The 144,179-nt window shown below is 39.5% G+C and overlaps 3 protein-coding genes across 12 annotated transcripts; 1 reads left to right on the plus strand and 2 right to left on the minus strand.

Annotated features, from left to right (window-relative positions):
* Nucleotides 1–5,729: 5,729 nt before the first annotated feature.
* LOC126094556 (E3 ubiquitin-protein ligase UBR2) lies at nucleotides 5,730–32,365 on the minus strand. Its single transcript, XM_049908990.1, has 2 exons — nucleotides 32,183–32,365; nucleotides 5,730–13,940 (listed from the first exon to the last, which is right to left on the minus strand). The coding sequence occupies exon 2, from the start codon at nucleotides 13,936–13,938 to the stop codon at nucleotides 8,572–8,574; it is 5,367 nt and encodes a 1,788-aa protein (XP_049764947.1). The 5' UTR covers nucleotides 13,939–13,940; nucleotides 32,183–32,365; the 3' UTR covers nucleotides 5,730–8,571.
* A 321-nt stretch (nucleotides 32,366–32,686) lies between these two features.
* LOC126094559 (uncharacterized) lies at nucleotides 32,687–41,462 on the plus strand. Of its 7 annotated transcripts, none has more exons than XM_049909011.1 (5): nucleotides 32,687–32,825; nucleotides 38,777–39,016; nucleotides 39,549–39,619; nucleotides 39,704–39,903; nucleotides 40,010–41,462. In XM_049909011.1, the coding sequence occupies exons 2-5, from the start codon at nucleotides 38,777–38,779 to the stop codon at nucleotides 40,177–40,179; spliced, it is 681 nt and encodes a 226-aa protein (XP_049764968.1). In that variant the 5' UTR covers nucleotides 32,687–32,825; the 3' UTR covers nucleotides 40,180–41,462. The 7 variants fall into 7 exon arrangements, with proteins under 7 accessions (XP_049764968.1, XP_049764963.1, XP_049764964.1 ...); XM_049909006.1 differs by having other exon boundaries at nucleotides 32,689–32,825; nucleotides 39,303–39,619; XM_049909008.1 differs by lacking the exon at nucleotides 38,777–39,016 and adding an exon at nucleotides 34,110–34,363 and having other exon boundaries at nucleotides 32,763–32,825.
* A 17,564-nt stretch (nucleotides 41,463–59,026) lies between these two features.
* LOC126094560 (methyl-CpG-binding domain protein 3) lies at nucleotides 59,027–109,294 on the minus strand. Of its 4 annotated transcripts, none has more exons than XM_049909014.1 (5): nucleotides 108,995–109,294; nucleotides 107,724–107,876; nucleotides 101,112–101,253; nucleotides 62,172–62,417; nucleotides 59,027–59,516 (listed from the first exon to the last, which is right to left on the minus strand). In XM_049909014.1, exons 1-5 carry the CDS (start codon nucleotides 109,138–109,140, stop codon nucleotides 59,418–59,420), a joined length of 786 nt encoding a protein of 261 aa, XP_049764971.1. In that variant the 5' UTR covers nucleotides 109,141–109,294; the 3' UTR covers nucleotides 59,027–59,417. The 4 variants fall into 4 exon arrangements, with proteins under 4 accessions (XP_049764971.1, XP_049764969.1, XP_049764973.1 ...); XM_049909012.1 differs by having other exon boundaries at nucleotides 101,112–101,256; nucleotides 108,995–109,293; XM_049909016.1 differs by lacking the exon at nucleotides 107,724–107,876 and having other exon boundaries at nucleotides 108,995–109,293.
* Nucleotides 109,295–144,179: the final 34,885 nt, after the last annotated feature.

Genomic DNA, 144,179 nt, shown 5'->3' on the forward strand with positions numbered 1-144,179 from the left:
TATATACTCTCCTTCATTAATTGACAATAAACATACTGAGAAACAGTTATCTTGTTTATTGTAGTCACTGAATGGCACACATTCCCATTGTTTGTTTCAAGTAATCTGTATTGATAAAGACATTATAAACTTAGCTGCAGTAATCTCTTATAATGTTACCCAAAGCTGCATATTTGTTTGACAACCATATGTTATACAGCTGCAGGCATTAAGATGAAAATTGGACAAACTTAACTACATGCATAGTTTCATAAAATATTTCAGTAGTGTCTACAAAGTGAGTAGACTGTGTAACTCATAGTAGAAAAACAACAAATGAAATATACTTTTTGTTGTTATAGAAAGTACCCAGTTTTCAGTATGAAACCTTTAAATCATTTTATTTCAAAACAATGTTTTTGTAATTATGTCTCTTTTATCCTAAATGGGTGAAAGGTAATGTGTACAATTCCTGTAATCCTGTTTCTGTTATTCCGTCCTTTCCTCCCTCCCTCACTACATGTGTAAATTACCAAGCTGGGATTCAACTACTTCACGTAAAGAGAGTATATTTTCAGGAGTCCACCCAAAGTGGCAATTCCAGTCTTTCACACCATTTTTGAGTGACCTCATTGTCTTGACTAGGTCCTCCAGGTAGTGAATTTACACAAAAAATTTTAGTTAGGGCCCACTAGGCTGACATTTGCAGTGCCTGATGAAGATACCTAGAACAGTTACCAAAATATTTTTTGTGAAAATGGAATTGTGAATGGACAAGGAACCCCTTGAGTGCAATGTTGCGAAAGGCCAATTATATTTGCGACATTTGCCCCCCCATGTATTGTCTACCATGCAACCATAATTTTCGCTGCTAATGGCAACAGGGGGCAGGAGAGCTAGTTACACCCCGACCTCTGAGCAACCAATAGTCATGTCAGGTCTCTGCTATGGACGCTGCCTGCTGCTGCTACTACTTCGCTGCCTGCCAAGGTGCCGTGCCGCCCTTGTCCTGAACCATGTGCAACACTGCACTTCCACCAGCCACTCCAAGGGCACCACTTTGCAGTATGCCCACATGCTCATCACTTTGAGGGACAGTGTCACTATCTGTAGACTGCCTACGAGCTCTCAGCCTCGTAGGACCATGTCGTCACAGCACCTGCTCATCAGGGGACTGCCTACGAGTTACCAGCCTTGTGGAACTGTGTTGTCCTAAATTTTCCCTGCTCCTCAATACATTGCTGTTCTCAAGTTTCGTAGACATTATTCTCAGAGGTTGTATTTAGCTTAATTCTTGTAATAAACAATTGTTTCGGCAAAGTGTATGTCTCACTTCAGTGAGTCTCACTCCTCTAAGAAGAGGATAGAACACAAGGAGCGATTACTAAACACAATTATGTACATGGAAGATAATCCGGAGCATATTAAAGAAAATAAATTATGGACAGATTTTGAGCAAGTCCACAGCAGTATGATCCATGTATTGCATAAGAAAAACTACAGATTTTCAAGGGAGGACAGTGCGGTGGTGTTAGAAAATCTGGTGTTTGTGCGTTTCAAAGATGTTCCATACAATTTACAGGATGTGCACGATAGTGATCTACTGTGTTACGCACACCAAATTGCAAGTGAAATAGCTCACAGTGATTTCAAGGGAAGCAGTGGACGATTTCATAACTTCAAACAGTGCCGCAGAAGTGGTAGGCATAAGACGACAAAATTTCAAACAAAATGTCAACTTTACAATGCAGAGCATACTGCACACTCAGTGCAAAAATTTGTAAATGAGAAACAAGCTTATCCCATTATTCAGTAAGGAATTTGTGTTTAACTCTGACTGATCAAAATTTCAAGAGGAAATACATATGAAAGGTACCAAGAGAATTTTATCAAAATCAACTAACACCAATGGCCTGGCCTGTGTAAAAGAACCTAAGACATTTAGAGCAAACCATCTCTCCTGAAAAGTGTGAGACATTGTCAATCCATACCACATGGAGCCACTGCACCAATTCAACCTGGACTTTTTTCTGCACCACAAAACATAATACTATCTGCAGCTACACAAAAGGTTAGCCAGTTTCACGATGAGCTTCCAGGACAGACTTTCGCATTCAGTTACATGGTGTCAAATTCCATCAGTTCTCGTAACCCTGTTAAACCAATATGGTACTATACGCATTCTTTATGAGCGGATATGTAGGTGAATATCCTGTGCAATTTGTAATTCCCAAGGAGTTCACCTTCAATCTTGATGGTGCGAACCTGTGTGATCACTGTGGCATGGCATTTTTTATTTGGTGCTCATGGTGCAAGTTAATGGTTTATTTTCAACATTGTCCATTTTGTGAAGCGTAATACATACGTACCATAGATGGTTGATCTCTGCACCTCCCGCACACAAATTTTTTGTCACTCTCCTGATGCACAGTGATTCATTAGCAGCTGGTATTTTTTTCTGTCATAATTGTTAACACAACACTTTCAAATGAGCCTCACTAAAGTTTGAATTCGCAACCTTGCACGCAAATGTTCCTTGTGAAGAGACCCACAACATACTGTCTGTCAATCAGATCAAGAAAAGCATCAGAAATTGTGTAACTTGTTTATGTGTTTTTGTATCTTTCAAGTCACACATATTCATGTAACAGACATACAGATTCAGGAGAAAAATTAACTAATTTTCTTAACATTTACATCGCCGTCACATGAATTGAGAGAAAATCTAGGCATTAACGTTCTTTACAGAAAGATAAGTTTCCAGATCCCTACAAACATTCACAAAGGTATTACGGAATATAATGATGGGCTACAATTCAGTTGTCCTCAATGAAAAAAATATTGCAATAAAATTGCTGACATTTTCCCTTGTAAAAAGGACACTAATTATATTTAGCTGCTTCCTCATTGCAACATAACAATTTCATTGACTGTAACAGTGTGTCCCTGAATTGTCTTATTATTTAATATTAAAAAAGATCCAGATTATTTACATGACAATTGAGAAATATAAGTGTATGTGAAAGAAGCTTCTGGTACTAAGTATATAAAAAGAATGAGACATTATTAAATGGTTAATAAGTAGAAAGCACTGGCTATGAGCAATAACCATAGTTAATTAAAGTACAGCAATTTTTAACAAGATCAAATATTTTTGCAGGTCATGTTGCACAGAAATAATAGCTCAGAATAATTACAACAGTTTTTATTTATCACGCAGTAAATAAAATTTCAACAATGAAGAATACAAATATTTTATATTAACAAATAACAGGCAACTATATACAGGCAACTAAATAAATTACAGAAAAGTTAAATTAATGGAACACAAAGAGAACACAAGTAACTAGAGTGGAACCAGACACAGCTAGAATGAGAAAAAAATGAGATGAAAATTCGGATGGCAAGTCTCCTAGGGATAGCTTCTTTCTTTTTAAACAACATAATGAATTGCAAATAATACCAGTACTGACACAGTTAACTATTTTTATACACAAACTACTGTTGAATGGAATAAATCAGGAACAAAATTTTCTTTAACTTAAAACCCATAAACATGTTACTAATAAGATCACATTGATTTCATACTTAATCAGTTTAAAACTACTTGACAGTCACGAGGGCATTGGGCAAAAAAGGACATAAATAGGGGCTGTTAGACGGCAGAATGGTAGGGAAAAATGACAGACTGAAAAATAGATTGCTCAAAACTCAAATGTCATGAACACAAAATGTAAAGGAAAAAAATCCCTCAAGTTAAATTACATCAAAAACAAGATACAAATAGCATTTGCTTATTAGGCAGCAGCAGACAGTTTCTGTCATCAAGCAAAAGATAAGGTAAGATTGCAGAACATCAAATTATTCAATGATAAGTAGTATTGTCATCAAATACTACAAAGGGAGAGAGAAGAGGGATATAGAGTTTCCTCTCACCCTGTCTTCGTCTGTCTCTTGATTTGGAGCTGTGGACAACATTTATTCTTAAGTACTCCCACTATACCAAACTTTTCTGTCTTCTAGTGGATGGTTCTGGAAGCTAGTATTTTGCATCATATTATACTTGTATCCATCAACTGACCTTTTAAACAGATTGTTTTATATTTTTAATGTGCTTGAGTATCAAGATGAACAGTAGTATTATCGATAAAGTGTGATACATTTCATGTCAGAGGAGATAATTATTCAATGCAGAAGACCAGTAATCGTGAATAACGCACACTATAGCATTACATGTATTGAAAAGGAAGAGAGAAGAGGAAAGGATAAAGAACAAATGCCAATATATAGATAAGAATACAAAAGTTGATAAATGAAATCATTTTAAAAAAAGAGAGAGAGATATGAGCACTACATAAGCACCAGGTATTTAAATGTGAGCTTCCTAGCATTTAGCAAATACTTAGAAAGCAATGTGAAAATGAAAACTAAGCTTATAAAAATGCATTACAATTTCTCCTGTTCTACAAAAAAACTGCATTTCATTAACAAAGTAGTTTGTGTTGGAAGTATACACTACCACACTCATTCTTACAGTGTCTTTTGGTGGTCACACAACAGTAGTGTGTTCCTTATAGCTTTGCTCAAACAATGTTGAACAATACACCCAGCTTTATGAATATTTTTTCTCTTGAAACATTGCTGATTCTGAGTGGCAACTGCTTGAGACAACTAATCACATTATGTAAAGGGCACTGTCACAAAAGTATGAAGAATGTGTTAGGCAAACTTCATGGAACAACAAAAACAGGCAAACTTCATGGAACAAGAAAAACAGACTGAATGGATAATAGAGTGTCTGCACAAAATTTCTATTTTGGCTAGGATGTATGATGATGGTAACTGTTTGTTTATGTCAGTCATAGCTGAAAAAAAGGTAAAATTGATCATAACTAATTACGGGCCATCTTCAAATCTGTTTCAGCCAGCAAAGTCTTTTTGATGTGCCTTTCAGGGACTTCGTACCTCTACTATCTGTCGAGTTGTTAGGTTTCCTTAGAAATTCCACCAGGACTTCCCATATCCATGTAAAGGGAGATATATACAAAATGAGCTAATACATCTTTCACTTTTATGATTTATAAATCTGAAGATGGCTTCTGATGGTTGAAATCTAATCTAGTAATCATTTATACCTTCTCAGAGCTATAACTGATATAAATAACTGCTTATCATAATCTTGGGCAGTCACAACATGGGTTTTATTGAACTGTTGTTTTACATGAGTTTTAAGTCAGAATGAGTCATATTTTGATTATGTGAATATTGTGATTGCATAGCTGTGGTGCAGTTGTCTGATGTTTGTGATTTCTACATGCTTTTACACAGAACTGAAGATTTTCACTGCTGAACGAAATTTACTTATCTGGACCTTTATCAACTAATTCAAGACTGAAAAGTAGTTTGGAATAATTACTAAGAACTCATTAACAGTATATGTATCTTTAAAATAAATTTAAAAAGAAAGATGATGAGACTTACCAAACAAAAGCGCTGGCAGGTCGATAGACACACAAACATGCACACAAAATTCTAGCTTTCGCAACCAACGGTTGCCTCGTCAGGAAAGAGGGAAGGAGAAGGAAAGACAAAAGGATATGGGTTTTAAGGGAGAGGGTAAGGAGTCATTCCAATCCCGGGAGCGGAAAGACTTACCTTAGGGGGAAAAAAGGACAGGTATACACTCGCGCACACACACACATATCCATCCGCATATACACAGACACAAGCAGACATTTGTAAAGGCAAAGAGTTTAGCCCAAACTCTTTGCCTTTACAAATGTCTGCTTGTGTCTGTGTATATGCGGATGGATATGTGTGTGTGTGCGCGAGTGTATACCTGTCCTTTTTTCCCCCTAAGGTAAGTCTTTCCGCTCCCGGGATTGGAATGACTCCTTACCCTCTCCCTTAAAACCCATATCCTTTTGTCTTTCCTTCTCCTTCCCTCTTTCCTGACGAGGCAACCGTTGGTTGCGAAAGCTAGAATTTTGTGTGCATGTTTGTGTGTCTATCGACCTGCCAGCGCTTTTGTTTGGTAAGTCTCATCATCTTTCTTCTTAAATATATTTTTCCCACGTGGAATGTTTCCCTCTATTATATTCATATCTTTAAAATAAAATACATATGCCCTCTGTCAGAGAAAGCTGTAAACTAATTCTGAGTCAGTGATTAAAAAAAAAAAAAAAAAAAAAAAAAAAAAAAAAAAAAAAAAAAAGGCATTAATCTGTAATGTCAGACAATGCAGCAGTCAAAACAAATTCAAAGATAATAAAAAAATAGCCAGTGGCACTGCAGCAGAAATATTTCTGCTGGGAGAATGAAACTGAAAATAATAATCTATGTGGGTGTAAGCAGCTCTTGTTGCACACCCTTCTTCGTATACACTCCCAACCCCTTCCAAACTGAAAAGTCAGTGGCAGATCCTAATCTAAAACTATTTTGGGAATAAACACCAATAGAATGCAAATAGCCCCCTGAAATTGGATGTTTTATCTCAGCAGCCTTTCAAAATGTCAGGGCATTATTTTTCACAATTTTTGGATGGAATAAGCAAGCTAGTCTCTTCAATATGACAGACTCCTTCATAAAGTTCTTCAAAATGGAAGTTTAATGTCACTAAGATTCTCTCAATAGTTTCTAGTGCATGTCACAACCTAACAACCCTTCTTTGCAATTATTGTACCTCCAGAACCATTTACTTCACATACATATGCAAATTCATTATGCAAAAAATGCCTCATGTCTTTTGCTTTCAGTCATGCAGCCACATCCACTGTAATGCTGCGTGTTAAGAAACAATATGCACTGTGCAGCAGTTCCTTTGGAAGTTCTCATAGGCACTTTACAATGGTGTCAACACAATGGAACTCACTGCACACTCAACAAAACATTACTTCCATGACCAATTCTGTTGTTCCCACCCCTTTCTGCCTTTTTCTTTTGTTGTCATACTTTCAAACTCATTTTTGATTTATCTACTTCCTTCCACACCCACACAAAATCCCTATCTATTTTTATTTGCTGTAGCTATTCAATCAAATACAGTAGCTGCCATCTCTCTAGCAATATTTTATTCATTTCTTCGGTTGGTTGTGTCCACTGACCCTGTGTTCTGCATTGTATTCTATCTTTGTAACTTCTGAAGTTCATAAAACATAGAATAAAATATTTGCTTTCAGAAACTTCTGCCATATCTCCGTGAACTATGTCCAAGAAATGTTTGTTTTTACAAGAATTCATTAACTAGGCAAAAACCTCATTGTAAGCTCCATAACAAAAAAGAATACATGTTTATAGTACAATCTGTCAACAAATAACATAATTTCAACAAACACATAGTAAAGTTAAATATTATGCAATTATTCAGTACAATTCCAAAATAATGAATCCTGAGTTTCAGCCCTCTATGAATGGTTTTAACCACAGTTTGAGATCTGTTTTAGTTCAACACTTCCAGCGAAATATACCGAATCATACTTGCACAATAAGTACAAGCAAAAACCTATGTTTCACTTACTATTAGTTTCAATGCAGCCATCAGATCAATAATCACGGTACATGTTTATAACAAGCAAACAGGGTATTGTACTGGCAAATGCTGACCATGAAATTGGGTTTCAAACTAAACATTCCACAAATGAGCAATACAATCTAGACAGTTGAAACCACCTGTAAGCTATGTAACCAATTTTCCAATGCACATTACATTAACTTCACTAAAAAATAATGTGAAAGACTTTTCAGGTTACTAATCCACACCATGTGCTGGGGACGATACAACTGAAATTTCAGTTTACCATCACCACCAAACAAAATAGTTTTCTCAATAATATTTGACCATGTATCATGTTTCATATTTATTTACATTTTGTCAATTATTGTACTGTACACGTTATCAATATGTACATGTAACTAGAAAATACTATAGAGGTACTTGGTATATCTTCAAAAGATATGCTGAGCATCTGGTGAATGATATTTCAGAATTATTTGCAGCTGCTCACATCTCCGCAATAAATAGAATATGTAAAAAGGGTTTAAAATCTCCTAGAAAACTATACCATTTAACACTGCCATGACAAGTCTCTCATTATTCACGCATCTTCATGTGGCAGCGTTCATTGTTAAGAGGTGCATTAATAAATACTGTAAAACAGTTATAACTCATTTCTAATGACGGAGAGAGTATCACAGCAGACACTACAAACAATTTAAGACAAGAAACAATCCAGAAAAACAAACAAAAAAATGAACTCATTAACTAGACACTTCTAAGTAAAAAATTAATTACTATTTACTATTCTGTACAATTCCTTCTTACAGCCTCCAAAGATTTTTTGTTCTTTAAGAACAAAATTATATACACCTGGAAATCAAATTAGAAATACATTACAGTTCCAAACAGTCATATAATGAACAACATCAAAAGAACTTCATGAAACAGAAGAACAGTATTTTTTAAAATGACATTCTGCTAATTTTGGTTGCATGGCAATATAGTTTATGAAGTGTGGAAAAATTCATAGTGAATGAGATATTAATACTTGACAGAAGTTTAACAATGACCTTCATAAACAACAATAATCTAAGTGACTAAAGATGTTGCCACTGTGTTGTAACAATATTAGTTGTAGACTCCAAGTGTCGAGTAATTTCTTCGTAGATACCATGACTCAACCACAACAATTGTAATTTTTTGTACCTCTCAGGGCACAATGTCAATGGGTTACCTCTTCGCAATCCCTGATCTGTCTCACCATACTGGTCTAAATAGGGTGGGGACATGAAACATCCTCGATTGGGACTGGCCAGTAACAAAATTTCACATTCACGTACACGAAGAAAAATACCGACTCCTGCACCACATTCGTGTGCATGATAAGTGCATGCACCAACTAATGTCTTATTCAGTTCAGTTTGACAGCAATAACTCTGCGAGCACAACATGTCACCACACACTAGGCACATAGTTGGATTACGAGAATCTTCACGGTCACTGTTCGGGCAAATGAAGAGTGAAACAGTGTTGATTAATTCACTGTAATCAACAGGCAAAGAAATAAGTTGGTTTACCGGCTGAGGAACTTTAACAAATGGATACTTTGATGCTCCAGACAGGTACTGCTGCACCTTCGGATGTTGACACCATCGCACAGCCAAGTCTCTGTTCACATCTCCACATACCAGTTCTGAAAGTGTAATGTTCAATCCAAGATAAGTGCACATATTATCAAAAGTGTCTCCACCAACCTCCAGCAATACCTGTGGAGCTGGAACGCCTGTCAAGAAGTGGTAAAACAGGACACAACAACGCAGAAATGGTATACATGCTTCCTGCACAAGTCTGCATACTGCCTTTACTTGAATATTAGTTTCTGATGCAATTCCAGCAGCTCTTCTGACATCCGTAATAAAACCAATGAGCTTTTCAGTTTCGTCTGGTTCACTCTCTACTTCCATGCTCATTTCAGTGCTTTCAAAATCATTGGTTAACAGTACTTTTACAATGTTACACAACAACATAAGTCGAAAAATATATAGCTCCTGCAAACCCCCAGTAGGAATAGGAACAGCACCATCAGTTAAAAACAAACTGGATAGTGACAACGTCAAAGGTAAAAGCACACCAAATGTATCCCAGTCAAGGATACACGGTTCATCATGTGGGCTTTCTAAAATTATTGTAAGTAATCTCAAAGCATGGCTGCTTATCATATCTGGAAACTTCCACGTCGTCCCAAGTACTGCTACAAGACGAATCAGACCTTCCAGGCAGTCTTGCTGTCTTGATGATAGATCACCAAGCAATGGCTTGCCAGTATCTCTGAGAAGACATTCCATAGCATGAACTGTGTATGCACAAGATTTCCATGCCATCAGAACAATCCTCGAATCACCATACTTAGGGTGTGAACCCAGACTTTTAGTGAAAGTGGCTTGTGCAAACAGTAATATGAATGTAGACAGATTTTCCGAAAACTCAGTCCTCAGGTTATTACGTGAAAACAGTGATGCAAATGCTTCCCCATCTTCCCCAAGTTCAACAACAACCTGGTGGATTGGGCACGTGTAGTAAAGTGATTCCATGACCTGTACATCCTCCTCTTCTTCCTCTCCACCTTCACCAGTTCCACCTCCACTGTCACTTGCTGAATCAGTTTGTTTTTTCTCCATACTTCTTAATGTCTTGCTAATCTTTTTCTTGTATTTTAAAGCAAGGTGCAAACCTGAGATCCATTTTTCAAATGATAAATTTGTCAAAGCAGCTTGTGAATTTGATATTAGAGATCCAACAGGAGGAACAAGTGGGCACGGTGTATTACTGAGACACTCACAAAGCGGGCACAGAAATTCCTGTTTCTCAATGTCAAAGCTTGCCGGCTGCCGGAGCCGATACGGTCGTCGCGACTCTTTGGCCAGGACATTCTCAAAGTATTTTTCCCAGCAATTACTGTGCATTACGTGACCACAAGTGCCAGTAAATGGAGCTGGCCCAATAGAAGCTGAGAGAAATAAAGGCTCAGACATTTTTTCCAGATATTCTTCAGACAGTCCCCTGTGAGTACAGAGTACTGTTGATTTTTGAACAAAAGCAGAAACAACAAGTGCTTGTCCACCAGCAGAAACTGTCTGATCTTCCTGACATAAAATGCAAGTATGTGTGCGGTCTGTTGTTGCCCGTGTTGTCTGTTTTGGTCCTAGGGCAATGGGCTGACATTCTGACTGTTCTGAAACATCCATGAACATTTCCACATTTTCTTTTTGTGAAGAGCTCTCTGCAAGAGCTGATTCAAATAACTTGGCATTTTCCTTCATAAAGTTCTTTTGCATTGCTGTCATCTGGGCCATTATTTTTGCCCTCTTCTGAGCTGCCATTTTTGCTCTCCATTCCTTTTCCTCATTTGCAGAATCTTCTGCCTGACCTACTCCTTCTTGATGCTGAGGTTGAGGTGCAGGTTGTACGTGACCAAGTTTGCGAGCTGCAGCAACTTGCCTATACTTTCCTAGTGTCCACTGTAGCAAATCTTTGTGCGCCTCAACTCTTGCACTACCACACAACTCTTCAATTAGGTTTTCAAGTCCCCACTTCTCTGCACGTTCAACAAATACCATATATTGGTAATGCTTCTGTTCTTCTTCGTGCAAAGCGTAACCTATGAGGTGAAGCACCTTGTGGAGCTGAGCTTCTGAAAAACTTCTTGCTCTAAGATTAATGCTACGTTCCAACACAGTTTTCATAATGTGCAGCATTACATCACATTGCAACAGATTTGCCATCATCATAAAAGCTTCACTGAGTGGTGGAAGAACAGGAGGAGGACAGCATTCCAACTCGCCAAGAGCTTTCCTCCTCTTCCTCTGGGCTTCTTCTGACTTTGACAATTCTTCTCTTGTATAGTGGTAAAAGAAAACATCATATTGATCATAATATTCAGGTTTCAGTTCATACACGCCTTTCCCTGTTCCCTGTGCAGGCTTTTTAAACACTGCAACTTGATCAATTACCCGTTCCATCCCAGTTTCATGGTTGACATCCTCAGGGAGAGTTTTGTTTAGCTCAGAGTGTGGCAGTGGTTTTATACACAGCTGTTGGATTATTTCTTTTTTTATTTTGTCATCTTCTGTAACTTTACCAACACCAGGTGTGTACCTTTCACTAACAATTGTTATAAGAAGACCAAGGAACTCTTCAACTAAATTTATTGTCTGCCTCATACTATCCTCCTCTGGGTTTCTGAGGATATTTGTTTCAAACTGAGGATTTGCCCAGTTTAAGAGATTGAATTTATTGAGCAAATGTATGAGGAATTCATTGCTTTCAATCAATGATGCTCCCACCTGTAACAATATGATATCCCTGTCTAACATCTCCGATCGGCACTTGACATTGTGGTAAAAATAAAGCTGATTCAAAAGAGAGTAACCATTGCGACGCCACATTCCAGCGTGCACTTGAGAAATCATTACCTGTGTTCTTAGTACTGGTTCAATAATTAGTTCTGGAGTTGGTTTAGGTATATTCTTGAATTCATTACTTCTAAATTCTAAACCAAATTTCTCCAAATGAAGGTGTAAGCCAGCTAAAAAACGAGATAATGGTAGATGTATAGAGACTGGCTGCTGAGATACATCATATATTAAACACGGTGCACTGTGATCGGCCAACTCCCGCACCTCTCCAACTTGAGAGGGATCGTGCAATTTTTTTAGAGTAGCTCTGTAGGCTTTTATCAGAACTGTTCTGTCTGTACCACACCATTCCAGAGCCAATGTTATTACATGCGCAAGTTTAATGTGGAGATTGAAAGCTGATTCCCATTCAGGTTCGTACTCCATATGCTGTCCAACTTGCCTGGTTATCTGGTCCATTCCTTGCATCATTGATAACAGATTAAGCAAGTACGTAACACCGTGAAGGAATCCCTTACGTAGCTCATCTGTCCATACAGTCGGCTTTGCACTCAGGAGATAACGCAAGTCATAAAGTATGAACTGGGCACGTTTGAAAGTACCATTTGATGAATTTCTTTCAAATTCTAGTTTCCCTGCTTTATTGCATTTACGGTTGCATTCCGATATAAAAGCATTCAACAGGATATACAGAACATCTTCCTCTGCTATGAGATAATGAGCCAATGTAGGGACTGTAAAAACCTGCACTGACATAGAGGCAATAGAAAATGCGTGATCGTGATCATCTCGCATGAAGTCTTTGAGGACAACGTTGTATGTCTTCGTGAAGAGTTTAGCAAATGCCTTTTTGCTCTCATACTCCATCAGGAGTCCAGAAATAATAAGACGGTGCCAGTGAGTGCGTGCAGATTTCCACAAATGGGAATCTCTGACCAAAATACCCTCTATTATTGAAGATTCCTGATGGTCAAGCTCTAGTGCTACCTCACTGAAAACCACACGGAAGCCTTCCCCATAGCCAAGAATTTTTTGTAACCACTCTAAAAGCTCCATTGCAAATACTTGATGAGCAATTACATGAGCATGCACAACAAGTACTTTCAAAGGTCTGTTTCCATGGCGTGCAGTAAAACGCTCAATTTCTGCTTTCAGTTCTTTGCAATGTGGAAAAGTGGAACACTTCACAACAGCACGACCTTCTCTGTCTATATTCGTCACATAATCTATAGCATCTTTCTGTGAACATTTGATAACTCTCGACAAAGTAGTAATCACTTGTTCGAAGGTGTGAGTCTCATCATTATAGAGAACAGTGCAGTGAGTGTCAGTATCAAAGAGACCTAATGTTCCTTCTTCTGATTCCTTAATGCTCAGATCTGAAGGCACTCTCAGATGTTCCACAGTCAACAATTGATATGCATATTTGAGAACAGCACTGAAAGTTGCACGTACTCTTTCTGCCATATCCTCTGGTAAGCACTTGACAGGTTCTTGCCCTGCTTGAGAACCGGCAGCATGTATATCACAGAAAGGTTCACTTTTCCAGGCTTCCGTATCTCCACAGTCACAGCATCCACCACCACCAGAGGTTCCCATCTTATACTTGTGGTTACGATGAGCTGACTGCTTAAAGCAGTCAACACAGAGAACACATGTTGAGTCCATACCACACTCTCTGCAGCTGTATGTTGGCTCACCTATTTTGAAGACTCTACCACATACAGTTGATCGATTTGCTGTCTGTGTTAGTGCACTAAAAACTTCTTGAGGGTCCCCATTGCAGATGAATCTTTCTAGAGGCTGAAATAAAATTTCTTGGGCCTTTGCTTCATCATAGTTGAAGTCCAAACAATTTCCCTTAGGATCTGGACTATATATCCTCGGCACGTATATACGCCAGTGTTCTTTAAAGTGAGCACAGGACAATATGCCCTTTTCAAGCTTTTCTGTCCATACTTCTACACATTTACTGGCAGAATCAGGAAACTCATCTAGTACTGGTTGCTCCATGTCAATATCTGGGAGAGAGAATTCCTCACAGTCCATTTCTGTAAAATGAAAATAAAACAACTCTTTAATATCTCTCTCTCTAGCCAACAATAAAAATATTAATAAAGCTCATTGTCAACAAATGATGACAGCTATTTTAAGTCGAATGGATACAAGAGAAAATCTTGAGATAAAAATAAAAACAAAAACAATGTATCACAAAAACTAACATTCCTACACAGTACAGATTTGTGTTGTGACTGACAATGACACTCATAAAAAAAAAAAGGTTCTAAATACCATGTTATCTAACCTTAACTTCCTTCTCAAAGAGCCAAAAAGAACAAGTATTTTCCTCCACATTGCATATGCAAATGTCCGATCTCTGGCTGCTCATCATAATGAGTTCCATTGTATATTTCAAGACAGACATCAATGTAGTACTTGTGTTGAGACCTGGCTCAAATCAAGTATTACTCCAAGTACAGTAAATATACACAGCTACCTCTTTCTGAGACATGGCAGATGTAACAGATGAGAAAGCGGAGCAGGGACATATGTACACTCTGATTTATCACCCACTGTGCTACACACATCCAACAATAATGAAGGTAAACAAGTGGAACACATGTTCATAAAGGTCAATTCCTTTAACAGAAAGTGCCTGATGTGTGTCCTCTACAAACCTTCTAAAGTAGGTGGGTTTGCTTTCTATGAAACTGCTCTTTCAAGTCTTGACATATGATCATATAATTAATTATAGCTGATGTCACTAACACAAATTTTCTATAAAAAGTCCTTCCACTGCAAAATTTATGCAAGTGCTTCTTTCCAATGTGTCATTACTTCATCTTGCTCCTACCCATCATACGATCAGTAGTCACACACTCAAATATATTAGCAACAAAACCTCCAGATTAATTTGTACCTCTCAAATATCTCCACATGACATAATTTTCATGACGGTACTCACTTGAATGTCCCAGAAGGAAACCACAACTGACTACATACTGAGACTTCAAATATATTAATTTATCTGAACTTAAAACAGAGGAGCAAGAAATAGTTTGGGAGTTGTCTTGTATTCACTTTCTGACATAAATCCTAATCTTCATGGATTTACTAACAAACTTACTCAACTATGACAAATACGTTCCCTTCATGACTGGAAAAGTAAGAAGGAAACACCCTGGCTAACTGAAGAACTAAAACAACGTGTGAATCTCAGATGCTGTATAACAAACAGTGCCCCATGCCTGAAAATCATACTGCTTGAAACAGAAGTGGGGTAGAGTCAGTCAAGCTGTGAGAAATGCAAAACTCAAGAATGCCCATTATTAACCGTCAACAGAAAAGACTAGCTGCCCTACAGAAAAATCTGTATGGTCTTGGTATAGGCAAAGTAAAAGCTGCAGCTGACTTAATTGTCCCAGATGGAGAACTGAACCAGTATTTCTCATTATCTATAACCACAAACAAAACAGAGACTCATGGATTATGTCTAAATGATGAATCATATTACTGACCCACTATAATGAATATCTTAACTACAAGTGTTTCTCCCGAGTCCTGGAAACTGGGACTAGTTAAGCCACTACCTAAAAAGAACATTACCACAGCACCCTCTAATTACTGACCTATTTGCATTCTTCCTGCACTGTACACAGCCTTAGAATATAAAATCCACAACCAGCTGATTAACTAACCACAAACAACCTACGGAGACGAATACCAATCAGGTTTCTGTACACATCACAGCACATCTTCTGCCTTAATAAATGTAATACATGACCTAAAGCTTCCATGGATGCAGAAGAGGCAACTATCATGTGCTTCTTAGACTTCAGCCAAGCCTTTGGCATTATTGATGACTTCAACAGTTCACTTGCCAAACTTAGCAGCCTCCATTTCTTGCCAAATGTAGTGCAATGATTTCACTCATACCCAATGTCTCGCCAGCAAAACATCATGTCAGGCACCACAAAGTCACAATTGAGAAAGGTAGTATCACACATCCCAAGGGTTTTTTGTTATGTCCTTCAGGAGACCAGTGAAGGATAGGTCCTAATCAGATCAGGTTAAATAAATACACTTTTAGCAGTATGCATGCACCTGATTTTCATTAATATGTAACTTAAGCCACTACCTTTGTTTCACACTTTAATGCATAATGATACAGTTAGTTTTTAGAATTAGAAGGATACAATTAGATATAAAACTAAAAGGAAGAAAGAAAATATGCTATAGAGTCAAAATGCAGACCATAGCAATTGTAAAAATAAACAGCCATAGTGACAGTCTAAAGAAAATCTTTAAAACCAGGAAGATCATATTGATTCAACAGCAGAACCACCTGGTGCAACATTAAATACATATATCGGAACCTTCACCCTTTTATATAGTAACACATAAGAATGTGAAACATATTAAAGACTGAAAACTCAACAACCAGTAATTCCAATGATAAAAGAAGGAATAGTAGAAAGAACACCAACAAGGGCTTCATTATGTGTACAACTCATTCCCCACTATTTATAACAATATTTCTTTAAAACACAGCCCACCAAAGAGTACAGAGTGTCATTTTTTGCCAACTAGGACACAAAAAATTGAAATTGCTTGGAAAAAAAAGGGAGTGACATTTGTCATGCTAGTGGCTTTCCTCATTCATGGCTCTTATCATCACTACAATGTTTCCCCATTTGCTCTGCTTATACATTTGCCAAACTGCTTTACAAGCCCAAAAAGCCGCTATGCAGCATTCAATCTCACAATGTACTTAGTAGAACAGATAATGGTGGGAGTGACTTTCCATGCTATAAAGTCTCTGTAAAGAAACCTCAAATTAAGCAGTGACTACAGTACAACAGGTCTAAAACACAGCACATGGCTATAGACAGATAAATGCTAAAAGAAACACGTTCGACTGACAAAAGTTTTGTGCACAAAGCCTTCAATTACAACTGTAACAGGACCTTATCAAAACATTTCTCAAAAAACCCTAACAAATATTCATTATATGTAAAGACAGTCTGTGGCACCAAAGTTCATGTCCAGAGACTCATAGATGACAGGAACAGAAATTGAGGGTAGCAAAGCAAAAGCAGAGGTATTCAACTCTATTTTCAAATGTTCTGCAGTTGGATGGTCAAGACTGCAGTTTTTCAAGTTTTGTGGGGGCCATTCTGTGAGTACACAGTTGGTTACTTGTCACACCCACATAGAATGCTGCACAGAAATTGCAGCAGAGCTGATACAAAACACAGGTGCTTTAACATTTGGCTCTGCTTCTTACAGTGCAGGGCTGTGAGTGGACTGCAGTAGGGTAGTGGGTGCGCGTATGGGACAGGTCTTGCACGTGGGTCAATCATAAGGGAGTGACCCACAGGCTGCAGGGTTGGGATAGGGATGGAAAAGGATATTCTGTAGGTTGGGTGGGCAAGGGCAACAGAAGACTGGGTGATGTGGGTGCGATATCCCTCATCTCAGGACAGGGCAAGAGGGTACTCAAAGCCCTGCACTAGGAAGTGGCTGAGCCAAAAGGCCAGGGTGATAGTGGTCAGCAGCTGGTTAACAGGTTTACTGGTGTCACAGGAGGAGATGGCATGGGAGATCTGTTTCTGAATAAGCTGGGTCAGATACTGCCTGTCATTAAAAGCTCTGGTAAGGTTTTCAGTGTTTTCGACAGCTTCCACATTCCAGTGCAGGTGTGGCATCCCCTGGTGGAAGGTTCTTGCAGTAGGGTAGATGACACCCCAAGAGGCCAGTTTTAATGCTACGCCAATTAGGTGGGCTAACATGTGTCACACATTATTTCAGAAAGAAGATGTGTATTTGCAGTTCTGCTAGGGCAAAGGACGGGTTCTGGAACTGGAAGAAGCAGAATGAGCGGAGATTCATGGTTGGACAGTTGGGAAGCAAAAGGAGTGACAGACAAAAGGTAAAAAAATGGTTAAAAAAGTTGATAAGTAAGAAGGTAAAAATTTATGGTTGATGTGTTATAACAGAAATAAATGGTAGGTACTGTAGTGTGACCCATGAATGATGGTGGTCCACACAGGTCAAGCCACCGACGGGGATTGCAGTGTTGCCAATTCCAAGAGACAGTTGGGTAAGCAGGAAGAAAGCATGCAGCCTGCAGATTACATCGCTTGCTAACCATCACTATCAGCGATGACAATTCCCAACAAATGGAATAAAAAATCATTACAAAAACTTGCTATGGTCAAATTTAATGTCCACACTGGCTATGACATTCACAGCAGCATGCTCAAAACACTACTAAACACTCATCATCCATCGGAGAATGCACGATGGAGTGCAGAACGAGGTTAAATTTGACTACCATCATTCATGACTAACTATATGTAGAAAACAATATGGGAAGGTTACAGCACAAATCAGGAAATATTTCAAAGAAACAGGAGTTAGTGGGTCATAAATAAATAAGTTTGATCACAAATTGACAAGCGTGATGATTAATAGACACAGACGATGATACAATGTGATAGTAAAAATGTGCAACTGGCTAACCGTCAAGTTGGGCAGCCACATGGAATTACCTAGGACCAAGAAAGAGCCAACCACTCTGATCCAAACCCCCCTCCCTCCACCCATTCAATCTACCCTCCAACCCCCACAAATTCTTTCCTAGCTTGGAATTTAGATAAGACTGACTTTTCTTCTGCAGATTGCAGTGGAGAGGATGGCAGTTTCTCAACGAGAACTTCTACCACCTTATTGATGTTTGTGGCTATTTCGAGAACTTAAGACTCCTTTAACTCTAAAACTGTAATCAAATAAGCAATTGGGTTCATAAGATGTATCATTTTCTCAACTCTCTTCCATCATCCAGAACTCTCCTCTATTTCAGGCTGCAGGTAGGATGGCACCTTTTTGTTTACAACTAAGGTTTGTAAGCCAAGTTTATTTGGTTGCAAACTTTCCAAACAAAAAGTATGGCTCCCCCACCCTCTCTTTCCTGGAAACTTCAGTGAAATCATATCTTTGAATTCTTTGCACCTGAGATTTCATTGAACACTGTGGCTGTGTTTTTCTGTTTTGACAACCTCTACTGCATTTGCCATGGAAGTTTTGATTGTCTGATAGCCTAAAATATCTGAGCACAATAGGTTTAATAGTTGACCTATGCACCCAAGTGGAACAATATTAGGGGATTTTGTCCTTAACTGGATTCAATGCAGCATCTTGAGCATTGATTCTTTGTTATCAAATCTTTTTTATGTTAGTGTTCTCATTTTATCTTCACAGCAGGGTAGTAATACAAGAATATTCACTGAAAACAGTTTAACATTAAAGAATACATTTATCATCAAGAAACAAATGCCAGCTGTGTAATACATTCAGTAATTTTTTTCAATAATAATCAGAGATTTGACACAGATTATAAAGTGTGTAACATTACAAAACCATGACCAAAGGACAATTTTTTCTTCCGATACGCTGTGTGTGTGTGTGTGTGTGTGTGTGTGTGTTTGTTTTTGTCCGGCCCACATCACTACCCTTAGCTAAACACATCCTGACCCAAAGTTATTTCACATTCAAAGACCAACTCTGTAAACAAATTCGTGGTACTGTCATGGATACTTATTTATCGGTCATCTGAAGGAATCCTTCATATACAGTCGGTACTGTCATGGATACTTATTTATCGGCCATCTGAAGGACTCCTTCATATACAGTCAACACCAAAAACCCCTAGTCAGGTTCTGGCCATTGATGACATTTCCATGATCTGGACTCGAGGCAGGGACAATCTTTGCCCTTTCTTCCACAACCTAGTCCCAGATCTGGTCTTTCTCATCTCATCGAGCCATGTTCCTGGTCTCTCTCATCTCATCGAGCCATGTTCCTAGATGTCAATCTCCACCTCTCAGACAGTTCCATAAATACATCTGCTCATATCAAGCACACCAATTACCAACAGTACCTCCACTTTCACAGCTCACACTCATTGCATGCCAAAAAGTCTCTTACTTACAGCCTTGCCATGCGTGAACGCTGCATCTTCAGTGGAAAGTAGGCACTGTCACAATATACCGATAACCTTAACAGTGCTTTTAATGACAGACAGTATGCTATCCACCTCATCCACAAACAGATCTGTGCCATCTCCTCCACAGATACCAGCAAACCTGTTTAACAGACACTGTCCCGTATCACCCTGACCTTGAAAAGCTCAACAATTTCCTTCACCGGAGCTTCAATTACCTCTCATCCTGCCCTGAGATGAGGGATTTTTCCCTATCCCAATCCTTCTCCCACTCCTGCACATTACGGACAATTTCTCTGAGGTGGACCCAGGTGCAAGTTCTGCCCCACCCACCACCTCCGACGGCAGTTCTATCATAATCATTTCCTACCTGATAAAAGGCAATGCTATAGGTGAAAGCAGTCATGTTATATATTAGCTCTTCTGCAATTACTGTGCAACATTCTAGGTGGATATGACAAGTAAACAACTGCACTTGCATGAATGAACAGTTTCAAACTGTGGCAAACTGCAAACTTGACCATCCAGTTGCCAAATGTGCAGCACACCACACTACAAATGACTTCAATAGTCACTTCACTATATGAGCCATTTGGACACACCCTTGAAGCACTACTTTCTCTGAACTATACAGACAGGAACAGTCTCTCCACTATATCCTGCACTCTCTCACTCCTCCTGGCCTAAAGCTCTGCTAACCTGCTTCCCACATTCCTATAGTAACTTTTTCCTTCCCTCTTCTGCCCCCGCCATTCTTTCCACATCCCAATCATGTACTGCATGTTCCTACCACTCTTCACTCCCCATTTCCCCCCCGGCAGACATACTGTAGCAAAATGGGGCAGAGGGGTGACATTGTGATCAGCAAGTCAAGTGAAGATTGAGGGTGCGTGGTTCAGTGCACACCCCGAGGCGTCAGTCATGCAGTGTTATCCATAATAAAATTTAATGCTCAAGCACAGCTTATAATGGTATAAATGTCTTCAGAACTATAGGCACACATGCCACAATGGACTGCTGATGCCTGTCAATGAGTTGTGACATCTTAAGTGCTGGTCAGTGCCACGGACACATGCTGTTGTGATGAGGCCTAGGCCCTGGTCACCCACCAGAGATCAACTAAGACTGCAGCAGATGCTCAGAATTGACCAGAAAGCTATGCAGACACACCTAACCTAGTCAGTGCAAAATTAGATGCTTGCAGATCATCCTTGAAGACCTATCAGCGAAGGAGGGCTGGCTGCTCACCATCTTCACATCCACGATATCCCAGTAGGCAGTAGTGGCTGACAACAGCTGTGGTATGCATCAGTTGGCTGCTCCTCTGTGTTGAAGTCAACAAGCAAGTACCAGGATGACCATGATCAATCAGCATGTCATTTCACTGAAACTCAACAGCCTGTTATTCTACATGGTTCTAGCAAGAAGGACGGAATGGTAGACAGAATGTGTTCTTGAGGTCCAAAAGCCTCTCTAATGGGTCGGGCCTGTGTCCATGACATAATGGCTCTGGTTGCATGAGCACATTTGTCCTCATTTATTGGACTCATCAGCACTCTGCCTCGCCATGGTAATTTCAATAATACTTCTGGATCACTGACCTAAGGTCTTCCTGTCTATGTTTGGCTTCATGATGGCACTTTATCGGTGAAGTTACATGGTACTGTCCGCCATCGTGGTCTCGCGGTAGCGTTCTCACTTCCCGAGCACGGGGTCCCGGGTTCGATTCCCGGCGGGGTCAGGGATTTTTCCTGCCTCGAGATGACTGGGTGTTGTTGTGTCGTCTTCATGATCATCTTTCATCCCCATTACGGTCGGAGGAAGGCAACGGCAAACCACCTCCATTAGGACCTTGCCTAGTAAGACAGTGCAGGTCTCCCGCATCGTTCCCCTATGCTCTGTAAAGAAGCATGGGACTTCATTTCCATTTTTTTACATGGTACTGCCTCACAGTGCCTTGTTAAGTAGCACAACGGTGCTTTTGTTTCTGTATGCCCTGTTCTGAGGTCTGTTGCACGTCAGTGGTAAGTCATGTTGACAAAACAATTGATGCACCTGCCCAGTGCTAACTTAGCTCTGTTCCGAGCTTGCCCATTAGAACTTTAACAAAATTTTAAGCTTGCCAAATAAAATTATTCTGCTGTGCAACATTCCTCCAGTATTTCAAAAAATTCATACAAAATTTTGCATCTGCTTATCCTCTACACTACTTCACAGATCTCCTTACATAAATGTACAACGTGAAAAGCTTTGTTGCTCGTGGGAGCTGACTCACAGGAATTGTTTCCTAATTCTGTATTATCATTCTAAAAGTTTTGTTTGCTAAGCCCATTTGTATAATCATGTTCCTTTATCCTTATTTCCTTTTCTTACAAGTTATACTAATTTACAATTCCCTTACTCTATGATTCTCGATTTGTGCTAGGTAACCATTCAACAAGTATCGTCCTTGTTGGGTCGCAAGTCTGGAGGATGAATACTTTTGAGACAAAAGTACACAAATTTCTAACAGTAACATGGCAAAACTATTGGCCGTAATGCTTACAGGTACCACATTTTGGTGTTGGTTCTCGTGGTACTGTTGACTACGTAGCAACATTTGCCCCATGGAAATTTTGTTTTGCTAAGATGCTATCAGTGCATCAGTGCTATCAGTGCAAAAGTATCCAGACACCTGGCTGAAAATGACTTACAAGTTTGTGGCGCCCTTCATCGGTAATGCTGGAATTCAATATGGTGTTGGCCCACCCTTAGCCTTGATGACTGCTTCCATTCTTGCAGGCTTATGTTCAATCACGTGCTGGGAGGTTTCTTTGGGAATGGCAGCCAATTATTCACGGACTGCTGCACTGAGGAGAGGTACCAATGTCAGCTGGTGAGGCCTGGCATGAAGTCGGCATTCCAAAACATCCCAAAGGTGTTCTATGGGATTTAGGTCAGGACTCTGTGCAGGCCGGTCCATTACAGGGATGTTATTGTCGTGTAACCACTCCGCCACATGACATCAAAGGGGCACAGCATTTTTTTTATGAACAGGTGCTCGATCGTGTTGAAAGATGCAATCACCATCCCCGTATTGCTCTTCAACAGTGGGAAGCAAGAAGGTGCTTAAAACATCAATTTAGGCCTGTGCTGTGACAATGCCACACAAAACAACAAGGGGTTCACACCCTGTCCATGAAAAACACGACCTCAACATAACACCACCACCTCCAAATTTTACTGTTTGCACTACACACACTGTCAGATGACGTTCACTGGACTTTCGCCATACTCACACATGGAGAGAAGCTGAAAGAAATACAAGACTTTGTCTACTTGGGAAGCAGAATAACATCAGATGGTCGTAGTAGGAAAGATGTAATAAGTAGAATAAATCAGGCAAAGATTGCATTCTATAAAAGGAGAGGAATCCTCACATCAAATATGATAAGTCTGTCGTTAAGGAAGCGGTTAATAAAGACCTTTGTTGGGAGTGTGCTTCTCTACGGCAGCGAAACCTGGACACTTGGAGAGGACGAAAGAAGAAGGATTGAAGAATTCGAAATGTGGTGTCTGCAAAGGACGTTAAAAATTCCATGGACGGCCAGGATGACAAATGAAGAAGTCCTGCAGAGAGCGGAAGAAGTTCCAGTTCTTTGGAAGACTGTCAAGAAGAGGAGAGATATATGGATGGGACACATTCTGAGACATGAAAGTCTTCTCCACACTATAACGGAAGGCCTTGTGGAGGGCAAAAGGGCAAGAGGCAGACCTAGAAGAAAGTACATAAGCCAGATAATGCAGGACCTAGGATGCGGAAGTTTCACGGAATTGAAGAGGCTGGCCGACAATCGCACTGAATGGAGAGCTGCTGCAAATCAATCTTAGGATTGGCAACTTAAGAAGACACCCTGCCATCGGATCGCCACATTGTGTACCGTGATTCATCACTCCACACAATGTTTTTCCACTGTTCAATCATCCAATGTTTACACTCCTTACACCAAGCAAAGCATCGTTTGGCATTTACCAGCGTGATGTGTGGCTTATGAGCAGCCACTCGACCATGAAATCCAAGTTTTCTCTCCTTCTGCCAGTCATAGTACTTGCAGTGGATCCTGATGCAGTTTGGAATTCCTGTTTGATGGTCCAGATAGATGTCTGCCTATTACACATTACGACCCTCTTCAACCATTGGCAGTCTCTGTCAGTCAACAGAGGTGGTCATCAGCCTGTACGCTTTTGTGCTGTACATGTCCCTTCACATTTCCACTTCACTATCACATCGGAAACAGTGGACCTAGGGATGTTTAGGACAAACAATCACCTGACCACATTCAAAGTCCGTGAGTTCTTAACCAATTCACAGTCTGGTCGTAACTTAGGAATCATGACATCAAAGGGGCACAGCATTTTTTTCTACTGTACAAAGTTGAAAACTGTACCGGTATGCACTTAGTACACACAAACTATGTAATTCAAATATTTATCCCAGTCTGTATGACTACTGATAACATAAAAACTCAACATTTTAGAGATTGTCTTGTGCACTTGTTCTGTTCTGCCATGAGTTTTGTATGGAATGAATACGACATAACCGTTTCATCAAGTCTGACGTAAAATTTATATCCTGATCTGTAACTAAGGTATCAGGTACTGCAAATTTAAGTACCCAGTTTTTACAAAAGCCTGGGCTACTGTACTAGCCTGTTGATCAGAAATTGCCACTTTTTTAAGAATCTAAAAGAAATTATCTTCTCTGTACATATTTATTTCTGGTGGGTACCCTATTAATAGGTCCTACAATATCAAGTCCAACCAATTAACTTTTGCCCTTTTGCCAAGGGCATTTAGAACTGAAACTTTACTGCTTAGCTTTTCCGCATTTCTGTGCTTCTTGCCTGGTGTGTGGACCACCTTTTAATTAAACTCAGTGCCTATCTTGTTAATCAACTCGACAGGTCTTTTAGCCAACAACCATTTTAATGAAGTGTGATTTGTGCCAAGCCTAAACTTCCATCCGTATAAATAGCAATGAAAGTACACTATCCCATACATCTCTGGTAACATCATCTTTTCCATGGTGGAGTAGATAGGCTCAACTTTGTTTAGTTGCCTTTACAATTAGCCCTCCTGGTTGTTCCTGCCCACCAATTTTATGGCTCAAAATACAACCAACCGCCTATTGCTGGCATCACAGGAGAGGATAAATCCCTTTCCAAAATCAGGAAAGACTAGTATCAGATCACAAACTAATGCTGCCTTCAATGCCTCAAACACTGTTTGACATTTGGCCAACCAGTGGAATTTCACGCCCTTCCTCAACAACAATTCAAGGGTTCCAAGACCTGTGAAAATTCTTCATGAATTTGCATTAATAACTGCATAAACCCAGGAATGACTGTTGCAGTTTTGTTGTTTGTGGCGCTGCAAAGTTCCTGATTAGCTCTGTTAGGTGGGATTGGTTTGAACACCTTTTCACTAGTCACATGTCCAAGCTAGTTTACTTGTGTGTATGCTAAATGGCACTTGTCTACGCTAAGTATCAGATGTGCAGATCGCAGCCTCCTGAATACATTTTCCAAGCACTTCACATGCTCTGGCATACCCTTTGAAAAAGATGATAATATCCAAATATAACATGAAAAATTTTGGCTTTAACCCATGTAGATCTTCATCCAATAATCTTTGAAATATAGTTGGCACATTTTTCAGCCCAAAAGGCTTTTGTGTACACTGGTAATGTCCCCATTGGATCGTGAAAGCAGTCTTTGGTCTATCCTGTGGGACTACCTCCAGCATGTGTTTCCTGTTTCTCAGATCCACTGTTGTAAAATACTGGCACTGGCCTAGGTTGTGTAATGTTTCTGCAAAATTGTGAATCAGATATGTATCTACCATGGTCGTTGCATTTGGGTAGTGATAATTGCAACAGAATTTATATTTCCTGGCATCATCTGTTGACTTTTGGCACGATGAAACCATCTACATCCCATCCCATGGACTATCACTGTACTCTATAGCACGTTTCGCTAAATGTTAATTATGGGTTGGAAGATGTCTCACTATGCAGTACGGCTTCCTATAAACTGGCGCATTGTTGCCTGTAGGTATATGGTATTGAATAACTGGTGTTGTTAGTGAAAGATCCTTTGCGTTAAATAAATCCACAAACCATAGTAACAAAACTTCCATTACCTGCTCATCATTGCCATGAAAGTGACTTAATTTTGCTCATAATGCTGCTGCATTGATGGCTTGCTTGCAGCTCTGGTCCATCACTTTACCTAATAACATCCTTCTCATCTAATACCTCCATTTCAGCCATCATTAGGCCCTTCAACAGATTAACCAAGTCCCCACATCGAAGTTATCCAGGCTTACAGGAACCATAAACTCATACCAAGCAATATATTTTATCTTACTTTTGATTTTCCTTTAGTGGCTCTACCACAAGTAATGCTTCTTGTGGCAAATCAGTATCAACAGAAACCCACGTTAACTTCACCATGCCTGCTGGTACTTTAACCATGACTGCTGCAAAAGATCAGTTTTGGCATGATGTCTGCTGAGACAATCTAGCCCAAGAATTGCTAAATTACCCTTCACCTATGTATGGTAACCATATATTCCTGGAAGTCCCTAGTTCCAATACTAACCCTGAGCTGCATCATACCCTATGACTCTACAGTGTTATGAGCCACTCCATGCAATTTGTAGTGTGGAGGATCTTGTCTCCTCTTGCTTACAAGATCCTGACCAACAACTAACATGTGCATATCTGTGTCCACCAAAAATTTATGTCCCTTGCCTTTTACACAGCCTGACAAGCAGCATTCCATCTGTGCACCTATTTGTGCAGTGTCCTAGCCTATTGGGAATCCTTTCCGATGGTAGAAGTATTTAACAGCTGCTTCTGTTGCCGCTGCTTTTCCTTCCTTTTCTTCCCATAATCCTGTGCACTTAAAGTATTCAGGTGGCCGAGACTGCTTCAACATGTGACCTTTATGTCCACTTATAATATTTCCCTTCTACAGAAAAAACGTCGTGGTCAATATGTGTTCTAGTTGCAATGTGAACTCCCTCTAGTTGCATTGCAGCACTAAGAGCCACAATTAGATACCTAGAATTTTCCATTACCACTCTACATGACATCTCTGCTGGCATACCATTTAGAGAAATGTCCAATGCTCTATTTTCGGCTTACAGCAAGACTCTGCCTCCAAAACTTTGTGTCAGGTGTTATGTTTGCACACTAATGCTCAGGATCCTATCCCAAACTGTTTCTACACCACCTTATGTTTCTGTGCTAATGTACTTAATTTTTCCTGGATAAACAGTGTGTTTTTCTGCTTTTGATAACATCCCTGTAACCACCAGCTAATGCTGGAATGTCTCTGCCTTACTGAGAACTTTGTGGTATAATATGTATGTCTTTTCTTTGGCTGCCAAACATAAATTACTACATGGAGAGTAATCTCATTTGACCAACCACTCACTGAAAGGTGTTGTTAATGAAGCTGCTGAAGGATCAAAAGAAGGGGTCTATTGTTTTTGCTTCCTCAGGCCCTGACTAACTGCTGAATTGCAGCTCGTAAAGCTTCTACCTGCCAACATGATTATGCCTTTCCCTGCTGTTGCTGGATATTCAACCCTGAAAATACCTTACCTGCTCCATCAAAGCTGCAATAGTCTCATCGTTGGTAACAGAATTGTGTCTGGCACTTTGTATAATTTCCTTCTGATGATTACAACAAAAACAACAAAACAGAAAAACTGTACCACCAACACACACAATAACAACTCGCAAATCTTTCCAACATATCACCACCCAATGAGATTCAAAACAACCTTTTAAGCCTATGTCCAAATACCTTACAAGCATCACACGTAAATAACACAGCCATTGTACATGGTAGCATCTGCCCACAAAGGTTACAGAACTTAAATAAGTTTCCCAACACTTCCTTTAAACACTGGCAGATCAACAGGCTTTTCTGATATAACAGTGTGCTACTGATGTTTCTGCGAACTGATATGGACAAAAGCAAAAACACAGAAACAAACTCCAAAGGCCTTCAAAGGAAGAAAAATACCACTCATCATAACACACTGCACTGGTACTGCTAAATGGTGCTGTAGATGTAGCTCCACTACCACCGAAGTGCTGAGGTGACAGCCAATTCTGACACCAGTTCCAGAATATCAGTACATGAGAGAACCATTTTAGATACTAGTTGTTGCGACACACGGCAGTGGTGTGTCGTGATCATGAAGCCAGATGACGAGTGAGGGTGAATGGTCCAATGCATGTCTGGAGGAATCAGTGATACATTGTTACCTCAAATAGCAATTTTTCATGGAGCAGAGTTTATAAAGATATAAATGTCTTCAGAGTGGCAGGTGCACATGCCATGATGGAATGCTAATGCCTTGTCAACAAGTTGTGGTGTTGCCACCACAGTTCAGTGCCATGATCACATGCTGTGCTGGTGATGGTAGCAGAACATGGAAGGTGTGTCCCACCCAGATGTACTGCAATGACCCAGGGCAGCTACCACCTTAACGCCCTCGAAGACAGCCTGTCGTGTGCTCAGGTGGAGATTGCCAATTGTGATCCAGGATGCCCATTGTTATGAGGACTAGACCCCATTTATCCACCACAGAGATTTGATCAAGACTGCAGCAGATGCTCCCAAGTTGGCCAGGACGCTGTGTTGACACATCTCACATGGATGGTGCAAAGATGTCTGCTCTTGCAGATCATCCGCTAAGATCCAATGGTGGAGGAGCAGTGGCTGCTCACCAGGCTTCCCATCCATGATGTCCTATTAGACAGCAGCGGCACACAACAGCTGGTACGCATCAGTTGGCTGCCCCTCGGTGTTTGAAGTCAGCATGCAAGTATCAGGATTGCCATCGATCAGCATTTAGTGGTTTTACTAAAACTCAAAAAGACTGTCATGCTCTCTGGTTTTAGCAACACAGACAGAATGACAGCATGACATAATGTGTTCATGAGCTCCAAAAGCCTCTCTATGTAACAAGTTAAGCATGTGTCTATGACTTAGTGGCTCTGGTTGTATGAACACATTTGTTCCCATTTATCGGACCTGTCAGTATTCCACGCATCACTGGCAATTTCAATAATGCTTCTGGGTCACTGAGCTCAGTTCTTTCAGTTTTTATAGTGGTGTTAGTTAGCGAAGTTACACGGTGTTACCTCACAGTGCCTTGTTAAGTTACACAGCAGTGTTTGCGTTTCTGTCTGCCCTGTTCCAAGGTCTGTTGCATCAGTGGTATGCTGTGTTGACGTAACGACTAACTTACTCTGTTCTGAGCTCACCCATTAGAACTTCAATAAAAGTTTAAGCCTGCCTGGTAAGATCCCCACCACCACCTTTTCACCCTTCTATTTTTCCATTCTCCCTCTTCACCTCCCAGCAAGTCTCCTTCCTCCCCCCACTCCTTCTACCTCTTACATGGTTTACTTTCTGAATTCCTTTCTTCTTGTTGTCAGTCACTGTTTCATCAGTCAAAATACCTGTCTCTCACCATCCCACTACCCCCTCCTCACCTTGTGCTTCCTTCCCCACCCCTTTCCTTTCACCTCCATCTACTCAGGTAACTGCCTTCAATAATTGACAATCAAGGCAGTCTTGCTGTGGTCGCAGGGATGTGTGAATGTGTGTACTTTTGCTGAAGGAAGGGCAAGAGCTCGAAAGCTAATGTAAATGTTGAGTGTTTCTATGCACCACACTTTATGTATAATTACGTCCAGTAAAATGACTAAAACATCTATGAGTTACAACTGGCAAGAAGGGTGTTTCTGAAGAAGAGAAATTTGTTAACATTGAGTACAGATTTAAGTGTCAGGAAGTCTTTCCTAAAAGTATTTGTATTGAGTATAGTCATGTATGGAAGTGAAACACAAATGATAAACAGTTAAGAGAAGAAGAGAATAGAAGCTTTGGAATGTGGTGCTACAAAAGAATGGTGAAGATTAAATGGGTAGATCATGTAACAAATGAGGAGGTAGTGAACAAAATTGGGGAAAAAAGAAATTTACTAGAAGAAGGGATCGGTTGGTATGACACATTCTGAGACATCAAGGGATGAGCAATTTAGTACTGTAGGGAAGGGTGTGGGGGAGGGGGACTTAGAGGGAGACCAAGAGATAAATTCAGTAAGCAGATTCAGAAGGTTGTAGATTACAGTAGTTAGTCAGAGATGAAGAGGCTTGCATAGGATATAGCAGCATGAAGAGCTGCATCAAGCCATTCTTCAGACTGAAGACCACAACGACAGCAACTGGAATTCGACCAAGTCATATAAATATCTGGGAGTAATAATTTGTACGGACATGAAATGCAATGATCATTTAAGCTCAATCATATTTAAAGTAGGTGCAAGACTTCACTTCATGGGTTGGATAGTAAGAAAATGCAAGCATTCTACCAAGAAGGTTGCTAACAAAACAAATGTGCGAGCCATCCTACATTATTGCTCTTGGGTCTGTAATGAATGCCAAATGCGACTAACCGTGGATAATAAACATAAAGGAGAAAAAAGGCAGCACAAATGATCACAGGTTTCATCGACATATGAGGGAGCCTGATGCAAATGCTGAAAAACCTGAATTGATAGATACTCAACAACACACGCAAGCTATTACATGAAAGTCTACTTAAAATGTGTACGGAAAAAGCTTAAAATGAGCAATCTAGGAATATACGACAACCCACTACATATTGCGCTCTTAGAGATTGCAAATACTAGAGTAGACTAATTACAGCACGCACAGAGGTGTTGCGATAGTAATTCTCCCTACATTCTATATGTGAATGGAACAGGAAGAAGCCCTAATGAACGGTGCAATGGAGGTACCCTCCGCTGTGCATACAGTAGTATATAGAGCTAAATTACACCTAATGATGTCAGATGTCGGCTTTGACCCATGTCTTAATGATGGTGTGGTGTGTCACGTAATATACATTCAGAGAGAGAAACAAAAAATGACAATGCTATTTTGTCTTTTATACTAATTTTTTTCGGGCTGTAGGTTGTGGTGACACACTGATCTGTAGCACAGACCAGTGTCTGGGTTAGGTAGTATGGTGAAAAATGTGATATCATGAGAATAACTATAATTCTTATTATAGTACTTATTTTATGGATACTGAATTTTTGTGAGTAGTTTATGTGCACCATTTTGGCATTATGGATCAAAGCAGATGTGTGGTATTGCCTGGTTCAACACTTTCTAGAAAAGGGAGAGCACACAAACAAAACAGCCTTTTTGATCCATGCTTACAGCATGGAATACGAGGAAGTGGAAACAGTGCATCAAATAATATAAGATTAAAACCACTGTGTGTGTGTGTTTTCTGCCTATATGTGCCTTAGTCACTATAATATAAAAATACAAATAAATACAAGCTAATTGTTACATTAGAGTAAGCCAACTTTCCATATATTACAAAACAAGTACACCATACTTGAGGTGGTCAAATGGAACCACACAATAACTACAGCAATCAAATCTTAGATACAAATGATACACATCTCTTTAAGTGTTTTACCTTTGAGCATGACACTGGTTTTCAGCGGATTTAAATACTGTCAAAGCAGCATATCAGACGTAACAAAAACCTTAAATATATATGTCTGAATGAATCAACTTGAGTATTTCCGATTTTCAGCAAGTACAAATTTTATGTAATTGGTCATGCCAAACTATTTTGCAAAGAGTGAGAAACGTACTGCAAATTCCGATATTTTTCCTCATAAGGCTGTTTACCTGATAAAAGCAGTCTGCATGAAAAATCAAGCAGGGCACACGATTTAATTGTGTTTACTAACAGCGACGTTTATAACTACTTAACGTACACGAGATGACAGTAAAAAGATGTAAATTTTTTATCACAAAATATGCCCCATTCCTCCCATACGTATTAAGTTTTTGACATGTCACTCTGCCAACGGGAGTGAGTAACCTCTCATCTGCATTGCTCTTTATTTTGTAAACAGAGGAATCTTAATAGCTATCAGAACACAGATTACACATTAAATAATTGTCAACGCGACTTTTACTTTCTTTGCAATCAACGGCAGTCAGTTCAACATATGCCATAATTAACTAGCGCGTTATCCGAAATTCACAAATACAACATCCACTGTGACATTGTTGACATTAAATCAATACGCAATTTCAATAGCAATTAATGTCGTTATTAGTATCAAATTATAAATAAACACTCAACTGACGAATAAGTTTCAGCTACGCTGTATTCGTTTTTTACTTACCCAGTCTGTCTAGTTAAATCATCAACATCAAACTGTAATAAATATTCTTGATACTGACTGCCACTTATTTATTTACTCCGTCAAAAATTATGATAGTACATGTTTTCTTATGAACGACGCACAATAGAGTATGAGTTGACATTTGCTAACTCTTCAGCTGACATGGAAGCAATCTGCGGTTAAAAAACAAGCGATGTCAGTGTGACTAAATATAAATTTCTCATGGTCGTCCCTTGAACCTTGACATATTCGTGTTTAATGACAGCGAATTTACACATGTTACATTTAACAATCAGTAGTTACACTGTAATCTCTATTTAAATATTTATTTTCGCTAAGAACAAAGAATTATTGCTTACCAAAACATAGGACTCCTTGTTAACAACCGTAAAAAAGAAATTATATCGCAGGATTAAAATTTAAAAAGTATAACGACGATGTTGTTTTCGCTTTTTGCATTTTTTGTCGTAGTTCTGATAAGTCGTATTTAACTGCTTCAACGTTTCACATTACGGTGCATTCGCGTAATAGTGCTGATGTTGGTGTGCCTGAACATACTAACGAGTAACGACAGTAAAACAGCGAAGAAGACGCTTTCTCTGTTGTGAATTTAGATGAGGTGACAGATATGTAGGGTATAAAGGTATCACATTTTACCTTCATATGTTTTGACAGCGGAGAGAGAAACAATAAGCGAACACAATGCTCTGCAATTCCAAGCAAATAAAATTGATTCTCGAGTAGCTAAGTAAATAACAATGGTAATTTACTGGATGACGCTCCATGTTTTAAGTTCCTGGGCATATGGATAATAAACTGAGATGGCACAAGCATGTGGATACCTGAAGCAAGCAACTGAGTTCTCCCTACTTTACACTCAAGAATCCCTCACTCTGTTTGATCAGCAGGCAGGATTGCTAACATACTTCACTTAGTTTTGACCTTTGACATAATCTCCAGGGGAAGAGCAACGAAGACGGAAAAAAATATTTATTCTACAGAAGAGTGCAATAAAAATATTTTATAAAGGTTATAGCCAAACATATTGAAGTAGCCCCATCAGGGACCAAGGGATTCTTACACTTCCCTGCCAATACATATGTTCCATAATAGTATTTGTGGTTAATAACAAGAGAAAATTTATGATGAGTCCAGCAATTCACAACCACAATATTACCTATAGAAACAATTTCCATACCAACAGTGTGTCCCTTTTTAGGGTTCAGAATGAGCTGATGCTAAAGTGTAGAAATGGTTGCCAGTGAATATCAGGCAAAAAATTGAAAATGCCCAAGCAGGCTATATGTAGTAAAAAGATAATCTTTACTTTGCTAGAGGCAGCTGATAATGGCCTGTGTAAAGTTATGTAAATGTTTCATATGAAGTATTAGATAAAAACAGAAGTCAAGTAGTATAGGAGAACGAGTAGTGGCTTCTTTAAAAATAGCTTTCTTTCTCCTAATATACATATATATAATGCAATCTAGAATTAATTACCATAATTTTCAGTTTGAGTAAATTAGCACTGACTGTAATTTGTTGTTGGTATGCTTTAGAGAAGTAGCTTGCAGTGGTTGCTTTTGCCTGATTAATTCACATCCCTGAAGCCTTTCCATGTTGGGATTTGTGGCAACACAATTAATCAGAAAACAAAAGACAACCAATCTCTGGCCAACACTTGGCTTACATGTGCTAATAGCTCCAAAATTCCTACTTTTGCGGAGTGGATTGTTATTTTGGATCTATGTTTCAAGAGATATTTGCAGGGGACTTTCTTGCTAGCTGACATGGAACCTATCCTTGGCAACGATTTTTTGCATCCTTATGTATCCTTGCACCAGGCGCACATCTGTATTGTTCTGAAACTATTAAAGAATGTCTGAGCAAAATTAATTACTCATGCCTTCCATTATACTTTGTCATTCAGCACAGTATAACCTAGTGATGCTCACTGCATTGCTGCACTGGATACCACAATGGCTGACACCGATTCCAGTGGCTCAAGGCCTCACACCCCCCATCTAAAGGCCAAAGAATCATAGTGTGGCATAAAAGTAATCTGCACCTATCACTATCATAATGGACGTCAGCCAGCTGGCTACAGGAGCAGCACTTTACCAACAGATACGTGGTTCGTGCCAGCCACTCTGATTTTTCTCTTGGCAGCTGACATCCTCACAGGTAAACTGGAGTGTGTATGACTGGAAACTGTTACCCATTCATGAGGCTATTAAACTCTGTAGACACTTCATCGTGTTTACAGGCCACAAACCTATTTCATTTGTACTTACCACACCACACAAATCCTTTTCACCTTAGAAGTTCTGGCTACTGGAATTTATCATCCAGTTCACAATAGAGCTTTGCCACACCACAGGTGCAGACAGTCTAGTGGCAGGTTATTTTTCTAGAGTCAGTACAATACCTAGTGACCTCAACTATAAACTACTGGTGGGGAGATAAGCCACAGATGCCCACTTACGAGAACTTATAAGCAGGCTAGGTACTGGACCGGAACTAAAACAGCTTCCTTTAGAGGGCTTCAAGAACTTATAGGAGTGTGATGTCTCCACAAATCAGCCTCACCTGTTTATGCCTCATGCTTTTTGGAGACAGCTTTTTAATTCAATACACAGCCTTGCACACTCAGGAACGGGCTACACTGTTCATATGGTCACTGACAGATGTGTGGGGCCTTACATTTAACACAGCTGTGACAAGTGGGTCCAAACTTGTTTAGCGTGGCAGGATACCAGACCAGTATTCATCTAGTTGGATGCAGAAAACCATCAAAAACCACATTCAGGCTGGCCAGCACCACGGCCCTCGTCGTTAATCTGCCAGGTGGATTCAGTTCGAGGCCAGTGGCCTGCCTGAATCCCAGAAGTGATCTGCTAACACATGTAGCTATCCAGGTGGATAGATTTAGGTTTTGATGGTTACCTTAAATAATTTAGGCAGTAAAATGGTGAGTCCTTTGAAAAGGATGTAGGAGATTTCCTTCCTCATCCAATTCTAATGTGAGCTTGTACTTTATCTCTCACGTTCTCATCACTGATGGGACACAAGACCCTACACTTCCCTTCCTGCCATTTTCACATAACTTTAAAACAAACCACATTTCTTTGCTGCTATCTAATATGTATGATAAAACAAATATAAGGATTACTATAGTGTTTTATTTCAAATAAAAATATGTGGCGTGTTATGAAAACAAGCAGCCAAACTACATGGACAGTGGAAATAAAATTCAACTTATACTATCTGACTATGTAGATGAATTCAGTCAAGTATTGTGGTTTTCTTTACTTGTCACGCAGTCATTCTTCCAGTGACATATTTCTGCCTATTTGACAGTGATGTAGCATCATTTGCAAAGAGGAATTTTGTGCAACAATGTCTTCTGTGAGCCCCCTTTAATGCTTCTTCACTTTAAAAATTTCCACCTACTCTAGAGTGCCTTGGTACCTAATAGAATGGCATTTTCTTTGGATGTAATGATTATTGTTCCACACCAATCTGGCTTCCAGGATCATTTGTTCCAGGACTTGGAATATACTACACGAAACAAGGGGGCATAATGGTTAAGACACTGGATTCACATTCAGGAGGAGCAGGATTAAAATTCCTGCCTAGCCATCCAAATATAGGCTTACCTTGGTTATCTTAACATGACTTAAATAATGAAAACTGCTCCTGTTTCTTATTGTTTTCATGGTTAGCACAACACGTTTTAAGAATTTATTATCATTTTCAAGTGCATTTGTGCACATAAATAATTTTGGTAATGCTTAAATGTGTGATTTTCTGCCTCTCTTGAATCTTTTTGAGATTATCCTGCAATCAGATAATTGGACAAAATGCATCTCCAAGTGTTTTTAAATGATCATTTTAGAAATGATTGTAATATAACCTAAAAAAGATGCAATATAGGCAGAAAATCACATATACAAAATCACCAAAAATATTCATGTAAACAAATATACATGAAAATGAGAATAGATTCTCAAAATGTGTTGTGTTAAGCATGCAAAAATAAATAATTGGTGCAGTTTTCATTATTTTAATCGTGAATGACACAGTTGCAGGCTTTCCTGAAACATTGAATATGGTGAATGAAATTATCTTAAATTGCTTAAGGTAAATACTGGTGTGGTTCCCTTGCAAAAAGAATGATCAGTTTCCTTCCCATACTTGTCCATTCCACACTTTCACTCTGTCTTTAATGGCTTAGTCATCACTGAGATGTTAAACCCAGATATTCCTTGGCCCTACCTTACCTAGAGAGCACCAAGAAAGGTGCATTGTTGTCTTGTGATTGCACCTCTTAGGCCTATATTTACTTCTAAATGGAATAAAATGTGGCTTCAAAGATTATGCTTAAAGAAAGTAGTAGTGCAGCCAAAGATGACCATTACTTACAAATCACTTGTGTGACCAGTCCTAGAGTATTGCTCAAGTGTGTGGGACCCATACCAAATAGGACTAGCAGGGTATATTGATTGTATACAGAGAAGGGTGGCATGAATGGTAACAGGTTTGTTTGACCCATGGGAGAGTGTCACAGAGATGCTGAAGAAACTCAAATGGAGACTGTTAAAGGTAGACATGATTATCCTGAAAAGAGGAGATACTGAGTCGCCGACAGGCACAACAAAAGACTGTCAGAATATGAGCTTTTGGCCAACATGCCTTTGTTGAAAAATAGACAAAACGCACACACAAACGGAACTGGAACTCAAGCACACATGACCATAGTCTCTGGTAGCTGAAGCCAGACTCTGGTTTCAGCTGCCAGAAACTGTGGTCATTGAAAAGCTAAAAATAAAAATTTAGGTCAAAGGTAGTGGCTATATTAGCAATACCCAGACACTATCATACAACATGGTCTACTCACAATAGCTGGGACCTTGTTGTGTGCTTCACTGAAGTTGTAATTTGTATTTTTCCTGCTGGCACCCTCTTGGCCTCGACTTATTCAGATCCCCCCCCCCGCCGTTCACCATCCTCTTCCTCTTTTCACCAACCTTCCTTTCTCTCTAACATTATGTTCCCATTGCTTCACATTCATTTCTGTTTTTTCCATTTTTTACAGTGTAGTGTTCTTCCAGTGTCTGTATTCAAGATTTTCATCTAACTTCCCTGTATCATTTGAAACTTCTCATTTTTCACTAGCCTTTTCCCCACAGCTTCCCCTGCATACGTGTATGTCACATGTAATGTGCATATCTGTTGGTCCATTTCATCCTCTCTCCTCTCTGCCCATCACGTCCTCTCATCCCAATCTGTCCATCTTCTCCTCCCACCTATCAGCCCATCTCCTCTTCCCTCCCCTCTTTCTGTCCATCTTCTCCACCACCTCTCTCTCTCTCTCTCTCTCTCTCCCCATTTTGACCTCCCCCTCCCTCTCTATCTTTACATCACCTCTTGCCCCTTACCTCAGCAATCCCTTCCTGCCCCCCTCTCTCCCTCTCCATCCTCTCCTGCATCCCTTCTCTCTCTACATCTCCTCAACCTTCCTCCAGGCATGGCCACCGTCATGTGTAGCCCCTGCAAAAGACGTCAATAAAGCAGACTGGTACTACTTCCACAACGTGCTCTGGAGCAGTACAGAAAATATGTCAAGGGTTTGGAAACCCTTTTTGTGCCATGATGTCTAGGCTGCCATGCAAAGCAGCTTGACACTACTCTGACATAACACACCTGCTGTGCCTGGTAGCGTGGGTCTTGAAAACTGTTTCTTGTCCCTGATGTATAGGCTACCGTGCAGAACAAGTCAATAATGTAAGCCAATACAATTCCCACACCACACACCTGTCATGCAGTGCAGCATATATAGCAGGGGCTTAAAAAGCATAGCATGTCTGTATATCTGTAAGTATTAGACTAGAATATTATGAACCCCCATATGTCAGTCCTCTTGGAGCAAGGGCTTTGTGTGCCAAATTTCGTCCAATTTGGGTGCCTGAGAGGAGTTCCCGGTTATTAGTTTAATTGGATAGATAATAAATCTACTTACCAAGCAGTGGCAGAACACACACATAAAGGAATGTTATAATTAGGCAAGCTTTCGGAGCCAGTGGCTCCTCCTTCAGGCAGAAGGGGGAGGAAGAGGGGTGAAGGAAAAGGACTGGAGAGGTCTAGGAAAAGGGGTAGATTTTGGGAAAATCACCCAGGAACACCAGTCAGGGGAGATGTACTGGACGGGATGAGAGGAGTCTTTCCTTCTCATCCCATCTGGTAAGTCTCCCCCGACACCGCAGTTCTGGGTGGTTTTCCCGAAATCTATCCCCTTTTCCTAGATGTCTCCAGTCCTTTTCCTTCACCCCTCTTCCTTCCCCTTCAGCCCTTCTGCCTGAAGAAGGAGCCACTGGCTCCAACAGCTTGCCTAATTATAACCTTCTTTTAAGTGTGTGTTCTGCCGCTGCTGGTGAGTAGACTTTTTATCTATCCAATTAAAGTATTTTATATGAAGGGCTCGGAGAGATATAGTCATAAGCCACAACTTTCACGAAATTGAGTTTTTCATGTTGCGGCATTCTTAACAATGTCTTCTTCACAATGTGTTTAAAAAGTTCCATGTTACTGCAACAGATGGCAGGCTATGATGGAGTGCAGTTCTATGCTGTGCCATCTGGTGGTAGTTTCAGAAGATACATAGTCACAAGCCACAGCAAAATGGCAGGTGGGTCAGGAACGTCTGAAGCGTCTTCGGGTCTTCAGCGCATATTTGACACAGACAGTAGTGGAAGTGAAGAGCTTGACCCTTTGGATCCTGACAGTGATGAATCTTGGCATCCATCGAACAGCAGTTTCAGCTCAGATAATGTTTCGGTAAGTATATAAAACAGTTTATTTCTGGTGATTAATATCCTGTGGCTTGTGACTTTGTTTCTCTCAACATTGCCAACGCATTTGACAGCCATCCTGTGTGTTAATGATGAAACTTGATGGGCACATTTATATTACTGCTTAATGGTGCAATAATGTAGTTTCAAAGGTAAAAGATGCGTAAAAAATATTTTCTCATTAATGTGATTTTAGCAAAATTTAATGTTTTGTGTGGCTTATGACTATATCTCACGCAAATTCTTAGACTATTTTGCTCTTCATATTGTAGCTTGAAATAAGTAGAATAAATGAAGAATCACCCAAAAAACCAAAGCCTTCACGGAAAAGAAAGCGAAATATTGATCAGTGGAAGAAAAATAAAACAAAACGTCGACGAAATGCTGGTCAGCAGTATAAGTCTTTAAAAACCCACAAGACTGTTCAGGCTGCTACTATAGGAAGTCTCTGTACTTGTTTAAATAAATGCTTGACAAAACTGCTTGGAGAGGAAGAAAACATTTTTCATTCATTTTAGGACATAGGAGACTTTAATGCCCAGAATACTTACCTGATGAGCTGTATGAAAATGGAACCGAAAAAGTGGAGGTTTGTTCACTATTTAAATAAAAGTCGTTTAATATTTTGTATATTTATTTCATTTTGTTATATTTGTCATAATTTCTTTCAAAGCTATCCAAAAAAGACTTCCAAGAAAATATCATCCAGGGATGTTACATTTTCTTATAATGTGAGGGTATGTGGAATAGAAGTCATGATCTGCAAGGAAGCTTTCGTAAGGTTTCATGGCTTACAGATACATGCACGAAGAGTGAGGAATTTGCAACATCAAATGAAGCAGGGATTTGCAGTGCCAAAAGAAGATGGAAGAGGTTTGTATGTTACTCTGTGCTATAAGTTAGGGATGTACTCAAACTGAGTACTATACAAATATTTCTATTAGGAAGAGGATATAAGCTCATCTTTTTTTTCTTTCAGGAAAACATGGAAACTACCCACATAAATTTCAAGACAAAGCTGTACAAAGTGTTAGAGAATTCCTCAACGCCATACCAAAATATAACAGTCATTACAGTAGGCAACAGAACCCCAATAGAGTGTATTTGGATTGTGATATCAGCAAGCACTGCTTCCTTATTTCGAGATAAATACTCAGAATACTGCAAGGAAAAGCAGGTTCCTGCAGTATCTGAAAGTAAATTCAGAGAAATTTTCGTATCTGAATTTAACATAGGCTTCAAACTACCAAAAAGCGACGCCTGTTCAAAATGTGATGGATTTCTAATTGCAATAAATAACTCAGAATTATGTGCAGAAGTCACAGAAAAGAAACAACAATATGAACTGCATCTCAAAAAGGCTGACAGAGGACAAAATATGATTGTGTCTTTAACTGCTCTGGCTAAAGAAAATTCGAAAGAGCATCATATGATAGCAGTGGATATGCAGCAAACGTTCCCCACACCTAAGCTAACAGTTGCTCCAGCATTTTACAAGAGGAAAATACGGACATACAACTATGGTATCCATGACTGTGGATCAAATAAGGCTTATATGTTTCTGTGGAGCGAGAAAGATGGAGGACGAGGTTCAGATGAGGTTGGGAGCTGCTTATTGAAGTACTTGGAGATAACTAATCCTCAGACAAAACATCTCCACATAATCACAGACAACTGCGAGGGTCAGGGAAAGAATTGGACTATTATTGCTTTGGGAAGGTCCCTTGTTGCTACTAAAAGATTTGATTCTGTCCAGCATTACTTCCCTGTGGTAGGTCACACCATGCTACCTTGCGATCATGATTTTGGTAGCATTGAACGGTATGCAAGAAACAGACGTCCAATAGTGCACACTCCAGATCAATGGGCAGAAGTAATAAAATCTGCGAGTCCAAAACATTTCATTGTAACTAAAATGGAAAGAGAAGACTTCAGAAGTTTGGAAAGCCTGAAGGCATTGATCTCAAAACGTACAGAATCCACGACTGGAGATCCCCACCATTTCAGTGAAGCTACTCAATTTAAGTTTGAGTCTGAAGATCCCTTCAAGCTAAGTGTAAAGCACTCTTATTCAGACATAGGAGCTTTCATGTCAGTGGATATTCGTGTCAAAAAGAAAGGAAGGATAGTTGAGCCAAATCCATATCAGCTGCCAATAAAGTACAGAAAGCCACTACCAATTAACCAGAAAAATATTGATGATGTACTGTCTCTTATGCCATACATACCTGCAGCAAATCAAGATTTCTTTCGGTCATGTACTGGAAATAACGTGTACAATGATGAGGTAGAGGAAGTTCCTTGATGTAACTGTATCAATGAAAAAGCAATTTATACATCTCAGATACCTGCTATGTATACATTAATGTGTAAAAATTATATATTCTGCTTGCTGTGTAAGAGTAGTAAAAATAAATCCTTACAAATTCATACTTTATGTTTTAAACAATTTTTTGGGAGATATAGTCATAAGCCACCATTGACTACATCTTAATTAGAATCATTCTAAAATTAATATTTTATAGCATTCAGAGAGTTGACTATTTAACAACATGCTTTGCAATTATTAAGCAAGTATTTGCAGTAGAAATAAAGTTTCTATTTTGTATTAAACATTTTCAGACCTCTGAGGAACTTTAAACTCGCTGTATCTCAAAACTACTTCAGTGTGGCTTATGACTATATCTCTCCGACCCCTTCATATGTATTAAGATTTATCTGTAGTTGAATTTTTTTGTCTCACAGCTGTTAACATCATTCGTCACATCTGATTTGAAATATCTAGTATTGCTAGTATTCCTCTTATCTTGTAATACCATATCTCTCTTGACCTGGTACCCTGAGTGTTTTAAATACATAATCCCCAGATAAATCCAATTTGTCCAGCATTTCATTCATTCATTCGGCATGTTCCCTAGGCCTTATCACAAAGGGAATCTTCAGGGATGTGAACCAAGTCAAGGTAGGCATTAATGAGAAACAAGCAAATCATAGAAGCTTAATCTGTATACTATATTAACAATAAGCCACCACTATATTGCTTAATGTTATTCATGCTTGCATCACTTAAATTTAATCAAGTAAATTAGAAAAAAGCTGCCACTTTCTAAAATTCTACTGTCTCTTAAGTTACAGTAAATAGCTGCATTTTGGGAATTGAGATCCATTCTTTCTGAGATTTTGCCCAACACATCTAGAATAGCTTTTCATCTCTCTCCAAATCACCATAATGTCCTTGTCAGACCCTATCCTCATTCCACACTCATCTCCCTACCCTATGACTGTCTCTACTGCAAGATTTGCCCTATGCATTCTCGTACCACCACCTATACCAGCTCTGTAACTGGAAAAACATATACTATCAAAGGGAGAGCCACTTGCAAAATGACACATCATGTACCAACTGTTATGTAAATACTGTACGGTGTTTTACATTGGCATGACTACCACCAAGTTATCAGTTAGGATGAATGCTTTACAACATGACAGTCATGACTCCATAGTTTAATAATAAAGTTCAGAAAATGCTGAGGAAACAGAGGTTGTTGTACTCTTGGTTCAAAAAGAACATGGAAATGTTGATGAGCAAATGTTAGTAAAAATTCACAAATGCATAAAAATATCGATGCCCAAAGCATACAGTTTCCACTGTCATAAAAGTCAGTGAAAGATCTTGATGAGAAAATTCGGGTCCTGCTAAGTGGGTCAAAGACTTCTATTGAGTCACTCTTTGACCAGTATTGTGTGCCCTTAGAAGGCAGCTACAGGTAAGATGAAGTTTAAATTTCAAGTTTCAAAAATCATCTACACTTTAGGATTGTACTGACATAGTATCACTTTACCGTCACACAGACTCCCCTATGGAGGACATAGAAAAAGGCATCCCTGACACTGAGTAGCAACTGAAAGAGTCGAAAACAAGTAATTTTTCAGGTATGGATGTGACCCACAAGTAATATTGTGGTGATTTAGTTTTACAAAGAATACTCCACGGCATTGGCCTTGTACTTAGCTCACATTTATCACAAATCTCTTGCCCGGCGTGAAGTCCCAAGTGACTGTAAAAGAATGCAGTTGATTCCTGCATATAAGTAAAGCAAATGAAAAGGCCCACAAAATCACTATCAATATCCTTAACATCAGACTGTTGCAGAATTCCTGAGAACATTCTTAGTTTGAATATAATAAATTTTCTTGAGACAGTGAAACTTCTGCCCACAAATCAGCTCGGATTTAGAAAGCTTCATCTGTGCAAAACTAAGCTCACCCTTTTCTCACACAATATCCTGTGAACTGGAGATGAAGGACAACAGACTCCACATTCCTAGATTTGTGGAAAGTGTTTGGTACGGGGCCCCACAGCAAACTATTACTGAAGGTCGGAGCATATGTAATAGTTTCTCAGTTATATGAATGGCTTGAAGACTTCTTAAGCAATGGAACCCTGTATCTTGTACTGGAAGGCAAGTGTTCATCAGAGACAAGAATATCATTAGGTGCCACAGGGAAAGTGTGATAGGACCACTTTTGTTCTCTATATAAACGAACAATCTGACAAATAGAGCAAGCAGCATTCTGTGACTGTTTGCTGATGTGTACCAGAAAGTGTCGTTGTTAAGAGAATGTAGGACAACACATGAAAACTTAGAATTTCTATTTGGTGTGATGCATGGCAGCTGCTCTAAGTGTGGGAAAATGGAAATCAATGCAGAGAAGCAGGAAAATGTTTAAATACAATAATATCAGTGTACTGCTTGACGGAGCCATGTCGATTAAATATCTATAGAGCGAATCACATACAGAACATTGATACGACTCATTCTTGAGTACTACCCACGAAGTCATATTAAAGGAAAACGTCAAAGCAGTTCCAGTGGGTGCTGCTAGATTCTTTACAGAAGGTTCAATCAACAAATAAGTATGTTGCAAATGCTTGATGAACTTCAATGGGAATCCCAGCAGGGAAGATGTATTTTTTGTAAAACACTATTGAGAAAATTTAGTGAAATTGCATTTGCAGCTGACCACAGGATGATTATATTACCGACAATGTACATTTTGCACAAGAACCATGAAAATTGGGTAAGACAAATTAAGGTTCAAATGTAAGTATATACAATAGATAGTCATTTTTTCCCCTTACTCAGTTTGAGAGTGGACAGGAGAAGGAATAATTACTAGTGGCACAAGGTACTCTCTGCAGTGTAGTGTGGTGGCTTGTGGAGTATGTATGTAGATGGCATGTGAACAAATTTACTGGTAATAAAATTCTATTCTTGTAACAAGTGCCAAAGTACTTGCATTACTAGTGCTTCAGAAATTCCTATGAATGTTTTTGACTCATGTAAATTCTGTTGCCACAAGTGATTTTATCATAATTTTCCAGTGTTTTTCAAAAGTTTAATTTTATCCAGCAAATCTTTGGTAGATACAAGAAAAATTTTGTGCTTGTGGATAAAATCATTTTTAAGTGTGTTCTGATAAATGATTCCTGTTACTCAGTTTAATGCCAGTTCAGAACTTATGGTGTTACTCAGTTTAATGCCAGTTCAGCACTTATATTATTCAACTGTGCACTAGCAGCTGGAACCCAGTAGTTACCATGTTAACAGTAGAAGGACCGCACCTGTCATTTTGACAGGTATTCTACTTCTGTAGACTTATTTCTCCTAAGTGGATACTTATACTGGTCCTATTTTCTAAGACATTTCATAAATATTTGTTAGGTAGACATCTGCAAAGAATTTACCCAGTAGGACCATTCTGAATATTGTCCCAAACAACTCCTGCTACAAGGACCGAAATCTTTCATTTTGATGGGTACCGAAATGTGAACAATAGCTTTCGGACATGTCCAAAGCTATTGTTGTTTACAATCCTGATTTGCTTATTGTCTTCTGCAGACCCACTATCGACGAGCAACAAAGCTTTGTTGCTCAAGTGGCGCAGTGTGTGTTCTTAATTCAAAGACGCGGTTTGTCTGATGAATAAATTTTAAAATATTTTATGTCAGTGTCAGATGGTGAATCCAAAGGAGAAGGTCCTCTTGATATTTGTGAAGCTGATGAATTACAAGATGATGATGCTGCTGCAAGCGCTATTGATAATGAGGAATTTTATCCCTCGCATCAATGAAATCAGTGACTCTTCAGACAGCAATGTTGCAACTACTGGACAAGAGCAAGCCGAGAAGTTGCAAACCAATGTTGCTTTACCCGTAGCAGGCACGTTTGTATAGCCATTGTATTATTATTTTATATTTTATCGCAACTGATATTTCAGCAAGCTTTATAAATGTTTTCTATTTTGCTGTATTATAATTTGAAATTCATTGTTTTTGTTGTAACTGAATTATTCTATTATATACTGTATGTTCAGGTTCGTAGACTGAAGACAGATCATTTTGCACCTGCTACCCCTGTGTGCAATCCTTTCACAGTGTGTGCTTACCTCCGGCTAACAATCCTTGGAGGCGTTCATGGCAGAGTGAAAGGAAAAATTCAGATGGAAGGAAATCCTTCCATTGGGATTAGTTAGACAGCTAATGATGGAACAACTTAAGCTGTTCCTGGAAGACGTCCACAGCAGAACGTCTTGAAGGTAGCACCGGAACCTACAGGCTATGCGAAGAAGTTTCTCAGGAAAGGTATATATTCTAGTGCATGGAGATTGCTAATTGATGACAGCATGCTTCAAAATATAAAGAAGTGTACAGAAAATAGAGCACTCCGAGAGCTACATGATGATGATCAGACCATTAGCATCAATGCAATAGAAGCCACAATATTACTTTTGTATTTATGAGGCATATATGGAGCAAAAAACTTTCCATTGAAGCTGTTATGGTCGATTACATGGGGACCAGCATTTTTTCAGAAATAATGAGCAGAAATAAGCTCACCAAAATTTTGCAGTTAATGTGATTTGATGAAAAGGGCACATTTTCACATAGACTGCACCTGCTACCCCTGTGTGGAATCCTTTCATTGCCAATTCCTTGCTGTGTTATATTACAGGAGAAAATATCACTATGGATGAGCAACTATTTCCATGCAAGGCTAGATGCTCTTTCATTCAATACATGAGCAATAAACCAGACAAATTTCGAATAAAGTTTTGGTTTGCAGTTGATATGAATTCTAAGTATCTGGTGAATAGGTCTCCTTACCTAGGCAAAGATGAGCAGTGTCCCACAAGTGTTCCCCTTGCAAAGCATTTTGTAACGTGTCTTATTCAGCCCTTTGTTTTCACAGGAAGAAACATAACCTGCGACAATTTTTTCACACCGAAATGCCTTGCAGAAAATTTGAAATGTAAGAGTACAAGCACTGTAGGCACAGGGAAGAAATCTAGAAGGGAAATACCTCGATCAGCAAAATCTGCTGTAGCACCTTTGCACACAACTATTCTTTATAAATCAGGTGACATGACTCTAACATGCTATCAGGCAAAAAAGAACAAAAATGGCTTATTTTGAGTTCAGTGCATGACACAGTAACTATCGGTGAATGACATCCTAAAAACTATCAGAGCGAGTGGCCTACTACAATAACACCAAGTATGGCATTCACATAATCGATCAAATAGCTTGGCTTTAGACTGTGAAGTATGAATGCCACAGATGGCCCATGTACATTTTTTTTCAATGTCCTGGACTTCTCAGCTATAAATGCTTGGGTACTCTGTAAGGAAGTAACAGGAGAAAAATTAAGCAGACATCACTTTATATACAAATAGGCAGAAGAGTTGGCTTCAGCAGACAAGGCCGCAAGGGTAAGAATACTCCTCCTAATACAATATCACGATATTGCAACATTCGCAAGACTTATCAAATTGGAGGGTGCAGAGGCAAGAATAGAAGCAAGCATTTATGTATAAAGTGTGACACGTATGTTTGTGGACCATGTTGAGGCAATGCTGAATACACCTGTGTGACATGTCACAATGCAGCAGATTGTTTTCAATGAGTAAAGGCAGGGTTATAAATGTTTTCTCTAGAATATATTGTGCTATTCAGATATTTGTGTTAAAACACGTGGTTTTCTTTTCTACAGAAAGTTATTCGTTCCACATTTTGTTACATAATATTTTGATTAATTTTTAGGTATGAAATGTTCATTCTACCATGAATTCCACAGAAAAAAGTAAAACTGTATCCTGGTAAACAGTATAACTTGTCTGAAATAAATTGACATATGTTAGAATGTGTTTACTTTTTAAAAAATGGCAAATGGAACTGTACCTGTCAAAATGATGGGTTGGTCCTTCTAAGTAGATCGAAATCCCCGATCCTTCTAGTGTTAAATATGTATGTATCAAATACATGCACTGCTTTTTGACCCTGTATGTGTAATGACACATAGAACTGGCAAATCAGCAATGTATAAACTGACACTATGTTCAGTATCATTCCAAGCACCAGTATTTGCTTTGATCATAAACAGATTTGTTATTGGATCTGATACACAAGTGTGTATATGAGTCTCTCATTACCTCAAAATTTTATACCTTTCTTACTTGTGTGTGTGTGTGTGTGTGTGTGTGTGTGTGTGTGTGTGTGTGTGTGTAAATACTCATAAGGTTTAAGTAATGATATAGGTGGGAGCTATCAGAGAGAGAGAATGGTAGGTGATAAGAACAGGGAGCTACATCACTGATAGTCAAGGTCAGGCCCCCATTCTGTAGCACCAAGGGGAAGATGCTCACACTAGCATACACAAGACCAATTGATTTGCTGCCAGCTGCAAGCATATACAAAGAATTTGTAGCTTGAACTTCAAGGGCCTGTTTTGATAATGAAATTCAACATACAGTATACTACTTCCTGTAGCAACTGATAGCTTTGCACCTTGAAAAATAGAAACATTTACTACTAACCATTATTTATTTAAATATTACTTCAAGAAAGGTCAACTACTGTATTAATCTTGTGGATACATTAAATTTGACAAGAGACCCTGATTTTGAAAGAAAAGTAATTTTTTTATGAGGAGAATGGACTTGCTCACAAAGCCTCTTCATCAATGAGAAATCTGAGGTATGATACGCTGAAACATCCACCATATTCACCTATTTTGGTATTCTCTCACTTCCACCTATTCCAAAATCTAAAGAAACTCGCGACTGGAAAATGTTTTGAACTCAGGGAAGAGATTTTGGTGAAGCCACAGATAAGTATGTAACAGCTCTTCAAGAATCAGTACTTCTTGGACAGAACCTGCTCATGACAAACTTGTGGAAAACTACATTGGTCTAAAATGTGACTATGTCAAAAAATTAGAGGTTTTCGACATACATACAAGGTATTTGATTCTCAAGTCAAGAAATTTTCTCCTCACCTGTGTAAGGTGTAAGGACCATATACATCCACCTAAGGAGAAAGCCAAATGCCTGGCTTGAAATGTGTTAGAAGATTAACTACACTACTGGCCATTAAAATTGCTACACCACGATGATGACGTGCTACAGACACGAAATTTAACCGACAGGAAGAAGATGCTGTGATATGCAAATAATTAGCTTTTCAGAGCATTCACACAAGGTTGGTGCTGGTGGCGGCATTACAACGTGCTGATGTGAGGAAAGTTTCCAACCGTTTTCTCATACACAAACAGCAGCTGACTGGCGTTGCCTGGTGAAACATTGTTGTGATGCCTTGTGTGAGGAGGAGAAATGTGTACCATCATGTTTCCGACTTTGATAAAGGTCGGACTGTAGCCTATCGTGATTGCAGTTTATCATATCGCCACATTGCTGCTCGTGTTGGTCGAGATCCCATGACTGTTAGCAAAATATGGAATCGGTGGGTTCAGGAGGGTAATACGGAACGCCGTGCTGGATCCCAACGGCCTCGTATCACTAGCAGTCGAGATGACAGGTGTCTTATCCGCATAGCTGTAATGGATCATGCAGCCACATCTCAATCCCTGAGTCAACAGATGGGGACATTTGCAAGACGACAACCATCTGCACGAACAGTTCGACGACGTTTGCAACAGCACAGACTATCAGCTCGGAGACCATGGCTGCGGTTACCCTTGACGCTGCATCACAGGCGGGAGCGCATGCGATGGTGTACTCAACGACGAACCTGGGTGCACGAATGGCAAAACGTCATTTTTTCGGATGAATCCAGGTTCTGTTTACAGCATCATGATGGTCGAATCCGTGTTTGGTGACATCGCAGTGAACGCACATTGGAAGCGTGTATTCGTCATCGCCATACTGGCATATAACCTGGCGTGATGGTATGGGGTGCCATTGGTTACACGTCTCGGTCACCTCTTGTTCGCATTGACGGCATTTTGAACAGTGGACGTTACATTTGAGATGTGTTACGACCCGTGGCTCTACCCTTCATTTGATCCTTGCGAAACCCTACATTTCAGCAGGATAATGCACGACCGCATGTTGCAGGTCCTGTATGGGCCTTTCTGGATACAGAAAATGTTTGACTGCTGCCCTGGCCAGCACATTCTCCAGATCTCTCACCAACTGAAAACGTCTGGTCAATGGTGGCCAAGCAACTGGCTCATCACAATACGCCAGTCACTACTCTTGATTAACTGTGGTATTGTGTTGAAGCTGCATGGGCAGCTGTACCTGTACACGCCATCCAAGCTCTGTTCGACTCAATGCTCAAGCGTATCAAGGCCATTATTACGGCCAGAAGTGGTTATTTTGGGTACTGATTTCTCAGGATCTATGCACCCAAATTGCATGAAAATGTAATCACATGTCAGTTGTAGTATAATATATATGTCCAATGAACACCTGTTTATCATCTGCATTTCTTCTTGGTGTAGCAATTTTAATGGCCAGTAGTGTATTAACCACTACTTCCGTAATTTGATTCATGGATGTATTTTTCAGTTAACACAAACATTCCTGTTAAAGAGGTTTTTAATTTTTCTAGTATATTATCAATTTTACAGGTCTCTGAAATCAGTTAAGTTATAGAAAAGCTTAGTACAAAATCTAAACTGCAGGTGAGTAGTGTGCAAGAGGAGGAGCAGTGACTTTTTTAAAATTACGTTCTCTCTCTCTCTCTCTCTCTCTCTCTCTCTCTCTCACACACACACACACACAAAACCAAACACACATTTTTCCAGTGGTGCACCTCGGCGTTTCAAACTAGAAGTAATTCCTCTAATTAACAGCTGTAGCAGATTAGCTCTAGTTGTAATAATTCATTGTTGTATGCCTTACGGATGTAGCCTGTAGTGTCTGTTTTCTGAATGTTAATGCATAACTTGACACATGCCACATCCATGAAGGCTCTCCTTTACAATGGGATTTACAGAAAATGACGTGAAGAACGAATGCAAAGTAAATGTAATACCCTCACAGGTGAGATCACATACAAAATTTTTATTCAACCTCATCTCAGGTAATGTTGAGAATATAATGGACATTAAGTTCACCAACAAACATTTCCCAGTTTAATTACTATACAGTGCAGCTTTGTTACTGCCAGTGGTATTCTACTCGCAAGTAACTTTTTGTGTCATCCTTGTATAAAGTTTCCTCTTCTGTGTCCCCTCAACATAGATTAAAATGTTATTCATTCCCCTCAGTGCACTTCAGGACTTCACCTTATTTACAGACTCAATGTATATTCCGAAACATTACAAACTGTCATAAGCTGTTTTAACATATTTAATAGCACAAAAATTGGCAGCGGAATCATGGCAAAAGATCAAGTCCTATACTGCACTTAATACATTAATGCCACTTTTATATTTGGAAATTACAGATTGCCTTACATTATGTACAACACTTAAAAACCACTATTATTATTTTTTTGAAAAATCAGCAAGACTGAAAGAAACAGAAAGCCATAAAACATTAAATGTTTATTGAATACTGATTTGGTATTAGTGGTGTTGTTGTCTGAAGAGGTGTATGAATGACAATTGTGAAATGCAGGGAAATTGTTATAAAAACTCAAAAGACTAATGTTGACTTCTGCAATGACACTCTAGCAAATAAATTAGCACACACAAGTTGGCTACTGTTCTATGAGAAAATGAATGTTGCTGGGGAAACTGAACTTAGCTATTAAAACAACAGTTATGGAGTCATCCTATAAAGCAAATAATACCACAATGGACCGTATTAAATTCTGTATTCATCAACAGAAAATTGAGTTTCTGCCAGTCACACCATTTTGGATATCAACAAGAAAACTACTCAGTTTTTGTTACAGTTCATTTCTTCATGCAGTTAAAATTTTAACAATGTAAGAAAAGATAGATTGCTATTTACTGTAAAGATGACACATTAGATTGCAGACAGGAACAATTAAAAGGCACTTACACATAAGCTTTCGACCACAGCCTTGATCAGAAAAAGAGAAACACACACCATTCATTCACACAAACTAGTATAACCCATGCACGCATGACCGGCAACTCCGGCAGCTTGGGCAAGGGAGTTGGCAGTCATGTGCGCTTGAGGTATGCTTGCTTGTGTGAATGAATAGTGTGCGTTTCCCTTTTTCTGCAGAAGGCTGATGTGTAAGTGTCTTTTAATTGTGCCTGTCTGCAACATAAAGTGTCACCTTTACAATAAGTAGCAATCTTTTCTTACATTGTTAATATTCCTACCTGGAGTTTCCATTATACGATAAGTAGCAGTCAATCTTTTCTTACATTGTTAATATTCCTACCTGGAGTTTCCATTATTTTACTTAAAATTTCTGTAATCTTAACACAATGACTATCACACATATAATGATAGGTGTTTCACCACCTGGCTGGTGGACACACAGCATCAGGCGTGAGCCTCTGCTGTGGCTGCCAACGGCCACCTGACAATCAATGTGTTAAACAACTCAGTACCATTCTTGCACTGAACTGCACTGCAATAGACAATATGCGCAAATAACTCTGCCCAGGCTGGGTGTTAATCAAATAACTGCATTACATTTCTTCCTTCGCAGCAGTGATTTATTTCAACTCTGCGTGGTCGCAAACACTTGGAACTTTCAGTAACAGTTATCTGTCCGCAGACTGTGAAGTGCTGTTCAAATGTGGAAGCCGTCACATGTCTACAGCTCCAAATGTATTACACAAATGTGACACATTACAGGAAAGTGAAGTACAGGGATTTTACATTCAATTTTGTGTGTAGTCACATGTTGTCAATAATTAATAAAAGTCCTAGTTACTTATTGGGAATATATTTTGGTCAAACATTACATTTCAAAATTATTGCAACCTGAGAAAACATCTGGAGCAAAGGCATCCAACAATAAATTTACCAGTTCACAATTATAATCATACTTGCTTAAGCACGAAGTCTGTAAAAAAAAGGTTCTGTTTTCGAAACATGGTTTGTTAAAGAAAGCATGAATATACTGTTTAGTATCTTAAACAAACTGATTATATTAACCATACAAAACACTTAATTTACATTAATGTAGCAGTTTTCTGTATTTCTCTGGTTTTCTTGCACTTCGTGACCTATGTGGCACTTATTATTACAACATTCCAGTTGTAGCCTGTTACTTGTAATTAATAGTTTAGTCCATCTCCAATTGGAAGATTTCTTGGACACAACTAACACAATATAAAATTAGATAATGGTCAAACTTCTTTAGTCAAATAGTGTTCGTGATGTGTACAGCCACAGTTAGAGAGAATTTTATCACCAGTCACAGGTGAAAAGGAAACCAGATTTTTTAAATTGTTGCTTGGATAAGACAGCTGACAATGCCTTAGTTATTAATTAATTGAAGAAATTAAATAACTTTCATTTTGAGGGTGAAGCATATGAAGAACCAAATGTTTTTTGTTTATAGGTTCAATAAAATCAAATAAGTAACTGCTGTATGAGCTGTCATTTCAACATTACACATTACACTTCTAGTGAAGAGGAGAATTTGTTGAGTGGAACACACAACCCGGTTCTTTGTGCTAAGTTATTGGCCCAGCTGACTGTAAATTAGGAGAGAAAATTATACACATCAGCAATGGCTGGTTTTGGCATGTAGTTTACAGTTCAAGGTGAATAAATTGCATTGTATCACCAACACAAGGTTTTCTGTTTTCATGAAAACATGACTACTGGCATATCATATGACTCAATATTGTAGAAAAGGCTTCTGTAGCAAATCAATGCAGATTTTAAAAGTTTTTGATAATGTTAAGCCATAATCATGCAACATTTTTTTGAGAGAATAAACTGCCATTTGACTGTGTATTACTGTATTTAACTTCTGTACTATCTAGATTTTGTCTTTTATCCCATTATCAAGTACAATGTTACAAGTTCTTAGACTAGTAACATGATCACGGTCTAAGAACATTGTACCTGATAATGGGATAAAAGCTGAAATCTGGATGTACAGAAGATAAATGTAATAATACACAGGCAAATGGTGATTTCTACTCTCAAAAAATGCAGAATTTCAGTCAGGACATAGACCCACCTGATTGAAAACTAAATATTTAACAATTTCTCAGTGAGTCTGTTAAATAGCTTGTGTCAGGAGGGTGAACTCTCATTCCTGCTCTGGTCACCAGCCTGACTTCTTTTATTCTTTGTTGTTGGGATTAGTGAAAGAAGCTCCTCTAACAACAATGCTGGATAAATTAAGAGACCACATCACAGTTACAGTAAACTCACTTAGTGGTACAATAAGTTTATCAACAGATGGAATGGTTCAGTTACTGATTGGATGTTATCTGTGCAGCCAAAGGGGGCATATTGATGCCCATAAACTGTCATATCAGTATAATCAAATATAAGTTAAATCATGTCTTGTATTATGTATAGCTCATTAAATAAAAAAGTACGAACTGAGACTATAATTTTGAATAACCCTGTGTATTATTTTCTGTCATTTAATCTCCAAATTTATATTTATCAATATAAAATGTGATTTCTAATGAGGAACGGGTCCACAGCCTTAGTGTAATTACTGAATGAAGTCATACTGTACATGGTTGTTGAAAATATTTACTGTGACTGCAGTTTCAACATAATGTTAAAGCCCTTGCTACAACATTAAACTGAAACTTTGTTCCACCAGGTCACAACTTAATGGTGAAGAGTGGGCTTTAACACCCCACAATACTCAACTGATAAAATGTTGAAATTTTAATCACAATAAATATTTTTAAGAGTCATATTTTTGTTGTGACAGTGCCACGAGATTTAAAAGTGCCGCTACGTCAGTACGCAAACACGGCGATAGAGGCGCTCCGCAGCTCGGCTGAGCGCGGGAGTGCCACCTAGCTATGAACGGCGCCGGCCGCATGTCACGGCACGGCAGTTGAGTGACAGATACGGAGTTGATAGCATGAAACCCACTGTTGTTTCTACGTTTGTATATCCACGCAATTTATTAGTGAATTAAAGGTTATAACACTTTCTGGCGACGAGGTCGGATATTTTTTTTCCAGCGTTGGAGTATTGTGCGTTTGTGTCTGGGCAGACATGGAACAGCTTCTGCAAGCGCTCATTGAACAACAAACACAACTGACGGCTGCTATTCAGGCGTTGTCGACGTCGCTTACTCATCATCTGTCGTCCTCTTCTCCGCCTCTGTTCCCTCCTTACAACGAGGCCGCTGAAGACTGGGAGGATTATGAGAAGCGTTTGCGGCAACACTTCTTGGCTTTCGGCGTTGTCGACGCTCCGATGTGTAAGTCATTATTTCTATCTTGGATTTCCCCACGGATCTATCAGCTGCTATCTCAGTTAGCCCCTCTGCGGGAACCTGCCTCTCTGTCCTTCCAAGAAATGTGTGACTTATTGTCTAACTATTACCGAAAAAACACCCACGTCGTTGCCGCCCGCGTGGCGTTCTACCGGTGTCGTAAACAGCCCCATCAATCTTACCGGGCTTGGGCGGCGGAACTACATGGTCTGAGTAGGAAATGTCAGTTTGTCACGGACACTCATCATGAGTCTTATGCTGATTCAATGGTTAGGGATGCTATTCTACGGCTTGCTCCAGATAAAGAAGTTCGGCAACGTGCCCTACAACTGCCAAACCCGTCGTTGTCGGAAGTTCTAAGCATCGCTCAATCCTTTGAAGTGTCTCACGTTGCTGGCGCGCAAATAGACGCATGGTGTGATTTAGGCGCTGTACAGTCAACTTTCGACACACACAATTTGCCTGTTTCCCAGGAGAACGAAGATGTGGCGGCGGTTCACTCGCGTAAACAACGTCGCGTTGGGCCGCAACGCTCGCAGCGAAAACAGCAGCCACAGAAACAGGTTCGTTCCGCCCTTCCTTTTTGTCCACGTTGTTTCGTACAGCATGACAGGGCCGCGTGTCCGAAACGCTGGGCCACGTGTAATTCATGTAGGAAAAAAGGCCACATTGCTTCTGTGTGTCAGTCCCCTAAAGTTCCTGTCGACGAGGACGAGGCATCGGACATGGATGTTAACTGTGTGCTTTCTCAAACAAATAAGTTGTTTGTTACTGTTCGTGTTCTGGATAAAGACAGTCACATGCAAGTGGACACTGGCTCTGAAGTAACGCTCATTAATTCTCGCATGTATTTGGAGTTGGGCTCCCCTCCCTTGTCTCCAGTTACGCGAAATCTGAGAACTTATAATAAACAGAAAATTCCTATCGTTGGCCAGTTTGATGCTTCCACTGCTTACAAGTCTGTTGTTCGGCCCCTCACGTTTTACGTGGTGGATCTTGCGGGCACTGAAAATCTGTACGGTTATGATGCTTTCCAGTTGTTTGGGTTCTCCATTGATGATGATGTGCACCTCATATCTGAGGATATTCCGTATCAACAGCTGGATGGATTGTGTTCTGAATTCTCGTCCGTGTTCTCTGCTGGTCTGGGTCGTGCCAAGGATTTTGAAGCCCACATTACTCTTAAACCTACAGCTCGCCCTAAGTTTTTCCGGGCATGCCCTATTCCGATGGCATTGCGTGCACCTGTCAAGGCTGAGATAGACAGGTTAACAGCTTCAGGGATTCTCCTTCCTGTTACCTCCAGCGAATGGGCATTGCCAATCATGGTGGTTTCTAAACCAAACGGGAGTCTGCGATTGTGTGGCGATTTTAAAGCCACTGTCAACGCTCAGAGCCTCATTGACACTTATCCTCTTCCCCGTCCTGAGGAGTTATTTACCAAGCTCGCTGGGGGCCAGTTCTTTTCCAAATTTGACTTATCGGAGGCGTACCATCAGTTGCCATTGGATGCGTCTTCCAAGGAATTTCTCGTCATCAACACTCCTTGTGGGTTGTATCAGTACCAGCGGTTACCATTTGGTGTCGCTAGCGCGCCGGCCATTTTTCAGCGGTTTTTGGAACAGCTCACGGCTTCCGTTCCTGGCTGCATCAACTACCTGGATGACATTGTTGTCATGGGGGCCTCCACTGAGGAGCACCTTCGCAATTTGCGTTCATTATTTCAGGTTCTGCATTCGGCTGGGTTGAAGTGTAATCTGGACAAGTCATAGTTCTTCCAACCCTCCATTGTGTATCTTGGTTTCCACTTGTCCCGTGAAGGTATACGTCCTCTACGTCAGCACGTTGCGGCCATTACCGCTCTCCCCCGGCCGTCTACAGTCAAAGAACTTCAGGCGTTTCTAGGCAAGATTGCTTGTTATCACAAATTCATTCCATCCGCGGCGACGGTGGCTCATCCTCTGCATCAGCTGTTACGCAAAAATGTTCCTTTCTGTTGGTCCGACGAGTGTAAGCAGGCTTTTGTCCGCCTGAAGGCTCATTTGCAGTCGGCGCCTTGTCTTGCCACATTCCGTCCGGGTGAGCACTTGGTTCTGGCGACTGACATGTCACAGTATGGCCTAGGGGCTGTTCTCGCCCACCGGTATGAGGATGGGTCGGAACGACCCATCGCCTATGCTTCCAAGACCCTCTACGATGCCCAACGGCGTTACTCTCAAATCGAAAAGGAGGCGCTCGCTATCATTTATGCTCTAAAAAAGTTCAGCATTTTTTTGTATGGTTCTAAGTTTCACCTCATCACCGACCACAAGCCGCTGGTCTCTCTGTCCAGCCCCTCGGTGTCGCTTCCGGATAAGGCAGCTCACCGCCTGCAACGTTGGGCCTTATACTTGTCTCGTTTTCACTATGAGATTCACTATCGCCCCACGGCCCAGCACGCCAACGCTGACGCATTGTCGCGTTTGCCAATGGGCCCCGACCCAGTTTTCGATCGAGATGAACTACTCTGTTTCCACATTGATGAGGAAGAACGTCGTGCGGACGAGGGTTTTCCGCTTACAGGTTCGCAGGTCACGTCGGCTACTGCGCGGGACCCGGTCCTGCATCAGGTGATCGGTTTTGTTCAACGGGGTTGGCCGGACAGGACCAAGGGCCGGGCATCGGATCCCCTTCGCAACTACCATGCCTTGCGCCTTCGTCTGTCTGTTCGTGAGGGTGTTGTTCTTCTGGCCACGGATGGCGCATCTCCACGGGTCGTGGTGCCAGCTTCTCTTCGCAAAGATGTTCTCAAACTATTGCATGAAGGCCATTGGGGATTTCTTGGACTAAGTCCCCGGCCCGCAGGCATGTTTATTGGCCCGGTATCGATTCGGACATCTGCCACATGGTCGCTGCGTGTGGTCAGTGTGCTCAACAACTGGCTGTGCCCTGTACAATGCCCTCTCCGTGGCCTGATCCGGCGCAGCCATGGGAACGGGTGCACGCTGACTTTGCCGGCCCCTTCCTCGGCACTTATTGGCTACTGTTGATTGACGCCTTCTCGAAGTTTCCGTTTGTGGTTCGATGTCCGTTGCCCACCACTGCGGCGACGACGCTGGCTTTGTCCAAAATCTTTGCGCTCGAAGGTCTTCCATCCACGATTGTCACGGACAACGGCCCTCAGTTCTCTTCGCAGGCCTTCCGTGATTTTTGTACTGGACAAGGGATTCATCATGTTACAGCACCGCCCTTCCATCCCCAATCGAATGGGGAGGTCGAGCGCCTTGTCCGCACTTTCAAAAGCCAGATGAAAAAATTCCTTACTGATTTTTCTACCGATGACGCTCTGTTGCAATTTCTGAGTTCTTATCACTTCACGCCTCTGGGTGATCGCAGCCCTGCTGAACTCTTGCATGGCCGCCAACCGCGCACTCTACTGCACCTGCTTCACCCTGTCAGGCCTAGTACTGTGTCCCCTAGTGCGGGAAAATACTCGGTGGGCGCCGACGTGTGGGCACGAGGGTATGGATCTCGCCCTAAATGGATTCCAGGGGTGGTCAAGGCTCTTCGCGGCCGCAGGCTTTGTGAAATACGTACGGACGACGGCATGGTTGTTCGCCATTATGACCAGATGCGCCCACGAGTGGTGGCCACGCCGGTGCCACCGCCCCTTCTTTCGCCTCCACCAGCCCGAGACGCCAGTCCTGTCGCTGCTGCCGATCTCCCGTGCGTGTCGCTACAGCCAACGTCGCTGCCACTTCCGAGTACGCCGGAACCGGCCCCAGTTGCGACGCCGCCTTCTCCGGGACCCATCTCGCTGGAGCACACCCCCAGGTCCACGACACCTATGGATGCTGCTCCGGAGTTTTCACCCATGATCTCGTCCAGGAGGCACGTTCCAAGCACAAGCTTCCGTCCTGGACATTTTCGACCATATTCTCGTGTTTCTCCGCGGGATCTTCTCGGGGTCTCCCAAGAGGCCATGGATGTCTCCGCACTGTCCGTGTCTCCAAGGAAGTGAGTGTCTTTTTTTTTTCAAGGGGGGAAAAGTGTTGTGACAGTGCCACGAGATTTAAAAGTGCCGCTACGTCAGTACGCAAACACGGCGATAGAGGCGCTCCGCAGCTCGGCTGAGCGCAGGAGCGCCACTTAGCTATGAACGGCGCCGGCCGCATGTCACGGCACGGCAGTTGAGTGACAGATACGGAGTTGGTAGCATGAAACCCACTGTTGTTTCTAAGTTTGTATATCCACGCAATTTATTAGTGAATTAAAGGTTATAACAATTTTCTTGTTTGATTTTGGAATTTTTATCACTAGACATCCATAAGCCTGAATCTTAGATATTAATAATTTACACACAACCTGTACACATTTATTCATTAATGAAAGTATTACAATAATGAAGTACATTTTGTTGTCATAGGCCACAAAAATCACTTTTAGTCTTTATATCGACAGAATTATTGCATTTATTTCGTTAATTCATAGTGTCCTCCAAGGGGAAAATTCCTTTGCTTTGTCAAGACAATATAACAAAATTAGTCCAAGAACAAATCTTACTCAGTCTGTGCTTACAAAATGTGAGATCAAAGAGCACTGCTGCACTGTGTATACCAATGGAACCACACAACATTTTCACACACAACTACACCTTTCTGCAACACATGCCACAACCTGAGTGAATAAGACAACCTGTCTGTCAGTACCCAAACAGTCACATTTCAATTACAATATTCTGCTATGCTACAATTCTCTTGAGAGCTTCCTGAAGTTTCTTACGAGCACTTGCAACACGCTCCTCTTGGCGTTTGATATCTTCATCTGCAATGGTTACAGCCTGCAAGAAATTGAAGCACATTAAGTAATAATGTTACTTGAAGTTAGTTATGTATGACAATAATGATGTTCAGAGTCTAATGTATCAACAAAAATAATTTTTCAAATCATAACATAATTGGATAGATAAAGGATCCACTCACAAATTGGTGGCAGTAGAAAACACAATTCCTCAAATTTTGTGTGTGTTTTTCCCTGCCGTTGATTGGTGAGCAGATTTTTGTATCTATCAAATTATATAATAAAGTTCAGAGTCTGTAATAATTAATCAATATTTAGTAATATAACTGTTCTGTTGTTCTGGGAAGAAATTGCTGAGTAAAAATGTATTAATACAGGTTTCATAATATTCTTGTAGTGGATTGAATGACATCACTACGAATTTTATATTTCTCTTAACAATAAACTTTTTTGATGGGACAGGAAATACTTGATTACTTGTGTGTTGCCCCTATGTGGAATGAATGAAGTATGGTCTATGTACATCGGGTGTATTGGAGACAGACCAAAGTTAATTTAATTTGTGCCATTCATAAAATACACTCCTGGAAATGGAAAAAAGAACACAGTGACACCGGTGTGTCAGACCCACCATACTTGCTCCGGACACTGCGAGAGGGCTGTACAAGCAATGATCACACGCACGGCACAGTGGACACACCAGGAACCGCGGTGTTGGCCGTCGAATGGCGCTAGCTGCGCAGCATTTGTGCACCGCCGCCGTCAGTGTCAGCCAGTTTGCCGTGGCATACGGAGCTCCATCGCAGTCTTTAACACTGGTAGCATGCCGCGACAGCGTGGACGTGAACCGTATGTGCAGTTGACGGACTTTGAGCGAGGGCGTATAGTGGGCATGCGGGAGGCCGGGTGGACGTACCGCCGAATTGCTCAACACGTGGGGCGTGAGGTCTCCACAGTACATCGATGTTGTCGCCAGTGGTCGGCGGAAGGTGCACGTGCCCGGCGACCTGGGACCGGACCGCAGCGACGCACGGATGCACGCCAAGACCGTAGGATCCTACGCAGTGCCGTAGGGCACCGCACCGCCACTTCCCAGCAAATTAGGGACACTGTTGCTCCTGGGGTATTGGCGAGGACCATTCGCAACCGTCTCCATGAAGCTGGGCTATGGTCCCGCACACAGTTAGGCCGTCTTCCGCTTACGCCCCAACATCGTGCAGCCCGCCTCCAGTGGTGTCGCGACAGGCGTGAATGGAGGGACGAATGGAGACGTGTCATCTTCAGCGATGAGAGTCGCTTCTGCCTTTGTGCCAATGATGGTCGTATGCGTGTTTGGCGCCGTGCAGGTGAGCGCCACAATCAGGACTGCATACGACCGAGGCACACAGGGCCAACATCCGGCATCATGGTGTGGGGAGCGATCTCCTACACTGCCCATACACCACTGGTGATCGTCGAGGGGACACTGAATAGTGCACGGTACATCCAAACCGTCATCGAACCCATCGTTCTACCATTCCTAGACCGGCAAGGGAACTTGCTGTTCCAACAGGACAATGCACGTCCGCATGTATCCCGTGCCACCCAACGTGCTCTAGAAGGTGTAAGTCAACTACCCTGGCCAGCAAGATCTCCGGATCTGTCCCCCATTGAGCATGTTTGGGACTGGATGAAGCGTCGTCTCACGCGGTCTGCACGTCCAGCACGAACGCTGGTCCAACTGAGGCGCCAGGTGGAAATGGCATGGCAAGCCGTTCCACAGGACTACATCCAGCATCTCTACGATCGTCTCCATGGGAGAATAGCAGCCTGCATTGCTGCGAAAGGTGGATATACACTGTACTAGTGCCGACATTGTGCATGCTCTGTTGCCTGTGTCTATGTGCCTGTGGTTCTGTCAGTGTGATCATGTGATGTATCTGACCCCAGGAATGTGTCAATAAAGTTTCCCCTTCCTGGGACAATGAATTCACGGTGTTCTTATTTCAATTTCCAGGAGTGTATTATAGTGTTAGATCAATATTAATTTGTAAATGCTTTTTAGGCCCACAATGACTTTTACTATGGAAAAATTGGTTGACACTTTATTATGAAGATATAAAGAACAACAGAATTCATCAAGAATACACTTCTTAAACAAAAAAACTGAACAGCTACATCTGAAAAAAAATGGATTTTGTGTCTGCATTCTGGCAGTTAATAAGGTTATGGAAACAAGCTGGCTGCTATTTTATGAGCCCATTGTGACTACAAGGAAAATACATTATCAATATCATTAGTATAAAAAAGTATCTCAAATGAAAGAGATGCCTTAACCTATAAATGGGATTCAAGGAAGTGACAGTACCCAGAGACCAAGGATGAAAAAAATTCCCTTGCTAAACTAGAGTATGTCAATGACTTAATTTGAAATCCCTGCTTCCCCAATGTTGTTTCACAGCCATCAAAAATTAATCAAAAGATGCCCGAGTTTGCTGTGGCTGTCTTATTTGAATGAAATGGTTTATTTGTCACTAATGGACCAATTTTGGCCACATGGTCATTATCAACTGCCGAAGTAAGCGGTACATATGAGCGAGAGAGAATGAGAGAGAGAGAGAGAGAGAGAGAGAGAGAGAGAGAGAGAGAGAGAGAGAAGAGAGAGATATGCTTACTAATTCACCTCAATTTGTGATACTAATGTGCAAACATGTACCTGCACAAGGGGTTGCTCAGGGTTGAGAAATACACCAGGATTTTTGTCTAGAACAGTTCGAGATCCTGTCTGACCAGTAACAGGCTGAGCAGAAACATGTAGTGCTGTTGCAACTGACTGCAGCAACGTCTCATCACCAACATGTGGGCCCACTGGTCGAAGCGCACGAGGCAGCTCCATAGCATCGAACTCTGTACCGTCGAGATCACATGCACGAAGCCCCTCTAAGCGTTTTTCCCAGAACAGCTGAAAAAATTACATTTATAATGAAACATGTAACGAATCATGTATCAAAGTGTGTGTGTTAAGTTAACAAACGACAATTGTTCCTAATGAGATTATTCACTACTTCCTACAGCTTAATTTTCAAAAAGAAGAAAACCATGTAATTTTTGTACTAAAAACTAATTTCTTTTATTTATATAAAATTAAGATGAAACTAATTCTTCACATGGTAACTGGTACTTCATTTTACTTAAAAATACAGGTTTCTTAGTAGTCTGCAGTCAATCTCTTGAACTGCCTAGTAAATTGTGCAACACCAGAATCATCAAACAAGACATCACACGATTGTCAAATACAAATGTTTGCGACAGCCTTGACATTCATACTACTGTTTAAATATTAGGAAACTATGACACAGGAGACACATCTGCCTACTAATTTGTGAAAGGCAAACAACTGACAAGTGCAAATCCCTCTTCTGTCTCAAATAACTATGACACAAATTTTTTTTATTCACAAATGATAAAAATAAAATTTTAAAGTAATGCTCATAGGCTCTGCAGGAGAACTGAAAGATCTGGGAATGAATCCCTACTTCAGGCTGTTACAGGTGGCACAATCACATGTGAGCACCTGTCAGCTCGTACCCAGGCAGCTGCAGGTAGTATAAGCTACCTGGCACAGAGTTCTATTGATATGTGTTACGTGTGCATGCGAATCACCTGGATGTGAGTGTTTGGCAAGACCAGCATTGTAATGTAGACCAGATCTGTTAGTCAGTGCTCGTGGTAAAATCACAGGCCAGACATCATTATGTCTATCAGGGGAAGTGCAAATTGTGCACCGTTTTCAGAGGAATGACAATATGTTAAGCTGTCTGTAGTTTTAATAACAAACATATATGCTTAAAGGTGCAGTGCTTAAAGTGGAGAGTAGCTCTTTTAAAATTGATGAAAAGCAGCACAACAACCAGATTAGGAATTTCAAATCAAAGGTCAGACACACCAGTGTCAATTTATAACATGCTGGTGCAGATTGCCTAGCTACAGTTAGCACTTATGGACCTGCAATGTGACAAGCACTTGAGTGATAAATTTCATTCTGTTATGAAATACTTATTCTGTTATAAGTCATGTAGATTCATATAAAATTTTCTTCAACTTGAATTTTCACAACTTCATAAAGTTGCAGTTACGATTGTCATTGTTGGGACCAACATACTTGTGCAAACAACTTTTTTCTGCAATGAAGAAAACAAAATTAACCTACAGAATCTCATTGACAGACTTCGATTTAAAAGTGCATCTTCAAATCAACAGTGTTCAGAAAATGCTGCCAGACATTGATGCTTTAGTGAAAAGCAAAATAAGCAGTATTCATTGAGACACAATGTTTCTATTTCTAATGTTTAAGTAAAATAGTCATCACAAGATATATGATGATGCCAACTGAAACTTTTTCCACAAATGTCATTCATTATAATGCTGCAGCAGTTGTAACAAATATCACATTTCCTACTTAGCCGACCTTTTCTATGCCTCATCAATTAAAAGATATGTAAGCTTCATTGCATTGTCATCTCTCATCAATATAACAGATTAAGGAAATAAATTTGCCACAAAAAGGCATTAATTAGCCAACATGAAGTGGTAGATCTCCTTAGAACTACTAGCGGTCATAGAACAGACTCTCTGAACAGTTTCTTCTGCTGAGCTGCAATGTGGAGCATACTTCTACAGTGAACAGGAAGCCCAAGAATGAGCAAAATGTTTTGAAGAAAGTGCTGCAGCTAGACAGTCTAGGCCATCATTTAGGGAAAAATTTAGGGGCAGCATACCAGACTGCCAGCATATTCAAATCAGATGCAAGTTATAGAGCACCTATACCCTTTATTTAAGGACTTTACAAAAGAGGTCCATGTAATACCACTGGATGGGACAGTAAATAATTTGAACAGGGACATAGCATATGAAATCGGAGGTGATCTAGAAAAGTCAAGACTCGCTGCCTTGTGGCAGCGATGTACACTCTGTCAAGCTGTTCCAGCATTATGATTGAGCACACCTTAACGGAGGAATGAGGCAGGTTAATGTGAGGTTTGAAATGTCATTGACGGCAGTTGATTTCACACTTACTGTGCTGTTGCCAACAGGGGCAGGGTTTCACTAGGCTTGAGCAATGCCTACACAGGAAATGGAAGGGAAGATTTGTATAGCTAATTAGTGTAAGTATGAGTGGGTCTCTGGCCACACATAGATAACTGTTGTTACGGCCAGGAGAACGGAGTTCTTTTTGGAATACATCAAGGCAACGTGTTTCTCTCCTTGAAGACAGTCTCCAACAGTTAAAAGAAATTGCTATTACTTATTCACAGGACAGATGCTGACAAGCTAAATGGCACACTTACAAGATGGCATAAGGAAAAAGAAAACACTGGGACTACATCAAACATTTCACAGACTTAACAATTCTTCACCAAAACTTGCACTCAGTAAAAATTAAAATACAGCATTTTGACACTGAGCTTTGATATTTGATCTGTATAGTAGTAAAGAATAATTACTACATGTACAGAGACAATCAAACAATCATTCTTCCTGTGCTCCATATGTGAATGGAACAGAAAGAAACCCTAATAACTGGTACCATGGGACATATCCCCTGCCATGCACCTCATGGTGGTTCACAGATTATAGATGTAGATGTAGTAAAAGTCACAGAACACTGGTGCAGAGACGAAAAGATGCAATGTGTAGTATTATTACTGGATGAAAGGCCAGACTCTTACTTTAGGACTTATTTGCTGGTAGCATATCATCTATGTATGTCAGAAATGAACACATTTTAAGCTGAGACATGACCTTTGTACAGTTGGTGAAAAAACACTTCCAAATATCACCTACCTAATTAACAGAGTTTGACTTCAAAAAGAAATTCATCATTTCATATTTGTATCAATCACATAGTGCTAAAACATTTTTAAAGTCTGTTAAATTGCCCAGTTCCAATACTTAAATTCAAATTTTCAGCAAAAACAGAAAACTCTATAGGAAGATCTCTTAGAACTTCGTGATGCTGTTGAAGCACTCAAAACAACAAACCAAGAGCGTAAGACTCCATCACAACTGTGATCTGCACTTGCTTTTTGAGAACATTTGAAAACCAAAAGATTCCAGACGAGTGATAATAGAATAAATTTGCTTGCCACATAAAAGGAAACAAACAAAATATCAACAATTACAGAGTAATGTCACTTCTGCCAGTAGCATACAAAGTATTATAAAAATTTCTCCTGAGCAGAGGTGAAAAAATTTTAGACAAACAACAGGGTGGTTTTTGAAAGGGGAAGATCCTGCACAGAATACGTTCACACGTGTGGGAAATCTTATGGGACTGCTAAGGTCATCAGTCCTTAAGCTGACAAACTACTCAACCTAAATTATCCTAAGGACAAGCACACACACCCATGCCCGAGGGAGGACTCAAACCTCCGCCAGAATCACTGCGCAGAATAGATTTTTAACTTAAAAATCAGCAATTTTCCATAGAATGTTAACAACTAAACCTATCACATGAAGCATTTGGTTCTGCAGACAGGGAAACAATAGATAAAATCATCAAATAATAAGGCATTAAAGCAAAACTAGCTAGCATAACTCATGAAACTATGAAAAATACAGGGTGTTTCAAAATGAATATATGGGTTTTAAGGCTTTGTAGACGAATTACATTCACCTTACAATTATAAATAATACACCAAATGAAAGAGAAACACAAAGTTTTTCTTACAATTATTCAGTGTGAACACCGATCACACATCGAGTTGTACTGAAATCTTGATCAATGTGTCAACACTGTTTCTGAAGTCTGATAGATCAGCTGGTATTGGAAACACATACACATGATGGCATCAGATTGTGTGTGAATGTGGAGATCATGCATAAAATGCTATGTCAACTGTCCCCTTGTGCCCAATCCACAGGTCAGATACAACATTGTTCAACCAGTCACATACTGAGTTATGCCAGTGAGGCAGAACACTATCTTGCTCCCATATAAAGATGTGTTGTTCAACTTCTTCCCATTGAGGCATGGGCCATTGCTGTAGCGCATCAAGGTAAGAAACATTAGTTACAATTGATTCACCAAAAAAGAAAGACCCATAAACTATCTGCAGGGATATTTCTTGGGGTTAAGCGTGAAAGACTCGCACTTGTTCAACACGTTCCCATTGCACACAGGTATACAAACAAAACCATCTGAGTTGCTCTTTCATTTGGTGTATTATTTATGATTGTAAGTGGAATGTAATAAATGCTACAACGCCTTAAAATCGGTATGTTCATTTTGATACACCCTGTATAGTATCTAAAGTTAAATTTATGAGAGAAGTATTTCAGTCATTTGAAATAACGACTGGTGGTAGGCAATATGTCAGCTTATCACCTTTACTTTTAATTGCATTTTAGTGCAAATACTAAAGATCTGGAATTTTGAGCTAAAAAATAACAAAACTTAACCAATAATTCTGGGAAGGAAATAAAATGGCTTTTGTGAACAATTTTGCTACTTTCAGAAAATCTGACAGTAGTAGTTATTCAAATAAATATTTTGGAAAAAAGTAAATAACAGAGTAACTCTCAAAATCTCAGATGAAAACTCTAAGTTATTGAGAAATGTAAAACATGCTCCAAAATACATACAAACACAAATGGGTGAAATGTTGTTGTTGTTGTGGTCTTCAGTCCTGAGACTGGTTTGATGCAGCTCTCCATGCTAATCAATCCTGTGCAAGCTTCTTCATCTCCCAGTACATACTGCAGCCTACATCCTTCTGAATCTGCTTAGTGTATTCATCTCTTGGTCTCCCTCTACGATTTTTACCCTACACTCTGCCCTCCAATACTAAATCGGTGCTCCCTTGATGCCTCAGAACATGAACTGATCCCTTCTTCTAGTCAAGTTGTGCCACAAACTCCTCTTCTCCCCAATTCTATTCAATACCTCCTCATTAGTTACGTGATCTACCCATCTAATCTTCAGCATTCTCCTGTAGCACCACATTTCGAAAGCTTCTATTCTCTTCTTGTCCAAACTACTTATCATCCACGTTTCACTTCCATACATGGCTACACTCCATACAACTATGTTTAGAAACTAATTCCTGACACCTAAATCTATACTCGATGTTAACACGTCTCTTCTTAAGAAACGCTTTCCTTGCCATTGTCAGTCTACATTTTATATCCTCTCTACTTCGACCATCATCAGTTATTTTGCTCCCCAAATAGCAAAACTCCTTTACTACTTAAGTGTCTCATTTCTTAATCTAATGCCCTCAGCATCACCTGATTTCATTCGACTACATTCCATTATCCTACTTTTGCTTTTGTTGATGTTCATCTTATATCCTCCTATCAATACACTGCCCATTCTGTTCAAATGCTCTTCCAAGTCCTTTGCTGTCTCTGACAGAATTACAATGTCATCGGCGAACCTCAAAGTTTTTATTTCTTCTCTGTGGATTTTAATACCTACACCAAATATTTCTTTTGTTTCCTTTACTGCTTGCTCAATATACAGATTGAATATCAGCGAGAGGCTACAACCCTGTCTCACTCCCTTCCCAACCACTGCTTCCCTTTCATACCCCTCAACTCTTATAACTGCCATCTGGTTTCTGTACAAATTGTAAATATCCTTTTGCTCCCTGTATTTTACCCCTGCCACCTTCAGAATTTGAAAGAGAGTATTCCAGTCAACATTGTCAAAAGCTTTCTCTAAGTCTACAAATGTTAGAATCGTAGGTTTGCCTTTCCCTACCTAATCTGTTTTCTAAGACAAGTCGTAAAACGTGTTCCACTATTTCTACGGAATCCAAACTGATCTTCCCTGAGGTCGGCTTCTACCAGTTTTTCCATTCGTCTGTAAAGAATTCGCGTTAGTATTTTGCAGCCGTGACTTATTAAACTGATAGTTTGGTAATTTTCACATCTGTCAACACCTGCTTTCTTTGGGATTGAACTTATTATATTCTACTGGAAATCTGAGGGTATTTCACCTGTCTCATACATCTTGTTCACCAGTTGGTAGTGGTTTGTCAGGACTGGCTCCCCCAAGGCTGTCAGTAGTTCTAATGGAATGTTGTCTACTCCTGGGGCCTTGTTTCGACTCAGGTCTTTCAGAGCTCTGTCAAACTCTTCACGCAGTATCATATCTCCCATTTCATCTTCATCTACATCCTCTTCCATTTCTATAACATTGTCCTCAAGTACATCGCCCTTGTATAGACCCTCTATATACTCCTTCCACCTTTCTGCTTTCTCTTCTTTACTTAGAACTGGGTTTCCATCTGAGCTCTTGATATTCAAACAAGTGGTTCTCTTCTCTCCAAAGGTCTCTCAAATTTTCCTGTAGGCAGTATCTATCTTACCCCTAGTGATATGCACGTCTACATCCTTACATTTGTCCTGTAGCCAGTCCTGCTTAGCCATTTTGCACTTCCTGTCGATCTCATTTTTGAGACGTTTGTATTCCTTTTTGCCTGCTTCACTTACTGCATTTTTATATTTTCTCCATTCATCAATTAAATTCAATATTTCTTCTGTTACCCCAGGATTTCTATTAGCCCTCATCTTTTTACCTACTTGATCCTCGGCTGCCTTCACTATTTCATCCCTCAAAGCTACCCATTTTTCTTCTACTGTATTTCTTTCCCCCATTCCTGTCAGTTGTTCCCTTATGCTCTCCCTGAAACTCTGTACAACCTCTGGTTTAGTCATTTTACACAGGTCCCATCTCCTTAAATTCCCACCTTTTTACAGTTTCTTCAGTTTTAATCTACAGTTCATAACCAATAGATTGTGGTCAGAGTCCACATCTGCCCCTGGATATGTCTTACAGTTTAAAACCTGGTTCCTAAATCTTCGTCTTACCATTATATAATCTATCTGATACCTTCGAGTATCTCCAGGCATTTTCCATGTATACAACCTCCTTTCATGATTCTTGAACCAAGTGTTAGCTATGATTAAGTTATGCTGCATGCAAAATTCTACCAGGCGGCTTCCTCTTTCATTTCTCCCCCCCCCCCCCCTCCCCCCTCCGCCCCCATGGGGAAATAGTATTAGTAAATTCAAATATCTTGAACAGAATAGACCAGAGAAATTTACAATAGATGAAAAAATTAATAGTATGGAAACAGCCTACAACAAGAAATGCACATTTACAAAAATATAACTGAAATACTATATCACAGTGGTAAGGCCAGAATGTTTTTATGCATGTGAATGCTGAACAAACTATAAGGTGAACAGAATAAAGGTACTTGAAAGATGGGTTATTAGAAAAATAATGAGTGAACAAAAAACTGCAGATGGTAGAAGATGAGAACTAATAAACTCTATGAAAATAGAGAAAACATAAAAAGTAATGGCAAGACAAAGATTAAGCTCCTTTGGTTATCTCAACCGAATAAATGAGAACAAGCTAATAAAACAAATATGCCTACATTTATGAAAAAAGAAATCAAGAACGGCACAGATAACAGAAATATGAAAAGGGCTACAATCAAAAAACAAGGAATTGGAAATAATAGAATGAAATCTTTTTAAGAATAAAATTCTGAATTTAGAAAGTTTTTAAGGTGGAAGGAAAAAGAAATTTGGAACAATGTGGACAGAAGAAAGGAAAAGACAGCATTAGGACAAGTTGACAGAGTGCTGGTAAAACAGGAAACAACAAAGAAAGAAGAAGGATGAGGTTGTTACATGACCCTAGTTGGTCAATACGAAGATTACAAAAGAGGTGCAATTAATGGCTAGTTCTGTTTGCTGCTGAGAGATAGGGTACAAGAGTAGAGATAATCAAACATCAAATGTCTAGTGGAACACTTATCAGAACCAAATTGCCTTAATACAAGACTTCATCATTGTAGCATATAAGAACCAACACTGAAATGACTTTCCCAATAATGTTAGTCTTGAGGAAACAATTCTCTTTGCAGATGACAGCATCATATATATATATATATATATATATATATATATATATATATATATATATATATACCTAAAAACAAAGATGATGTGACTTACCAAATGAAAGTGCTGGCAGGTCGACAGACACACAAACGAACACAAACATACACACAAAATTCAAGCTTTCGCAACAAACTGTTGCCTCATCAGGAAAGAGGGAAGGAGAGGGAAAGACGAAAGGATGTGGGTTTTAAGGGAGAGGGTAATGAGTCATTCCAGTCCCTAAGGTAAATCTTTCCGCTCCCGGGACTGGAATGACTCATTACCCTCTCCCTTAAAACCCACATCCTTTCGTCTTTCCCTCTCCTTCCCTCTTTCCTGATGAGGCAACAGTTTGTTGCGAAAGCTTGAATTTTGTGTGTATGTTTGTGTTCGTTTGTGTGTCTGTCGACCTGCCAGCACTTTCATTTGGTAAGTCACATCATCTTTGTTTTTAGGTATATTTTTCCTTCGTGGAATGTTTCCTTCTATTATATATATATATATATATATATATATATATATATATATATATATATATATATATATATATATATAATAGAGGGAAACGCACTGCTGAAGCCCAGGCTATCCGTGATCTGAAGGCTGACCGATCCATCGTCATTCTTCCGGCTGACAAGGGTTCCACAACTGTGGTACTTGATCGTCGGGAGTATGTGACTGAGGGACTGCGTCAGCTTTCAGACAACACTACTTACAAAGTTTGCCAAGGCAATCCCATTCCTGATGTCCAGGCGGAGCTTCAAGGAATCCTCAGAACCTTAGGCCCCCTACAAAACCTTTCACCCGACTCCATCAACCTCCTGACCCCACCAACACCCCGCACCCCTACCTTCTACCTTCTTCCCAAAATTCACAAACCCAATCATCCCGGCCGTCCCATTGTAGCTGGTTACCAAGCCCCCACCGAACGCATCTCTGCCTACGTAGATCAACACCTTCAACCCATTACATGCAGTCTCCCATCCTTCATCAAAGACACCAACCACTTTCTCGAACGCCTGGAATCCCTACCCAGTCTGTTACCCCCGGAAACCATCCTTGTAACCATTGATGCCACTTCCTTATACACAAATATTCCGCATGTCAAGGGCCTCGCTGCGATGGAGCACTTCCTTTCACGCCGATCACCTGCCGCCCTACCTAAAACCTCTTTCCTCATTACCTTAGCCAGCTTCATCCTGACCCACAACTTCTTCACTTTTGAAGGCCAGACATACCAACAATTAAAGGGAACAGCCATGGGTACCAGGATGGCCCCCTCGTATGCCAACCTATTCATGGGTCGCTTAGAGGAAGCCTTCTTGGTTACCCAGGCCTGCCAACCCGAAGTTTGGTACAGATTTATTGATGACATTTTCATGATCTGGACTCACAGTGAAGAAGAACTCCAGAATTTCCTCTCCAACCTCAACTCCTTTGGTTCCATCAGATTCACCTGGTCCTACTCCAAATCCCATGCCACTTTCCTTGACGTTGACCTCCACCTGTCCAATGGCCAGCTTCACACGTCCGTCCACATCAAACCCACCAACAAGCAACAGTACCTCCATTATGACAGCTGCCACCCATTCCACATCAAACGGTCCCTTCCCTACAGCCTAGGTCTTCGTGGCAAACGAATCTGCTCCAGTCTGGAATCCTTGAACCACTACACCAACAACCTGAAAACAGCTTTTGCATCCCGTAACTACCCTCCCGACCTGGTACACAAGCAAATAACCAGAGCCACTTCCTCATCTCCTCAAACCCGGAACCTTCCACAGAAGAACCCCAAAAGTGCCCCACTTGTGACAGGATACTTTCCGGGACTGGATCAGATTCTGAATGTGGCTCTCCAGCAGGGATACGACTTCCTCAAATCCTGCCCTGAAATGAGATCCATCCTTCATGAAATCCTCCCCACTCCACCAAGAGTGTCTTTCCGCCGTCCACCTAACCTTCGCAACCTTTTAGTTCATCCCTATGAAATCCCCAGACCACCTTCCCTACCCTCTGGCTCCTACCCCTGTAACCGCCCCCGGTGTAAAACCTGTCCCATGCACCCTCCCACCACCACCTATTCCAGTCCTGTAACCCGGAAGGTGTACACGATCAAAGGCAGAGCCACGTGTGAAAGCACCCACGTGATTTACCAACTGACCTGCCTACACTGTGAAGCGTTCTATGTGGGAATGACCAGCAACAAACTGTCCATTCGCATGAATGGACACAGGCAGACAGTGTTTGTTGGTAATGAGGATCACCCTGTGGCTAAACATGCCTTGGTGCACGGCCAGCACATCTTGGCACAGTGTTACACCGTCCGGGTTATCTGGATACTTCCCACTAACACCAACCTGTCAGAACTCCGGAGATGGGAACTTGCCCTTCAGCATATCCTCTCTTCTCGCTATCCGCCAGGCCTCAATCTCCGCTAATTTCTAATTTCAATTTGCCGCCGCTCGTACCTCACCTGTCTTTCAACATCATCTTTGCCTTTGTACATCCGCCCCGACTGACATCTCTGCCCAAACTCTTTGCCTTTACAAATGTCTGCTTGTGTCTGTGTATATGAGGATGGATATGTGTGTGTGTGCGAGTGTATACCTGTCCTTTTTTCCCCCTAAGGTAAGTCTTTCCGCTCCCGGGATTGGAATGACTCCTTACCCTCTCCCTTAAAACCCAAATCCTTTTGTCTTTCCCTCTCCTTCCCTCTTTCCTGACGAGGCAACCATTGGTTGCGAAAGCAGATTTTGTGTGTATGTTTGTGTTTGTTTGTGTGTCTATCGACCTGCCAGCGCTTCTGTTTGGTAAGTCTCATCATCTTTCTTTTTAAATATATATATATATATCTCCGCCAAAGACGGTCCCAAGCCCGGTTGAAAAAGGAGGAGGGGGAGGAGTAACACCTCGTTAAAAAACCTTGGTTCACCTGGCCCGGGTGATAGTACCTCGTGAGGGTCCCTAGCCAGGGAAACGGTGAAGACCTCAACGGCAGTGAAGGCGGCGATGAAGATCATCAGAACGGCGGAACTGGCGGAAGAGGCAGGCTTTTATATAAAAGCACCAGACTGTAGCGTCTGTTCCCACAGTGGGCGGCTGCAAAAGGCGTCTGTCCCACATGTTAGTGGCGGCCTCACTTATAATTCTAAGCTAAATGCTTGAATTTTTATCATCGAAAGGTTCAACTACCTTTCCCCAAACCAAACTTTAACCTAAGACATGATGGTAAATTTCAAAATGGAAACTACTCCAGGAAGTAACCAATCTTCCATCACTATTCATGGCGGTGCAACTAGGCCTTTGGATTCTGGAGAGCCTAGAACATCATGTAAGGAAGAGTCGGAGCTTCCGAGTACTTCTTCAAAGATAAGACCCAAGAAAAAACATCTACTGGGGACTCTGAATATTAACACACTTATGAAAGTTGGAAAACTAAAACACCTAACGGACGCTCTCAATCAACGCAACATACTTATATTAGCTCTTCAAGAAACAAGGTATCTGGATGAAAATGCATTTGAATCAGGTGGATACAGGATCTACAAAGGAAAACCAGCCATTAAAAATTCAAATAATACGACTATATTAGGGACCGCATTTATGGTCAAACAGCAACTTACGGAATCAATAACTAATTTTAGCTCCCCATCAGAACGAATTTCATTTCTGACGTTCAAGTCAGGCAATAAACGCTACACTATTATAAATGCACATGCACCTATTAACCAACATAACAGAACAAATGTTGACAAAGTGGAAGATTTCTGGGAAATGCTTGAACACGAAACATCCATATTACCAAAAGAACATATAAAAATTTTAGTGGGAGACTTTAATGCACAAGTTGGCAAAGAAATAAAATTTAAATCAGTAGTTGGAGATTATCCAGCACATCCAAGAACCAATAGAAATGGGGAAAGACTCATAGATTTTTGTAGACAGTTTAATCTAAAATTAATGTCGACATGTTTCAGGAAACTTGCAAGAAAGAAAAAAACGTGGGTATCACCTAATCCAAATCAAGGTGAATATCAGTTGGACCATGTGGCAATAACGACTCGCAACTACAAGGAAATCTTGGATGTCAGAGTGAGGAAGGGCCTAAACATAGACTCAGATCATTATCTGACAGAAATAAAGACCATGTTCCAACCAAACAAACCTAAACCAAAACCAAGAAGATTTCCAAGAGTAAACACTAAATTTCTCCTGCAAAAGCAGGACAAATTCTGTCATATACTAAACACAAGAAAAATGGATAATTGGGAAGGAATTAAAGAAACAATGATAGAGTCAGTTAAAGAAATGGGACAGCCACGAAGAATACCAAAACACAGATGGTGGAATGAGCTGTGTGATGAAGCAATTGACAATCGACTAAAGGCATGGAAAAAATGGAACAGCAATAAGAAACACGAATACTGGGAAGAGTTTAAAGAAGAAAGGAAAAAGACAGCAAAAATCATCAGATCAGTGAAAAGAAAATATTACAAAGACAGATTAGAAGAAATGGATTCTGACTTCAAAAGGAACAACACTAGAGACTTCTATAAGACTTTCAGAGAAGTTTTAACAGGATTCCAGTCACCAAGTTTACATTTTAAAGATAAAAATGGAAAAATGGTTTTAAGCAATAAAGAGAACTGCCAAATCTTAGCTGAATACTTTGAAAATCTATTAAATTGTGAGGAGCCTAATGACAGGTTACAATTTCAAAAACCACAACATGAAAATCCACCGTCTGAACCACCTGCAGTAGAAGAAATAGAAAAGATTATCAAAGCATTGAAGAATAACAAAGCACCAGGTGAGGATGGGATAGTGGCAGAAATGTGGAAACTAGGGTGCTTATCCGCATGTCAGAAAATTCACAAAGTAATTAAAGACATTTGGACAAAAGGAATCATACCCAGTGACTGGAAACAAGCATTGATCCACCCTCTCCATAAAAAAGGAGATAAAACAGATACCAACAACTACAGGGGCATATCCTTGTTACCAGTGACATACAAAATACTTTCTAAAGCACTTTTAAATAGAATAGAGGAACAAGCAGGACCTAATATAGGAGATTATCAAGCAGGATTTAGAAAAGGTAGATCATGTGCAGAACAGATTCTTAATTTAAAAACAATTTTGAGAGTGAGAGCTATACAAAATAAAAATACAGTAGTAACTTTCGTAGACTTCAAGAAGGCCTACGACTCAGTTGACGGACAAACACTATTCCAGATACTTTATGAATCAGGGATAGATGAAAACACCAGAAGACTTGTTGAACAAACGCTCACAGATACAACATGAAGAATTAAGTTTCAAGGCGAAATTTCTGAACCATTCAAAATCAAAACAGGAGTTCGACAAGGTGACGGACTGTCCCCAATTCTCTTTAACTTGGTTTTAGATAAAGTAGTAAAAACATGGGAAAACGCATTAAAAAACAGAGGCACAAAGGGTATAAGCATGGGCCAAGGAAAGAACAAATTTGAAGTAAAATGTTTAGCCTTTGCGGATGATATGGCATTGATAACTGAAAACCGAACAGACGCAACAGTTATGCTTGATATGTTACACGAGATTGCTGAAAAGACTGGGCTAAAAATATCCTACGAAAAAACCGAGTATATAGAACACAAACATAATACAGAAAAGTTTATGAAAACAAAGTATGGAAAAATTAAAAGAGTTGATAGATTCAAATACCTGGGGGAGTGGATCCAAGCCAATGGACTGGATAACACAACAAATAAAGAAAGAATAAAAAAAGTTGGAATTTGCATATAAATTAACACAAAACTACTACAATCAGAAATCAATATCCATACAAGCAAAGATTAAACATTATAATTCAGTTATTAGGACACAAGCAACATATGGATCAGAGTGCCTAACATTGAATAAGAAAGGCGAATTAAGATAACTAGAAAAAAGAGAGAGAAAAATATTAAGAAAAATTCTAGGTCCTGAGAAAAACAAGGAAAACAGGTGGATTAAAAGGAGAAATGAAGACCTATACAAAAATACAGGAAAGATCATAGATACAATGAGGAAGAGACGTCTAAAATTTTATGGACATTTAAAAAGAATGGAAGAAACACGAATTACAAAGAAAATTTTTAATTACGTTAGTAAGCTGAAGAACACCGTAGGATGGATAGAAGCAGTAAAGAAAGACGCCAACAAAATAGGTGTTACAGAAGAAATAATACGTGACAGGAATAACTTTAGGCTACTTATAGAAAACGCAAACTATGAAGAAGATGCGCCAAAACCTCGACCCAAGAGAGTGTGGACAGATGAGCAGAGACGAGCAGTTGGCGAGAAAATGAAGAAGTACTGGGAAGAACGGAAGAAAAAGAAACACCAGAAGTCTTAAGTTGTATGCGGTCCATAGCTGGCCAAATTCATAATTAAAAAAAAAAAAAATATATATATATATATATATATATAAAAATAATAGAGGGAAACATTCCACGTGGGAAAAATATATTTAAAAAGAAAGATGATGAGACTTAGCAAACAAAAGCGCTGGCAGGTCGATAGACACACAAACAAACACAAACATACACACAAAAATCTAGCTTTCGCAACCAATGGTTGCCTCGTCAGGAAAGAGGGAAGGAGAAGGAAAGACAAAAGGATATCGGTTTTAAGGGAGAGGGTAAGGAGTCATTCCAATCCCGGGAGCGGAAAGACTTACCTTAGGGGGAAAAAAGGACAGGTATACACTCGCACACACACTCATATCCATCCGCATATACACAGACACAAGCAGACGCTTTCCTTGATGTTGACCTTCACCTGTCCAATGGCCAGCTTCACACGTCCGTCCACATCAAACCCACCAACAAGCAACAGTACCTCCATTACGACAGCTGCCACCCATTCCACATCAAACGGTCCCTTCCCTACAGCCTAGGTCTTCGTGGCAAACGAATCTGCTCCAGTCCGGAATCCCTGAAGCATTACACCAACAACCTGACAACAGCTTTTGCATCCCGCAACTACCCTCCCGACCTGGTACAGAAGCAAATAACCAGAGCCACTTCCTCATCCTCTCAAACCCAGAACGTCCCACAGAAGAACCACAAAAGTGCCCCACTTGTGACAGGATACTTTCCGGGACTGGATCAGATTCTGAATGTGGCTCTCCAGCAGGGATACGACTTCCTCAAATCCTGCCCTGAAATGAGATCCATCCTTCATGAAATCCTCCCCACTCCACCAAGAGTGTCTTTCCGCCGTCCACCTAACCTTCGTAACCTCTTAGTTCATCCCTATGAAATCCCCAAACCACCTTCCCTACCCTCTGGCTCCTACCCTTGTAACCGCCCCCGGTGTAAAACCTGTCCCATGCACCCTCCCACCACCACCTACTCCAGTCCTGTAACCCAGAAGGTGTACACAATCAAAGGCAGAGCCACGTGTGAAAGCACCCACGTGATCTACCAACTGACCTGCCTACACTGTGATGCATTCTATGTGGGAATGACCAGCAACAAACTGTCCATTCACATGAATGGACACAGGCAGACAGTGTTTGTTGGTAATGAGGATCACCCTGTGGCTAAACATGCCTTGGTGCACGACCAGCACATCTTGGCGCAGTGTTACACCGTCCGGGTTATCTGGATACTTCCTACTAACACCAACCTATCCGAACTCCGGAGATGGGAACTTGCTCTTCAATATATCCTCTCTTCCCGTTATCCACCAGGCCTCAATCTCCGCTAATTTCGAGTTGCCGCCACTCATACCTCACCTACATTCAACAACATCTTTGCCTCTGCACTTCTGCCTCGACTGACATCTCTGCCCAAACTCTTGGTCTTTAAATATGTCTGCTTGTGTCTGTATATGTGTGGATGGATATGTGTGTGTGTGCGAGTGTATACCCGTCCTTTTTTCCCCCTAAGGTAAGTCTTTCCGCTCCCGGGACTGGAATGACTCCTTACCCTCTCCCTTAAAACCCACATCCTTTCGTCTTTCCCTCTCCTTCCCTCTTTCCTGATGAGGCAACAGTTTGTTGCAAAAGCTTGAATTTTGTGTGTATGTTTGTGTTTGTTTGTGTGTCTGTCGACCTGCCAGCACTTTCATTTGGTAAGTCACATCATCTTTGTTTTTAGGTATATATATATATATAAAGTTGTGTAGTTCTTTACTGGGAAACAAATGTATAACCAAATATATTAATCTGGCTCACTATAAATATCTGTTTAAAACACTGAGTATTTTAAAAAATGGCTCTGAGCACTATGGGACTTAACATCTGAGGTCATCAGTTCCCTAGAACTTAGAACTAATTAAACCTAACTAACCTAAGGACATCACACACATCCATGCCCAAGGCAGGATTCGAACCTGCGATCGTAGCGGTCACGTGGTTCCAGACTGAAGCGCCTAGAACTGCACGGCCACACTGCCCGGCGGGTATTTTAACTACACAACTTCAGTAAATTTACCAATCAGTCATATGCATAAAAAATATGATAATTACAGCACAAACAGTTGTGTCCTTGGCCATGGAGCAAGATCTAACTGAATTTACATGGAAGTAAAAACAAAGCTCAAAAACAGCATTTTCTGCCAAGCAATTAAATTGCACAATAAACTGCAGAAAGATACTTAAGATATTACATGAAACAAACTTCTTAAAAGGTGGTTAAAAAGTGCCTGTTATGCAATATGTTAGACACATTGAAGGCTTAGATAAAAAAGTGTAGAAGTTTGATAAAAAATGTAACATAAATAATAATGAAATGTCTGCCATTTCATGACATACTTTTGCACTATAATGATCTTTTTTTCCCTTTTTCTCCAGAAAACCCTACGCCCAATCTCTGCAATGGATAATACAATGTCTTCTCTTTCCAATCTAAAACATACAACACGTTAAGGGGTGGGGGAGAGGTGGTGGGGGTACTGTGTCAGCTTTTTGGGCATGCAAATGCTAAGTTGTAGTATACAAAATAGAAACCAATCATCACAGTCCTGAGTCAGGTGATATGGTGGATGTGCTATGTGTAATACATGCAGTGATTGATATTGAGAAATTTAACATTGTAGCACTAGCAATCTACATAATGAAATAACTACTACTTTGTAATAATGTATAAACAAAACAATATTCTACACAAGGGCTAAATGGAACAAAGTTGTGCTACTCCTAACAAATGGGACTTGAATACAAGAGGATGAGGTGTCTAATTCTCACCTGGCTATCTTGGGTTAGTTTTTCAAAGTTCACCTAAATTACTTCAGGCATACGCAGAGTGGGGATGATTCCTACTATAGAACACAGTTTACTATCTATCCATCTTTGTCAAACCAGAGTTGCACGTATGTAAATGCTTGCATATATTCAAAAAGGTCAAACAACTGCATTCTATCAGAAGGTTCTCATTATGATTCCTCGGACAGGCTGCTGACTAAGTGGTGGTAAAAAGAGAGAGAGGAGGAAGGAAGGAAGGAAAGATTACAGTATAATGCCCTGTCAATGATTCCAGTTGGTCAAGCTTCACAGTGGTCACTATGGTTCTGGACTGCAAAAGTGGACTTACTGCTCAGAAAACCAATAGTGCCAGATAATCCGCCAGCCACAATAGATAGCAAAATTAATGTACTTACCTAAACTCACAACCCTCTACAACCAATGTGCTCATGTATGTACAATCTCAGTAAGAGAAGCTCATACTCCTTGGCTGACAAGTGTGTTCACCTCAAATGATGGAAAGGGATGCTTCTATCAGATATTTCTAGTCAAATTTGAAGCCTAGATACTAAGAATAACAAAGAAATCTGCAAATCACAGAAAAGCAATTTGTTTATACTACCAAAATTGGACACACTTGCTCCATTGTATGCAGCAATTAGATCTCCTTAATTGTACGGAAAAAAATTGTGTATAGGTTCCAGCTGAATGAATTTCCTTCAGCATCAGTCAACCCCAATGTTGTACAGAACTATTACCGCAAGATCTCTGCCCCCACCCCCTTCCTTTCAGGACTCTCCTGTAAACACCACAGCAATAACACTGCACTAATTAAGGCAACTGATATCTGAAACATGCCGTAGATAACTATGGGGCCACAATGTTGGAAATATTAGGACTTCAAGAAGACACTCAACACCGCAGACTTTAATACACTTCTCAGAAAAATAAAACAGCTAAAATTTTCAGATAAGGTACTGAAGTGATCCGACAGCTTACTGAGAAGCAGAAAGAAACGTATTGTCTGTGAAAATAACATGTTGTCTGGGAAGCAAGTTACTTCTGAGTGCCAGAGCTGGGCCTGATAATGTTCTCTTTGTTTGTCATCAGTTCTGTTCCACAAATATTGTTTCTGTGCTGATAACTGGCAGCTTTACCTATGTGCCAGACTTGAAGCTATAAACACTACCATTGTCTAAATAAATGGCCCTCTAGAAGTTTCAAAACACACTTCCACAGTAAGTTAAATGTAAATTTGTGCAATCACTCATTGTCATACCTCCACAATTGCAATGTAATCTAATATGGAATGAATAGTGAAGGCTCCTGGCGGTTAGAACCAGCCATTGTGGTTGCTTGCATTATACCTGTAGCATCCATCTGTTTCCTCATCTCACTGTTTCAGATGTAGAATTACGATGTCTTTGGCCAGACAAGCTAAATGATTACCATATGCTCTGTTTACTTTACCAGCTCCTTAGAGTGGACACATCCCAGTACCTTGAGATCAGACAACAAGTACTTGTCATCTCATAATCACAAAACAATGTCTTGCTTAGCTACTGTCCTAGGTGCCAACCTATAATGCAAAAAATCACAAATCTGTTCTCTGTTACTGCTTTCTGCATCTGTGACAAGCTACCTTGTACTCTGTGCACAATTAATTGCAGGAAAACGTGTCTGTTCAGATGCAGACTCTATAGCAATGCACCGCCATTCTCACTTCAGCCTTCACTGGATGTAATTACCCCACCAGCCTAGCTCAAAAGCAGATTTCCTGGGCCATAATATCCAATCCTGGTACTGCTGATTCCTCCAAAACACAGTTTTGGAGTACATTTCTTGTCACTCAATACTATCCAAGTCTCGAATGTATTAATCAGCTACTTCAACAAGGCAATGACTTCCTAAAATCTTGCCCTGAAATGAGGGCCATTCTGTCTGGCATTTTGCTCACCACACTTAAAACAGCTTTTCGTAGCTGCCTTCCCCTCTCCCTCCTGCCAATATCCGGTCAGACCCTATGCACCTTTTGCATCCATGTCCTGCCCTGTGGCTCCTATCTCTGTGACCATCCCCGCTGTAAGACTTGCCCTATACACCCTCCTACCACCAGCTTTGCCAGCCCTGTAGCTGGTAAAAATATACTCGATGAGAGAGCCAACAGTGAAACAAAACATGTCATATATTAGATGTTATGTAAACACTGTTCAGCCTTTTACACTGGCATGACTACCACGATGAACATAATGGCAACACACAATAGTCTGCTGCAGAGAATGGTCTACAACACGACAGTCATGACCTCAATGCCTGTCTCGTCACACGTACCATCTGGATTCTCTCCCGCATATTCCCCTACCACATATAATACACTTAGCTTCCCACTCTTATCATCTCTTGCATGATATTTTGTCAATAATCTCTGACTTGCTTACTAACCTACCTTCCACCACTCAGGCCTTCAAATCTTGTCTTGTGCAGCCTCCAACAATCAGTCTTTCCTTCTCATTGCATCCGGCAAGTCTCTTCTGACTCTGGGTTCTGGATGACTTTTGCATAACTTTTCCAGTCCTTTTCCTTCATCCCTCTTCCTTCCCCTTCCACCTCCTGGCAGAAGAAGGAGCCTCAATATCCCAATGCATTCATGGGTAAAATGAAGGACTTTCTTCTATTACATTATATTTGTTTATAACAAATTAATACACTAATTAAAGTTTCATATCAAGCCATAATTCGTTTTCTACCTTTGAAGGGGAACAATGCAGCAACAATCCGTACCGAGTCAGTGGAAGTATACGGCAACAAAATATCATCATATGACACAGTGGATAGGTGGCACAGATGAGGAGACTCTGGTGCCTGAAGACCAGGGTATCACAATCGAGATGATAGTGGAAAAAGTGAAAATTAGCCAAGTATGATTTTTCAACATTACACATTTTAAACATGACAAAGTTAGCTGCCCCCCAGACTTCCTGGCTGTTCAAATCAGTCCAATAAGGCTGTCAAACTGAGGTAGCATTGGAAATGTTACAGCTGTCCAATCCTCATGACTTATTTAGCCAGCAAATCACCATAGACAATTGTTGGGTGTATCATTAGGACTCCGAGGAAAGTAACAGAGGAAGCAGTGGAAACACATGGATTCATCACTCTCATAAAAAGAGGCAACCCAGCCATCATCGGGCAATACGATATGCTTTTTGGGACTGCCATGGTGTGGTATTAACATATTATGCCAACACAGGGCATACCATCACAGGAGCAAACTACTGAAATTGCCTGATATGGTTACAAGAGGCAGTTAGAAAGAAGTGTCATGGTGTTTTTGCAATACAACAAGCCCCAACTCATTTTACACAGTACACAGTTGCAAACTGTGCTTCTTAGAGCTATCACATTTTGTCTCACACCCAGTATTCTCCTGGTAATACACCCAATGGAATGTTCTTTACACCAATGAAGAAATCATTGCATAGCAGGCATTTCCTGAATAACAATGAGGTGATTTTCAAAGTGGAACATTTCCTGAACAGCCAAAATGCAGACGTCTACAACCATGCCCTCAGTCAAGCCATCCATCATTAGAGAAAATATGTTGCTTTAAAGGATGAATATGTGCAGAGAGACCAACACTATCACAAAGTTTCATATTGCTGGTTGTATCTTCATAGATAATAATTAAAACTGTATATCTCCTTGTGCACAGCCAGTCCTCTCTGCTAAACAACACAGTGAATCATCCCCTTTGATGCTTCTCTCTCTCTCTCTCTCTCTCTCTCTCTCTCTCTCTCTCTCTTTCTATCTCTCTCTCTTTTCCCCACAGTCCTCCCCCTCCACCTTGTCATGGTTACTTGTGGTCTATCATGCTTAGTGTGGCTGTAATTTAACCTGACCAAAAAGCCTATGAATTTTACCAGCAAAAACACAATAAAACTCCACTAAACATAATTAAGAAAATTTAAGTAACATATGAAATCTTACTAGTTAGCCTGACAGAAACTTAAAAGTGCCACAATATTTATTGAAGGCAACTATTTACAGTCACAAGAAATTTAGTAATATTGTTTTAACTTTTCTTGCAATATAAGAAATACAATTAAATAACATTTAGACTTCCAGAACTAGAATGACTAAAGTATAAGTAAGTCCTTTTTGGAAGCATGCAGAAATTTATAGATGTTCACTAATTACTTGCACTTTTCTTTCCGAACTAATTTCTTCATTTTAAACAAACATTCCCTTAGCTAGGGAAGATTCTCTCAGTGGATGCAATACTGGCAGGATAAGAAATGAGGCTTTTTACAAAAGTAATAAATCATGTTGGTACTTTTTTCCTCCATTTGCCATTTGTTTGGATGGAACTGTTACAATTGTATAAGAAAACATAGTGGGTGGAAAACAATCAGAATCAGCAATCTTAAAAAGACATAAGACTTGCAATCCACTTTGGATGCCTATCTATGAACCAGTTTTCTGCAGTTTCTCCTTGTTCAGACTTGCAATCCACTTTGGATTCCTCTCTATGAACCAGTTTTCTGCAGTTTCTCCTTGTTCAGTAGTTAATCTTCTCCCTCTGAATCTTGGATGCAACATATTAGCAAGATAGTGAAAGGATTCTAGTTCTTGTCCCTTTCATTTTCTTTATTACTTTCGTATATGGTTCCACGTCAGGACTTTCTAAAAAATCGACCCATGGCTCACCGGCTTGTGCAATATTTGTGTCTGCTTGAAAGGAGGTCCAGGATTCTACAAACCTCCGACAATTATCATAGATGAGTGGACTCTTTATAAATTGTAACTTATCAAAGATTTTACTATTTTTAGCATGGACTTCTTCATACTGCTCACTTACAATTTAAACATATTTAGAATAATTGTCAATAAAGATGTCTATAAAATCAGGCTGGGAACTCCATCCAATAGAAATTGGGAGATTCGGCATAAGATCATTCTTTTCCTTTAACCCCTCAGGCATCTGCGACGGTATATTTCGACCCTACCCCTCGATCAGCATGTGCTATGTCATATGCCATCTGTGATTTTTGAATGTTTTTCCTCTCTGCCGATGCAGTTTGAGAGACGACTACTAAATGGTAGTGACGTACATTCCTTAGCTTCATGTTGACAGAGTTTGCATTTGTTACTCGTGTGGGTTATGAATGTTTTTTGTCTTTGTGTGCGTGCTAATTTTTCGTAGACTGTGCACAATGGCAGGACTGAATGAAGCTGAAGTTCTATGACTTTTGATGAAGAGTGATGATGAGGACAACGAGTCTGATAATTCTTTAGATGACTAATTGACAGAGCAGACTGCAGTCTCATCTAACTGGAAGGACATGACAATATTTCAGCACCAACTGCATTTATATTGAGCACTGCTGAAGGTAGGCTGAAACTTTAAATTCCTGGTAATGCAGGGCCATTAGCTTCCTTTGAATTGTTCTTTGCCAATGGAATAATAGAAATGATTGACAAAGGAACAAATAAATATACACAAGGTTTTTTACACAATGAACATGAAAAAATATTTTCTCTGGTAAAATCGCAATTTGTAAAGTGGTTTCCAATCAAAGATGATGAAGTCAGAGTTCTTTTAGCCCCATTTTTATGGATGGGGATAGTGTCTAAAAGATCAGCTAAAATGTATTTTGTCAGACAGAACATGCTAGAAATACCCTTCCTCCCTAATGTTATGAGTGAAGAAAGATTTCATCTCTTGACAAGCTTCTTACATTTTGCTGACAACAGAGAATATCTACAATGTACACGGCTGTAAAAACATTTGTAAAATTATGCCTCTGATAAATCATTTGAAAGCAAGATTTCAGAGAACTTATGAGCCACAAAATAACATAAGTGTTGACAAATCCTTGTTACTGTGGAAAGGGAAACTCTTGTGGAAGCACTATAAACCTTTGAAAGCAAAACACTTTAGTATGAAATTTCCGAACTGTGAGACAAGAACAGGTATTTAGGGAACTTTATTTTGTACACTGGAAGAGAGATTGATCTTAACTGTCAAATAACAAAAGATAATGATCTTCTGTTGACAAAGGTGGTGTTAAATTTGTGTGAAAACTTGTTAGATGCAGGTAGGTGTGTGTACATGGACAATTACTACTCAAGTCTTGACCTATCCAAAAGACTTGTGTACAGGAATACTGATGCAGTATGAATAATTACAAATTGTAGTAAAGGAATGTCACATATAGTAAATATGAAATTACAGAAATGAAAGAAGATCAGTGCACAAAAGGGGAAATTGGTGGCTCTGAATTGTAAGGATAAAAGGGAAGTTAGAATGCTAACAACAAAGCATGGTGAATCAATGATAAGATGTGCAAAGAAGAGGAAAAGGGGGAGAAGTGCAAGTGACCCCAATATCACTCTGTATTTTTGACTACAACCAGAACATGGGCAGGAGTGGACCTGAAAGACCAGTTACTGGAATCCTTCCTTGAGGAAAGAAAGCAGAGTACAGTTTGATACAAAAAGTTTTTAAGCATTTGTTAAATGTGGCTGTTCTAAATGCTTACATACTGTACTGCCAGAATGGAGACAAGAAGGACCATTTAGAGTTGAGAGTGAAACTGATAGATGAACTCCTAACTAATTACCACCACAGTGCCATTGAACACAATGACTGTCACCAACTTACTGGTAGACACTTCCCATAAGCAAATCCAGCAACAAAAATCAGAAGACAGCCCTAAGGAGATGTGTACTGTGTGCAACAAAACAGCAAAGAAGACACACATCATACAGATGCAACATTTTTACTGTAAACCCAGAATTGTGTACTGTGCCATGATTTGAGCTTTATCACTCTCAAAAAAACATTGTAAACAATTAATTTTTATAAAATGGTTTAAATCACTATAGTTTCAAGTGGTCAACATATATTTTTCAGAGTTTATTTCAGGTAATTTATTACAGTAAATACATGGGTTTTTATCAACCCTGATCACACTCATCTTTTCCTCCCTCCCCTTTTTCCACATTCACTGCTGCCAGTGTTCACAGTTAAATCTACCTCCTTGTAATTTGCCTTTGTTGTTCTACTTTTCATTTCTAATATCTATATTATAGTTCTCTCTATGTGTTGGATACCATGTTAGATGTATGAACTATTATATCATTTGTGTCCATCTGAAAGTAGTGCAATATTTGCATAATGTGTGATTAGCTGAAAGGGGGGCCAGATGGACCTAATCTTTCCTGGAAACATAAAACAATAAATAAATAGAGACTTAAATCAACTTTTTCTGTGTTTTAAAATTGTGTTCTATGTATACATTTAGGGAAATGACTAGTCAGAATGTTGAAGCTTGTAGGCATCCCATCCAACTTGCAATACGAAAATGACTAGAACACAAGAATGGCTGTGAAGTCACGTGCAATCTTACCAATATGTTGTTGTTGTTGTTATTATTTTCAGTTCAGAGATTGGTGTGATGCGGCTCTCCATGCTACTCTATCCTGTGAAAGTCTCTTCATCTCCAAATAACTACTGCAGCCTACATCTTTCTGAATCTGCTTAGTGTATTCATCCCTTGGTCTCCCTCTACGATTTTACTCTCCACGGTTCCCACCAATACTGAATTGGTGATCCCTTGATGCCTCAGAACATGCCCTGCCAACTGATCCCTTCTTCTAGCCTAGTTGTGCTACATCTATTCAGTACCTCCACATTAGTTACGTGACCTACACATCTAATCTTCAGCAGTCTTCTGTAGCACCACATTTCGAAAGCTTCTCTTCTTGTCTTCACTGTTTATCGTCCATGTTTCACTTCCACACATAGCTACACTCCATACAAATACTTTCTGAAAAGACTTCCCGACATAACTCTATACTCGATGTTAACAAATTTCTCTTCTTCAGAAACACTTTCCTTTTTGCCATCGCCAGCCTACATTTCATATCCTCTCTATTTCGACCATCATCAGTTATTTTACTCCCCAAATAGTAAAACTCATTTACTGCTCTAAGTATCTCATTTCCTAATCTAATTCCCTCAGCATCACCTGATATAATTCTATTAAATTCCATTATGCTCATTTTGCTTTTGTTGATGTTCATCTTACATACTCCTTTCAAGACACTGTCAATTCCATTCAGCTGCTCTTCCACATCCTTTGCTGTATCTTACAGAATTACAATGTTGTCGGCAAACCTCAAAGTTTTTTATTTCCTCTCCATGGATTTTTATTCCTGCTCCAAATTTTTCTTTTGTTTTCTTTACTGCTTGCTCAATATACAGATTGAATAACATCAGGGATCTCAACCACTGTTTCCCTTTCATGCCCTCTGGCTCTTATAACTGCCATCTGGTTTCTGTACACATTGTAAACAGCCTTTCACTATCTGTATTTGCCCCTGCCACCTTCAGGATTTGCAAGAGAGTATTTCAAGTCAACATTGTCAAAAGCTTTTCCTACATCTACAAATGCTAGAAACGTAGGTTTGCCTTCCCTTAACCTATCTTCTAAGATAAGTCGTAGGGTCAGCATTACCTCGCATGTTCATTGTTTTCTACGCAATCCAAACTGATCTTCCCCAAGGTCAGCTTCTACCATTTTTTTCCATTTGTTTGTAAAGAATTCATGTTAGTATTTTGCAGCCATGACTTATTAAACTGATAGTTCGATAATTTTCACATCTGTCAATACTTGCAGAAATCTAATAACCAGCAGACATGAAGCAGCAGCTACACTACTGTATGCCCATGACCATATGAGGACAATAAAATTACTCTGACTCAAAAGAAATGAATTAAACTGTACTGGTTCTTCTGAAGTATAAAGATTAAATTTTTACAAAAAATGCATTGGATGAAAAACATAAAATATTCTTAAATATGAACTGTAGCAAATTATGAACACAAAATGGATCAGTTAGTGCACTACTTGCACCCTCAAAAACAATAAGGTGATTGAAGCTCACCTCTTCCTGTTATTGGCTCTTAAAAATACAATACACTACAAACATGAAGCAAAACAGCATTTTTTTCTTTCTTTCGTGTTTATAAAGTATAGAATAGTTTTCAACGGAACGGAGTGACCTTGTAGCTGCATTTGTCTGGGTGGTGAGAATACAGCCACAAATGAGAAAAAGTTGGCTAGCACCATCCAGATGTTCTTTAACATGCATCATGTGCCACCTGTTCCCTGGCACGCAGTATATTTTGTACAGTGCTTTTGTAACTGGAAAATTTGTTCTTGAGCATGTTTTGAACTTGAAAACCTTATGACTTCTACACTTAGCACTAGAAGCTAGTGAACTAGTTTGAGCATCATATTGTGCATTTATGGATGCATTATTTTTCCCTAAGCAGATGCTGACAGGGCCTCTAAATGTCTCAATGGTTTCAAAATTAAATCAAACAATGGAAACTTCAGGTAGCAATATCAACAATGTGGGAAAAGACAGATTGCTATTTACTGTAAAGAAAAAGCATCAAGTTGCTGAGAGGTACAATTAAAAGACACTTACATGTAGCTTTTGGCCATGGCCAGCGTCACAAAAACTATGTTTGAGTGTCTTTTAATTGTACCTACCTGCAACTTGACATGTCTTCTTTATGGTAAGTAGCAATTTGCCTTTTCCTAAATTGTTGCTTTCAAAATTGATGGATGTGAAAGCTTATTTCAGAACTGTTTTATGTGTCAGCAGCCCAGGAGGATTAATCTATGTAATTTTTGTTTCCTCTACAGGCAAGTCCTAATTCAATTTATAGAGTAGTTGTAACAATCTGCTAAGGAGATACAAGCTGCAGACATTTTCAACAGGGAACGTTATAGTCAGAATTCCACAAACATCTGAAAACTAATCCATCTACAGGCAACATTTTTCAAAATTTTGGCGTTCTAGAAACTGAAACCTGTTGAGATACTCCACAAAGATCTCAGTTATTGTAGTAAATCATTTGTATATGAATTTACGACATTTCAGGTGTGGGTACCAAATTTACTACCCTGAGTACACCTCACGAACTGACTCAAAAGACAAAGTATGAGAATTTATAGTTTCCGAGTTTCCTCTACAGATATCTGCATTTAATGTTTGTAAATACGAAATCTAAAGCAAACCAAATCACTTTATTTTTCACTAACAGTTGGAATAGTTGCTTGGAGGTAAACTATCGTATCTGAATAAACAGCTCAATAGTAATGAGAGCTGATGTTTGTGTACAGTTCAGTTTAACAGGATAAGCTACCTAAAACACAACAGCCAATCACACAGAGAATCTGATGCCCAAGAAATTCTTGGTTCACATGGCTATCCAAGTTCATATAAAGTCAACTTGGTAGCACAAAGAGTGCTGTGAAGATGTAGCCAGCTTGTTTCTTAGAAGTCTGAAATTACTTCAACCACCGTCTTGTAAATTTTACTGACATTAATGTGTGGAAGGACGATCATAGCTTAACATCTTGTCGACACCAAGATCACTAGAGATGGAGCACAAGTTCAGATTGTGTCAAAGATGGAGAAGGAAATCAGCTGCACCCTTTCATAGGAACCAACCTGGCATTTGCCTGGAGTGATTTGGGGAAATCATGGAAAACCTAAATTTGGATGGTCAGAGGTGGAACTGAATTGTTGACCTTCTGAAAGCAAGTCCAGTGCACTAACCGCAGTGCCACCTTGCTCAGTATGCTAATACAACACTCATGCAAAATTACTTAATAGATTCGATGAAAACTTTGGATAGGGTAATTAATTATAAAACTACAGTATTTCACAGATTCTGTATTAGAATTGCAAAATGTTTCTTACAGTTATGGGCACTAATTGGCAAATAGATTGAGAATTAACTTCTCAAAACCTGAATTTCACCACAGACCTTCTTTACATTTTCCAGTCATCAGCAACTATAAGAGGTGTTAAAAAAGAAATGAGCCGGAGTCTGGAATGCGCAAACCGGTAACAGGAGGGTAATATTGTGGCGAGTGTAACGAGGTGTGGTTCCGACCAGAGCGCGAAAGTTCACAGCCCATCGCTAGGGGGCACACATGCACGTTATGCGACTATACAGAGCTAGCAGCAGCATGCATCAATCGTCCAATGCTGCTGGTCGCATTGCAAACAGTGACATGGAAGCGTTAACAGAAGAGCAAAGAGGTGTTGTTCATTTTCTGATAGCAGGAGGAGGAGGAGGAACGGACATTCATCGGCGAACACTATACGTCCCTTGCAAGGATCAAGGTGTGGCACTTCAGGGAAGGACGGGTATCATTAGCCGATGATGCACAGTCTGGAGCACCACACTGCATTACCGATGACATTGTCCAGCTTGTGGATGCACTCATTACCGAGCACTGCTGAGTAACAGTGAAAGACATAGCCGCCGTGGTCAGATTGGGTACCGGAAGTGTTCACACCATCGTGAAGGAACGACTGCACAAGTGCCAAGTGTGTGTCCCACAATCTTCAACCACACCCGGAAGTATGTTGAATGGCCCACTGTCTAGCTCATCTGCAGCGCTATACTCGGGAAGGGAATGCGTTCCTGGCACGGCTGGTGGCTGGAAATGAGTCATGGTGTCGTCACTTTGAATCAGAACCAAAACAACAAAGTTATGCTGACATTCTTCTCTGACCAAGATGGCCCCCTTCCGATTCACTTCCTGCAGCATGGGACAACAGTGAACGCCCAGCGTTACTCGCAAACCTTGACCACCCTGCACCAAGTGATCAAATCATAACAACCAAGCAATCTCATCCATGGGGTTATTCTGCTTCGCGACAATGCAAAGCCTCATACAGCCAACACAGTCGCGGCACTCATGCAGAAATTCAAGTAGGAGGTTCTTAGCCACCCTCCATACAGTCCAGACCTCTCTCCCTGTGATTACGCCATTTTTGGTCCTCTTAAAAAGGCTCTGATGGGGCAAACGATTCACCTTGGACGAGGACTTCCAGCTGTATGTGCGGAACTGGTTAACATCGCAGCCCCGGGAATTTTATGATGCAGCCATTCACCGCCTTGTGTCACAGTGGGACAAGTGTCTCAACAGCCAGAGTCAATACTTCTAACATACAGGTACTGGTTTCTGTATTATGCCTCCGGCTCATTTCTTTTTGAATACCCCTTATATAAAATTGTACTCTTTTTTTCTGTCCAAAACTTTGTTGAAGAAGTTATGACCATGTGCATCCATCTGCATCTACATCTATATTTGGCAAACCACTGTGACATTCATGGCAGAGGGTCATTCCCACTGTACCAGTTATTACAGTTTCTTCCCAATCAATTCACATATGGAGTGCAGGAAGACTGAGTGTCTGAATGCTTCTGTTCTTGCCGCAATTATTCTTATTTCGGCCTAACAATCCCTTTGTGAGCGATAAATAGGGGGTTGTTGTATATTCCTTGAGTTCTAATTTATAGCCAGTCTTTGAAACTTTGCTAGTAAACTTTCTCAGAACAGTTTACATCTATCTTGAACAGTCTGCCACTTCAGTTCCTTCAATATCTCTCTCAGACAAACAATCCTGTGGCCATTTGTGCTTCCCCTCTCTGTATAGTTCAATACCCCTGTTAGCCCTATTAGGTAAGGATCCAACACACTTGAGCAGTATTCCAGAGTGGGTCACACAAGTGATTTATAAGCAGTCTCCTTTGTAGACTGATTGAATCTCCTATGTGAACATTCCATTTCATATCCCTATAAAGTGTTAACACCCAGCTAATTGTAAGAGTTGGCGACTCCATCTATGACTCATTGATATTATAGGATACTACATTTTTTGTTTTGTTTAATGCACAATTGTAAGTTCATGAACAGTTAAAGTGAGTTGCCAATCTTTGCACCACTTTGAAATCTTATCAAGATCTGAATAAATATTTATGCAACTTCTTTTTGGCAGTAAAGTAGAGTCCCGTTAATCCGAACTAATTGGGACTGGACCTTGTTCGGATTACTGATTTGTTTGGACTAGCCGAAATTATGGTGACAAGTTTCTACAATGAAGTATACAAATCAGGTAAGTAGGTACACCATGGTAACAAATGGGAACAAGTGTGGTAACAATGGCTCACTCTAATTCCCTGCCCGTGTTGTGCATTGTTGAGACCTTTGTAGTGTCTGAGGTCAGTGCACTGCCAGCTGGCTCGCAAAGTGCTTGGTTATGTTAGTTATTGATCGCTGGCACGCGTAACAGTTGTAATGTATTCATTCAGGTGTAGTGGTGTACATATTTTCATCATGAGTAAACAGAAACATACAATGTTAACTCTCAAAGGAAAACTGAATGCTTTGAAGCAGATAGACAATTGTGAGAATGTATCTAAACTGGCAACGGAACTGGGGGTTGGCAAAGTAATCATTTGTGATTCGAAGAAGAACCAAGTGAAGCTTGAACAGTCCTGTGCAATCTCTTCAGAAAAACACTCGAAATTTGGCAGACTTTGAAACAGTCCCAGTACGATTAAGTGGATGATGCTCTTTTCCTTTGGTTTATGCAAGAAAGACAAATGTGAACTCCTCTGAGTGGAGCACTGGTTTAGGAGAAGGCTGTTTACCTGAACAAGCTAATGAATGGTGATGAGTCTTTTAGTGCGAGTACGGGTTGGTTGGACAGATTCAAAAAACGTCATGGAATCCGTCAACTAACAATTACTGAAGAGAAGCTTTCTTCTGACCATGATGCAGCAAAGGAATATTTGGGTGAGTTTGAAAAATGATAAGAATAGGAAAGTATTCTCCCCAACAAATTTATAACACTGACGAGACTGGCCTTAATTTTAGGGCATTGCCAACAAAAAGCCAGGCACGAAAAGCAGAAGACCATGCTCCTGGTTTTAAAATGTGCAAAGATCGTGTGACTTTATTAGCATGCAGCAATGCTGCTGGTAATCACAAGCTGCCTTTAATGCTGATCGGCAAATCTCTTAGGACAAGAGCTTTTAAAAACTACAACATGAAGTCCCCAACCACATATTATTGCAACCAGAATAAAGCATAGATGGGTGGTAACCTGTTCAAAGAATGGTTTTACGGCCAGTTTGTCCCCTCTGTTCGACAGTTTTCTAAGGAAAATCATTTGTCTCCCCATGCAATCCTTTTCATTGATAACGTGCTATCTCACCCCAGCACTGAGGAATTATGTGATGGAGAAATTGTGGCGAAATTTTTTCCGCTGAAAGCTACACAACTTCTACAGCCAATGGACCAGGGCGTACTGCAAACATTAAAACTGATTTATAGAAAACAATTTTTAAGAATGCTGATTCAAGATGATAGCATTCCTTTAGTGGACAAAATAAAAAAGACCAATGTGATTGGGCCGCTGAGGAATGGCAGAATACTTCATAAAATACGCTGAGAAAATCGTGGAGATAACTGTGGACATTCTTGAATTTCAGGACAACCTAGTTGAAAATGAAGAGAAAAATCTACTACAAATGATACAGACAATCCCTAAATGTGAAGAAGCTAGTGAAGGAGACTTAGATGAGAGAATGGCAGCGGATGGGGCACGTGTGGAGAACCTTACTGATGCTGATTTAATTGCTGCTGTGACTCCAGACGAGGACGAAGTGGACTGCTGTGATGGAAGTGACAGTGAGCCTGAAAGTGACAAAGGAGAACTGGTGCCATACAGTGATGCAGCAGAAGCCCTTGACCTCACACTATGTTATCTGGAGCAACAGCCCACTGCTACACCTGCTGATTTGATGTTTATGAGACGATGGCACAATTATGCATCATATAACAGACTGTCTTCATCACACCAAAACACAATTACTGAGTTTTTGTCATCTAAAAAAGTAAGGATAATGTCTGCTTTATTTTAGTAAGTTTGACAGCTTTTCTTTCATTGTTATGCATTGTTTAAACCTAAGGTTTTCTTGTCAATTTTTCTAATACATGTTTAATGTATTGTGTAAATTAAAATAGTGTGTATGTACAAGCAGTTTACTGCACTGTTTCCCATACTTAAACTAACATTTTTCATGTTCAGATTAACTGAACATTCAGATTAGCGGGGTTCACATTAGTGGGACTCTGCTGTACTTCATTCTAGATAGGTGCATCATCTACGAAACATATGAGGTTGCTATTAATACTGTCTGCAACCTTATTAATATATAACATGTGCAGCAAAGGTCCCAACACACAAGTGTAACTTCCCTACCAAAAAATCCTCAATCCAATTACAAATTTCGCTTGATACGCCATATGTTTGCACTTTTGACAAAAGCACATATGTGGTACTGCGTCAAATGCTTTTTGGAAATCAAGAAATACTGCATCTACCTGACTGCCTTGACCCAAAGATCTCAGTATGTCATTAACATGACTCATGTTTTTGAATCCATGCTGGTTGGCATGAAAGAGGTTCCTCTGTCTGAGATACCTCATTACGTTTAGGCTCAGAATATGTTCTAAGATTCTACAACAAATCAATATCAAGAATACTGGACAGCAGTTTTGTGGATCACTTCAACTAGTTACAAGAGGGGCCAACTCAACTGCAAATCCAGTATTGACTCTGATAGGGATTCCATCAGGTCCTGGAGCTTTGTTCAATTTTAACAATTTCAGTTGTTTCTCAACAACACTGACACTAATACTTATCTCACTCTTCTTTTCAGTGATACAAAAATGAAATTGGGGACACTCTCCTGGGCTTTCCTTTTGTGAAGGAACATTTGAAAATGGTGTTAAGCATTCCAGCTTTTGCTTCGCTTCCCTCGGTTTCAGTTCCTGTCCATTTGCTTGGGACTGGACACTCACTGCAGTGCCAATAACAGCCATTACATACAAAAAAAATTTCTCTGGATTTTGTGAAAGATCATTTAACAATATTCTGCTACAGTAATCACTGAAGGCTTCACACTTGCTCTCCTGACAGCCATGTGTATTTCATCCAGCGTCTCTTTGCCAATAGTCCTATGCAATGTTTTACAACTATTATACAGTAGTCTGTTTTTTCAGAAGTTTCTTTACATTGACTGCATACCATAGAGTACAGTGCATGGTCAACTATTCTTTTAAACTTGAGCCCTGTGCTGAAACATACTGATTTTTTACCCAGTTTTCTGAACATATACATCTTTCTGCTCATTTTATAAGAACAAAAACAATCAATTTTTGACAAAATAATTTAATTGGATGGATCAAAAATTTATTCACCAGTCAGTGGCAGAACACACACATAAAATAAAGTTATAATTAGCAAGCTTTCGGAGCCTGTGGCTTCTTATACTGGCAAAAGGGTTGAAGGGGAAGGAAGAGGCATGAAGGAAAAGGACTGGAGAGGTCTAGGAAAAGGGGTAGATTTCGGGAAAGTTACCCAGAACCATGGGTCAGTGGAGACTTACCAGATAGGATAAGAAGGAAAGACTGATTGTTGGAGACTGCATTGTATAAGATTTGAAAACCTGAGAGCTTAAATGTGGAAGACAGGATAATATGTAAGACAGAGATTACTGCTTAAAAATCATGCGTGAGTTAATAACAGTGAAAAGCTAAGTGCATGGTATATAACAGAGGTGGGAGAGGGGGAGGGTGTGGTCAAAAATAGAAGCGTAAAATAATGAAAGGTGTAGAAGACTAAAACAGAGTGAAGAAAAGAGTAGTAAGTGTGAAGAAATGCTGAGACGGAAGAAATTAATGTAAATTAAGGCCAGGTGGGTGGCGAGAGCCAAGAACATGTTATAGCACTAGCTCCCACCCGTGGAGTTCTGAGAAACTGGTGTCTGGGGGAAGAATCCACATGGCACATATGGTGAAACAGGCACAGAGATCACGATTGTCATGTTGTGCAGCATGCTCTGCAACAGGATATTGTGTGTTGCCAGTATACACCATATGCTTCATCCTAATTGATAATATGGTGGTAGTCATGCCAATATAAAAGGCCAAACAGTATTTACATAACAGCTGGTATATGTTACTACACTCAGCTGGCGGCTACACGGGTAGCGGAGGCTGCGTGGCGTGGACTGGGTGGTTTTTTAGGTTAGATGGCCTCGGGAAAGTACGGAGTGGGCTGCAATCTCAAAGGGTGCATGGCAAATACAGGACGTGCTTGGATCAAGGAACAGTCGGAGTTGTAGATGTAAATTGTTGTAGTTGTGCTGGGAAAGTCCCTGAGCTTCAAGCGCTAATAGAAAGCACAGAAGCTGAAATCGTTATAGGTACAGAAAGCTGGCTAAAGCCTGAAATAAGTTCTGCAGAAATTTTTATGAAGTCTCAGACGGTGTTCAGGAAAGATAGATTAGGCAGAATTGGTGGTGGAGTGTTTGTGTCTGTCAGTAGTGGTTTATCTTGTAGTGAAGTCGAAGTAGATACTCGGTGCGAATTGGTATGGGTGGAGGTTATACTTAACAGCTGAACTAAGTTAATAATTGGCTCCTTCTACCGACCCCCAGATTCCGGTGATATAGTTGCTGAACAGTTCAGAGAAAATTTGAGTCTCGTAACAAATAAATACCCCACTCATACGGTTATAGTTGGTGGGGACTTCAACCTTCCCTCGATATGTTGGCAAAAAATACTTGTTCAAAACCAGTGGTAGGCAGAAAACATCTTCCGAGATTGTCCTAAATGCTTTCTCTGAAAATTATTTCAAGCAGTTAGTCCACGAACCCACACAAATTGTAAATGGTTGCGAAAACACACTTGACCTCTTAGCCACAAACAATCCAGAGCTAATAGAGAGCATCATGACTGATACAGGGATTAGTGATCACAAGGTCGTTGTAGCTAGGCTCAATGCCATTTCTTCCAAATCCACCAGAAACAAATGCAAAATAATTTTATTTAAAAAAGCGGATAAAGTGTCGCTAGAAGCCTTCCGAAGAGACACTCTCCATTCCTTCCGAACTGACTATGCAAATGTAGACGAGATGTGGCTCAAATTCAAAGATATAGTAGCAACAGCAATTGAGAGATTCATACCTCATAAATTGGTAAGAGATGAAAGTGATCCCCCATGGTACACAAAACAGGTCCAAACGCTGTTGCAGAGGCAATGGAAAAAGCATGCGAAGTTCAGAAGAACACGAAATCCCGAAGATTGGCTAAAATTTACAGACGCGTGAAATTTGGCACGGACTTCAATGCGAGATGCCCTTAATAGGTTCCACAACGAAACATTGTCTCGAAATTTGGTAGAAAATCCGAAGAAATTCTGCTTGTATGTAAAGTACGCAAGCGGAAAGACGCAGTAAATACCTTCGCTGCGCAATGCCGATGCTACTGTTATCGACGACTGGGCCGCTAAAGCGGAGTTATTGAACGCAGTTTTCAGAAATTCCTTCACCAGGGAAGACGAATGGAATATTCCAGAATTTGAAACACGAACAGCTGCCAGCATGAGTTTCTTAGAAGTAGATACCTTAGGGATTGAGAAGCAACTCAAAGCGCTTGATACGGGCAAGTCTTCAGGTCCAGATTGTATACCGATTAGATTCCTTTCAGATTACGCTGATACAACAGCTCCCTACTTAGCAATCATATACAACCACTCGCTCACCGATAGATCTGTACCTACAATTGGAAAACTGCGCAGATCGCACCAGTGTTTAAGAAGGGTAGTAGGAGTAATCCATCGAACTACAGACCTATATCATTGACGTCGGTTTGCAGTAAGGTTTTGGAGCATATACTGTATTCAAGCATTATGAATCACCTCGAAGGGAATGCTCTATTGATATGTAATCAGCATGGTTTCAGAAAACATCGTTCTTGTGCAACGCAGCTAGCTCTTTATTCGCATGAAGTAATGGCTGCTATCGACAGGGGATCTCAAGTTGATTCCGTATTTCTAGATTTCCGGAAAGCTTTTGACACCGTTCCTCACAAGCAACTTCTAATCAAGCTGCGGGCCTATGGGGTATCGTCTCAGTTGTGCGACTGGATTCATGATTTCCTGTCAGGAAGGTCGCAGTTCGTAGTAATAGACAGCAAATCATCGAGTAAAATTGAAGTGATATCAGGTCTTTCCCAGGGAAGCGTCTTGGGACCTCTGCTGTTCCTGATCTATATAAATGACCTGGGTGACAATCTGAGCAGTTCTCTTAGATTGTTCGCAGAAGATGCTGTAATTTACTGTCTAGTAAGGTCATCCGAAGACCAGAATCAGTTGCAAAGCGATTTAGAAAAGATTGCTGTATGGTGTGGCAGGTGGCAGTTGACACTAAATAACGAAAAGTGTGAGGTGATCCACACGAGTTCCAAAAGAAATCCGTTGGAATTCGATTACTCGATAAATAGTACAATTCTCAAGGCTGTCAATTCAACTAAGTACCTGGGTATTAAAATTACGAACAACTTCAGTTGGAAAGACCACATAGATAATATTGTGGGGAAGGCGAGCCAAAGGTTGCGTTTCATTGGCAGGACACTTAGAAGATGCAACAAGTCCACTAAAGAGATAGCTTACACTACACTCATTCGTCCTCTGTTAGAATATTGCTGCGCGGTGTGGGATCCTTACCAGGTGGGATTGACGGAGGACATCGAAAGGGTGCAAAAAAGGGCAGCTCGTTTTGTATTATCACATGATAGGGGAGAGAGTATGGCAGATATGATATGCAAGTTGGGATGGAAGTCATTAAAGCAAAGACGTTTTTCGTCACGGCGAGATCTATTTACGAAATTTCAGTCACCAATTTTCTCTTCCGAATGCGAAAATATTTTGCTGAGCCCAACCTACATAGGTAGGAATGATCATCAAAATAAAATAAGAGAAATCAGAGCTCGAACAGAAAGGTTTAGGTGTTTGTTTTTCCCACGCGCTGTTCGGGAGTGGGATGGTAGAGAGATGGTATGAGTGTGGTTCGATGAACCCTCTGCCAAGCACTTAAATGTGAATTGCAGAGTAGTCATGTAGATGTAAATGACGTGTCATTTCACAGGTGGCCCTCCCTTTGATAGTATGTGTTTTGCCAGTTACAGGGTTGGTATAGGTGGTGGTAAGATGGTGCACAGGGCAAGTCTTGCAGCAGTGACGGTCACAGGGGTAGGAGCCATAGTGTAGGGAGATGTGTGTAGAATGTGCATAGGGTCTGACAAGAATATTGTGGATATTGGGAGGGCAATGAAAAGCTGTTGTAGGTGGGGTGGGTAAAATCTCAGACAGAATGGATCTCATTTCAGGGGATGGCTCTAGGTAGTCATGGCTTTGTCAAAGTAACTAATTAATACATTCCAGACTAGGATAATACTGAGTGACCAATGGTGTGCCCTGAAGTCCTTTTTAGAAGAGTTCAGCAGTAATAGGATGTGATGCCTGGGAAATCTGCTTTTGAACTAGGCTGGTGGGGTAATTACGTCCAGTGAAGATTGAGGTGAGAATGGTAGTTTATTGCTGTAAATAGTCTGCATCCAAACAAATATGTTTGTCTTGAATGCCAAGACTGTATGGGAGGGAATGCTTGACATGGAAAGGATGGCAACTGTCAAAATGTAAGTACTGTCGGTTGTTAGTAGGTTTAATGTGGACAGAATAGTGTAGCTCGCCTTTGGTGAGGACAATATCAACATCGAGGAAAGTGGCACAGGATTTGGAATAGGGCCATGTGAAATTTAATTGGGAGAAGGTATTCAGAGATTCCAGGAATTTTAACAGGCCAGCCTCATCACAGTCTATATGGACTCGGAGCATGTTCTACCATATGACAATCGTTATCTCGGTACCTGTTTCACCACATGTGCCATCTGGATTCTTCCCTCAGACACCAGTTTTTCAGATTGTGGTATGTGGGAACCAACACTAAAACATGTCCTCGGCTCTCGCCACTCTCTTGGCCTTAATTAACATTTCTTCACAGTAACTACTCTTTTCTTCACTCAGTTTTAGTATTCTAAATCTTTCATTGTCTTGCCCATCTATTTTTTATCATCCCCCTTCCACCTGTTATGTACAATACACTTAGCTTTTCACTGCTATTAACTCATGCACAATGTTTAAGCAGTAATCTCTGTCTTGCGTATTACCCTGCCTCCCACCTTTAAGCTATCAGGTTTTCAAATCTCGTCCAATGCAGTCTCCAACAGTGTCTTTCCTTCTCATCCCATCCGATAAGTCTCCCCTGACCCGCAGTTTGGCTGACTTTCCTGAGATCCACCCCTTTTCCTACACTTTTCCAGTCCTTCTCCTACATGTCTCTTCCTTCCCCTTCAACCCTTCTGCATGAAGAAGGAGCCACAGGCAATGAAATCTTGCCTAATTATGACTTTCTTTTATGTGTGTGTTCTGCCACCGGTTGGTGAGTGGATTTTTTATCTTTCTGCTTGTTTTAGTTATCCAATATAATAATCATAACTCCTCTACATTACATGTATGTTATGCCTTCTTAGATTTATTAATAAGTGTTGGGGACTGGTATTTTACACATAAAAAAATAAATGAAGTCTCATACACTTGTAAGTCTAGCCACTATTGAAATATAACTTTCTCTGATGCAACAAAGTCCAATTACAAAATATGCTTCCATAAAGTTAATGTATCAACCTGCTTTGGCTTCTCCTGTGGACCATGCTTGAAATCTGTTTTCACTTTGCCTTCTTGCATCTTGTGCACAGTCACAGGCTGTTTGAAAATTGATGCTGTCTGCCTGATTGGAGGTACTAGAGAAGCATCATTGCGGACACCCCTGCTGCAATAGAATTCTATATAAGTAGCAGATACTCCTGGAAACAGCTTCTTATATAGTGTCCAACTGAATGAAAGTATAGTTTTAATGCATCAAATCTAGCATGTACATTTTAAAATCAATTCAAAATGTTGCACAAATATTTGAAAATAATATATCGTAACATCTGACAATTCTTTTTATGGTAGTGTCAAGGAACAATGGTGCTTGTTAATCACAGAGATCACAGGTTCACATCAGGCTCCAGCATCAACCAAAGTTTGCGGAACCAGCTATCTGCTTTGACCCGTGACGTAACTGCATCGTATGACATCAAAGGGGCGCAGTCTATTCGAAATGGATTGTGACTGTAGAGGGCATGTTGAATTAAGTGGTGGCACTCTCCTGTGGGATGCTTAGCTTTCTAAATTGTTTATAAGAGATGTTAGTGATTCACTGGGTCAGAGTGCTGCCTGCGAGAATAATATTGGAAGAGTTTGTGGCATTCTTTGAGTGAGTTATTTGGATTTTGGCAGTTGTGGGTACTTTTCAGGTTTGTAATTATTAGTGTAGTGTTGTTTATGGTTTGAGATTTAATTTTATGTTTCATTTTTTTGTTTATTTTGGATATGACTAAGAAGTTTACTAGTACCTAAATAGGGGGGGGGGGGGGGGGGAGGGGGGGGGGGCAACATACTGACTGTGCTTAAATTCCTACAGTTATTTGGTTTAGTTGGCAAGTATGTGAAGTGTTACATTTGAGGAGAAGGCATCAGATTGAGCAAAGTTGCTCAGATCAGGGACCAAGACTTGTGGTCTTGTCAGTGGGACAACATATGGCATTTTATCCACAATTTCTGGTTCATATGTTGGCTGGCCTCTCGAGAGACTGTGTTGATGACATTATTTTTCTTATCACTAGATTGCTAAATTTGTGTGTTGGCTGGCTGTGACTTGGTACGTACATTTTTATGATTTTATTGTATTACATATGGCATGCATGTTTCTCGTATACTGAAATTGGTATTCATGCAGTTTTTTTTATGAATTTTTGGGTTGCTTTGTTTGTTGTTAATTTTGTTGGATTCTGATTGGTAAATACCGTGGAGTTTTTTTTTTTTTTTTTTTGGTAAAGTTAGGTTTTAGATATTAGTTGTATCAATGAGATTTGGTTTTATGGTACTGCTAACTTCACTCATCAAGTTGCGTGTGGTATCGGGGTACGTAGGTTGCGTTAATTGCTGAAGGCTTTGTATGTTTGATTTTTGTGTTAGTATTTGTTTTGGCAGTCTTCACATTGAGTGTGATTTCAATGATTATATTTGTGATTTATGTAAAATAATTTCAAAGATAAAAAGCATATTTCCTGCCATTGTTATTATGTGTTCAGTTGTCTTTGGCTTTTTTAAGTTTAATAAAATCAATTAATAACAGTGTTTGACATGTTGTGAATGTTATTGGGGGTGAGAAACTAAAAATCTAATAGGTCATGAGCCAAGGTTTGTTTCAAAATGGAATTTGTAACAAAATACCTGGCCACAAGTGGATCCTCACAAAGTTTTTTTTGAGGTGGTAACCACAGTTGAAAAATATTGTATTCCTTTATTCAATGGAACAAATTTCAACAATTGGAAATTTAGGATGGAAACTCTGCTTGAGGAACTGGAACTTTTACCACCTGTGCAAGTGCATTATCTGAAAAAGGCGGAATTTGTAGATGGAGAGGTGGACACACAGTATGTCACAAAGGAAACATGATTGGCTGAACTGGCTAAACAAGATCAGAAATGTAAGTCTCATCTTATTCAATGCATCGCCGACATTCACTTGGAATATGCGAAAGATAAGATTCACACTTTCGATTTATGGACATCTCTGTGCAATAAGCTTGAGAGAAAAGGAATTGCTAGTCAACTTCCATTGAGAAAATAGTTGTTAAATATGAAATTTAATGTGGCAAACGATATGTTAGTTAATCATTTCTTAAGTTTAATATACTGATTCGAGATTTACATTCAACTCTGGCTACTTTTGAAGAAATCGTCATTGTATGCCATCTACTTTTAACAATGCTTGCAAAATACAACATAGTGATCACTGGAATCAAAACGTTCTCAATGAAAGACTTGATGCTGAGCTTTGTGAAAACTGGGCTACTGGATGAAGAGTCAAAGCGGGAGTCATCAGTAAAAACAACAGTGAAGATACAGCACCTCCTACAGCCTTTTAGACTCAATGGTATCAGAATAAAGATTCATCAGACGCCAGTAAAACAAGAAGTCAGCAATGAACTTCAGGGAACTCATTCAACTTTGTTTGTCATCACTGTGGAAAGCCTGGTTCAAAAGGGCCAACTGCAGAGTTAAGTCACCAAACAAGAATTCAGAAACCAGTAATTCATTGGTCGTGGCTAATGTTAAAGAGGAAGATGGTTTTTGCTTTGCAGCATCAAGTGAAGATAAATCAGTGAACAACATAAGTTGGTTCTTGGACTCTGGAATACTTGATTAGCAGTAAGATACCTTTCACTAATTTAAAGAAACTGGAACAACCAATTGAAGTTAAAGTAGCTAAATCAGGCATTTGTCATGAGGCTAAAGTAAAAGGAGACATTAAAGTCACCAGTGTTGTAAAAGGAGAGGAAGTTCATATAACGATCAAAGATGTTTTATCTGTGCTTAGTCAATTAGTTTCCTGTCAGTTAGAAAATTGGAAATGAATGGTTTTTGTATCACATTTGAAAAAGCTCAAGGTTAAATTAAAAAGGGAAAAAAATCATTGCTACTGCAGATAGGAATGAATCTCAGCTATATGTTTTAAATTTTTTGCAACGTAAAGCCTTGTCAGCTGCTTCAACTGAAACTAAGGTGAAACTGTGGCACCGCACATTAGGCCATTTGAGGTGTGATAGCATTAAACACCTACAGTCACACATTGACATAATGGAACTGGACCCTTCAACGATCCCCACAGAATGATGCTCAGATTGTGTCGAAGGAAAACAATCACAGCTATTATACAATCACACTAGGAAATTTGCCACCAGATCTCTTGAGCTAGTCTTGAATGCATCTTGAATGACTTTTAGCAATTTTCTGAAGAACAAGGAATACAGTTTCGGTTCACAATCAGATACATTCCTCAGCAAAATGAGCTCTTAGAGCGAATGAACAACACTCTTATTGCGAGAGCTCGCTGTTTGATACTTCAATGTAAATTAAGTGAGATGTTCTGGTCAGAAGCTGTCTGTACTGCTGTATACCTACTAAGTCCTACTGCGGCTTTGAAAGGAAAGGTTCCTGCAGCTTTGTGGTACAATGAGAAACCTAACTTGAATAAGCTGAGAGCATTTGGGCATTTGGACATATTGCTTATCTACATATACCTAAGGAATTGGAACAAAGAAATTCAATTGCAAATGTTTGAAGTGCTACTTCACTGGCTGCTTTCCTAATAGCTAGAGACTTTGGTATCCATGGGGGGGGGGGGGGGAATCACAGGAAGCAACATTGTTTTCTACAATTGCAGATTTGACTTTGAACATATACCAATTGAGGACTGGAGACCAGAATCTGTACAGAAATCATCATAAAAGCAGCAAAAGGACAATAATGGAGGAGAACTCACCAAAGACAATGTTAAATCAAATGATGGAGGTCACAAAAGAATTCCCATACCAGAACTGACCAGTGATGAAGAGGAAACTGAAAATGAAGCTGTTCAACATTCTACCAGGAAGGGGAACCCTCCTAAACACCTAGATGGCTATAATGTTCTTGCACTGAATGCTGAATCATTTGTTGATGGTGTACCGAAAAGCTAGAAGGAAACTGCAAGTCGTGGAGATAAGGAATACTCTTATAAAGCTATACTGGATGAAACTGACTCTATAAAGGAAAACAAGACTTAGATATTTGTTAAATTATCCCCTGGACAGAAGGTCATCAGCAGTAAGTGGGAATTCAAATTGAAGAAGGAAATATCTTAAGACACAAGGCTAGACTTGTGGCTAAAGGATGTTCACAGACAAAAGGATTTGACAATGAGGAAACATATATGCATCAGTGATCTGACTTGCAATTGTCCGAATAATGCTAGTTATTACAATTTAACAAGGACTGGTTCTGGAACAATTTGATGTTGCCAATGCTTTTCTTCATGGATTAGCCATGGAGAAAATAAACATGGTTATTCCTGAAGAACTGAAAGATGCAATTGGTTTGTTTTGCATGTTACAGAAGTATTTATATAGCTTAAAGCCAGAACCATTAGCATGGAATCATTCTATTCATATGCTTCTTATTTCTATAAGAGTCACTCAGTCAGAAGCAGATAATGTCTTTACTACTTTATTTAAAGGAAGTTGTCATTTACATTGTGCTCTATGTGCTGATGACAGTCTGATGGCAGGAAATCACAGAAAGGTAATGGACAGAGTGAAATTTACTAAATGAGGTGGTGTAGTGGTTAGCACACTGGATTCACATTTGGAAGGATGACAGTTCAAACACACATCCGGCTATCCTGATTTAGGTTTCCTATGATTTCCCAAAATCGCTTTCCTTTGACAGGACACGTCTGATTTCCATCCCCATCCTTCCCTAATCTGATGGACAGACCACACTGTTTGGTTCCCTCCCCCAAATCAAGCAACCAACCATCCAAGAAAAAATTTTAACTTAAAAGTAGTAGTTTAAACGGAGGAACTAGGAGAGTCACAATCATACTTGGGAATCGAGATTTCATGGAACAAAGAAGAAATGTACATGAGCCAAATTTTATATTAGAAGAGTTTGCTACAATGATTCAACATGCAAGACAGTAACCTTGTCAAGACACCTACGGAAGTTAAACTGGTAATCAAGGAATGAAAATGGATTGATAAGCCATGCAGAGAATTGATTGGATGCTTGATGTGTGTAATGACAGCAAACAAGGCCCGATTTGCATGCTGTGGTTAGTTTCTTAAACAGGTATCAAAACAATCCATTGAAAGAACTCCGGGGATGCTTGAGAAGAGTTTTGAGCTATATCAAAGGAGCCATCAATATGAAACTACATTATCGAAAGGGAAATCAAGAAGCCTCTACTGGCCTATGTTGATGCAAACTGAAACAAAAAGGAAGACACAAGATCTACCTCTGGTTATCTGTTACAACTATTTGGAAATACTGTCTTTTGGGCAACAAAGAGACAGACTAGTGCTGCTTTGTCTTCTACAGAGGCAGAATATGTAGTTTCGGCAACATCTGCTGCTGAATTACTCTGGCTCAAAGACGATATTCAAATTCCACTTCCGCTACCAATTTGTACATTCAATGATAATCAGTCCTGCATATAGTTCCTGAAAAATGGGAACATCATCGGTTGAGGAACATCAACGTTAAATATTACCCCGTGGATTAGTTTCACCTCCACATCATCATCACTGCTGAGCATGTACGTTTGGAGGACCAGATTGCACATATCTTTACCAAAGGCTTACCAGTTCCTAGATTCATCACTTTCAGAAGCTTATTGGGTTTACTTTCATTTTTGTTACTGTTAAATGTAAAAATCATTGAATTGAGGAGGGGTGTTGTGTTCAGTTGTTTTTCAATTTAATAAAACCAACTAATAATAGTCTTTAACATTTTGTGAATGTTATTTGAGGATGAAAAACTAAAAATTTATCACTTCATAATTAGGTTTGTTGTACATTTAATTTGTCCCTGCCCAAAAAAACCCATTCTTGTGGTGATGCCATTAGTTTCATTGTATATTTACAGTTACATATTTATTCAATTATTTATGTCTGTTCACAAGTGTAATCAGTGATGCCATGATTGCCATACTGTATACAGTTGAAATAGGGGTGGCCACCATCTTGGCGACATCATGGGTCCAGACAGACAGGAGGTACTGCAATCTTCAGTTTTGCTGATCAGTGTAGACAGAGTTGCAGCATCATTTTTTTATATACGTAAAAGTGGAAGGAGGAGGTGCAAAAGCTGCTGAGTTACCAACCAACTTAATCAGACACAAAACATATTTAAGTTTGTATGTTAAACGTATGCAAGGCAGTGTTTTTACAGATTCTCTTGGGTGGGTTGGAAAGAGGAGAGAAATTTAACCAACATAATTTACTGTTTTAAAGTTAGTAAAACAGAGTAAAGCCAGTTTTAAATCACAACACATGAACACCACCAACAAAGTGTAGCAAAACTATGGAAATAATCACAGTACTCATGCAAAACAAATTATTTTACTATCAACACAATTTGTTTGAAAGTAATTGGGTCACAGTTTTACAACAGATTCCACAAGTGTACACGAAAAGCAAGTAGAAAACATGAACACATGATCTTATCTCATATACCACACAAACTATCCTGGATATTGTTAATAAACATAAATTAGTATGGAGCCAATTCAGTGACTACAGACAGTCAATTGCCACCCGCAGCCCTCTCAGTGAGGTATAAAGTGCAAGTCTGTAGGCTTAAGCCTACCTGTAATCAAACTGAGTTCCCCTCTGCTTCTTGTTTTTTCGGAGAAGCAGGGAATTGATTTTGCCAGACCGGAAATCGAACGTGGCGAGGTCTAGAGCGTCGCCCAGGTATCGAGCCAGTTGTGGTTTGCTGCGAAACTTCTTCCCATTTGGGCTGGAATTGGAAAACAGCTGCTCAGTCGCGGCCTATCTTGTTCTTACCTCACTCATATTTAATTTAAAATTTAGTTAAATTGAGAGGGCATTTACACAGAGAAATGCCATGCAATTGCACACCACACTGCATGATTTCAGCAGGGTAGTATACTGCTCCATACTGCAACATTGTCAAACAGTGCCACCACATACTAAAATTATGATTTGTATTAATTATACTGAACAATAGGTTATGAGCAATAAAAACAATCTCCAAATGCTGGTGGCAAAAAAGAACAGATAGTCCAAATTATGTACGAATTTTAATACCCTTATCTAATAAAAGTAAATTAATTTATCGACACGCATTTGCAGCAGCACTGCCCTTGATACATGCTGCCTGAGTCAGAAAATGCATAATATTAATCTATCAAGTGAGGAAGAGAAACGAGTGAATTAAACATTTTACTCTTTTAAAAAAAATGTGAAGGTGACGCATTTATTTACAATAAATTCAAATTCATCCCACACAGTGAGGTTCAGGAAACACGGTGATATATATTGTGACCACAAAGAAAACTAATGAAAACGGTTATGTAATGGAAAGCAACAGTCACAAGACTAGCATTTGCTTAAAATTTTAAATCTTCGAAAAGCAAGTTGATTCACGTGGACTTAAGATATATAATAAACTGCTCTCTCTATACAAGCCTACAAGTTATAAAAGTTGTTAATTATTTACTTCAAAACAACAGAAGCCTTTGTAACACCAAATAATTGATACTGCAATAATTCTCGCGCAATTGCAATGAATGCCAAAACTTATTTTCAACATACCCAGGATACGACTCTCTTTGGTCTGGTTTAAAATTTTTGCTTAAGAAACTGTCAGAAAATTAAACTGAAATTTCATAATGGAAGGAAATGTCACGTACCATGACAGGCAATTATACTTCGAAAAAGGTATTGCCGGCAAAAGGAAGATTTACACTGAGAGTAGTAAAAAAGATTAACACAAACAGCAATTTATTGAATAACCCTAAAAAACTTGGGGCTGTGTAGTATGCGTCTACTGAGTAGCAAAGAATAGCTTAATGGTTTAAATCAACTGCTTATGATACACAACTTCTTTCTCACCTATAATAATAAACGTCAACTTTTCCGGCAGATAGGCCGGACTTTCTGATTACTTCTTCTCGCTGCCATCCCTTTGGTAAAGCACTGCACTCATATTTCCTTTTCTCAAGAGCCATTGTTCTCGTATCACCAATCACGTCCTGCATTGAGCTCCGTGTCACATTATCTATTTAATGTATTTATAAGTGATGCACAAACACCTCCAAAAATGTAGTAAACTTTCAAACACTATTATCGAATTCTGACAAGCACCCACCGCATCCGTGCGTCGTTTGTTTACCAGTTTGGATGCATCGAAGGCAACGTTTTATCGATATAAAAATCGATTATCAGCATCAAACGAGCATTGTGATATCGTCTCGAAAGCCAATCCACACTGATTGTCACGTTACGTCACCGTCAAGTCGGGATGTATTCACAGTTCACGCTGTGTCGCTGTCCGTCACGTCACATCATTTCGCGTAGCCCAGTTACGAACGGTGAAATTAATGGCCAAAGCAAACTTTATAACGTGAGTTATTGCTCAGTTTCCTGTGGTGAAGTGCTGCGAAGTGAAACAAAATTTCAAACCATCGACATTATATATATACTAAACAACGTTTATGAGGGTATAAATACAGCCCATTTACAAATGGTTCAAATAGCTCTGAGCACTATGGGACTTAACTTCTGAGGTCATCAGTCCCCTAGAACTTAGAACTACTTAAACCTAACTAACGTAAGGACATCACACACATCCATGCCCGAGGCAGGATTTGAACCTGCGACCGTAGCGGTCGCGCGGTTCCAGACTGTAGCGACTAGAACCGCTCGGCCACTTCGGCCGGCTGGTCCATTTACATTGTTTATTTTTCTCACACACTAATAACGTAGGACTCCGGTACGCACTGATAGCGAATGATTGATACACAGTGGTACAAAGTACACAACACACTTTATTTTACAGAAAATCGATGTATACAAGGATGTACGACCTAGCGCACTCGAGTCACAGAGCGAACTAAACTTCTCACAACAACAGTCACAGATGAGACTGCAAGTAGTTTTCTCTGGCCAGCGTTGTTAACGTTACCACACAGCCCCCTTCCACCGCTCCCCCCCCCCCCCCCCCCTCACCGTGTAACGGGTAGTGCGGAACACGCTGTGGAGGCAATGATTGGAGGGGCAGAAACACGGGCGAGGGTGGTCTGCGGTCTGGTGCAGAGTATAGATAGAGATGATACTCATGGAAATGGGCGGGTGTGCGGTTGGTGTGGTCCACATCTTGATGGCAAGATGACGAAAGTGTCGTGCTTGGTGTTAATCGGTTGAATTCATGCGAGTACGAGTTCCTGCCATCAGGAGGCGAGTTAAGGTCGCGGCGAGGCAAGATGGCTGCAGTTGTTGTTGGCATCGGCTACACATTATTGAGCAAAATAGTAAGGGGAAAATAATGTCTGAGCACTGTTCAACTGGCTGACAGCCACAATCGTGAAAATGTTTACTGTCTACAAGCGGCGCAGTCGAAACAGTAGCATCGATAAGAACATGTCTAACTAGTTGGATAGGTAGGGTTGCCATCCGTCTCTAGTATGATAAAAAAAATATTATTTTTATTATTACGTTAAATATATTTCAATTCTATCAATTTAAATCTGTATTTCATACTAGAATGTCGTGTTTCCAGTTTGGCACAGCTTTGCCACAGGAGACACGAAAGCAGTCGAAGACGTCCGTCTTCTGGTCGGCTCCTGATCGTTGTCAGAAGGAGGCTAGGTTTTGATTACGCAAAGACTTCTATTATTTGGAAAAGGACAACCCGGATTTCTTTACGTAATTAGTACGAATTTTATAATTACCTAAGGGACCTTTAATAGTGAACAATAAAACTGCATTGGCAGATGAAATCATTGATAAATGGGTCAGCTATGAGTTGTATAGAAGACCAGGAGCGGCCTTCTGTCTACGACCAGGATGCCGCAGTGTTCTCTGCTGTAGTAAAGGCTGTTTGACATTTATAAAAATAATATGGCATGGAGGATAAAAAAGTATAAAGGAAAAGAACAGAATAAGAAGTCTGGTAAACACTAAATATATTCAAACAATTCTCACTGGCAAATTAGGGCTTATTTATAAACAATATAACTTACATAAGTAAACAGTATGGTGCGATCAGATTTCAGCCTGTCCTGTGCTGTCTCTTTGGTTCACGTTTTTTGTCACAAATTACAGTCATTACTTTTCTCCTTTCGTTGAAGACAATTCTTGCACTGTTCAACACCTCTGATAACAATAACTTGCTGATTTACAGTTTCGAACATGAATTACTTTAATTTTATTAATTAATAATGTTGTCTGCACGCTAGCAAGACCGCTCACTTTTTTAACTTAAAGTCGACCTCCTTTACGTTTTCACATAACAAGCAGAAGTACATTAAAATCTGAAGATCTACAAACGTTTTTTACTGTCATCTTTTGTTTAGATCGAAGCGGAACGACAGTTCAGCTTCTGTTAAAATGTTTCTTTGACTGCGCAATCGATGTATTAGCGTCCGCGCTAGATGCGCATCTTTACAGTTATGTAAATTATACAAAACAAATGTCTTTCAAAGGAAGGGTACTCAAAGCTTTCATAGGACGGAAATACCAATAATATTACATCGCTTCCCGCGTGAGGAGTAATGAGTCTGAAAGATCGTTACGACTCACACACAGTCGTAATATTATTGGATTCACGTACTTAGTGAATGAAGTATTTAAGGATCTCTCCTTGTAGGGAGGAAAACAAACATAACATAAGGCATATAGAATTATATACGTTACACACTAAATGTCAAAGCTACTCACAGTTGCTTGATCATTAACAAACTTGGTTGGGGCATGATGCCATCATAAGTGTTCAAGGATTCCTTTTTTGCGTGTTCTCAAGAATTACTCTCATTCAATCAATTGAAACATTGAAATACTAACATAGATACAAGTACAAATTAAATACACATACAGATACATATGTACATAAATATTGACAAGAAGAAAAAAAATTCGATTACAGTATTGGTGCATTTCCATCAATTTTGAACAGAACATAAAAATTTATCAGTCTTTCTCGTAGCGACGTCCCTCTTCACTTTGTAGTTGGGAGTATTTCCCATGAACTCGGGTGATTTTCACAGGGGAATTCTTTCATCGCCTTTCACTTTTCACTGCACTAAAACTGGGGATCACCCTTTCACATTCTGGTGGAAAAACACTGGGAATTTCACTATGTGAAGGGGGGAAGTGATATTTCTTGACTCGACGATCCACCGGGTCATGTCGGGAATCAGGAAAGTTGATGACTGGTTCAATGACGAATGAGTCAGTTTGGTGGCTGTCTTAATCTCATTCCAATTCATGTTTCAGCACATGAAAATACAGAAAAAAAATCTGTATTAGGACTTGCTCATTAATTAGCATCTTAATCTAAGGGAATATAGAGTAAGAATTTAAGACAATAAAAATTACTACATAGACTATGTACATATACATTGTATATTATTGATATTTTGTGTCTAGATTTTATATTCTTTCGTTAGCAAATATTAGCAAAACACGTTTCGTCTTGTACAGGTCTTTCTTAAGCAATATATTTAGCAATATTGCCGTAGCAATTTTCATAGTTAAGGGAAAGTCATCATTAGGGTCCTTTTAATGTAAATATAGTAAAATCGTGCGTAGTTTATCAACGTTTTATTATTTTTATGTCCATTTTCATCTCAAATCTTGAGCACGCTTGCGCCCGTTATGGAGAGGAATGCTTATTGTTGAGTGTGGGCCGGCGAGCAGTCATTGAATGTTGCCAGAGTGCTTCACAGTCACGTGGTAACGAACTGGCGGTTTGACAGCGTTGGCAGTCCGCGTCCTGCACGAGGAAGGTAGTTCAGTGGCTACCAACCCTTTTTTTTTTAACTTGTGCATTCTGTTGAATCGTGGGTACTGGAGCAGCTCGTCAAGGCGACATGGCCAACCTGGACGGTAAATTGACTGCACCAGCAACGAAGAACAGTCATCGATGAAAATAACTACTGTCACCTATTGCAGTAACTACAATAGCTTGTCTATCCTTTGACTGATAGTCACTGTATCGTCGTTACAACGTGAGAATACTTGTAATGCTACTTCACACGCGGAACATCACACATGTCCATAAGTTTATTACAGTTTTGATTCACACTAGAGATAACTAGTTTTTCGTGTCCATACATGTGTCAAATTACGATTTTACACACGTGTCCATTATTTTGTCACTGAGTCACACGCAGCAATCCATACGTGTCCATATAGGTGTTTCTATACCACAGAGTAGCACAGGTAATGCTAAAATTACTTATGATAAAAGGATCATTTACAAAACAAACATAGTTTTTTTTAATTACTGTCCAAGGCCTAACGAAATAGGTGTTTGCTATTCTGAATGGTGCTTCTGATGCACGTTAGATTTTACATGTATTTTAAATCTGATTCTTTTCCTTTTTCTTATTGTTCTATAACAGCCCTTTTTTTTTCGTTTACATCAATAATCAGTAAAATATACCCACTTTGGCGTGCCGAACAGTTCACGTTCAAAACTTCATCTAACAGAAATCGGGAAAATTATTCCTATTTCCTAGGATGCTTTTGCTCACAGCAAATCAGATTTACATCACGTTTCGATAAGTAACTGCAGATACGCATTAACTAACGAGCCACGATCGTCAATACACACAATATACACATGTCAAGTCTCTTGAACCAATTTCCAAATTTCTTCCCCCACCGGGTAGGGTAGAAAGGTAAGAATGCTAAAGAAGAAAACTACAATAGGATAGTGCAAGGAAATGAAAGATACGAAGATAAATAATAGATGAAATAATCAGTTTAGCAAATTCATTCTTCGGCTCCACCGCTTTTAATGTCATCCACGCGGCATAACTTGACTTCAGTATTAAAATGTCGCACAAATCCGCTTCCAAAGCATCTTCAAATATATTTCAAAATCACGGCATGCGGACATAGCAGAAGAATATAAGCAGATTATCTCAGTCCTCAACTAGGTGTCTTAATATCGAAGGTTTCTGTATAATACTCGTGACATAGGAATAGTCTCTCTAAGTTTCTCCAATACAGGACCTAATTCTTATTGTAAATGCAAATTTCTTAAGTGGTTGACTCATAGTAATAAATAAATTAAAGTTGCTCTCCAGTTGTGAGTACCACTATTCATTTCTTTGTATATTAACTATATGTTGCTGCTTATACTCGGTGTAATCTACAGATTACAATGTATCAGTTTTGCATCGTACATGATTCTAGCGACTTAAAATATCAATCCTTTGAAAGCTTAACTTAGGTTAATACTTCACATATACGGACATTCTGGTCTGAATGAGGGATTTAAAGAAAACCTTTACTAATTGGTAAAAAAGAGATTTGCCATAACTTAAAACTAAAACAGCAGGTGGCACTTTGGCACATCCCTTACTCAATTCAACGACTGCAGTCTTCTCGTGCTCAAGAAACTTAAAACTACCTTAAAACTAAAGCAAATCTTATTTTCCAAATCCGTAGAGTACCTTCTTCAATCACTTCATATCTTTCAACCTCCATCATTACTTTGTGTCCACCTCACTCAAATGATTACGTCACCTGCAGAATACATGTACATACTGTTGATTCACATACTTTCTAAACAGATCACACTCTTGTTTCAAGTTGCAGCTTAACATAATAAATGATATATTTTTTAATGTTTTTCATGGTACTTCTTTAGGTCTACATGGTGGTAAAGTCCTTTTATTCGTCCACTAACTGGATCTGCCAACACGTAACAACCAATATGTGGCTTCCTGACTATAACAAACGGTCCTTCGTATAGGTGTTGCCACTTACGATTTTTACGTAAGATGAGAGATGGTTTGAAGTGTGTTCTCAGAAGAACACGCTCGTTCAGGCGATACGACAGAACTTTATTGACATGCTTGTCAAATGCCTTTTTTCTTAAATTGGCATGAGTTTTGAGAGAGATCACGGCTTGTCTTAACTTATTATCTAGGTTGACTTCTGGACCTTGTATCTTGGGGATAGGATCAGTCCATTCATTGCTTTCCCTTTTGCCTGGAGATTAGTTCTGAAGGTGTGAAACCGGTCAAAGTGTGCTTTTAGTTTTCCGCATGTTCATTAGATTGAATTTCGCTCACAATTACTTTTGAAGTACCGGGCGGTACGCTCGGTACGAAGTTTGCTTCCGTATTCCACCTAAGTTGCGAGCTATTTGCCGGAATTTCAGCCGAGATGGTGTGTGTTGGCTGGTTTGATCGGGCATAATAGATGCGAGAATTTTGAGGTTCATGATTTTGACTTCGATAGTTGGTAAAAGGTGGAGGACTATTCCTAAAGTTTGGAGCATACTGTTGTTTGTATTGCTTGGAAGGATCTGGAGGATTTCTCCCTTGAGAACAGTGCTGGAATCTAGGCTGGTTACCATACTGCTGTTGACTGTTGGCGTTAATCCAACGTCCTTTTCCATTGAAATTATTATTATTTTGGAGATCGTTATTGTAGTGATAGCGATCATTGTAATTAACTGGTGTATTACCGTATTGCTGTGGTGTTGTCTGGTATATGGGGTGGTACCTGTTTTGATCCTGGAATTTATGTTTCTGCTTCCCGTTACGGCGATAGTAGTTGTTATTATCACACGGAACGTCGTGTCCCGTTACTGTTGCTGGGTTGGTATGACATACCTGAGTCTGCGCCTACACCGTGCGGCTGTGTAGTGTGCGGGACAAGATTACAATTACTCCGCGCACTAGCACGCACGTCTTCTTGAATCATGTCAAGGTTGTCAAGTACTGACAGAAAAGCCTCCGTGTCGTCGTCACTGACATTTACCAACTTCTCCCTGATTGATACCGGTAGCTTTGACTTAAGGATCATAATTACGTCCTTCGTGGAAATGGGCGTGTCCCAATATTGTATTTTTCGCAGGTATTTCTCGAAGTACCTACGGAGACCAGCACTTCTCGTATTAAACGGTTCAGCATTATATACCTTCTTTCTAAGGCGTTGTTGTATGCCTGAACTCCAGAATTTGTTCAGAAATTGCTTTTCGAAGTCAGCGTAATTATTACATCTGTCAATTACTTCTGTTCCCCAGACAGAACCCTCTCCTTGTATGTAACCTACTATAAAGCGCATACGTTGCTTGTCATCCCAGCTCTCAGGAAAAACACCATTAAATGACTTCAGAAAAACCATTGGGTGGATGTTGCGTTTCTCTGGCAGAAAAGGCTGGAATACGCGGTGCTTGAGAACGCTTTCTTCTTTCATGAGCTCGACAAGAGTTACTTGATCATTCTGGTTGCGTACTAACGGATTCTTACTGCTGTGTCCATGTACAAGTGGAGAGAATTCTACACGAGACACGGGATTATTATTGTATTCATGTTCTGAAGAAAGCAAGTGTGAATGCTCACTTCTATTGTCATTAGGAAAATCATTGACTTGTCGTTTCAACTGCTCGATTTCCTCAGTGAGGTGTCGTTTCCACTCGGGAAGATCTCGGTGAAAAACTCTACGAATCTCTCCTAATTCAGTGAGAATCGTATCTCCTGATGTACCTGGGGCAGCTAAAACTTCAACTGTGGCTGACTTAACGGCTTCTTTTAAGTCGTGTTGAACCTTGTTTTCTATGTACTGTTCCTTAGTCTCGACCCATTCTACAAATTCTTTTCCTATCGTGGAACGTACGTTGGCTGCAGCATCATTCACCCTCTTTTCAATGTTTATTTCGGATAGCGCCTGTGTCAGGTCATTGACCTGGCCTTGCAGAGTGACGACATTGTCTGCAAGCTTGTTTACTTTAGCTCCGACCTCAGCGGACTTTTTTGAAACTTCTGTTGTGACTGCCTGGCAACTTTCGATTTGTACTTTGATGTCTTTGTGCACGTTACCTACTGTGCTCTCACATGCATCTACCTTCTGCAGAATACCTTCTATCCTTTCATTAACTTTAGTACTTAATTCCGAGATATATTCCACCGTGACTGTCCTTATTCTTGCCTCTAAGTTGGCATCAATATTATCTAACCTATTTTTCATTGTACCAATCATGGTATTCAGGTCAAACCATGTTCGCTCTGTCTCCCGTTCCTTTTCCCTTTCTTTTTGTTCCCTTTCTTGTCTATCTCGTTGTTTTTGTAATTTATAAGCTTCCCTTTCCCGTTTCTCCTGTTCTCTATCACGTTGTTCTTGTAATTTATAAGCTTCCCTTTCCAGTTTCTCCTGTTCTCTTTCTTTAAAAAAAATTCTCATCATTTCAACCATCGGATTTTCTCCCGCTTGCTGTGACGATGATTGCTGTGACGATACGTCACGCACACCATCATCGTCTGCCGTTCTCTCCATTCGCGAATCGGGTCTGCCTGTTCCCGTTCGCGAACGTAGTGGGTATGACTTGACAACTGTGTCATCACCGTCATCCAGACTGTTTGTCGGCTTTCCTTTGTCATCTGCCATGTTTATTTTCAAGTTTGTGACGTAACTGCTCAAAGAAATATTTCGCGGTACGCCGATCGTCATCTCTCAGATGCGCGCGCTGATAGTCAAACGTCACACCGCGGTAGTTGACAATTGCAGAGCTATACTGGGTAGAAGACAAGATGGCACCTAACTTTGAAAATAAGTGACAAACACCTACTAGACACTGAATCCTGCTATTATGGCCTGCTTAACCGTAGCAACAATGAAGATGCTAATAATGCTAACAAATAAACTTTGCATGAAGAGATGATCAGAAACGAATTCTAACTACGTAAATAAGCAATTCTGCAAGGAAATAACAGCGATAGGGTAAAATGAAGCAGTAAGGAAAGAAATTCCGGAAATCAGTTTTTTTTAATACAAGACGCGAGATTTTATGCGTAATGAAAACCGTACTTACATCAGTCGTTTTGCGCACTGCTGTTATTTTTCGAAATTTTTTTTTTACTTTTTTTTTAATACTTCCACGGTTTCGTTCAGTATTTCCTTTACGGCTTCCCGATGTCCACCGGATGATGTCATGAAACAATAACAGAACAGATTAAAATTTTTTATCAGGTCCCTGTTCGGGCGCCAGATCTAGTATGATAAAAAAAATATTATTTTTATTATTACGTTAAATATATTTCAATTCTATCAATTTAAATCTGTATTTCATACTAGAATGTCGTGTTTCCAGTTTGGCACAGCTTTTGCCACAGGAGACACGAAAGCGGTCGAAGACGTCCGTCTTCTGGTCGGCTCCTGATCGTTGTCAGAAGGAGGCTAGGTTTTGATTACGCAAAGACTTCTATTATTTGGAAAAGGACAACCCGGATTTCTTTGCGTAAGTAGTACGAATTTTACAATTACCTAAGGGACCTTTAATAGTGAACAATAAAATTGCATTGGCAGATGAAATCATTAATAAATGGGTCAGCTATGAGTTGTATAGAAGACCAGGAGCGGCCTTCTGTCTACGACCAGGATGCCGCAGTGTTCTCTGCTGTAGTAAAGGCTGTTTGACATTTATAAAAATAATATGGCATGGAGGATAAAAAAGTATAAAGGAAAAGAACAGAATAAGAAGTCTGGTAAACACTAAATATATTCAAACAATTCTCACTGGCAAATTAGGGCTTATTTATAAACAATATAACTTACATAAGTAAACAGTATGGTGCGATCAGATTTCAGCCTGTCCTGTGCTGTCTCTTTGGTTCACGTTTTTTGTCACAAATTACAGTCATTACTTTTCTCCTTTCGTTGAAGACAATTCTTGCACTGTTCAACACCTCTGATAACAATAACTTGCTGATTTACAGTTTCGAACATGAATTACTTTAATTTTATTAATTAATAATGTTGTCTGCACGCTAGCAAGACCGCTCACTTTTTTAACTTAAAGTCGACCTCCTTTACGTTTTCACATAACAAGCAGAAGTACATTAAAATCTGAAGATCTACAAACGTTTTTTACTGTCATCTTTTATTTAGATCGAAGCGGAACGACAGTTCAGCTTCTGTTAAAATGTTTCTTTGACTGCGCAATCGATGTATTAGCGTCCGCGCTAGATGCGCATCTTTACAGTTATGTAAATTATACAAAACAAATGTCTTTCAAAGGAAGGGTACTCAAAGCTTTCATAGGACGGAAATACCAATAATATTACACGTCCCAATATTTTGGGACCATCACCGTTATGGATCTTTCTGTTCCAACATCCCAATCAAGACCCAATTTTCTCTCGATTTTGCAAAATACTGTCGCGAGCTTGGTTCAGGTACTGAAGTAACGCTGTCTGTTAGCGCAACATATAAATACAGCCTCAGTTAGTTTTATTTATGTCAGCAAGCATACGTTGACTAGGTTGTCTCACAGATGAGATTGCATGCTGCATATCGTTTATCGATGATCAAAGCACATTCTTGGTCTAGCGTCACCATTCGATAAAGTACCTGACTTCTCCAGTAGTACGGGGCTGGAACTATTTTAACAGCGCCACGTGGAAGAATCGGGCAGTTCCCTTTCGAATAGCGATCTGATAAGACGATTCTTTGTAAATGCAAGTTAGTAATGTCTGAAGTGTTTACTGTGGGTATATAGGGCGTGAAGTGTATAGTGACGTACTTCGATGAATAAAGTGTTACTGTCGGCTGTTTACCGTCCCATAAACTTATCATAGCATCCGAAAATGCCTAAGGCTGGAAAGAGAAAGTGTCACTTTTCGGATGATTACACAAAAGAGTGGTCTTTTGTCAAGAAACGACGTACAGATCAGAAAGTGTTGTGTGAGATATGTTCCTGTTTCATCTCAGTAACTCACGAAGGTAAGGCAGATGTGAGGCATCACATTCATACGAAGAAGTGTACAAATATATTCGCAAAAGCATCGATATCAAAGCCTATTTCTACATTAAAGAAGATACTCAGGAAGAACTGTTCGTTGCTGCTGAAGAACTAACAACAGTTTATAAGGTTGTCAAGCATCACCAGTGCTTCAGTTCTCTTGACTGTTTCATTAAGCTGAATGCTCCAATGTAGCCTGACTCCAACGTCGCCACAAAGCAGTCTACAGCCAGGACCGAAGCCACAGCGATTGTTAAAAATATTCTTGCATCACACTCCATGTTAGAATGCATAAAACAATTGCAGGAAGTTTCATTTTATGGCATAGGCGCCGACGTATCGAACCACAAGGCTCAAAAGGTTTTTTCCTTTAATTGTTTAGTACTTTACTGGAACTGACAAAACCCAGCAGAAGCTGTTGAAATTTGATTCCCTGAATAAAGAAACACTGGAGACAGTTACATAGTTTTGTTAAGATGCTTTAAGATAACTGCAAATTCTATTAGATAAATTAATAACTTTTTGTAGGGACATACCAATGCCAACTGTGGAGGGCTTCATAGACATGACCAAATCAAAGAAGAACTAGGAAAAAAAAGTAGAAGGAATTGGATGCCCTGCCCATCAAGTGCTGCCTATAGTCTCCACAATGCTATTTCAAGCAGTGCTGGAGTCTTAATTGTCAAAAATGAAATAACCATCATGAAAGTATTTAATTATTTTTCAATACACATGGTAAGGACAGAGAAGCTGAAAGAGTTCTGTTTATCCATTGCTGTCAATCATCAAAGTCTTCCATCTCACTCAAAAACAAGATGCAGCTGTCATTAATGTCTACAGTTGAGAGAATTATTAAGCTTTGGATTCCAAATTTTTGAAGCCGAAGACAGGCTACCTAAACTAGTTTTAGATTTTTTCAGTAGTCCGATCAGTGAAACTTACTTCATGTTTCTGCAGTTAAACTTGGCTCTGTTTGGAAAAAAAATGTAAAAAGCATGGAGAAGAAAAAAGTCTCGATAGTTGAAATAAGAAAATATCAATCGACACTCAAAGACATTTGAATGAAAAGGTGACTGCCACTTTTATTGCCATGCAAACCAAATGAATTCGAACAAATTAAAGAATAAGAACCCTAACCAAGAAATAACTTCATTTCGAAATTTGAGAGAGAGAGAATGGCTTTCTGTGCCATAGCATTTGATTACTTAGAGAAATGGGCTATTTCTTTTAATACATATCAAGTATTTGATTTGATGATGCTATCTGAAACCCCAAACTGGGAGATGATTGTAAACACTATTATATAACTGAATATAAATGGTGTGAGGATTTCAGGCGACAGTTGTTTTCAGCAGTATATGTGTCTGAAGAACTTTTTAGAATGGACTTGTAAGAATGGAAGTCTAAATACTCCTAGAAGAAGGGTGGATTTACTTTCTTAAGAAAAATGAAAATCCTGAATACAAACACCAGCTGCTAAAATTATCTGAGTATTTGCTTTCTATTCCCGCATATGATGCCATTGTGGAAAAAGTATTTTCGCTGACGTCGGCCCAGTGGGGTGACAAAAGAAATTGACTGCTGCCAGGGACTGTGGAATCAATCTTCCAATGCCAGTTTAACTACAAGCTGACTTACATGGAGTTTTACAAATACGTAAATGGGAAAAATGACTTGCTGAAGAAGATGAAATCTTCCGAAAAACGTGGTGTACCAACTACTTCTACCGCAGCATTTCCATGTAATATCGGTAGTGTTCTAAATAAAAAGCAATTATATTGAATAAATTTTTTACTTAATTTTGACAAACCTATCTCAGAGTGTCCCAGCGAGGTCGCAGTTAGATAGGGCAACTCTATGAATAGCATGTCTGCCCGACACTATAATGACACTTCATACACAGTCTAACATAACAGTCGCGACACTCACTGCTGTAAAAGTTGTTACCCCGTTTGAGAGCTGGAGTGACTCCAGCGTTCCAAGCGACGAGAAAGGAGAAGTTCACATGTGTTGTAAGCATAACGTTTGTTTTGCGTCAGTTTCCTACGTGATTTACGAAATATTTGAACTATTTTTTTGCCTCCAAGACTGTATTATCAGAAGACGTAGATGTTTCTAAAATGATTCTAAAATAAGAGCAAGTAGGGATAAAATCATGAATCCAGTGGCAAGTAATAAAATATTCGTGAAGAAACGCTTGTGACATCTGATAGAACTGCAGCTTACCACATAGATATCAACGGAATATAATCACATAGATTCACACAGAAGAAGCACAGACATGTACCTCTACATGCAAAAGGGATCGACACCCCATCTGTTGTTCCATAGGCCTACTGTGTTTAGTCAATGTCGCCTGTTCCCACTAGTAAGACCTTCATCTTTATATTGTTCTAAGTGGGACGAGAATCTGCAAAATAGTGGGAGAAATATACTGTGAGTGTAAACCCCAAGTCCTCACAGCCAATAACACTGTCAGAAGGTCTGTCATCTGTTAAATTTGTCATTAAAGACTTTTCATCCAATGACATATGCAGTAGTTTATCAGTATCGGAGAAATGTTGTACCTTCTGCATAAAAGGTGGAATATATTGTCATTTATCCCACAGTTAATTTGTATGCCTTCCACATACCTCTGTAATGTATGCACTGATGGGAACATAAAACAGCAAACAGTTAATTTTTGTCTTTCCATCTTGCAAATGGCATTTTAATCTGGCATCTCTTTTTAAATGTCGGGATCCTATAGTCTTCAAAATTTGTTTTTCCTTCTTCATTTGATCCTTCTCATACAGTTTCTGTTGCTGTCTGTACTTAAAATGATAGGCGCTTTCCTTGTCCCATAACAGTTTTGGATGAAGTCTTGCAATTTGCACATTCTGATAATCCACAAGCTTTTTCTAGACACAAATAACTGCACTTAATTTTGCCACTTCATCGCCAAAGTAGGTCTGTGATGACGATTCAGATGAATCTGGCATTGTTATATGGAGAGTTGAACTGGCTGCTTCTGTGCCATAGAATATTTTACAGCATTAGACTAATTGTTGAACCTTTGTAGGAGTTTCCTCTTCATCGTCAGTTGAAGTGCCTTATTTCAAATGCCAAACAGTGAGGTTAACTGCATTCCACACTAGTTTAATATTGTCTGCATTCATGAACTGGTTTTGTTCGACATGTGGTGGACAAAACGCAACATTATTATGAAGTTAAACAAGGTCTATTTTCATAAAATGTCCTCATCTGCTATTCACTATTTATTTTCTACCCCTAAAACGGAACATTAATCATCAATATAAATGTAGTTTGCGAGCGAATCCTGACGATACAGTTTAGTAACATGATAGTATATACCTCGCAGGGTCTTTAGGAAACCTAAAGAAAGACAGGTGTGGTATCTTCTTCTACATGTTGCAGTAATTTATTGCGCTACACTACGTTCCCATTTGAAAAAACCATTGTACAAACCAAAATAAAAAACTACTATTTGCTTTCGTTTTCACGATCGTGCCGAACTCAACATTTTAACTTACTGGCCACTAGGCGCGCTGCTGGCAGCAGCGGCGGATATACTTATAGGCCCACTAGGCATGTGCCAAGGGGTGGCACTTTAAGGGCGGCAGCATTTTTTGCTCTGTTCTCATTTTAACCTTTTACATTTTAAAATAACTGCGCTTACAGATGACAAAAAATTTTAATATTGTTAAACAACTTTCTAGTTTAAATAAGCTTAAGAACGAAATTCGACAATACAAGCTTGGAGACAGACATAGTTTACTTGGTGACCAAACGGAAATTTAACATTGGGCTTCTGTCTGGTATCATCTTCATGATTGTTCAAAATATTTTGAAGTAAGCTGTCAGGACGTCAGTCTACAATACAATGTTTGAAACGTTATTACTCTGAGAAGGTTGTCGGCTTCTGCTTAACCTCACCATATTTTCCCTGTGAAAATACCGGGACTCTTGAAAAGCTGTGATAAACTACTCATCAGTTTCTTAAATACGGGTAACTTGTGTGGGCCTTAGTATGTAAAACCCGACTCTACTTAAATTTCTTGTAGAAATAATGGCGAAGTATCAAGTGAACCCTCCATCACTGTAATTAGAAGCTCTGTGGTCTTCAATATCTGAGCTTTGATTTAATGACAGTCGTTTAACAAAACATGTAGATACTGTAAATGTTTTACATTTTTAAACACATATTTGTACGAAAAGAACACAAGTAGAATATCTAATAATGTGTAAAAAACACTTAACAACAGTTTAAAAATTTTATTTATTTGTTTACTTAGTTACTTTTTTTCGTGAAAAAAGAAGAAGAAACCAACTTTCGTTTGTCCTCATTTATTGTGCTGCAGCCTGTACGATATCAAAATGCCCACTCTGTGCGATTGAATACTATGTGGCATTGCAAATTTTATATTAAACTTCTTAACTAAGCTTTTTCTTCTTCAAGGAAAGGTTATTTTTATTTTATGTTGGAACAAAAGGTGCATTTGCGTATAGACATAACAGCAGTGTTCACACAAATGACAACACACCACATCAACTGCCAACAAGACCAGTCAAACTTTGTAGTCTGTCTTCTCCGGCCTCAGAAACCACTAAAATGTTATAAGAATAAGTGGGATAAGAGTCGATCCAGCACACCTAACTCCAAGAAATTGCAAAAATTATTTGCTTTTTGAATTAGAAGGACAGTGTCAAGAATATTGAGAACATATCTGCATCCCAGCTCAAATTCCGGTGACACGGGAAACAGAAGCCAAAAAAGGGACTGTGCTGTTTTCTTTATGAGACGAATTCCAGCCAGCAGGTGTGCTGTTCGCTGACAACAGAGAAACAGGCAACAATGAAATTAAATTATTCTGCATTGTCGTTCTTTCATAGCACACTTATCTCAAGAAATCCGAATTGGTCTGTTCATCGCTCCGTGTTTAAAGGAAAAATCTTTGTGCTCGTGCGCAGTGTTTAAAGTAAAAAGCTTTGTGCTCATGTGTGGTGTAGTTCGATTGGAACTGGATACAGCATTTCTTTCTTTCCTTTTACAATATTTTTCTGCCAGCCGGTGTGGCCGTGCGGTTCTAGGCGCTTCAGCCTGGAACCGCGGGACTGCTACGGTCACAGGTTCGAATCTTGCCTCGGGCATGGATGTGTGTGATGTCCTTAGGTTAGTTAGGTTTAATTAGTTCTAAGTTCTAGGCGACTGATGACCTCAGAAGTTAAGTCGCATAGCGCTCAGAGCCATTTGAACCATTTGAATATTTTTCTTTTGTTTTGATTGTTGGTTGACAATTTTGTATGTGCCTTAACATGAATAACAGTGAAAAAAGCAAACGTGCAAAACTAGGTGTGGTGGCATTTCGGAAATTATCAAAGGAAAGGCGAGAACGAGAAGTCAATGTTCTAAAAACACTTGGCAGAGTAGATAAATTTTTCCCATTAAACGTTGCTGGTTCGACTTCAAGTGGTATGGATGATATTTCTGGCACTGCAGCTGTCGTAAAAGAAGTAAATACAGACGAAACAAAAGTTAAAAATGAAAAAAGCAAGTTGTTCCTGATTTCGAGTTTCACAAAAAACTAAGTGTCGAATCAGACATTGTAATGTTGTTGGTTTAATTTTCTATGAAAGCGGTGCTGATAGACAATAAAAGCGGTTTAAAAGCTGTGAGCTCTCTGGGGAAGTTAACCTTGCACTACTGCCAAACTGTTTCACCAGGTATCCAGTCTAGCTTACCAAATTCCCAACCAGACTAACATTAATTATAATCTTTTAATAGTTGTACGACAACCGGTGATATATATATATACAGGACTATTACAAATGATTGAAGCGATTGCATAAATTCACTGTAGCTCCATTCATTGACATATGGTCAATATATATATATATATATATATATATATATAAAGAGAGAATTTAAATAAAAAGAAATAAATCAGTTTATATTTGGAAATTTATTTTAACATTGATCATTGAAATTTCAGCATATTAAACGTGAGTCATAACTAAGCTGGTGCCTTATTTAGGACTGAAAATGTGAGTTTGTAATCTTACGGAACACATCAAATATAGAGCCAAGATTGGGAGACTGCATACAACACTGCATTCATAAAATAACACATGAAGAACATTGAAACATATGCAAGAGGAAATTAAGCACAACCAACCGATTCAATTTTCAACCAAAGAAGTTACATTCGTAGCGCAATCTTGTCGTCATGAAATTACCACACACTGGTATACTAAATTCATACTAACTCTCTGTGAAATCTTCCCGAAAAGAATAGCTGAGGCCTATTTGATGCTTACACCACATGCTTCACGTGGTCAACTTGGTTTACACAAAGAGTGTAACTCCACAATAATTTTGATAATTAAAATCGAAACGCGATTTACCAAAGAAAAACCTCGAACTGGTTACTATCGTCTCACTATTAACCTGATGGGTCAAACTACTGTATAAGCACATGGTACTGGTCTCACAAAGTACACCCCACATGAGTTGAACATAAAAAAAAGTTGCTATATTGAAAAATATTGTCAAGACGAGACTTTATAATCTCACACACATTCGCATTTAAGATTGATGATCTTAGTTAGAGTTACTGATTAACACGTGGTTCCACATTACTCACAAAGTACTGACAAAGCAACTACCGGAAGATATTCTGAACTTGACATGCGAATTACACTGCTTTGCAATTTAAGATAACATTAGATATTTTAGAGCTAAACCTGAAATAAAGGTGATTAAATTTTCAGTTAGGCTGAACTTAAGAAATCCATTGTCCTACAGACTTAGCAGACACGCGCTTAGCCGGAGATCTTACCACTTCAGACGCTCGTCACGGACAGACTGACCTGGACCCTTCCTGAGGGTGGCTCACAAGTACAAACGGAAGTGGCCAGGGGGCAGCTTCCTATACCAACATGACAAGGGGCGGACAGGACCATACTAAGGATAGAAACCTCTTTGCTTTTAGAAAGCGTAGCTACTTGTTCCGACGTTGGTCCTACTGCTCTCTAGCAGACAGGCTTGTCTGCTACCCTCAAGCATGCAACTAGAAATACATTTGCTCATTCATCCTCTCACACAGAAGGGAAGGGGGATGACAGTATCTTATCATATACAGTATATAAAAGAAAGCAGATGTAGGTTCCGTATGAGACTGTGTGACATGAATTACATATAAACTGTGTTTTAAAGTGTAGTAGTGTGACAGATCGTTCTTGTTTATGTGTAAAAGTAACACGTTCCACTACTCAGTCTCCTGCCAGATAGTCAGAAACGCCACAGTAAATTTAGAAGAGGAATTTATGCCATAAATGACAACAGATTTAAGAAATTAACATGAAAGGAATCCAACAGAGACCTTTCAACATTACAAAAAGAAATAATCTCGTTAGTGATGTGTAAATGAATCAACAATAGACTTTCTCTTACAAGGTGGCATTAATCAAAATTGTAACGGTGATTTTTCTAATTCAAGAAGATCAATAGGCGATAAAACCAGATATTTGAGCAAAAATGTATTTTACTGTAAATTTTTAAATGGTGAATCAACTTCTCGTGATTTTCTAGTATACTCCTGAAGAACCGGCGGTGTTTTTTGTGCACCATGTAAATTGTTCAGAGGTAAGGCCGCGATTGCTACTATTCGTATTGTAGATTGGAAAAAGATTTCTAATATTTTATCTCATCATGAGAATTCACTTGAACACAAGAATTCTGAATTATCACTTTTAAAAAGGAAAAAGTCACTTGGAACAACAGATAACCATTTCGAGTCATATGTTGAGGTAGAAAAAATGTACTGGCGCAGTGTATTGAAAAGGGTGTTGGCAGTAATAAAGAAGATAACAAATCATGGACTTTCCCTACGTGGACACGTTGAAAGATTCCATTCATTACATAATGGTCAATTTATGATTTCTCTTGAACTTATAGCCGAATTTTATCCTTTCCTCGCGGAGCACACTGAACGATATGGAAATCCATTGCAGGGACATACAAGTTACCTTCCTTCAACAATATGTGATGAAATAATAGAGCTTCTTTCTGAACGAATAAAAAGAATTGTCATAAGTGAAATAAAACAGGCCAAACATTTCTCTATAATAGTAGATTCTGCTGTGGACATGACACATATTGATCAATTATATTTACATTAAGATATGTGAACGAGAATGGTGAACCTGTTGAACGTTTACTTCTGTTTTTAACAAACCCGGGACACAAGTACGAAAACTTAATTGAGGCTGTACTAAAAGTCCTGTCTACAAATTCCATTGATATTACTGACTGTAGAGGCTAGTCATATGAAAACGCAAGCAATATGCCAGGACCTACACTGGTTTGCAGGTACGCATTAAAGGACCAAATCCGAAAGCGCATTATGTGCCTTGTGCAACACATTCTTTGAATTTTGTCGGCACTGGTGCTGCAAGCTGTTGTCAGGAAACATGTTCATTTTTCAGTGTAGTGCAAAACCTTTATAATTTTTTCTCTGCTACTACACAGCGCTGGGATAAACTTCTTTCTTTCGTGAAACCAGGAAGCAAAACGGCGTAAAGTTTAACAAAAACACGTTGGTCAGCAAGAGAGGAAGCGTGTGTAAGTCTATATGGAAACTGGGAGGGCGTTATCAATGCCCTCACACATATTGCCAATAATACGCTTGAAAAACCACTTGTGCGAAATGAGGCTTCAGCTTTATTGAATCAACTCAGCAGACTAGAAACAGTATTCATGATGACAGTTGCCGGCCGAAGTGGCCGTGCGGTTCTAGGCGCTGCAGTCTGGAACCGCGAGACCGCTACAGTCGCAGGTTCGAATCCTGCCTCAGGCATGGATGTGTGTGATGTCCTTCGGTTAGTTCGGTTTAACTAGTTCTAAGCTCTAGGGGACTAATGACCTCAGAAGTTGAGTCCCATAGTGCTCAGAGCCATTTTTGATGACAGTTTGGAAGGACATACTCCAGAGATTTAATAGTGAAAAATTGCAAAGTATAAATATTGATACTAAAATAGTGCATGAATTACATGAATCACTTGTAGGATTTATTGCATCTATTCGTGGTATGTTCGACTGTTATGAAAGTAAATCTATCGGGATTGTAAATGATATAGACTATGAATGCACCTATGAAAGATCACGAAAACGCAGACTTCATGATGGCGAACAAGCGGACTCTGAAGAAGTTTTTCTGACTGAAAGGGAAAAATTTTGAGTCGAAACATTTCTCCCAGTACTCGACAACTTGTACGCCGAATTAGTGAGGAAGAAGGAAAGCTATAGAACACTGCTGGACTCCTTCACAGCTTTCAGTAACCTTAATAGCAGTTCACATGACGATACTGCTGAACGTGGAGCAAAACTGCAAGCGTCATATGAGACAGATTTAGAGCCTTCCTTCCCTAGTGAATGTGTACATTTCGCGGAACTTTTGAAATCTTCCGAGATTGGTGATATACCAACCGAAATGAATAATTTTTTACGAAAAGAGAGGTTACAGTCCATGTTTCCGAATGTTGACATTGCTCTTAGAATATATCTATGTATGGCACTTACAAATTGTTCAGCAGAACGCTAGTTTTCGGCTCTTAAAATACTGAACTCGTACATTATTATGTTCTACGTCGTCTGAGGAAAGAGTGAAAGCCTTGTCCATTCTTCACATCGAAGGTGACCTCCTAACTGATAACCGTCTGAACTATAAAGATATGATCAACGAATTTTCTGCCGTCAAAGCGAGACGCAAACTTTGCTGACTCGTGATTTTTTTTATTTATTCATATTAGTTTTAAAAATTTAAGATTATAATGTGATTTTTATTATAACTTAGATCACATTCATTGGATTAACAAACTATGTATTATCTGTTTATCTTACAATTGCCGATGGCAGAACGCGGAATTAACCTCGTCTACGTGCAGATGTGACCGAAGGCGCCCGTCAATACTAAACAATACCCGAATGACCCAGGCCGCTCGGTGCAGTACAGTCAAGTCATACTGATACTGTAGTATATTACAACTGATACTTACTATTGGCGTCTGCTGAAATGTGTAGTTGTCACAGAAATATATGTTCAGATGAAAAGTGTTAATAAATAACGTAGTTCAGTTCTGTCGATAAATATGTAAAAGCTTTGCTAATACTGTTAGAAAGAGCTATGGTGGGAGCAGTAGCTGCAGTACAAAACTGTTCAGCCCTTACATGGATTAAAGGTATTGTGTACACTTATTATGCATCACCTAGCTACACAGACCCTAATGCTTATCACTTAAACTATTATATTATAAGCAAATTTGATTTTTCTACACTAGTCTGTAAAATTATGTAATAGCAAATCCAGTTCTGTGTTTGTTCGTCTGTATTTAGTTAATTTGTTCGTGCACAGAAATCTCTGTTTCATTTTCATTTCTTACGCTTTCCTATAGATTCACATATTTATACCGAACGTGGTTTTATTATCTGCTACACATTCAAGTTATTAGATCGTAAAACGACAGTTCAATTTTATTTTTTAATGCATCTCTATAAAAGTACGTGCTAATTTCTAATGTATGACACGTTCGCTCCAATTTTTAGATTGCAGCACAGATTTTTTATCTTCATTTTCAACGGTTTCGAGTAAAAGAACATATTAAAAGCGAATGTATAACCAAAGTCCATTGTCTCCTGCACGCTCTGCTAAATTTTTAGGCCATAAAAGAAAAGTAATTTCCTTGTGTTCGTTTCTGTTGTCTTTCGCCAGAAGAATGTGTTAACGCAATGCAGTTTTAAGTCTGCTTTATCCGCTGCCGTGCACAAGTACAGTTCAGGAACGATATTGCATTTTGATTGAGCGCGACAAGACCGCTGACGCGTCCTTCAGAACAACGAATAGCAGAGTTCGGAAACAGCTCACAGTGCTCGCACCCAAACGGCAAATGTAAAGTGATCAGGTAACAGTTATCATGTAAAACATGTTTTTTTTTTGGGGGGGGGGGGGTGCATAGAATAAGGTGTGCCTAGGGCCGCAAAATTTTTAAATCCGCCACTGGCTTGCGCAGTAAAAATCGAGGCGAAGTGTCGTGACTGTTATGTTAGACTATGCTTCGTATCTGAATTTAAGTCCCTTGGAGACTGTTGAAAGGGACGTAGTGGAGCATCAAATATGTCGATTATATATTCCATGTCCAAATAGCCATCTCTAGCCATCCTGATAGAGGGCAGAACACCGTAGATGCACTGCACAGTCGGTACATTACACAGCTGTGTCGACGTTTCAGTTTCGAGCACAGTTTAATGCATTGCACGTAAATGTTCTATGTCGTAGCGTGGCACGTAAGAGAAGACGGCAAGAAAATTACTGTCAAGTCGCGCGAAAAGCGTAGTGGCGGGGAGCAATAATAGGTGGACTATGTTTGCGCGGTTACAGGCTCGGTAACAAAGCGAGAAAAATGGCGCAACGCGATAGGCGGAGGTCACCAATGTGGAATTTCGGTACGTATTGATAGCGAATGATAGACGACACAGTAGTATGAGTACACAACACACTTTATTTCATAGAAACTCGATACATACAACAGTACACAAGATACTACACTCGAGCCACAGAACGTACTAAACTCTTCCTGTCGTCCATCACAGATAATACCGCGAGTCTTTTGTCTGCCCAGGGATACTAACGTTACCAAAACGTCATAAACTTATGTATTTTTCTCCTTCATTAGAGCTGACTTTTTCATTGAAAATGTTATTTAGTGAAAATTGCTTAGTGTAGTTATGTTCTCATTTATATACAGTGTGGGTGACGGCTCTGTTCTGTTACCATAAAAGCTAAATAACTTTTCGTTTCCAGATATATCTGATCTCATTGGTGGGAGAATACTCAATGGGAAAATATCCACGTCGCCATGTAGCACTTGCAGTTAGCCACAAAAACAAAAAAGAACAATAATAAAATAAAGATTAATTTTGCTACTATACCATGCGTGAGTGCAGTGTAATTGCTTAACTTCCGATGTTAGCAGACAATGATACCGTCAAAACTTTCTTCCTGTGGAAGCTTAACATCACATGACGTGACATTCACTGACAGTCTATGTGAATGTCGCCATTTGAAATGAATTGTGGAATGTTTCGATGTGACGTGATTTGCAGTGTGAAGTTGTCTTCACTTGTCGGGGGGTCGTGATAAAATGTCTTCACACCTATGAGAAGTTTATATGTGTTTAGCAATATTAGAAAACGTCACTGAAAAGTATTAATAAAGTTAAGGCAAACATAACTATCCAATTAATCATGTTGCTACCCTACGATCAAAACATTGGTGGGGTGTGTGACAAGTTGTAAATACAATGATGAAAAAGGACTATAGATCTATTCACACTTGATTAGATTAGAGATTAGATTAGATTAGTACTTGTTCCATAGATCAAGAATGCTACACTTTGTAATGATGTGGAACGTGTCAGGTTAATAAAAGGTGTCTATACAAGATATTACATTACACTAAATATTAAATGACACTTAATATTTTTAATGTTTTTGTGGGGGTTGGGGAAATTACCCACTTACTATATCCAAAAGTTCATCTAATGAGTAGAAGGAGTTGCGATTGAGAAATTCTTTTAATTTCCTTTTAAATTCTATATGGCTATCTGTCAGACTTTTGATACTATTAGGTAAGTGACTAAAGACTTTTGTGGCAGCATAATTTACCCCCTTCTGAGCCAAAGTTAGGTTTAACCTTGAGTAGTGAAGATCATCCTTTCTCCTAGTGTTGTAGCCATGAACACTGCTATTACTTTTGAATTCGTTCGGATTGTTAATAACAAATTTCATAAGTCAATATATATATATTGTGAGGCTACAGTGAAGGTCTCTAGCTCTTTAAATAAGTGTCTGCAGGATGATCGTGGATGAACTCCAGCAATTATTCTGATTACACGCTTTTGTGTAATGAACACTCTTTTACTCAATCATGAGTTACCTCAGAATATGATGCCATACGAAAGCAGAGAATTAAAATAGTCGTGGTAAGCTAATTTACTGCGATGTATATCGCCAAAATTTGCTATGACCCTAATAGCATAAGTAGCTGCACTCAAATGTTTCAGCAGATCTTCAGTGTGTTTTTTCCAGTTCAACCCCTCATCAATGCATACACCTAAAATTTTTGAATATTCTATCTTAGCTACCGATTTCTGATCGAAGTCTATATTTATTAGTGGTGTCATTCCATTTACTGCGTGGAACGGTATGTGCTGTGTTTTGTCAAAATTTTATGAGAGCCCATTTGCAGAGAACCACTTCATGATTTTCTGAAAAACATCGTTTACAATTTCACCAGTTAATTCTTGTCTGTTGGGTGTGATAGCTATACTTGTATCATCAGCAAAAAGTACAAGCTTTGCATCTTCGTGAATGTAGAATGGCAAGTCCTTAATATATATGAAGAACAGCAGAGGACCCACGACTGAACCTTATGGCACCCCATTCTTGATTGTTTCCCAGTTTGAGAAATCACCAGTTTTTTGCATATTATGTGAACTGCTTATTTCAACTATCTGCACTCTTCTAGTTAGGTATGATTTAAACCATTTGAGTGATGTCCCATTCATACCACAGTACTTGAGGTTATCTAGAAGTATTCCATGATTTACACAATCAAAAGCCTTTGAGAGATCACAAAAAAATCCCAATGGGTGACTTCTGGTTACTCAGAGCATTTAATATTTCATTAGTGAAAATATATATAGTATTTTCCGTTAAAAAACCTTTCTGGAAACCAAACTGACATTTTGTTAAAACTTTATTTTTACAAAAGTGTGAAGCTACTCTACAATACATTACTTTTTCAAGAATTTTGGATAAGGCAGTCAGAAGAGAGATTGGGCAGCAGTTGTTGACATCAGAGGTATCCCCTTTTTTATGCAGTGGTTTAACAATGGCATACTTCAGTCTATCTGGGAAAATACACTCCTTCAGAGAACTATTACAAATGTATCTCTTGGGAACAAGCTTTTATTATCCTGCTGGAAATGCCATCCATTCCATGTGAGCTTTTATTCTTGAAAGAAAAACTATTATCTTCCTAATAATATGATTTATTATACTGTGGTGGCAAAATGTGCGAATTCAGTGTATAAAGATTTTGCCAATGAGGTTATGAGCACATAATGGTTAAAATAATGGTGAAAGTAGATGATGTTTCTATTACATGATGCATGGATAAAATTTGTGTGTAAGTAAGCAAGTATTATTAATTAATGAAATGTAGGTTTGTTGTTTCACAGCAGCTCACTTTTAGGTGGAAATTCATGCAATACTAGCAGTATATACAGAAGATGAGATTCTAGTACTGGAAAGTTCAATGCCTATGAAACACTTGCTCAGTGGATTGGAGAAAGTGAATAACAAGATTTCATATTTCGTAGTATTGGGTTGCAAGACTGAAAATATTAGCTTTTAAATTAGTCTTTAGGGTATCATAAATAGCATCCAATGTATCACACAACTTGGAAATTGTAATTTTTAGTCTATGGTATAGCCGTAAATACTGGAAAGCAGTAATGACACGATGTTAAATACTGAACTGTTTCTTCTATTTATGTGTACCAGAACTGCTTATATCTTTAATATGGTATCGGATTTTCTAATAGATCTGGAATCATACCTCTACAAATACTTACCTAAACTTTTACATACTCGAGATGATCCGTGGTGACCTTGAAAACCAAGATCAGAAACACTATGCTTCGCTGAATTTATTTTAAATTGTGCAGCCATACATCAACTAACCTTCAATGACTGTCATTGAGCATATATGTGAAAGACAATCATAAAATTAGAATAAGATACTTTGAGCACTTAAAGCACCGAAAAGTGGAAAGTCATACACCATGTTTGCAAACCATCTCATGGAATAGAAACAGAATCTTCTATTTCTTCATAACTGTCATCAAGGAGTGTGACTGAAAGAAATTTTAAATGTTTACTTGATACTACAAACAGTCATCAAACCACATTCATTGAAAACAATGATATTTTTAAAAGGTTACTTAACTAGTTTCGACACACTGAGTCATTTTCAAATATAATCACAGATCTGGAAAACTGCATTAATAATTGCAACCACACTTCTGTCAAATATTACGAAAAATACACTAAAACCAGTAAACTGAAGCAAAGCAGCAGAAACGAGCCATAATATGTCATGAAAATTTCACGTCTTAATGCAGTTTTCATCTACGCTGCATTTAGATGTGAAATGACTGATCAACCAAAAAATTTTATGAGACCTTATGACCTGTTTCTGCTGCCTTTGCTTCAGTTTTAGTGTATTTTTCGTAATATTTGACAGGTCTAACTGTGGTTGCAATTATTAATGCAGTTTTCCACGTTTGTGATTACATTTTAAAATGATGACTCATTGAGTCAAAAGTTGTTTGTAATATTTTAAAAATTTCATTGTTTTACTGAATGTGGCTTGATGACTGTTTATGGTGTCAAATAAAGATTTTATAAGAAGCAGAATCGCCATGCTACTGGCATCTGAACGTGAGTAAACAGTAATAATAATTTGTAGACAACTAATATCCACCTAAGACAACCCAAAAATGATCTACTACAGTAACTTAAAGCATAAGATGCGCAATCCTTCTCACTCATAAAAATTATTTTTTGAGGTTATAATTTACTCCTAAAATAAGTGATAAAAATTTTTGCTTACTTGTAGTTTCTAATAAACGTGCCTTTTCAGTCCATGGATTCCGAATTATATCCCCATTGTGATATTTCTATCCTCAGGGTCCCACAAGCTCCTTCTTTGGCTGAACTTATCAGTTTCTCATAGTCCATGTTTTGTGTCATGTAAGTCAATATGGCAGAACAAACTGATTTGAATTCCAACAATTGTAGTCCGAAATTTGTACATTTGGCCGATGAGATTGTCAACATTGTGAGCACATATGTAGCATTTTATAAAAAAATATAGTGATTTGAAAAGATCAGCTGAGTTCGGCCGATGTGGATCGGCGGAAGAATCCAGTGATATCAGTACCACTGTGACCGCGGCTTTAGCCGCGCGGTCCAGCACTGGGTAAGTGAACGCTGCGTGATACTGAGTGTGGGAACTGTCAGCCGCATGCATCTTTGTGTGCGTACATAGCACTTGATGTAGACGAAAGCTACTCATGCGGCATCATAATGCGGATGCAGTGTTCCCCACAGTGTGTCAATGGAATGGAATGGGGTGGGGTTGGGGTTGTTTGGAGGAAGAGACCAAACAGCTAGGTCATCAGTCTCATTGGATTAGGGAAGGACTGGGAAGGAAGTCGGCCGTGCCCTTTCAAAGGAACCATCCCGGCATTTGCCTGGAGCGATTTAGTGAAATCACGGAAAACCTAAATCAGGATGGCCGGATGTTGGATTGAACTGTCGTCCTCCCAAATGCGAGTCCAGTGTGCTAACCACGGCGCCACCTCGCTCGGTAATGGAATGGGAAGCCAAAGTCAGGCTTCTGGAAGAAAGTTTTGGTGTTGCTCAGGGGACGGTATCGTCATTTGTTAACATCGGAATTAACCTATTATCGCCTTGTCCATTCGAGTTATAGTAGTGGATTTATTGTTTTTATTTCTTGTTAGCCTTTACTTTATTATTTTGTTTTGTTTCTGTGATACAATGCAAATGATCCATGACGACTTCGATATTTTTTCCATAGGACGTTCTTCCACAAGAGAGGACAGATATCTGAAAGCAAAAATTGATTTAAGTTTTACAGTACCTGGAGTGAAAAAAGTCTACATTCTGTATAAATGAGAACATACGTTCATGAAGCAACTTTCATATAATAACCTCTTTTTAATAGTAAAAAAAGTCAGCTCTTTTGAAGGAGAAAGATACATCTGTTTTTGACATTATTCGTACTGGGGAAGAAGAAATACAATGAATAACGCTAAAAGTCGCTATATTGGTTAATGTGTCTCTATGTACATATTTTCGATAGCAGACAAACGTTGATGTTTTCAAATAATTGAACGACACTTTTACTGTTGTTCCACTTGGCTGCAGTTTGCAATACAAACTTTATCAAGAACGTCTATTATGAAGTTTACTTTGGCCATTAATAAACTTTACCACTTACCCTAATTTCAGATTCTAGACTGACGGAAAAAAACATTACACCAAGAAGGAGTTATGTACATAAACGATGCTGGCAGGCGTGTTTCTGCATCTGGAAGATGATGTCTATTCCAATTTCGCGCCAGTCGCATAAGAGTTGCAAATCATGTTTGCTTTAAATAAACGCTGTAACGGTCATGGGCGTTAGATGCCAGTGAGACTGGACGTGATGAACTGATGTTAATTAATAATGCCATCAAGTAGACAAAGGCGCCATTATCAACTCCCCAGTGAGTTTGGAGAAGGTCGTGTAATAGGGCTAAGAGAAGCTGGATGCTCCTTCTGCAATAGTGCAGAAAGAATTGACAGTGGTGGTCACGAAAATGTATGGTTGCAAGAAGAGCGGGTTCCAACAGGCCACATGGCACTACTGAGGGGTATGATCATTATGTTTGGCGTATAGCTCTGGGGCATCATATTGCATCTGCAGCAGCAAGCTGAGCAGCAGTTGGCACCACAGTGACACAACGAACTGTTACAAATCAATTACTTGAAAGATAGCTCCGAGCCAGAAGCCCTGTAGCATGTATTCCACTACGCCAAACCACTGCCATTTGCGACTTCAGTGTAGTCAAGTGATACCTCATGGAGGGTACGGTGGTGGTCTGTTGTGTTTTCTAACGAGAGCTGGTTCTGCCTAGGTACCAGTGATGGTCATATGTTGGTTAGAAGGAGGCTAGACACACTGGACCTACACCTTTAGTTTTCGTCTAGTATTGGATTTCGTATGACATCAGGAGCACTATCATGGTTATCAGGCACACGCTGAGTGCAAATTTGTATGTCAATCTGGTGATTCGACCCGTTGAGCTGTCATTCATGTACAGCATTCCAGGGGAAGTTTTCCAATAGGATAGCTCGCCCACTTACTGCTGTTGTAACCCAGCATGCTCTAAAGAGTGTCAACATGTTGCTTGTCCTGCTCGATTGACAGATCTGTCCTCAATCGAACATATATGGAACATCATCAGATGAGAATTCCAGTGTCATCCACGAACATCATTAACTGTCCTTGTACTGACCGACCAAGTGCAACAGGCATGGAACTCTATCCACAAACTGACATCTGGCACATGTACAACACAATGCATTCACATTTGCACGTTTGGACTCAGTATTCTGGCGGTTACACAGGTTATTAACGTACCAGCATTTCACATTTGCAGTGGCTTATTTCGTCCCTACGGTAACAAGTGACCTTGCAATGTTAATCACTTAAATATGTTGGCTAGACAAATGTGTTTACGAATTTTCATTACTCTACATTAATTATTTTTTGATGTTGTGTGTAGTGTGAACACAACACCATTTCAATCTGCTCTGTTCTGTTGAAGTCTAGTGTCAGTCGGCCTTATTTCTGCTCCATTTTTATCTGCTGTGTAAATATAGCAGCTCACTTGTATGAAAACCGAGCGAGGTGGCGCAGTGGTTAGACACTGGACTCGTATTCGGGAGGACGACGGTTCAATCCCGCGTCCGGCCATCCTGATTTAGGTTTTCCGTGATTTCCCTAAATCACTCCAGGCAAATGCTGGGATGGTTCCTCTGAAAGGGCACGGCCGACTTCCTTCCCCATCCTTCCCTAATCCGATGAGACCTATGACGACGCTGTCTGGTCTCCTTTCCCAAAACAACCAACCAATCACTTGTATGAATAAATATAAATAAGAATCATATTAAGAATGATAACAGAACATAGTTAACTGTACAGGGAAACCTAACCAATCACATAAAATTACCAGAAGTTTAAAATGACCATGTTGCTCCCAAAAAAGATAACAACACATGTAGCAGATTGATAAGAAAAAGACAAGCCAGTTTGTTTATTTTAAACTAAATTACTTAATATCTCACTCTATGATGGTGTGACCCCTCTTAATTTCTCTCAGAGTCCTTTCGTTTGTGTTTACTAACACTGATTTTGCTTGATTGTTCAATTTTGTAGTATTACCCCTAAGTACTTGTACAATGGTCACCACTTCTTGTAATTAGATAATAACAGTTTCTTTCTCTATGTTATAGCCATTTGTCCTCATTTTTCTGTAATTCCTTATGTTATCCAACGATGATACTTTTGTCTATGCAACAGTGTCACCACTGAACTGCCTTATAGTTCTGCTGATCTTATCTGCTAAAATCGTTTCAGTATATCCAAATGTGGGATGTTCATCATCCAGTGTAAAGAACTGTGCTTTATTAATTAAATCTCACTCAATTAAAGACTTAAAACATTTCAAATAAAAATAGTTAGTCGCAATTAGAATGGTCTTAGACTGTCTGAAAACGTATTCAGTACCCTGCACACGAAAGGATAACAGCATTTTGTTTTTCAGACCACAATTGAAGTTTCTCACACCATCTTACGAGTATGCCTATAACTAAATTTGGTTATTCTTCCGATGTTACATATTGCATGGACTATATGTGCCACCACAACACATAATCCGCTATCAGTATATGTCTCTAGTAGATCTGTGACGACTGTCTCCTATTTTACTAACGATTTCTCCTCCTTTAAAGTCTGTTAGGTCAGATATTATGGTTTATTAACACCATAAGAATGGTATCAGATGCACTGACAGCAACAGACTGCTGCAGGGCCAAGTCTGTGCCTAACAGGTAATCAAAAATTACACTCAAGGGAAGAGATCGTCAATGTACAAATGTTGGATGAAGCGCTGAGAATAGGTAGGTAATAGCCAATTTTTGGGAGTTCTCTACATAAAGCTATACAATACTATGGCAAATACAGAGGAATAGCAATAAATTTTCATACGTTTGTAGTAAAATTCGCTATATCTATGCATTATACAGTGTACAACCGTTTCGTTTTGGGTATTTGTAGCCACTCCTACAGGCGATGTCTTTCTCCCATCCTGATGCTCACACCCCTCCATGCTTGACGGCTTCCAGCAGGATATCTGTCTGTGGTACATGATCTGAATCGCGGTACAGTGATTTGAAGGTCTACATAGCTCAGTTCACAGTAACGACAGTCTAATTGACACAGTCATGGTACACTTGCTCGACTTTGTTACCAAATATATTAACAGCATGTCAGTGGATGCAGGGTGCAATATTTACTTGTATAGAGAGGAAGACTTGTGGAGGATAGACTACTAAGAAAAGCCTTATTAAACTAGTCTTGGGACTGAAGACCACAACAACAGATGACGTAATAATATTGAAAGTATTGTGCAAATGTGAAGGCAGAAGAACAACATGTAACTACCAAGAGAATCAAGAATGATTGAGAGGCAATTTCGAAACAAGGATGGATGAAGTGCGAATCAATCTGCATTTTCTAGTGACATTTTAGTTAGTCAAAAAATTAAGTTAATGGCTGATATTAACTATTTCCCTGTCGTACCTGGCACACTTGCAAGTAGCCTGGTTTAAAACTGAGTCGTTCATTACAATTTACATGTGGAATCGCTTAAAAATCACTTAAAATGCAGTGATTTCCTGAACAGTAAATCTCTTTCTGCTTATAAGAAACACAATATGAGTTTAACATATTATCTACACTGAGATCATTAGAGACATAATACTAGCTCACAATGTGAGAGTATAAATCGGTGGCGAGCTTGTTGAAGGATCCACACTGGCATTCGTAAGAAGTGATTTAGAAATCCCCTGGAAAAGTTCAGTGTCTAAATAGCGCTCTTAGGTGCGTCTCCTGCACACAAATGCAGTACTGTCAAGCCAATTTTATTTTAAGGGCTGATGCCAAATGTCCTCTTAGCTCACATATGGCCAGACTCGGAATCGCTGCTCGTTGATGTTGTTCCATAGTGGCAGTGACCCTTGGGTATGCTCTGCCCTCCTGACCCCTTCAGGTCTAACCACAACACTCTTAATGTAGCAAATCAATAGACATTGCTGTCAGCAATCCCAACTGTGACTACTATTTTGCTCGTGTTCTATGATCTACGTTGCTCTACAAGAGAGACATAAAATTTAATGTATTCCAAGATAAATTAATATCATGATTTGAGTACACCTAATCAGAAAGGACGCTAAACAGCCATGTAAAAAACTATGGATCACTAGAGGGATTGGCGTATGTTGCAAAAGGAAAACAGAAACGTATCTTTTGGCAAGAACAAGTAGGGATCCTGCAATAGTTGCACTACTCAAAATTACTAAGAAATGTTATTAAAAAGTCAAGTATTATGCGTACAATGTCAGAAATCAGTACTTCTGACAACAGACTTAAGGCGATATGGAATGTAGAGAAATGAGGGATAGGACACCAGTCACAGTACAAGACAATATCACTACTGAAATGAATGGAAGGCCTATAAATGATGAGTCACAGGTAGCAAATGCATTTAATAATCATTTCTTAAATATAGTAAAAAGTGTAGGAACAAACAGTTCAAGAGCAAAATCACGACAGTATCATGAAAATTAAACTCTCACAAAGTTCAATCATATGAATGTATCGCCAACTTCTCCTTCTGAAATTAAGAAACTTTTACAGTCTCTCCAAAATAAAAGATCATATGGTTTTGATGGTGCTCCCAATAGAGTACTAAAGATATGTTTCCATTTCAAAAGTCCAGTCTCATCTGAAAAATGGAGTGCATGACTAACACAAGGCATTTTTCCAGAGAGATTGAAATATGCATTTGTTAAAACCTTCTTTAGGAAATGTGATAACAGAGATGATAGTAACTACCGACCTGTTTCGCTGCTGACATCATTCTCCAAAATTTTTGAGAAGATGATGTATTCTAGAACAGTATCTCCCTTCGCAACAATAGTATCCTTAGCAAATAACAGTTTTGATTTCAGAAGGGCCACTCTTCTGAGAATGTCATTCATATGTTCACTCACTAGATTTCACAACCATTATATAAAGAAACAGTGTCGGTTCGTGTTTTCTTTGACCTCTCTAACTGTGTTAGTCACAGTATTCTCCTAGATAAATTGACGTTTTATGGGATTGATGGTACAGCCTGCCAATGGATAATGTCATATTTAACAGAAAGAATGCAGAAAGTTGTACTTAGTAATTCAGCCAGTTTAAGCCAGCTACATGATTCTGAGTGGGTAGTAGTCATGTACAGGGCTCCCCAAGGTTCAATCTTAGGTTCACTGCTATTCCTCCTATATGGAAAGGATCTTCCATCTAATATATAGCAAGTAGAATTAGTTCTTTTTGTAGATGGCATAGTATTGTAATCAGTCCAAACACGTGTACAAAAACAGAAGAAATGATCAACAAAGTTCTTAAGTATAGCATTGATTCGTTTTCTGTGAATGGTCTCGCCCTGAATTTTAGAAAGACACAACATATTTAGTTCTATATATCAAGGGATACAACACCAATGATAAGCATAACAAACGATTAAATAATAATAATATAGAAACTTCAAAATTCTTATGTCTTCATTTTGACAAGAATTTAAAGTGGAAACTAAGCATTATGGAACCCCTAAAACAACTTAGTTCTGCCACATTTGTGCTAATAGAATCATTACAAATCTTGGGGAGAGACAAATCAGTAAGTTGACACACTTTGCATATTTTCATTCAATAATGTCACATAGAATAATGTCCTGCAGTAGCTCATCTTTAAGAAAGAAAGTCTTCATTGTGCAAAAGCGTGCTATATGAATAATATGTGGTGCTCACCCATGATCATCTTGTAGACATCTGTTTAGGGAGTGTGGCATTGTGACAATTGCTTCACGTATATTCATTTCCTCATAAAGTTTGGTATAAATAATCCAGTAGAGTTCAAAAGGATCAATGATGTACATAATTACAATACCAGAAAGAAAAATGGCATTTATTACTCCATATTAAGATTGTCTTTAGCACAGAAAGGTGTGCACAATGCTGCAACAAAAAGTTTTGATCACTTAGCCAGTGATACAAAATGTCTGACAGACAGCAAAGTAATCTGAAAACAAAGTGAGAAAGTTTCCTTGGCAATTCCTTGTAGTTCGCAGAAGAATTTCTATTACAGTAATGTGTAAAAGGTGTTCGGTAGGAATTACTAACTCACAGCTGTATAACTTTTCTTCCTTTTGTAATAAAAAAATAAAAACAAAAAACTTAGAAATGTTCAAAACGTAACCATATGTACAAATTAATTTGCAGTGTGGATGTAGAAGAAATCGTTCCACTGCATTATGATCTATCACAAAAAATGTTTCATGGAATATGTAACTAACTAACTAACTCACTGCCGACCGTTCCCCAACTGTTAAAGGTAACTGTACATTTTGTCAGAACGCCTCCCTGCGCTTGCAGTTTGCGGCAATTTCGTAAGCATTTGCTGCCACAAACCTCTGGAAACCTACCAAGGGCTTGTCCAACTCATGCATAGCAGAATCGCTGCTGTATTGGGTGCAAAAGGTGGACCAACATGCTACTGAGCAGGTGGCCTGAATCTTTTGGTTCATCAGTATTGATTTTCTTGAAGTGTACACTTTCATCTTGACTGCTTGTTAGTCAGTCACACCTTCAGATTCCTCAACTGACTTCAAAGTCATGTAACTATTGAAATGAACACATATCGTTAAGATATCTGTACAGTAGTGGACGACAATATAGCTTTGCCATGTGAGCCTTTCGATACCCTTCTAATGATATTTCGTGGCATTTGCGAAACACATTTTCTCTGTGTGAGTTTGCGGATTCATTATTATGTTTGGTAACTATTTTGTGAAAGAATATTTACCATATTTTTTCATTATGTTTTGAATATCAGTTTCTCCCTACTTTTGTCTATTCACTGAAAACAGTAACGATGCTGTGTGATCAGTGTCACTTTCTATACCAGCTCTCAGCTGAAAAACTTATTCTTGTCAAATACATAATATTAAAAATCTGCCATAAAACACTATATTTAAAAATTACCTAACAACTTATATTTTACAAAAGTACTTTTTTTCGTATATTATTTTCTGTGCCAAAGGTGTCATATCTAACAAAACGAGAACTCCATAATTCAAGCAATATAGTCCAGAGACATAATTCTGATTGGGAAGAAATCACATATGGGGCTCCTCAAGATTCAATCTTAGGTCCACTATTGCTCCTCACATATGAACATAATCTTGTGTCTAATATAAAACAAGCAGTATTAGTTCTTTTTGCAGATGGCACTACTATCG

Source organism: Schistocerca cancellata, chromosome 8 (assembly GCF_023864275.1).
Source record: "Schistocerca cancellata isolate TAMUIC-IGC-003103 chromosome 8, iqSchCanc2.1, whole genome shotgun sequence".
Taxonomy (NCBI): Eukaryota; Metazoa; Arthropoda; class Insecta; order Orthoptera; family Acrididae; genus Schistocerca; species Schistocerca cancellata.

Bases quoted from the DNA above. Each gene is read 5' to 3' on its own strand.
- LOC126094556 (XM_049908990.1), bottom strand. From the start codon at position 13,938: ATGGACTGTGAGGAATTCTCTCTCCCAGATATTGACATGGAGCAACCA.
- LOC126094560 (XM_049909012.1), bottom strand. From the start codon at position 109,140: ATGCAGGACGTGATTGGTGATACGAGAACAATGGCTCTTGAGAAAAGG. The intron at 107,877-108,994 runs GTGAGAAAGAAG...TTCCAATTCCAG, and splicing joins GTTGACGTTTATTATTATAG to CCCAAATGGGAAGAAGTTTC. The intron at 62,418-101,111 runs GTTGATACATTA...TAATTTTTTCAG, and splicing joins CACAGGAGAAGCCAAAGCAG to CTGTTCTGGGAAAAACGCTT.